Genomic DNA, 144,179 nt, shown 5'->3' on the forward strand with positions numbered 1-144,179 from the left:
TGAACAGAGACTAGTTAAGGGTGAAGTGACAATGTGTGTTGGAAGTGGTTCCAAGATTGATATGTTCATCATCGCACACTCCCTATACTTTCAGGATTAGTGTTGAACCTAAATAAGTGTTATTTGGTGTTTGCGTTGAGCATAAATATGATTGGATCATGTTTATTGCAATATGGTTATTCTTGTAAGTTAGAGAATAATTGTTGTTCTGTTTACATGAATAAAACCTTCTATGGTCATACACCCAATAAAAATGGTTTGTTGGATCTCGATCGTGGTGATACACATATTCATAATATTGAAGCCAAAAGATGCAAAGTTAATAATGATAGTGCAACTTATTTGTGGCACTGCCGTTTAGGTCATATTGGTGTAAAGCACATGAAGAAAATCCATGCTGATGGGTTTTTGGAATCACTTGATTATGAATCAGTTGATGCTTGCGAACCATGCCTCATGGGCAAGATGACTAAGACTCTGTTCTCCGGAACAATGAAGCGAGCAACAGATTTGTTGGAAATCATACATACTGATGTATGTGGTCCGATGAATATTGAGGCTCATGGCAGGTATCATTATTTTTTGATCTTCACAGATGATTTGAGCAGATATGAGTATATCTACTTGATGAAACACAAGTCTGAAATATTTGAAAAGTTCAAAGAATTTGAGAGTGATGTGGAGAATCATCGTAACAAAAATAAAAGTTTCTACGATATGATCGCAGAAGTAAAATATTTCAGTTAGTTTGGCCTTTAGTTAAAACAATGTGAAATAGTTTCACTACTCACGCCACCTGGAACACCACAGTGTAATGGTGTGTCCGAACGTCATAATCGTACTTTATTAGATATAGTGCGATCTATGATGTCTCTTACCGATCTACCACTGTCGTTTTGGGGTTATGCATTAGAGACAGCTACATTCACGTTAAAAGGGCACCATCTAAATCCGTTGAGACGACACCGTATGAACTATGGTTTGGCGAGAAACCTAAGTTGTCGTTTCTTAAAGTTTGGGACTGCAATGCTTATGTGAAAAAGATTCAACATGATAAGCTCGAACCCAAATCGGAGAAGTAAATCTTCATAGGATACCCAAAAGAAAATGTTGGGTACACCTTCTATCACAGATCCTAAGGCAAGTTATTCATTGCTGAGAATGGATCCTTTCTAGAGAAGGAGTTTCTCTCGAAAGAAGTGAGTGGGAGGAAAGTAGAACTTGATGAGGTAATTGTACCTGCTCCCTTATTGGAAAGTAGTTCATCACAGAAATCTGTTCCTGTGACTACTACACCGATTAGTGAGGAAGCTAATGATGATGATCATGTAACTTCAGATCAAGTTACTACCGAACCTCGTAGGTAAACCAGAGTGAGATCCGCACCAGAGTGGTACGGTAATCCTGTTTTGGAGGTCATGTTACTTGACCATGATGAGCCTACGAACTATGACGAAGCGATGATGAGCCTAGATTCCGCGAAATGGCTTGAGGCCATGAAATCTGAGATGAGATCCATGTATGAGAACAAAGTATGGACTTTGATTGACTTGCCCAATGATCGGTGAGCCATTGAGATTAAATGGATCTTCAAGAGAAAGACGAACGCTGATAGTAGTGTTACTATCTACAAAGCTAGAATTGTAGCAAAAAGTTTTTCGACAAGTTCAAGGTGTTGACTATGATGAGAGTTTCTCACTCGTATTTATGCTTAAGTCTGTCCGAATCATGTTAGCAATTGCCGCATTTTATGAAATCTAGCAAATGGATAAACAAAACTGTATTCCTTAATGGATTTATTAAAGAAGAGTTGTATATGATCCAACCGGAAGGTTTTGTCAATCCTAAAGTTACTAACAAAATATGCAAGCACCAGTGATCCATCTATGGACTGGTGCAAGCATCTCGGAGTTGGAATATACGCTTTGATAAGTTGATCAAAGCATATAGTTTTATATAGACTTGCGGTGAAGCCTGTATTTACAAGAAAGTGAGTGGGAGCACTATAGCATTTCTGATAAGTATATGTGAAAGACATATTGTTGATCAGAGATAATGTAGAATTATTCTGCAAAGCATAAAGGAATATTTGAAATGAGTTTTTCAAAGAAAGACCTCGGTGAAGCTTCTTACATATTGAGCATCAAGATCTATAGAGATAGATCAAGATGCTTGATAAAATTTTTCAATGAGTACATACCTTGATAAGATTTTGAAGTAGTTCAAAATGGAACAGTCAAAGAAGAAGCTCTTGCCTGTGTTACAAGGTGTGAAGTTGAGTAAGACTCAAAACCCGACCACGATAGAAGATAGAGAGAGAATGAAAGTCATTCCCTATGCCTTAGCCATAGGTTCTATAAAGTATGCCATGCTGTGTACCAGACCTATTGTATACCCTGCCCTGAGTTTGGCAAGGGAGTACAATAGTGATCTAGGAGTAGATCACTGGACATTGGTCAAAATTATCCTTAGTGGAATAAGGATATGTTTCTCGATTATGGAGGTGACAAAAGGTTCGTCGTAAAGGGTTACGTCGATGCAAGTTTTGACACTGATCCAGATGACTCTAAATCTCAATCTGGATACATATTGAAAGTGGGAGCAATTAGCTAGAATAGCTCCATGCAGAGCATTGTTGACATAGAAATTTGCAAAATACTTACAGATCTGAATGTGGCAGACCCGTTGACTAAACTTCTCTCACAAGCAAAACATGATCACACCTCAGTACTCTTTGGGTGTTAATCACATAGCGATGTGAACTAGATTATTGACTCTAGTAAACCCTTTGGGTGTTGGTCACATGTCGATGTGAACTATGGGTGTTAATCACATGGTGATGTGAACTATTGATGTTAAATCAAATGGCGATGTGAACTAGATTATTGACTCTAGTGCAAGTGGGAGACTGAAGGAAATATGCCCTAGAGGCAATAATAAAGCTATTATTTATTTCCTTATATCATGATAAATGTTTATTATTCATGCTAGAATTGTATTAACCGGAAACATAATACATGTGTGAATACATAGACAAATAGAGTGTCACTAGTATGCCTCTACTTGACTAGCTCGTTGATCAAAGATGGTTGTGTTTCCTAACCATAGACATGAGTTGTCATTTGATTAACGGGATCACATCATTAGGAGAATGATGTGATTGACTTGACCCATTCCGTTAGCATAGCACTTGATCGTTTAGTTTGTTGCTATTGCTTTCTTCATGACTTATACATGTTCCTATGACTATGAGATTATGCAACTCCCGTTTACCGGAGGAACACTTTGTGTGCCACCAAACGTCACAACGTAACTGGGTGATTATAAAGGTGCTCTACAGGTGTCTCCGAAGGTACTTGTTGGGTTGGCGTATTTCGAGATTAGGATTTGTCACTCCGATTGTCGAAGAGGTATCTATGGGCCCTCTCGGTAATGCACATCACTTAAGCCTTGCAAGCATTGCAACTAATGAGTTAGTTGCAGGATGATGTATTACGGAACGAGTAAAGAGACTTGCCGGTAACGAGATTGAACTAGGTATTGAGATACCGACGATCGAATCTTGGGCAAGTAACATACCAATGACAAAGGGAACTACGTATGTTGTTATGCGGTCTGATCGATAAAGATCTTCGTAGAATATGTGGGAGCCAATATGAGCATCTAGGTTCCGCTATTGGTTATTGACCGGAGACGTGTCTCGGTCATGTCTACATTATTCTCGAACCCGTAGGGTCCGCACGCTTAAGGTTTCGATGACAGTTATATTATGAGTTTATGAGTTTTGATGTACCGAAGGAGTTCGGAGTCCCGGATGAGATCGGGGACATGACAAGGAGTCTCGAAATGGTCGAGACATAAAGATCGATATATTGGACGACTATATTCGGACATCAGAAAGGTTCCGAGTGATTTGGGTATTTTTCGGAGTATCAGAGAGTTACGGGAATACGTATTGGGCCTTATTGGGCCATACGGGAAAGAAGGAAAAGGGCCTCAAGGGTGGCCGCACCCCTCCCCTTGGTCTGGTCCGAATTGGACTAGGGAAGGGGGGCGCCCCCTTCCTTCCTTCTCCTTTTCCCTTCCTCTTTTCCTATTCCATGTGGGAGGTGGAATCCTACTAGGACTAGGGAGTCCTAGTAGGACTCCACACTTGGCGCGCCCCCTCCTAGGGCCGGCCTCCTCCTCCCTTGCTCCTTTATATACGGGTGCAGGGGGGCACCCCAAAGACGCAACAATTGATCCTTGAGATCTATTAGCCGTGTGCGGTGCCCTCCTCCACCATAATCCTCGATAATATTGTAGCGGTGCTTAGGCGAAGCCCTGCGACGGTAGAACATCAAGATCGTCACCACGCCGTCGTGCTGACGGAACTCTTCCCCGACATTCTGCTGGATCAGAGTCCGGGGATCGTCATCGAGCTGAACGTGTGCTAGAACTCGGAGGTGCCGTAGTTTTGGTGCTTGATCGGTCGGGCCGTGAAGACGTACGACTACATCAACCGCGTTGTGCTAACGCTTCCGCTTCCGGTCTACGAGGGTACGTAGACAACACTCTCCGCTCTCGTTGCTATGCATCACCATGATCTTGCGTGTGCGTAGGAAAATTTTGAAATTACTACGTTCCCCAACAATGTATGTTGTCATCCCTCTAGTGGTGTCATGTGAGGGTCGACTACATGACACTTCACCATTGTTTGGGCCTAGAGGGAGGCATTGGGAAGTATAAGTAGATGATGGGTTGCTAGAGTGACAGAAGGTTAAACCCTAGTTTATACGTTGCTTTGTAAGAGGCTGATTTGGATCCATATGTTTCATGCTATGGTTAGGTTTACCTTAATACTTCTGTTGTAGTTGCGGATGCTTGCAATGGGGGTTAATCATAAGTGGGATGCTTGTCCAAGTAAGGACAGTACCCAAGCACCGGTCCACCCACATATCAAATTACCAAAGTACCGAACGCGAATCATATGATCGTGATGAAAAACTAGCTTGACGATAACTCCCATGTGTCCTCGGGAGCGCTTTCCTTCATATAAGAGTTTGTCCAGGCTTGTCCTTTGCTACAAAAAGGATTGGGCCATCTTGCTGCACCTTATTTACTTTTATTACTTGCTACTCGTTACCAATTACCTTATCACAAAACTATCTGTTACCGATAATTTCAGTGCTTGCAGAGAATACCTTGCTGAAAACCGCTTATCATTTCCTTCTGCTCCTCGTTGGGTTTGACACTCTTACTTACCGAAAGGACTACGATAGATCCCCTATACTTGTGGGTCATCATGGCACGCACCCCCCCCCCAAGTACCATAATCCCTCACTCTGTCATAGGCACACACACCCCCTAAGTATATATGACTATCTCTCACTATCCATCAGGAACACACGTGTTGTCTCCTTCCATCCATACGTCTATCTCGATATCTCTCGGGGTATCTTCTATCGCGCACACATCTTGTCACTCGATCTCCCACCCATGTAGTCCCATCACAATCTCCAGGGGATCTATCTGTCACAAACACACACTCTCTCCGCCCCATGCCTGCATTTTGTCCATATGTCTCTCTCGACCTCTCTCCCTTGTTTGTCAGACCTCTCTTGGCCACATGCTAGGGGTCTTTCTCTCTGGTTGCAAACAACCACACACTGTCTCCTCACCTCTCTTCCACTATCGAAGATGCATGTGTGATATGTTTGCATAAGACACGCATGCTTTTTCTCTACTTTATCGTGTGTTGTCCATGTCCCTTTCACACACGCACACACACTTTTTTCACTCACCCTTTCTATCTCTCTCTCTCTCTCTCTAGTTAGGTACTCTCTCACGTCCATAAACATATGGATCTTTTGAAAAAGTCAAACCTCAGAAAAGTTTGACCAGGTATATGTGGAGAAAAACATTTGCTGGAACGATCATTAGATTCATCACAACATGTACTTACTTCATACAATCATTTATCTTTGGTATTGTAGATATAAGTAATTTCTTTGTAAACTTGGTCAAATTTTAAAAAGGTTGACTTAAAAAATATAGGCACTACATTATCAAACGGAGGGAGTAGCTCTTTCTCTCTCTCTACTATCTCTCATGGGCCTCCCCTGTCACTCGATCTCTCTTTACCGAGGGATTATATAGTCATTTTGTCGGTGTATTGATACGTCTCCAACGTATCTATATTTTTTGATTTTTCCATGTTGTTATATTATCATTCTTAGATGTTTTACAATTATTTATAGCAACTTTATATCATTTTTTGGGACTAACCTATTGACATAGTGCCTAGTGCTAGTTGTTGTTTTTTTGCTTGTTTTTTACTTGGAAGAAAATCAATACCAAACGGAGTCCAAACGCAACGGAACTTTTTGGAGAATTTTTTTGGGCCAAAATACATGGGATGGGCCAAAGAAGTACCAGAGGGGTGCCCCGAGGGGGGCACAACCCACCTGGTCACGCCTGGAGGCCCAGGCGCGCCTTGGTGGGTTGTGCCCACCTCAGTGGCCTCCCGCACCTACTTGCTCTATAAATACCCCAATATTCCAGAAACCCTAGGGGAGTCGACGGAGAACAATTCCAGCCGCCGTAAGTTCCAGAAACCACAGATCCAATCTAGACACCATCACAGAGGGGTTCATCATCCTCATTGGTGCCTCTCCGATGATGCATGAGTAGTTCATTGTAGACCTACAGGTCTGTAGTTAATAGCTAGATGGCTTCCTCTCTCTCTCTCTCTCTCTATCGATTCTCAATACAATGGTCTCTTGGAGATCTATTTGATGTAACTCTTTTGTGGTGTGTTTGTTGGGATCCGATGAACTTTTAGTTTATGATCAGATCTATGTTTTTATCCATGAAAGTTATTTGAGTCTTTTGATCGCTTATATGCATGATTACATATAGCCTCGTATTTCTTCTTCGAATCTTTGGTTTAGTTAGGCTGACTAGATTGATTTTTCTTGCCATGGGAAGAGGTGTTTTGTGATGGGTTCGATCTTACAGTGCTCAATCCCAGTGATAGAAGGGGAAATGGCATGTATGTATCATTGCTATAAGCATAACAAGATGGGGTCTATTTCTATATGAGTAGATCTAGTCTACATCATGTCATCGTTCTTATTGCATTACTCCGTTTCTCCATGAACTTAATACACTAGATGCATGCTGCATAGCGGTCGATGTGTGGAGTAATAGTAGTAGATGCAGGCAGGAGTCGTTCTACTAATCTTGGACGTGATGCCTATATAATGATCATTTCCTGGATATCGCCATAATTATTTGAAGTTCTATCAATTGCCCGATAGTAATTTGTTTACCCATCGTATGTTATTTTTCTCGAGAGAAGACACTTATGAAATCTACGGCCCCCAGGTCTCTTCTTTATCATATTTTCCTTCGAGATCTATTTTTATTAGCTTTTATTTACAGATCTATTAATCCAAAAACCCAAAAATACCTTGCTGAAATTTATTGTTATTTATTTTATATCACGTTCTCGTGAAATCTAGTTATCCAATCTACTACAATTTTACCTATCTTTTACCTAGGAGGGACTGACAACCCCTCTTTTACATCGGGTTGCAAGTATTTTTTCTTTGTGTGCAAGTGTCGTTCACGTAGTGTTTTTTTGCCAAAATGACAGTAGGGGGAGAACCCCTACTGTTTATCATATATCTATATAAATGGGAGGTTTACATAGACATATCAGCTACTTTACATCATACTGCAACCACACCTAAGGTGTAGATGCCCAACCAGTTAAAAAATAGATAAGGAGGCTATACAACAGAAGTACAAAAGTTGATCAAAGCAGCTCTATGCGCTGCTTTTACCCTATGTTGTAGTAAGGATAAGTCTTACTTGAATCGACTGAGCCAAGTGTCAACACTGGGAGCTAGTCCTCTGAAATGTTTGTTATTTCTCTCCTTCCAAATACTCCATGATGTGGTCAAGAATGTTTCATAGAATAATGGGTTCGGGCAGACCTCCTTTGTGGTTTGAAGATGATCGAGGCGACAGAGGAATGTTGGCCAAGCCAAGTTTAGTTGAGCCCAGCAATTTTAACTAAAAGGGAAAGAGAAGATCATGTGATCCACCATCTCCTCAATGTGCTGGTTGTAGAGGACGCAGTTGAAGTTGTTGCCAATATTATAGTGTCTCCTCTTCCACATGTTGCGCGTTGAGTCTGTCATGAAACAAGAGCCAACCAAAAACTTTGATTTTCATAGTGCACTTGGATTTCCAAAGTTGACTGAATGCTTGATGTGTCACCCCGTCCCTAAAGTAGTTGTTATAGTAGTCCTTCAGTTTGTAGAGCGTGGATCCCCAGGAGTAGTGCCAGACATCATGTAGAGATGTCGATGGAGAGATCCACGTTGGTTGTGATTGGATATCATGGATCTCAGCAAGAGCCTGGGGTGAGACCGGAAGATGAAAGGTTGCTTGCATGTCCGTAGTGGCCATCACATCAGCAACCGACAAATCCTCTTGCCTGGCAAACGAGAAGGCACGAGGGTGCGAGATTTGCAGTTCCTCCTATCTCCAGAGATCTTTCCAAAAGAGGGTCGACGTGCCATCCACCAGCTGAACCCGAGAAATTCCTCGGTAGGTGGGGGTCAACTTGAGAATGTCCTTCCACCAGAACGAGCCAACGGGGTCCATTGCATGTGGAATTTTGCCATCATAGTGATTTTCCCAGGTAAGGTTGACCCAAGGCACATCATGTCTGTTGAAGAATTTGTGGAGGAATTTTAATAGCAAGGCATCATTGTGAATTTTCAAGTTGATCACCCCTAGGCCCCCTTTTTTCTTGGGTCGGCAGACCAAATCCCAGGCAGCCAGAGAGTTACACTTTTCACCCTGTTCAGTTTTCTTGGTCCAGTGGCATCTGCGTATGATCTTATCAAGGATATCAATGACCTTGGGAGGGAACTTGAGAGTACACATGGAAAAAACCATAAGAGACGTGATCGAAGCATTCAACCAAGAGAGCTTGCCACCGTACGACATCATCGCGATGGTGGGAGTCAGTTGTCTTTCCACTCTGCAAACCAAAGGCATAAATTCTTGGATCGTAGGTCGGGTAGTACCCAATGGGATGCCGAGATAAGTGAACAGCATCGAGCCAACTCCACATCCAAATACTCTAGCAAGATTGGTCGTGGTAGATGCCTCAAGATTAATTGGGATCATCGTGGATTTGTGAAAGTTAATCTTGAGGCAATTAGCATGTCTCAAGGGATTGAGACACGCACTAACAGGCCTCATGCGTAAAGGGAGCCCACCCATAAGGGTGGCCCCTTTACATCAGAGGAAGACATACGAATCTTACCCCCTACGAGTCCGGTCTTCGGGGGCGCAAATACCAGGTACCGATTTCCAACGGTACCGATCTGCAAGGTACCCATTCCAAAGGTACCGATCCTTTGAAATCATGCTTAGCTATTAAAGGGAATTCCTCCTAACATCAGAAGCTCTATTTATTTATGATCGGTCTTCCTCGTTCGTTCCCTCGACCGGTCACTCCTCGTCGACCTTGTTCTGAATGGTATTGCTAGATTTTGAAAAACCTTGAATATGACCAACATTATGAACTACTATTTGCTGAAGTACTTCGCTTTCAAGTAGACGGACTTGATTTGATCCCTCACGGGATCAAAGGGAAAAGGCTATTGCACTCCAAAAAGGAGGCCTATTTGGCCGATTTAGGAGACCAGACGTATGATCCTGCACAATCAGGCTCCAAGTCCTTGTTAGAAACGTTTTTTAATAGAAAACAAGGGCTTTGCCTAATGCATTCAGAATCGCACATTTGCACTCCACTCCGAGCAAGGAATAGAACTGCTTAGCTATTAAATGGAAGTCCTCCCAAGGGTCGGACACTATTTATTTATTTACCGAACTAGCAACAAGGAGCTTTTCCGAGCAGATTTCCCTATTCAGAAAAGGGCAAGAAACGGTGGCTTTTCCCGAGCGACCGATCCTATCTGTGGTCGAACAGCTTGATTTCCTCAAATTAAGGAAGCCAAAAAAAGCAAAACCGAAGGAGACACTTGTTTTATGAGCAAGAACGAGGGAGGCCCCTTCGAGACCCTACCTATCGAAGCCTTGTTTTCACAAGGGAAATAAGAGGTACCACAACGCCTCTTTTACTAAAGGAATCCGCCTTCAAACGCGTACCACAAAAAATGAAGTAGGACCTATTTCAGGTGCAAGGAACTTGAACCGAAAAATAAGAAAGGCACTTTTCCTATCTTTTTGCGTTAAGGCGGAGCAGTCAGGTAACGAACTGGAAACCGGCTAACGTTACTTTTACTTTTCAGCTTTGGAGTTGCAAACCGACAGACCTTACTTTCTGAAAAAGAAAGAAGTACATAAACTGATCCTATTTCAGATCTCTAATTTCATTCAAACCTAGGCCGTTATGAATTGACATAGCTTGACCTGTGAACTCTCAGCGTGTACGACAGTTGCTTCGACAAACATTCGGTAGACTAGCTTTCGAAGTGCCACGATCCTATCGAGTAAAATAATCTCCCGGGGATAAGGTGAAACTGCAAGGCAGCCGGCCTTATCAGACATTCCCTGAATGCAAGTTGCTTCAGTCAACCAGGAAAGATCATGACAATTAGACCAATTTGAGATTGGATCAGTGTCATCTATCTCCCTGGTAATGAACTGAAAAAGAGACTGTCACCGCTGAGAATGAGACGACACAGGTTGTGGTTCTTCTCCGACATACACTAGCTGCTGGAACCCACTGAGTTCAAGTCCAAAAAAGGATTGGACTCTGCAACATCGACCGACGCGACGCTATACCGGAAGACTAAAGAAATGTATGTATTTTAGTCACATGAATTTTGCGAATTGAAAATTTGGGCAAATTGACTTAGTTATATTTTCCGATAAAAGGTTTCCCCCGAGCCCCCTTCCAAAAGGAATAGAAGGCGAAAGCTAGACCTATTCTTTCGATAAAGTCTAGCTTTGTCAACTATTTGAAAAGGAAGATTCGAACAGGAAACTAATTCAACGGAAAAGAAAGCTAAGCTCAAGACAGGACTAGAGGAGTGCGCTCCACTCCGCGAGATCTTGTTCCCCCTCTCCGGTAGATCTATCCTCATCTCTACGGTTCCCAGTACCCACTCAGTTGCTCTAGTCACGCCTCTCGGATTCACTCCTCGAGGCTAGGAACAGTCCTTCGGCATCGGGTTGATACGCCTTAAGGGGCATGTCTCCCCTATCTGGGGCATAGTCAGAAAGAATATGCTTAACTAGGATGGCTTGTCGAGTGCATGCAGGGAGGACAATGAGTGTGTCGTCTGTGTATTGAAGGACCGGATATTCAGTCTATCCAATGCAAGGAAAAGGTAAGTCAAGCATGCCTTGTCGGAAAGCGTCATTAATTGCTGCCTGAAGTAACTCTACTGCAAGGACAAAGATTAGCAGCAAAAGCAGGTCACCTTGTCTGACCCCGCATCTGCAAGGGAATTCTCGGCTGGGCATGCCATTAAGGAGGACTGATGATCGGCCAGAGGAGAATAGGCAATTAATATAGGATATCCATCGATCATTGAAGCCCATATGACACATTATGTTAATCATTGGCTCATGCGCTACTGTATCAAATGCTTTGGCAAAATCAAGCTTGAGGAGAATGATCTCCCGAATAGACGCATGGCATTGATGAATGTAGTGGTAGGCCCATGCGAGGCAGTCTTGGATGGTTCTCCCCTTAAGGAAGCCATATTGGTTGCGCTGTACCAGTTGTAAAATTATGCATTGCAATCTATTGGCTAGGAGCTTCGTCAATAGTTTCAGACAGCAATTAAGTAGGGTGATCAGCCTATAGTCATTGACTAATGTGGGCACGTTTACCTTCGGGATCATAGTAATGAGGCCATCATTGACGCTGGTGATGTCAAGATTTCCTTCATAGAATTGTGAGCAAAGTGAGTAAAAATCATGTTTGATGATCGGCCAGCAGGCTTTGAGAAAAGCTCCACTGAAACCATCAGGTCCAAGGGCACGATCAGGTGGCATTTCCTTGACAACTCCATCGATTTCTTACGGAGTGAATGGTTCAGTGAGGAGGTTAAGATTATTTGCTCGTTGGATTAATGAAGGCAAGTCAAACTTCATATCACATTGTGCAGTGGTCCCCAATCTGGTTTTGTATGTGGAGTGTAAGAGCTCTTCCTTACCAGGGTGGTCCTCAACCACATGATCATCCTCAGTGCGGAACAAAGCGATGTTGTTCTTATGATATCTTTCTGTAGCAATCGCTTGAAAAAACTTAGTGTTCTCGTCTCCAAACTTGATCCAACGGATGAGGGAGTCCTGGACTAAGGGGTCCTCGAGCGTCTCGCCTGTTGGACATGGGCCGGACTAATGGGCTATGAAGATGCAAGACCGAAGATTCTCTCACCCGTGTCTGGATGGGACTCTCCTTGGCATGGATGGCAAGCTTGGCGTTCGGATAAGAAGATTCCTCTCTCTGTAACCAACTTTGTACAACCCTAGTCCCCTCCGGTGTCTATATAAACCGGAGGTTTAGTCCGTAGAGGCAATCATAGTCATATAGGCTAGACTTCTAGGGTTGTAGCCATTATGATCTCGTGGTAGATCAACTCTTGTAACCCCCATACTCATCAATATTAATCAAGCAGGACGTAGGGTATTAGCTCCATCAAGAGGGCCCGAACCTGGGTAAAACTTTGTGTCCCTTGTCTCCTGATACCATCAACCACAGACGCACAGTTCGGGACCCCCTACCCGAGATCCACTGGTTTTAACACCGACATTGGTGCTTTCGTTGAGAGTTCCGCTGCATCGTCTTCAAGAGGTTCGATGGCCCCGTCAATCATCTATAATAATGTTGTCTGGGGGGAGTTTTTCTCCTCGGACAGATCTTCGTATTCAGCGGCATCGCACTGCGGGCCAACTCGCTTGGCCATCTAGAGCAGATTGAAAGCTACACCCCTGGCCATCAGGTCAGGTTTGGAAGCTTGAACTACGTTACGGATACCCGAGAGACATGATCTTCGACGGGTTCGAGCCCACGGCAGCCGCCCCCTGTCACCGCGATGAGCATGACCTAAATCTGTCATCGGACCATACCCAGGAGATAGCACCTGTGAGTGCTTCGGCACTAAATCCAGAGCAGATTGCACCACCCGAGGACAGGAAGCTCAACCCCGGCACGGGAGCCACAGACTCAGCGATGCTCGAGCCGCACACAGACCCAACCTCGAACATGACCTGCGTCATCGGAACCTCGGATTCTTCTCCGGCCACAGGTTCATCGGAACCTTTAAGCGATGGGCTGAACTCATTAAAATCCCTCTCCTTAGTACGGGACTCACAGCTGAATTATATCCGGCTCTAACTAAGGGCTGCTGACGGAGAATATCGCTTCCCACCCACGTCCCACTTCATAGCCATTGTCGAGGACTTAGCCGACATGCTCGATTACGGCTCCGAAGACATCGATGGTATGGATGACGATGCCGGAGAAGAGGAGGCCCAAAAACCGCCGCTTACCACAGACTGGACGGCCACCTCCTCTTATGGCATGTACATGGTGGATACACCCAAAGAGAATAGCGACGACGACAAGGAAGACCCAGTTGAGGGTAAACCTCCTAAGATACAACCAAAGCGTCGACATCAGCGGCGCCGCTCCAAGTCACGCCGTGGAAAAGACAGCAATACCAGCACAGGAGAAAACAATACTATGGACAATGCCGAAGACAATGAAGACCCCGTTGAGCCAACTTCAGAACAAGACAAACGGGAAAACAGGCAAGTTAGCCCTGATGAACAGGCCATAAACAAAGACTCGGAGGACAGTAATTATCTTCCGCTCTCCGAGGATGAGGTGAGCCTCGGCAACGAGGATTTTATCATGCCTGAGGAACCTCTCGAGCAGGAGCGCTTCAAGCACCGGCTAATAGCCACTGCAAGGAGCCTGAAAAAGAAGCAGCAGCAGCTTCAAGCTGACAAAGATCTGCTCAACGATAGATGGATTCATGTCCTGGCAGCCGAGGAATACAGCCTCGAGCGCCCAGCCAAAAGTTATCCGAAGCGCAAATTGCTACCTCAGTTCGATGACGAGGCGCTGGAGCCCGTACCATCATCACGCAATGCAGCTGACCTACCACCACGTGGCCGGGACAAAGCGGCAACTCAAGCCTAACACCATCCCGTACTACCTCACCATAAAGGCAGAGATAAAACAGCTCGGGGACATACATATGACATGCGGCATGACTTGGATAGTAGAGCAGGTCCGAACAGATCGATCAATGGATCGCGGGGGCGTGCCCCGGCACACGACAACGGCTACCTAGTCGGACGCAACAATCATAATCATGCCCGGGCTGAGAACCGCAGACGGACTCCATCCGAGCTACGTCGCGACGTGGCCCGATATAGAGGCGCTGCACACACCCTTTGCTTCAGTGACGATGTAATGGAGCACGAATTCCTAGAAGGGTTTAAACCCGTAAATATTGAATCAAATGATGGGACAACAGACCTCGATGTATGGATCGAGGATTTTCTTCTCCATATTCATATGGCCCGCGGTGATGATCTCCATGCCATCAAATACCTCCCACTAAAACTCAAAGGACCAGCTCGGAACTAGTTGAACGGTTTGCCCAAAAACTCCATTAGCAGCTGGGAGGACTTGGAAGAATCTTTCCTTGACAACTTCCATGGTACATATGTTTGACCTCTGGATGCCGACGACTTAAGTCACAAAATTCAACAGCCAGGAGAGTCAGCCAGGAAATTTTGGACTAGGTTCTTAACCAAAAAGAACCAGATCGTCAACTGTCCGGATGCCGATGCCCTAGCAGCCTTTAAACATAGCATCCAGGACGAATAGCTCGCCTGACACCTCGGCCAAGAAAAGACGAAGTCCATGGCGGCCCTCACGGCACTCATGACCCGCTTTTGCACGGGCGAAGATAGTTGGCTAGCCTGCAACACTAACAATGCAAGCAAACCTGGCACCTCGGAAGCCAGAAATAGCAACGGCAAGCCCCGAAGCAACAGGCACGACAGTCAACGTCGGATTCAGTGGCTCCAAATCCGGTCAGCGAAAGAAGCCATGTAAAAGAAATAATCAGGGCCCTTCCAGCCTGGACCGCAGACTCGATCATCCATGTCAGATCCATGGCACCCCTGATAAACCAGCCAATCATATTCACTGGAGTTGTTGGGTCTTCAAACAGGCCGGCAAGTTAAATGTCGAATACAAGGAGAAGGGGTCGCAAAGCGAGAATGACGACGAGGAGCCACGTCCACCGAACACAGGGGGACAGAAGAAGTTTCTCCCTCAAGTCAAAACGGTGAACATGATATACACTACCCATATCCCCAAGAGGGAGCGCAAGCGCGTGCTCAGGGATGTCTATGCGATAGAGCCAGTTGCCCCAAAATTCAACCCATGGTCGTCATGCACGATCACCTTTGATCGCAGGGACCATCCGACCAGTATCCATCATGGCGGTTCAGCCACACTGGTTCTCAACCCAATAATTGGTGGATTCCACCTCACATGAGTCCTCATGGACGCTGGTAGCAGCCTCAACCTTCTCTATCAGGATATAGTGCGCAAAATGGGCATCGATCCATCAAGGATCAAGCCCACCAAAACTACCTTTAAAGGAGTTATACCAGGTGTAGAGGCCCGCTGCTCAGGCTCAATCACATTGGAGGTCGTCTTTAGATCTTCAGACAACTTCCGAAGCAAAGAGTTAATCTTCGATATCGTCCCCTAACACAGCGGCTATCACGCACTGCTCGGATGAACCGCGTTTGCCCGATTCAATGCGGTGCCGCACTATGCTTATCTCAAGCTCAAGATGCCCGAACCACGTGGTGTCATAACAGTCAATGGAAACACGGAGTGCTCCCTCCATACCGAGGAGCACACCGCTGCCCTGGCAGCTGAGGTACAGAGTGGCCTTCACAAGCAGAACCTTAATTTTGCGGCCATGCTCCCGGACACTGTCAAATGAGTTCGGACTACTCTGCGGAGGGACAGTCCAGCTCGTCAAGAGCTCGACTAGCAATTCGACCTCTGTCTCAGTCCTAACCAAGTGGTGGCATAAGTACCGTGCGTACATAACTACACACTAAAAATACCATGGGCAGAGACGGAGGCATAACCAGACTGTGGTCCACAATATGGCTCGACCTTCCTTGGACACACATACTTTTACTTTTCTTTTTATCCTTTTCAGGTTTCTTTTCTGCGAGCCCCTCTCGATGGCCTTATAATCGGTCCTTTCGAAGGATGGATATACCAAGGTGGCAAGTAGCACGCCTACTCAGCACCCCGGCGAGCCCCTCCATGCCGACGAGCTCCCTCATCTCCGACTGCCGCGCTGTTCATCCACGCCGACGAACCTCGTACCTCGCGCCAGCTACAGTACCGCGACCCGGATCTGGATCAGGAGCACAGTAAACCCTAGGGTTGACTTTCCCCCTCTCCCCTTATTTTTTGCAATTTTCATCATGTCATATCTCTGCATCCGTAGCCCCGATTTGTGCGTGTAGCATATCAAAATGTTCGTCTCAACGAGTACATCATTTCATCTCATTGCATCATTTTCATTTGAGCTCATCTTGATGCCCGAAATGCTTTTGGAAGAGGGCTATGTGATAAAATTGCCAGATATGTTTCATCAAATAGATATTTGTCATTTTTGCCATGATTATTGTGTGCATGCTATGCTCCTGAGCTCTACACGAGTTTTGTTATATGTCATGCCATCTTTATAGAGGTGCTTGCCATGTATTTTTGTGATATTTGTGGTGACTAGCGCAAACTTGCAAAGTAGCCTAATCGGTAATGCTGATTTCAGGGACTTAGAATTTCACCAAGTCCTTGTCCTGATTTTGTCGTTATGCCATATGTTCATGTTGTTTCCTAGTGATCCGTTCCTCTTTTAAGGATGATCAGTAAGGATGATTTGTTAATATTGTGGTGCTCTATCCATCCATGTCTTTGTTTGCATTTATGGAGCAACCTAGCTTGAGACAATCGAGCTCTACTTTTGCTATATCGTGAATCCTGGCAGATTGCTGACTTGTTAGCGATTTTGCCGAGGATGTTGCTATTGATCCGTGCATGCTATGTTGTTGTTCTTGCCGTGTCTAGCTTCTATGATATGTATTCTTGATGGTTGTATGATTATTTTGTCATGCCATGTTCTGTAGTGAGTGCATCGAGCTCGAAAACATGTCTACTCGTTAACTGATTTGCATGCTTCAGTTTTTCACTATGTCTGAGATCTGTTTATGTTTTTGTCATGTTCACATGCTTGCAATTGTATTTTATTATCCCTTTTGGCTCAAGGTGACTAAGGGACTTTTGTTAAGTGCTTTGAGTAGCTTCATTCCATGCCATGCTTTGCCATGTTAAGTGCCTGTAGCATGTACTTTTCATGCTCTAAAGAGTGCTTCCTGATGTTAAATTCCATACTTGTGTTAATTTCACTAAGTCTGAAACCTCTTATCATTTGCATTTTTGCCATGCTTGTTTGAACCTGTTAATAGATGAATTAGCCATAGCTCAGTGTTCATCTTTTGTCAAGATTTATGAGTGAATCCCTTCCATGTATTTTGTTGTCATGTTTGAGTGTTTTTGCATACTTATCTTGATGCATTTAGATGGCTACTTGCTGATTATCGCAGACCGGTGCCATATTTGTTTTGCTTGCCATTTCCAAACCATGCATCCGATTCCGGTGATCTTCATATCGATTTCAACCGAAATCACCTCACCTTTCCAGTGGCACTCTTGTATTTCCTAGTTCAGGCCAGGTTCAATCATTCCTTGTCAAATCTTGCATATGCATCACATACCGCATCCCGCACATCATACCATGTTTGCATCATGTGTTTGAGCATTGCACGTGGTTGATTGTGTTCCGTTTGCTTGTTGTCCTTTTTTGGGTAGAGCCGGGAGACGAATTCGTGAACGAGGAGCCCGTTGAGTTTTCTTACGACGATCAAGTCAACTCTGACAACTTTGCAGGCAAGATGATCATACCCTCGAAATCACTTCTATCTTTGCTTGCTAGATGCTCGCTCTTTTGCTATGCCTATGCTATGATACCTACCACTTGCTTATCATGCCTCCCAAATTGCCATGTCAAACCTCTAACCCACCATGTCCTAGCAAACCGTTGATTGGCTATGTTACCGCTTTGCTCAGCCCCTCTTATAGCGTTGCTAGTTGCAGGTGAAGATTGGAGATCGTTCCTTGTTGGAACATTGTTTATTGTTGGGATATCACTATATTATCTTGTTATCTTAATGAACCTATATACTTGGTAAAGGGTGGAAGGCTCGGCCTTATGCCTAGTGTTTTGTTCCACTCTTGCCGCCCTAGTTTTCGTAATATCGGTGTTATGTTCCCAGATTTTGCGTTCCTTACGCGGTTGGGTTATAATGGGAACCCCTTGACAGTTCGCCTTGAATAAAACTCCTCCAGCAATGCCCAACCTTGGTTTTACCATTCGCCACCTAGCCTCTTTTTCCTTTGGGTTTTCCAGAGCCCGAGGGACATCTTTATTTAAACCCCCTAGGCCAGTGCTCCTCTGAGTGTTGGTCCGACTGATCTGCCTGCGGGGACACCTCGGGGAAACTTGAGGGTTGGTTTTACTCGTAGCTAGTCTCATCTGAGTGTGCCCTGAGAACGAGATATGTTCAGCTCCTATCGGGATTTGTCGGCACATTCGGGCGGTGTTGCTGGACTTGTTTTACCATTGTTGAGGATGTCTTGTAAAACCGAGATGCCGAGTATGATCGGAATGTCTCGGGAGAAGGAATATCCTTCGTTGACCGTGAGAGCTTGTGATGGGCTAAGTTGGGACTCCCATGCAGGGATTTGAACTTTCAAAAGCCGTGCCCGCGGTTATGGTCAGATGGGAATTTTTTAATGTCCGGTTGTAGATAACATGAAACTTAACTTAATTAAAATGAATCAACCGCGTGTGTTACCGTGATGGTCTCTTCTCGGCGGAGTCCGGGAAGTGAACACGGTGTTGGAGTAATGCTTGGCGTAGATTGTTATAGGATCACTTCTTGATCATAGTTCTTCGTTCGTGCTTTGCCTTCTCTTCTCGCTCTCTTTTGCGAACAGGTTAGCCACCATCTATGCTAGTCGCTTGCTGCAGCTCCACATATTATCTTGTGTTACCTATAAGCTTAAATAGTCTTGATCGCGAGGGTGCGAGATTGCTGAGTCCCCGTGACTCACAGTTTACTTCCAAAACCATATGCAGGGACCGATGATACCGTTCCAGACGATGCGCTTGAGCTCAAGTGGGAGTTCGATGAAGACTCTCGCCATTACTATGTGTCTTTCCCAGATGATCAGTAGTGGTGCCCAGTTGGGGCGATCGGGGACCGTGTCGCATGTGGGGGTTGATCTTTATTTTGGTACCATAGTCGGACCATGAGTGTATTGGATGATTGTAATGTTATTCATGTATTTGTGTGACATGGCGAGTGTATGCCAACTATGTATCTTTTCCCCTTTTATATATTTACATGGGTTGTTGTGAAGATTATCTTACTTGTGACATTGCTTTCAATGCGGTTATGCCTCTAAGTCGTGCTTCGACACGTAGGAGATATAGCCGCATCGAGGGCGTTTCAAGTTGGTAATCAGAGCCTTCCCCGACCTTAGTAGCCCCCTGCTTGATCGAATCGTTGGCGTTGTTGAGTCTAGAAAAATATTTTGAGTCGTTTAGGATTATATATATCGGAGAGTTTAGGAATTCTTTTTACTCCCCAGTCCCTTGATCGCTCTGGTAAGGCATCCTGACGTAGAGTTTTGACTCTTCTCTTCTCAAATTTCACTAAAAAAAATTTAGGATCACGCGGGTATCTTGGAATCGTTCTGATTGATTTGTGATGAGAACATTGTTCTTGGTGCCTCCTGTCATTTAGGGGTTGTGGCAGTGTCCCGAGGAGTTGAGCTCCGAGGTGTTGTCATCACAATTTTATCGTTGAGATTCTGGAATCCCTGAGTTTCGCCGACATCGAAAATCTCTTTTATGCAGTTGTTGGTGAGATAACCTCGATGCCACCCAGTACTGGGGCGGGACTTCGGGAGTATTGCCATAACTTGTATAACGGATGCTTTTCGAAGGTTGAGGTAGATGATTTCCGAAGTTTTTCTTGGTTATGTGTTGAAGGATGGATACAGCTGGATGTAGGATTTGCTAGATTTGGGTGAGATATTATGCTTCCCCTGTATCCCCAACACCTGATTGCATAACCGAAAAGGTTCGGCAGTTTCATAGGTGGGGATTCTTGTAGCTCTAGTTCTTCTTCCGCGGATATTTGGTTTGGGATTGGGTAATCCTCACCAAGTATTCGTTCTTGTCCGTACCTTGTTGTTTTTTTCTTCTACCTCAATTCTAAGTGGCTTCTCAATTTATGGATATGTGACCATTTCGATTGGAATGCATTCGTTCATTTGGTTCAGATGTGAAGACTATATGTTGCAATTTCAACTCGTTTGATTCAGCTTCAATAATTATATGTCAATGTGCTAATGGATGTCAACCTCTTCAGGATGGCTCCTCCAACGTGCACGACTCCGAATCCTGATCTGCCACCACCACCTCCACCTCTGGAGGCATGGCAAGCTGTGATGGCCGCTACCAATGCAAACACGCAGCTGATCATGCAACTTCTTCAAGAGCACAACCAAGGGAACCAGGGTCATGGCAACAATCAGAATCAGTTTGCTACACTCAACCAGTTCCTTGCTAACCAGCCAAAGACCTTCAGCAATTGTGTTGAGGCAACAGACGCTGATGATTGGCTCGTGGACATATGCAAGCATTTTGAGTGCAGTAACATCAGGCCTGAGGACTTTGTCAAGTTCGCCTCCTTCCAACTCAAAGACCAAGATGCAGAATGGTTTCAGCAGTACAAAGATTCCAGAGGAGGCCGTGTGATTACCTGGGATGAATTCCGTCAAGACTTCAAAGCTCATCACATTCCTCAGAGTGTGGTTGAGAGCAAGCGTGAGGAATTCCGCAACCTGAAGCAAGGCTCTATATCTGTCTACGAGTACAACAAGATGTTTCAGAAGCTCGCCCATTTTGCTAAGCAAGACGTCCCTGACGAGAAGAGCATGATATACGAGTTCAGGGGTGTTCTGAGAGAAGAAATCCAGCTAGCTCTTGTCCTCTTTGAGCCCAAGAGGTACGATGAGTTTTACAACATGGCAATGAAGCAAGAGACTGCTCAACTGAAGTGCGATGCTTCCAAGAAGCGAGTCAGAGATGCTACTCCTTCTTCCTCAACTCAAGTGGCTAAGCAGCAGAAGTATTGGCTTCCTCCTCCTCCATTCTGTCAGCCTTATCCGCAGAAGAGCAAAGGTGGCAGTGGATCTTCCCACCCACCCAACCCTGGCTTTTAGAACAAGACTTCGTCTCAAGCTCCAAGATCGAGTGCTCCGTATCACCGTCCGCTTTCAGAGGTCACGTGCAACAAGTGCCAACAGAAGGGTCACTATGCCAACAAATGCTTCAATCAGAGGCGTCTCCATCCTCCTCCTCCTCCTATGAGATCGACAAGTACAGCTGTGGTCAAGCATAACCCAAAGCACGCCAAGGTCAACTTGTTGAATGCAGCTCGGGCAGAGGACTCATCAGATGTCATCATGGGTAACCTTCCTGTTAACGATATTCCAGCTACAATACTTTTTGACTCGGGTGCATCGCATTCTTTCATGTCATTCCCATTTGCATCAGAGAACAATTTTGGTACTAAGGCATTACCTAGAGCATTGCAAGTTGTTTCCCCGGCTAAGCGTCTGAGTTCTAGCATGATGGTTCCAGATATTTCTATCATGATGGGTGATTTCAAGTTTCTGGCTTCTCCAATGGTCCTTGGTAACTCGGATATTGATCTTATTCTCGGAATGGATGGGCTTTCTAAGAACAAGGCTCAGCTTGATTGTGCTGCCAGGCAGATTCAATTGACTCATTCATCTGAGGATGTAATTGCCTTTGCCGCTCGGGATAATACCATCCGTCTGTTTTCTATCAATGAGAAGGGTGAACTGGATGCCATCTCTCAAATTCTAGTTGTTTGCGAATATCAAGATGTCTTTCTAGAAGAGCTTCCAGGAATGCCTCCGCACCGGCCAGTTGAATTCGTTATCGATATTGAGCCGGGCACGGAACCTGTTTGCAAACGTCCTTACAAGCTTGGACCTGAAGAGTTGAAAGAGCTGAAGAAGCAACTCGATATTCAAGAACGAATGGGTCTCATCTGACCTAGTTCTTCTCTGTGGGGTTGTGGAGTTCTTTTTGTGAAGAAGAAGGATGGAACGGACCGACTTTGTGTTGACTACCGTCCATTGAACAAGAAGACTATAAAGAACAAGTACCCACTTCCCAACATCAACGAGCTGTTTGAACAACTCAAAGGTGCTTAAGTATTCTCCAAGCTTGATCTCTGTATGGGCTATCACCAGATCCGAATTCGTGAACAAGATATCCCCAAGACGGCGTTCAGAACAAGCTATGGTTCATATGAATACACTGTCATGTCTTTTGGCCTCGTCAACGCTCCTCCGACTTTCTATCGCATGATGAACTTCATCTTCAACGCCTACACTAATGACTTCGTCTTGGTCTACCTCGATGACATTCTGGTCTTTTTGAAGAACAAGGAAGATCATGCCAAGCACTTGCGTCTGGTCCTGGATAAGCTTAGAGAACATCAGTTCTATGCCAAGTTTTCAAAGTGCGAGTTTAGGCTCGATGAGGTTCTCTATCTTGGGCATCTCATCTCTGCCAAGGGCATAGAGGTGAATCCTGAGAAGGTGTCTGCAATTGTGAATTGGGAACCACCTCAGAACGTGAAGCAACTCTGCAGCTTCCTTGGTCTCGCAAGCTACTATCGAAGGTTCATTGAGAACTTTTCAAAGATCGCAAAGCCGCTTTCCAACCTTCTCCAGAAGCACGTAAAGTACGTTTGGTCTCCTGAATGTGACATCGCTTTCAACACCTTGAAAGAGAAATTAGTCACTGCTCCAGTTCTGACTCCTCCTGATGAATCCAAACCGTTCGAGGTCTTTTGCGATGCCTCTCTTCAAGGTCTTGGTGCAGTGTTGATGCAAGAGAAGAAAGTTGTGGCCTATACTTCTCGCCAGTTGAAGCCCAACGAGAAGAACTACCCCACTCATGACCTCGAGTTGGCGGCAGTTGTGCATGCTCTTTTGACTTGGAGACATCTCTTATTGGGAAGAAAAGTGGACATCTTCACTGACCACAAGAGTCTCAAGTACATCTTCACTCAGCCTAATCTCAACCTCAGGCAGACTCGTTGGGTCGAAATGATTCAAGAGTATAATCCGAGCATCGAATATACTCCAGGCAAGGCCAATGTTATTGCTGACACATTGAGCAGGAAGGCTTACTACAACAGTCTGATTCTCAAGCCTTACCAACCCGAGCTTTGTGAAGCTTTCCGCAAACTCAATTTGCAAGTTGTTCCTCAAGGGTTCCTCGCCAACCTTCAAGTCTCTCCTACTTTGGAAGATTAGATTCACGAGGATCAACTTCTTGATGCTATGGTGAAGAAGGTGAAGATTGGGATTGCCAAGAGTCAACCCAAGTACAAGTGCTATCGCCTTCATGACAAGGATACTCTCTTCTTCGAGGATCGCATTGTTGTGCCTAAAGGTGACCCTCGTAAAGCCATTATGAATGAGGCTCACAATTCACTCCTCTCTATCCACCCTGGGAGCACGAAGATGTACCAGGACCTCAAGCAGGCATATTTGTGGACTCGAATGAAGCACGAGATTGCTCAGTTCGTGAATGAATGTGATGTATGCAGAAGAGTGAAGGCAGAACACCAACGACCAGCTGGTCTCCTCCAACCTCTTGCCATTCCAGAATGGAAGTTTGACCACATTGAGATGGACCTCATGACGGGTTTTCCAAACTCCAAGCGTGGCAATGATGCTATATTCGTTGTCACCAACAAACTCACTAAAGTGGCTCATTTTCTGCCTATCAAAGAGTCTATCAGAGCAGCTCAATTGGCAGAGCTTTATACCTCTCGGATTGTCTCCCTGCACGGCATTCCACAGTTGATTTCTTCAGACCGTGGCAGCATCTTTACCTCCAAGTTTTGGGATTCTTTTCAGAAGGCCATGGGCACCAACATCCATTTAAGCACAACTTTTCATCCTCAAACTAGCGGTCAAGTCGAGCGTGTCAATCAGATTCTTGAGGATATGCTCAGGGCTTGCGTTATCTCTTTCGGTATGAAGTGGGAGATTGTCTTCCATATGCCGAGTTCTCCTACAACAACAGCTTCCAAGCGAGTTCGGGAAAGGCCCCACTTGAAATTCTCTATGGCAGGAAGTGTCGTACTCCTCTTAACTGGTCAGAGACCGGTGAATGTCAACTTCTTGGAAATGACTTGATCACAGAGGTAGAAGAGATGTGCAAAGTCATTTGTGATAACCTCAAAGCAGCGCAATCGCGCCAGAAGAGCTACTATGATAGTAAGCATCGTGATTTGGCTTTCGAGATCGGAGTCCATTTTTTTCCTCCGCATCTCTCCAATGAAAGGTACTCGTCGCTTCGGTATCAAAGGGAAGCTTGCCCCTAGATACGTGGGTCCTTTCAAGATCGTCAGCAGGAGAGGCGATCTCACCTATCAACTTGAGCTTCCTTCAAACTTTGCAAATGTGCACGACATGTTCCATGTCTCTCAGCTCTGCAAGTGCTTCACGACCCCTGACCGCACCGTCAATTTTGAAGACATTGATCTCCAAGAAAACCTCTATTATCGTGAGCACCCCGTTGCTATCCTTGAAGAAACTGAGCGCAAGACTCGCAATAAGTCAATCAAATTCCTCAAAGTCAAGTGGTCACACCATTCCGACCGTGAAGCTACCTGGGAACGCGAGGATCACCTCCGTTCTGAGTACCCGGCGTTTTTCCAGTCCTAGATCTCGAGACGAGATCCTTTCATAGTGGTGGAGTGTTGTAACACCCAGAATGTAATTTACCTTATATGTATCCCAACTCTTGCCGTTTCCGGCGCTAAGTTATTTTATTTCCTCGGATTTGGGTTTTTGTCTCCGTGTGTTGTTGCCTTTGTCATGCATCTCATATCATGTCATCATGTGCATTGCATTTGCATACATGTTCTTCTCATGCATCCGATCTTTTTCCCCGTTGTCCGTTTTGCATTCCGGCGCTCCTATCTCCTCCGGTGCCCCTTTTCTACCTCTTTTCATGTGTGGGGGTTAAACATTTCTGGATTGGACAGAGACTTGCCATGCAGCCTTGGTTTACTACCGGTAGACCGCTTGTCAAGTTTCGTGCCATTTGGACTTCGTTTGATACCCCAACGGTTAACCGAGGGACCGAGAAGGCCTCGTTTGTGTTGCAGCCCAACACCCTTCCAATTTGGCCCAAAACCCACCAAAGACCCTTCCATCATCTAGAGCGTTCGATCACGATCGCATGGCCGAAAACCGCACTCATTTGGAGCTTCCTAGCTCCTCCTACCTATAAAACTAGACCTCCCCCCGAAATTTAATTTCGGGTCAAAACCACCTTAAACCTAGAGCCCTTCGCCCTCAGCGCGCCGGACACATCCGGGCATGCCGGACACCTCGCCGCCGACCAATCCGCGGGCGCCACCTGTCCCGGGTGGGACCGCTTCGCCGCCGATCCGCGCCAGGCCCGCGGGGCCCAGAGCAGGCCCTCCCGGCCCGGTCTTCTCCGCCGCCTCACGCCTGCGCCCCGCCGCCATCCTTCCTCGTGCCGCTGCCCGGAGAGCGCGCCGGCCGCCGCGCCGCCATTTCCGGCCGCCACCGCACCGACCTTCGCCGGCCGGACCTCCCGCCGCCTTGCCCGGCCGCGCCGCGCCAGCGACGCCTACTCAGCACCCCGGCGAGCCCCTCCACGCCGACGAGCTCCCTCAGCTCCGACCACTGCGCTGTTCATCCACGCCGATGAACCTCGTACCTCGCGCCAGCTACAGTACCGCGACCTGGATCTGGATCGGGAGCACAGTAAACCCTAGGGTTGACTTTCCCCCTCTCCCTTTTGTTTGCAATTTTCATCATGTCGTATCTCTGCATCCGTAGCCTCGATTTGTGCGTGTAGCATATCAAAATGTTCGTCTCAACGAGTACATCATTTCATCTCATTGCATCATTTTCATTTGAGCTCATCTTGATGCCCGAAATGCTTTTGGAAGAGGGCTATGTGATAAAATTGCCAGATATGTTTCATCAAATAGATATTTGTCATTTTTGCCATGATTATTGTGTGCGTGCTATGCTCTTGAGCTCTACACGAGTTTTGTTATATGTCATGCCATCTTTACAAAGGTGCTTGCCATGTATTTTTGTGATATTTGTGGTGACTAGCACAAGCTTGCAAAGTAGCCTAATCGGTAATGTTGATTTCAGGGACTTAGAATTTCACCAAGTCCTTGTCCTGATTTTGTCGTTATGCCATATGTTCATGTTGTTTCCTACTGATCTGTTCCACTTTTGAGGATGATCAGTAAGGATGATTTGTTAATATTGTGGTGCTCTATCCATCCATGTCTTTTTTTGCATTTATGGAGCAACCTAGCTTGAGACAATCGAGCTCTACTTTTGCTATATCGTGAATCCTGGCAGATTGTTGACTTGTTAGCGATTTTGCCGAGGATGTTGCTATTGATCCTTGCATGCTATGTTGTTGTTCTTGCCGTGTCTAGCTTCTATGATATGTATTCTTGATGGTTGCATGATTATTTTGTCATGCCATGTTCTGTAGTGAGTGCATCGAGCTCGTAAACATGTCTACTCGTTAACTGATTTGCATGCTTCAGTTTTTCACTATGTCTGAGATCTGTTTATGTTTTTGTCATGTTCACATGCTTGCAATTGTATTTTCTGATCACTTTTGGCTCAAGGTGACTAAGGGACTTTTGTTAAGTGCTTTGAGTAGCTTCATTCCATGCCTTGCTTTGCCATGTTAAGTGCCTGTGGCATGTACTTTTCATTCTCTAAAGAGTGCTTCCTGATGTTAAATTCCAAACTTGTGTTAATTTCACTCAGTCTGAAACTTGTTATCATTTGCATTTTTGCCATGCTTGTTTGAAGCTATTAATGGATGAATTAGCCGTAGCTCAGTGTTCATCTTTTGTCAAGCTTTATGAGTGAATCCCTGCCATGTATTTTGTTGTCATGTTTGAGTGTTTTAGCATACTTATCTTGATGCATTTAGATGGCTACTTGGTGATTATCGCAGACCGGTGCCATATTTGTTTTGCTTGCCATTTCCAAACCATGCATCCGATTCCGGTGATCTTTATATCGATTTCAACCGAAATCACCTCACCTTTCCAGTGGCACTCTTTGATTTCCTAGTTGAGGCCAGGTTAAATCATTCCTTGTCAAATCTTGCATATGCATCACATACCGCATCCCGCATATCATACCATGTTTGCATCATGTGTTTGAGCATTGCATGTGGCTGATTGTGTTCCATTTGCTTGTTGTCCTTGTTTGGGTAGAGCCGGGAGACAAATTCGTGAACGAGGAGCCCGTTGAGTTTGCTTACGAGGATCAAGTCAACTCTGACAACTTTGCAGGCAAGATGATCATACCCTCGAAATCACTTCTATCTTTGCTTGCTAGATGCTCGCTCTTTTGCTATGACTATGCTATGATACCTACCACTTTCTTATCATGCCTCCCAAATTGCCATGTCAAACCTCTAACCCACCATGTCCTAGCAAACCATTGATTGGCTATGTTACCGCTTTGCTCAGCCCCTCTTATAGCGTTGCTAGTTGCAGGTGAAGATTGGAGATCGTTCCTTGTTGGAACATTGTTTATTGTTGGGATATCACTATATTATCTTGTTATATTAATGCACCTATATACTTGGTAAAGGGTGGAAGGCTTGGCCTTATGCCTAGTGTTTTGTTCCACTCTTGCCGCCCTAGTTTCCGTCATATCGGTGTAATGTTCCCGGATTTTGCGTTCCTTACATGGTTGGGTTATAATGGGAACCCCTTGACAGTTCACCTTGAATAAAACTTGTCCAGCAATGCCCAACCTTAGTTTTACCATTTGCCACCTAGCCTCTTTTTCCCTTGGGTTTTCCGGAGCCCGAGGGTCATCTTTATTTAAACCCCCCTGGGCCAGTGCTTCTCTGAGTGTTGGTCCGACTGAGCTGCCTGCGGGGCCACCTCGGGGAAACTTGAGGGTTGGTTTTACTCGTAGCTAGTCTCATCTGAGTGTGCCCTGAGAACGAGATATTCTCGGATCCTATCAGGATTTGTCGGCACATTCGGGCGGTGTTGCTGGACTTGTTTTACCATTGTCGAGGATGTCTTGTAAAACCGAGATGTTGAGTTTGATCGGAATGTCTCGGGAGAAGGAATATCCTTCGTTGACCGTGAGATATTGTGATGGGCTAAGTTGGGACTCCCCTGCAGGGATTTGAACTTTCGAAAGCCGTGCCCACGGTTATGGGCAGATGGGAATTTGTTAATGTCCGGTTGTAGATAACATGAAACTTAACTTAATTAAAATGAATCAACCGCGTGTGTTACCGTGATGGTCTCTTCTCGGCGGAGTCCGGGAAGTGAACACGATGTTGGAGTAATGCTTGACGTAGGTTGTTATAGGATCACTTCTTGATCATAGTTCTTCGTTCGTGCTTTGCCTTCTCTTCTCGCTCTCTTTTGCGAACAGGTTAGCCACCATCTATGCTAGTCGCTTGCTGAAGCTCCACATCATACCTTGCCTTTCCTATAAGCTTAAATAGTCTTGATCGCGAGGGTGTGAGATTGCTGAGTCCCCGTGACTCACAGTTTACTTCCAAAACCAGATGCAGGGACCGATGATACCGTTCCAGACGATGCGCTTGAGCTCAAGTGGGAGTTCGATGAAGACTCTCGTCGTTACTATGTGTCTTTCCCAGATGATCAGTAGTGGTGCCCAGTTGGGGCGATCGGGGACCGTGTCGCATGTGAGGGTTGATCTTTATTTTGGTACCGTAGTCGGACCATGAATGTATTGGATGATTGTAATGTTATTCATGTATTTGTGTGATGTGGCGAGTGTAAGCCAACTATGTATCTTTTCCCCTTTTATATATTTACATGGGTTGTTGTGAAGATTACCTTATTTGCGGCATTGCTTTCAATGCGGTTATGCCTCTAAGTTGTGCTTCGAAACATAGGAGATATAGCCGCATCGAGGGTGTTTCACACAGACTTATGGGGGAATCTCTAGATGTTCTTCTTAGCGATCATTCTACCTATTTTCAGGACCCATACGCAGCTCCCCCTTGGTCTTGGCATATTTAATAGCCAATGTTGCTTATCGCACTATTCGTACAAATACGCTTTGTCGTATTAATCAAAATTATAATGGAAACAGTTTGCGGCCCAACTTATGTGGCACTAGCTTACTACTTTATTTTCATTTCGCCATTTTTATTTGCATCCGTACACCTTGGTACGCCGTAATTCGCTAGGTGTTTTATTGCGCCCCATACTATGGCAACAAGTCCGAACACTTTTATAGTATAGTTCGGCCCCCGAATTTAGCATTATATGCATCGGCTCCGAATCATGTCTTTGGTCAATAGTTGGGTTACCCGGCTCCTACCTTACGTTCCGCTCTATCGGCTAGGGTAGTAAAGGGAGAACTACTACAATTGTGTCCTGGTTTATCCGGATGAGCACCTCAGTAGAGAAAGCCGAAACTGACTATCATGATGCGGCGTGAGCCGGTCAGCTCTTCGGAGGTTAAAATCTCTTGCGATTTTTTCTGCATTATGCGACGGATCAGCCTTCACCCAATCAGGTGTCTACAGCACCCTAGTCCGGACTAACGGACACTAGGGGATGCGCCTACATTTCAATGGTCAAACTCCTATGGCTAAGTGAGGGCGATAAAGCCGCATAGTCCGATTGCCTGGTTCATTGCGCTAAACACCTCCTTCAAGGACCAATTTCTTGGATCAAGACTATTTAGATTCCATCCTGAACACCCACATACTACCTTCATGGGGGCTGAAGCCGACGACTGACCACCTCTCAGATTTAATAAAAAAATGGATGCACAGGAGGTAAAATTCCAAAATAAACAACAAGCATTATATTACATATCAGTCTTGTTTTCATCATACAGGGCGGGATAATATGAAGGTACTCATTCAAAGATAATATCTTTTGAACACTGGCCCTCAACAATGCGGGATCCCTTGAGGACATCATCAAAATAGCGCTCTGGCGTGCGGTGCTCCTTGCCAGTGGGCAGTCCCTCGGTCGCGAGCTTGACGGCGTCCATCTTCGCCCACTGTATCTTGACATGGGCGAAGGACATCCGTGCACCTTCGATGCAGACCGACCGCTTGATGATGTCAAGCCGGGGGCAGGCATGGACCAGCCGCTTCACGAGTCCGAAGTAGCTTCTAGGTATGACTTCGACATGCCATAGACAGATTATTAAATCCTTCATGGCTAGTTTGGCCACCCTATGCAGTTCGACCAGTTGTTTTAGTTGATCGCTAAATGGCACCGGATGTTCTAGCGCAAGGTACTGCGACCAGAACAGCTTCTCCGTCGAGCTCCCCTCTTCGGCTCAGAAAAAGTCCGCAGCATCGGCAACACTACACGGTAAATCTGCAAACGCTCCTGGAGAACTCCAAATCGGAGTTAGTAAGAGATACCTCTTCTTCACATATTTTAATTGCATAATAAAGGCCTTACCCGCCGTGATTTTCCTGGCCTCCTGGATTTTCTGGAGAGCGCCCTGCGCTTCAATTCGGGCATCGTGTGTGCTCTGGCGGGCCTTGGTATGTTCGGACTCTTGATCCGCAATATTGCGCTCCAAGGACTCGCATTTCCGCACAGCATCCTGGAGCTCCTACTAGACCTCGCCAACCCTGGCCTCGTGTTTCTTACAAGCAGCTTCTTCCTTCGCTGCTCTCTCCTCGTCCTCTTCCAGCGCATTGACGGCCTCCACTTCGGTCGCCGCCCCTAATAAATATCATGGCACTATGATCAGAACAAATCATTCATCCTTTCCGGATATAAACAAGGTCATTGCATACCTTGCTTGTCTTCTAGCTGCTTTTTTACATGGCCGAGCTCTTCCTCGGCCCGCTCTAGACTCTGCTTTAGTCCAGAGACCTCAGCAACATGAGAGGTTGCGGCCAGCACTGATGCCTGCTTATTCACATAAGACATATTTAGTTAGTCTCCTGCGGAAATTACTTGATCCTCTGTCTGGCTTTTCTTTCCGAACACCGGACAGAGTCTCAGGGGCTACTATCTATACTATGACGTTCTTTTTATTGCGTCGCTTACCTCAAAACCTGTTAGAAGGCTTGTGCCAGCTTCGGTCAGTCTGCTCTTTGCGGACTGAATCCTCTCAACCACAGTAGCCATAAGGGTACGATGTTCCTCCACAATGGAAGCACTTCGCAGCGCTTCCATTAGAGCATCCGGTGCCTCTGGATGGACAGAGGTCACCGGTGGAATTGGCAACCTCCTTCCTTCGAAGGAGGCTGCCTGCCGGATTCGGGAGCCATATAGGTCTCCGGGATCGTATTCGGCTAGGGGCTGAATTGAGGATGGCCCCCATCGCCAGTCTACATGGGGATCTGCTCCCCCATGTGTCCGGCGGCCGAGATGTTATCCTCTGGTGCCCCCGTGATGGCCTCATGTGCCTCCCCCTGAGCTGGAGGTGTCCTTCGGGACAACACTTCAGCGTCTTCCGCCATCTTGGGAGAGGAGGCCGCCGGGAGAGACCCGCTGTCCATCACCTTCAGAACCAGCGAGTTTCCTGAAGATGAGGATCTCTCGAGGTCGGAACAAGCTGGACTATAAATGCATGATTCAACATGTTAAAACTATGATGTAAAGAAGCTGGATATTTGAGTGTGTCTTTGAGTACTTACGATTCGGCCAGGGGCTTATCCCTGGGGCGCCACTCTGAGATGCTGTCAACGTCCCACGCGGGGTTGTCCGTGGCGGAGGCCTTCCGTTTCTTGGACGCCTCTGCCTCCAGATGCGTGGAGGCTGCCCTTTTCCTCCTCCCCCCCTCAGGGGGAGAATCGCTTTCCTCCTCTTCCTCGTCGTCGGTGGCGGGAGGGGAGTGGGTGTCGGCGTCTTTGGACGTCATGTCTGAAGTGCCCTTATGGCGGAGACCACCCCTGGTCCCCTTGGCCTTTTTCTTGGCCATCTTCTCTGCCGCTTGATAGGGCGCCGAAACCAGCATCTTCATCAGAAGCGGGATAGCTCGTTCTTCGGGCAGCGGAGCCGGACACTGAATCCGCTTCGCCTTCTTTGTCCAGTCCTGGAAAAACAAATAGGGAAGTTTAGACATCTTCCTGGAGTATGCAAGTAAAGGGTACACCTTGAAATATGGAAAACTTACTGCACTTGCGGGATGGTCCAGGTCGTGCCCGCGGTCTTCGGTCGTCACTGGCCATGTCTCGTTGGCCTTGAAGAGCACCTTCCAGATGTCTTCGTGCGTAGTGCAGAAGAACTGTTGCAAGGTCTGGTGCTTGGCCGGATCAAATTCCCACAACTGGCAAGTCCGGCTTTGGCACGACAGGATCCGGCGAGCGAGCATTACCTGGATCACATTGACAAGCTTGACGTTCTTGTCCATCATGCGCTTGATGCGCGTCTAGAGTGCAGTCAGCTCGTCCGACGAAGACCAGTCCGGGCCTTTCTCTAGCCAGGAGGTGAGCCGCATCAGGGCACCAGACTATAATTCGGGAGCCACGGCCCAGGTGGTGTCACGAGGCTCTGTGACATAGAACCACTGTTGTTACCACCCCTTGACGGTCTCCACGAAGGTGCCCTTGGGCCATGTGACGTTGGGCAACTTGCTCACCATGGCGCCTCCGCACTCTGCATGCTGGCCATCCACCACCTTTTGCTTCACATTGAAGACCTTCACTCACGGTCCGAAGTGGGGAGGGATACGGAGGAAGGCCTCGCACACAAAAATAAATGCCGAGATATTGAGGAAGGAGTTGGGGGCCAGATCCTGGAAATCCAGCCTGTAGTAGAACATGACCCCGCGAACGAATGGGTGGAGAGGAAATCCCAACCCGCGGACAAAGTGGGGGATGAACACGACCCTCTCATGGAGCTCTGGGGTGGGGACAATCTGTCCCTTGGTCGGAAGCCGGTGGGCGATCTCCTTGGCTAGGTACCCGGCCTCCCGGAGCCTGGTGATGACCTTCTCCTTGACAGAGGAAACCATCCACTTGCCTTGCGCTCCAGATCTGGGCATGACTGGAGTGCTTTTTGGAGGCGGAAAGGATGGAAGCTTGGGCGCTGGAGCTCGAGAATGGATGGGCAGAGAGGAAGAGGGTGTGGGTGAAAGAGGTGAATCCTTATCCCTTTATAAAGGCAGCGAATATCAAGCGCCTCCCCACTCGCCCTAAAACTCGCCTATTTCCCAAGGGCCACGCAGATGGCACGGTTGGATTACCCATGCCAGTATTGATGAGAATCCCGCAATAAGGGGACACGATCTCTACTTTGACAAGACGTGCCAGTAAATACACATCTCGAAATATGAAGCGGCAGGCCGAAAAACGATTTGAAATAATGACCGGGTGGTGATGTGGTGTCACGCTACAAAAAGTTGTCAGTAGATTGGACTCTTGAAATATTATACTCTTTGCGGTTGTGTGTGGTGCTTGTTTTGCAGAGCGGGACACGTTCTTTGTGTTCGAAGGCTGTTTTGGAGTATTCGGGGGAGGAACCCGCCTTGCAACGTCCAAGACAATCTACGCGCCGGACACCTCGTCATTGAAGTCTAGTTTAGGGGCTACTAAGGGAGTCCTAGACTAAGGTGTCGTCGGGTGTTCAGCCTGTTGGACATGGGCCGGACTGATTGGCTATGAAGATACAAGACCGAAGATTCTCTCACCCGTGTCCGGATGGGACTCTCCTTAGCATGGATGGCAAGCTTGGCGTTCGGATATGAAGATTCCTCTCTCTGTAACCGACTTTGTACAACCCTAGTCCCCTCAAGTGTCTATATAAACCAGAGGGTTTAGTCTATAGAGGCAATCATAATCATATAGGCTAGACTTCTAGGGTTTTAGCCATTACGATCTCGTGGTAGATCAACTCTTGTAACCCCCATACTCATCAATATTAATCAAGCAGGATGTAGGGTATTACCTCCATCAAGAGGGCCCGACCTGGGTAAAACTTCGTGTCCCTTGTCTCCTGTTACCATCAACCTCAGATGCACAGTTCGGGACCCCCTACCCGAGATCCGCCAGTTTTGACACCGACAACGGATGGTACAACACTTTTTCCAGTAAAGCTTCTGGTATGTGAGCAGCCTAATAAGATGAGCTTTAAGGATGTGTCTATAAGTGTGAGACAATGATTGTTTTCCATTGCGTCTAACTCAGCAAGGACCTCATTACAATTGGTGATCGCAATAGATAGCCGAGAAATATGCTTACTTCAAATCTTAAGTGCGTGACAGAGGGCTATGAACTTGTGACTTAGCATGGCCGCAACATTTTTATTGTATATTGGTTTGTCCCAAACTTGTTGCACCACATCCATAAACCTAGGGTGTAATATCCATTATGATTCAAAAAGAAAAAGCTTACTTCGAGGGATCTTGGTTTCGACGGTAACCATGCAGGGTATATGATCTGAGACTGGCTTGCCGAGGGGTTTAACTAGGGTTTTGGGGTATGAATGGGTCCAGTGCAGGGAGGTAAGAAGTGGATCAAGTTGCATGTTACTCCATGTATAATATCTACCTTGAACCGGAATCTCAATGAGTTGTTGCTTGCGAATTATATCGTTAAATGTGATCATGTCATTCAGGCCCCCCCCAGGTTTGTTGCGGTTGTCAGGAGCTCGCATATAGTTAAAATCACCGAGGAGCAACCAATCTTGAGGATTAGGAATCTGGACATTATACAACCAGGAAGTAAATGCAATATGGACCATAAACATTAACTAGCGACCAAGTCTGCGAGGACTGAGTACTGACGAAACTGACGACTAGCGCGAAGATGCTAGAAAACACAACCATACCCATAAATAAAGCGCTTTCCCAAACCGTAAGAATACCACCAGATGATCCGAGGGAAGGAACAAAAGCAAAGCGATCGAATTGTCTAGGTAAACAAGTTTTAAGGAACGCAAAAGAAACTTCAGGCATTTTGGTTTCCTGCAAGCAAACCACCGCACAGCCACTGGTGTTGATGGCATTAGAGAGGGCCAACTGCTTCTTCTCTGAATTGAGACCTCCACTACTAGGGAAAATCCTATACATAGAGGTATAGCAGTAGCGCTGGTTAAAATAGGGCGGTACTGCTACTTTTTAGTAGCGCGTTCTAGGAAAGCGCGCTATAGCTACAACTATAGTAGTAGCGCGTGTGCAGCAAAAATTGCTACCACTATAAATCCCACCGTGTTGGTGGTAGGCTACAAATAGTAGTAGCGGTTCCGTGTAAAGCGCGCTACCACTATGTCGTTGTTGCAGCGCGTTTCCTGCATAGAGCGGTACTACTAAGAAAGAAAAGAAAATTGAAAAAATAGAAAAGTAAATGAAAATGAAAGAAGTAGGAAACAGAGAAATGAAAAAAAGAAAATATAAGGAAAACAAAAGAAATAACTACTTCCTATAGCAGTAGCGTGTTTTGCTAAAAGGCACTATAGCTAACTTAGCTATAGCACGTTTCCGAAAAAGCGCTACTGCTAGTTTGACTTAACCACCCGCGGGCTCAAAATTTTGCTAAGTCCTCCTTCCCCCCTCTCCCCCTGTTCCCCTACCTCCTCTGTCGCCTCCGCTCGAGCCCGATCCTGCCCTCACCCCCGCCGCCCGACCCCGAGCCTACCCTCACCGTCGCCGCCCTTGACCTCACCGCCGACGCCCGAGCCCACCCAGGACCGCCGCCTCCCGATCCCGAGCCCGCCCTTGCCGCCCCTACCTCCGTCGCCGAGCACCTCCCCGCCATCGTCTCTCCCCTCTCTGTAAGCCCCCACCCCCTCTCTCTCTGTTTTTTCTTCCTCTACCATGTTAATTAGCAGTAGTAGTAGATGTTAATTAGTACTAGGGTTCATAGATAATGATTTTTAGTAGTAGTAGTACATGTTAATTAGTAGTAGTGATGGTACTAGTTAACTAGGGCAGAATGGTTAATAGTAGATGTTTTCAGTTAGGGTAATAATAGATGTTAAGTAGTAGATAATGTAGATGTTAATTAGTTCAGTAGGGTTTAGTTTTTGAATTGAGTTTGTTTAACTAGATGTTAATTAGGGCAGTAGGGTTTAGTTTAGAGTAAAATTTAGTTCAGTAGTTAACTAAATATAAGCTATATTTGGTTTTTGAATTTAGGCCATGTTTGGTTCAGCTTCTATCGACGGATTCCGCTGCCGCGCAGCAGAATCTGAATCAAAGCGCGAACCCAGCAGAATCCGATTCTAGAAATCCGCTACCAAAATCTGAACCAAAAGCAAAAGCAGCCCAAGACGTGCTTTCCAAAATCTGATTCCGCTGCGGGCTAAAATCTGAAAAAGCTGTATCAGCTGGTTTGCCAAATGACCTACATCTTTTTCACATCAGATTTTCCACATCTATTTTTCCACAGCAGATTTTTTACAGCTGCTTTTAGCAATCCACAGCCGAACCAAACAGGGCCTTAGTTTGAGAGAGCATGAGATTTGTGTAGATTTTCTTGAAGTGTCAAACGCTAGGAGATGCAAATTTGAAGTGGTCAGGATATATGCAAATTCCTCAATTGTGTTTGCACATGTTTCGATTGTGCCGAAGTGGCTTTGTTGTTTCCAGGGAATGAAGCCGAGTGGCCTTTTTTTTTGCCGGAATGTTGATTCATTTCCGTTCCGGCAAATTTCAGGTTCTCGATTTGTCCACTTTTTAGCAAAAGTCATGACGAAATTTTCCTGAATTTCGGCATGACTTGTGCTACAAACTAGGACATATCGAGGGCTCGAGATTTGCCCCACCGGGAAGGAGTCAATGTTCCGGCGAAGCATAGGCCTTTTTTATGTCATTATTCATTTTATTAGGTCTAGTAATTGACTAGATTTAATCATAGGAAACATGGCTAGCAAGGATGAAGGACAGGGTTCTAGTGAATGTGACAACGTGTACCTAGCGCCAGAGGAATTTTTGAGGGAAGCCGACGATCAATAGTTGATGTTGCTGGGTCCACCTGTCACATCGGAGACTGAGACTGACATCGAGACCGGCACTGAGACTGAGACTGATGCTGAGGCTGAGACTGACATTGAGACCGGCGCTGAGACTGAGATCAGCATCGAGACCAGCGCTGAGACTGAGACCGGCACCGAGACTAGCGGAGCCGGTATAGAACCGAAAGCAAAGAGGCGACAGCTTCCTAATAAGCTCAGGGCTACTAGACTGGTGGTCACGGAGGTGGACAATGGCAATTTTGAGCCAAACGCGCCCGAGGAAACGCGCGCGTGCTACGGTGATCAAATAGCTGCATCATACGGACAACCGCCACCATCAACGATGAGAAACTAAACAAGATAGATAATATGAGGCCCTCCCTCCTAAAGAAGTTGCACCAGATATTCTTGTTCCCGGGCTAGAATAAAAAGGATTATAAAGATCCAGATAAGGACCCAGCAATGAAGAAGATAAACAAACACGCCATGAGCAAGTTTAGCGACGTGTTGGCCGCCTTGAAATCAAGGGTGAAATATCGGATCGTCAACGAAAAGAAACCCTACTCCGAGATTGTAAAGGATAATCCGAAAATCACGGCAGAGCACTTTCAAATATTCAAGGCGGCTTGCGAGGCCGAAGCTGCCAAAAAAAGTCAAAGTACATGAAGGGGCTTTAACAGAAGAACATTGGGTGCCACCACCTCAGAAGCCTAGGTTACGGAGGGAAGAGGTCCATATGGGCCAAGGAAGACGCGGAAGCCACGAGTCTCGGCATCCTAGACCCCTTGGCAGAGTTCACCGTCCCGCAGGAGCGTGACGTCCTCAGGGCCCGACACCGTTGGGACCCAGTGAAGAAGGTTTTCGAGAAGAACGCGGTCACAACAGAGTTCATGAGACTGCTATTAATTTTAGTTTCTGATCAACTCGACTGCATGTTAGTCATATTTGTAAACGATCCTTGTGCCTTTTGCGGAGAGAGCAGCACAGGATTGCAGCCGAAAGCGACTCCCTGTTTGAGGCGTTGGCGAGCTCCAAGAGGGACACTCCATTCAACCGGGCGTTGAACATATTGAAAAGACTCCCGATGGAGACTCGACCGTCGTATGGACGCGCGCACGGTGTCAGAGACGACACCACGTGGAAGAAGTACTACTATGAGACCACGAAGGAGAGAAAGGAAAGACAGAGGTTAACTGAAGAAAACATCGACAAGAAGGTTGAGATTGCGGTTGAAAAGAAATCATCTGAGACAGTCACAACAGCGGTAGCTGCCGGAAAACAGGTGCTTGTAGATATGTCTACTACTTTGTGTTGGATGATGATTATGATGATGACATGATTTGATGAGACTATTTGTATGTATATGCTATGATTACATTTGTATGTGTATGATATGCTAAAGATTATTGTATAAAGCCTATTCAAATACAAAACAAATATGCAGAAAAAACAGAAACTAATAAAACTAGCAGTAGCGAGGGGAACAAAGTTAGCAGTAGCGCTTCCTGCTAAAAAGCGCTGCAGATATTAGTAGCAGCGCTCTGCACTAAAGCGTTCTACTGCTAGCCATGTATAGCAGTAGTGTGGGATGACAGGCGCTACTGCTACACGTTAGTTGTAGCGCCTTATCAGTAGCGCGTCGTCCCGTGCTACTGATAGGCAAAATACCCGTGCTACTGCTAGGGTTTTCCCTAGTAGTGCTCTGATGTTCCAAGACAACACATTCCAGCATCGCAGAGGTGACATGGCAAAAGCAGAGATCACTCTAGGGAGGGAGAGGCCGCCTGCCCCTGATCTTCAGAAGGACTAGCAGCCGACGCGGTAGCAAGCAAGGCTTCAGTGGTCAGCTCATCTTTAGGAATGGCACATCTGTTAACACCAATCTCTTGCAGTGTGGGGATTGGGGTTGGAGGAGGAACTCCATCATCAATCCTAGGTGCATTGATAGAGGAACCAATCGTGGGCATAACACGAGGCTTAACCTTGGAGGAAGCCACATGTGTATCAGTGGGAGCATGAGTCTTGAAGCCATTAAACTTGTTGGAACGCTGGCTAAACCTGATCTCTGAGGTAGAAATAGGAGCTGCAGCCCGGGCACGCCTGGCCCTCGGCACATTAGGAACTGGTGGAGCCACTACGTTAGTTGCATCATTGCTAGCCTCAACAGCAGATTCATAAACCTCCCCAAAGTTCATATTAGTGTCAGCATTGTTTGCCCCTTTAGTGGATTCGGAAATCTCCTCAATGACCACAGATGAGTTAGTGAGCAGAGCATGACTGTCAGACTGCATCTGGGAGAAGTGTAATCCTGCAGCATCCTGAGAAACTCTGACATCCACAGCAACAGAATTGCTCCTCATACCATATCCTTCTCTCCAAGGGCCAATAGTAGCAATGATCGGGCACAGGGCATTGAAAATGAAACTGTTGAGATGCTGCCTGGGGATGGGATCATTCAAAAGTATGGCCAAGAGCTCATCACCATGTGCAGACAACCCAAATCTAATACCCTGAGAGTGAAAATATATTGTGATAGACAAAGAGTCAGAAACCATATCATCATCGAAAATAGCAACATCCATAGAAGGTAGAATTCCCAGAGCAGGCTAGGTAGAACTAGAGCTGTCAGAGACGGTGATAGAATCATTCCAGGCCTGATAAGCATTGTCTATGAGATTGTCTTCCGGCACCAGACCATGTTGGACAGTCAGGCCCTGCGCAGCCAGCCATGCCTGATAATTCACCAAGTGAGGAGGCATTGGAGGCAGCTGCACAGGTTGAGGAACCTGCCAATGACCCCAACCTGCATTGTCTTGAGCATTTGGGGTCGGGTCTTGCTCAGCATTGTTGCCTGCTTGCGGCGCACCGTTCTGAACCAGCCAATTATGGACTTGTTGCTAGTACAGCTGCTCTGACGTGAGCTCAGGGCCAAACTAGGGATGAGGATTTCCATCTGGAGGTGGTGGTTCTTCTCCAGCGGGTAATACCTCAGTCAGCAGGTTGTTCCAGTCATTGCAGCGCCGGATGGTAACCTGCACAGTCCAGCAGTCTCGTGCACCACCAAATTGCTAGACAATGAAACATTTGGGGATCAGGCGGAGTCGAATGACCCAAGCTTTGATCAGCATGAACCTACGGTTCTGCCTCGGATTATACCAAGATACCAAGGAACCATACCCACCCAACGCTTTGGTGATATAGTAGTCAGTTCAATAATCAAACAGGAATCCAAAAAACATCAACCAGACTTCCGGGCTAAAAGAGGTAGTGCGTCTATTGAGCGCCTCATTGTGGGGAACAAACGAGATCAACAAATCTTCAGTATCTAACTTAGTAGGGGTGGCCACTGTCGTATCTCTTTAGAACGAATCCGCAAACCCAAAGATCCCAATCCCGAATGGGTGATCACTGACCTCAGTGGTGAACAGCTGCATCTCATGAAGCATCGTGATGATCTGGTTGCGGATGATGGCTCTGCAATGCAGAGGCATATATTGGCTGGATTCCGCGATAGCCAGGTAGTCGTGGTTGAGTAGAGCAATGGGGCCGACCACCATGCCGCTGCGCACCAGTCTATCCGCCGGGCCGGGCTTGACCGTGAACCCCGACGGGAGGAAGGGGACGGGATTCAGGGGGTAGTTGGCCATGGTCGATGATGGGGAGGGATGGAGTGACTGCAATGTTGACGGGACAGGGCAGAGGGAGGGCTTTTGGGTTTTCGAGGTGGAAGACGTAGCGTGAGGGGGGGACGGGGCGGTTGTGAATTTTTGACTACCTACCTCCACTTATTTTGAAATTTCAGCTTTTTGTAGGCCCTCACCTCATGGCCGTAGAAGCCACACGTAGCACAGCGGATGGATGGCTTGGATGGGCGGGTAGGCTTGTGAGCAGAAATGGATGCTCCAAAAGGTCCAGTAGGATTGATCATGCGGTTGCTGATTGATGGAACTTGCCTATTAATATGAGAAGCAATGACACGTTTGGGGCTATTAATTGTTTTGTGATCAGGACCGGAGCAGTTAATGCAGATGAGCCTAGCCTCGCAATTGATCCGGGTGTGCCCCCATTGAAAGCATTTGGAGCATAAGGCAACCCAATTGGTGGCAAGATTTTCAATATCCTGCTGCGAGTAACGTGCTTGAGCTAAATCCGCCTTATGTTGCGCCTTGAGCCTAGGTGGCCAAATATCGTGGGGAGGGGCATATTTGAATGCCGAATTCAAAAAGCATAGGGGGAGCCGGGCATAAGGAAAATTCATAGGGCAATTAAACTTGCCTAAGGCAAGGTAATCAATGACCTGGTTTTCCTCATATTGCTCCTGAGCCAAATAATGATGCATTAACGCATTGCGATTAGTGCTCTAAGACAAAACCATGCCCGAATTTTAGACCGAAGGAAAAGAGCCAAAATGAATATGGAAATGATGCTTTGGATCTGAAGACGATGAAGCTTCATGGGCATTCTTGTTTGAAAAATTCCAGTTATCCAGCTTAATAAGCCCAAATTTGCTAAGAACCCTCGATGAATCTTGTTCCAACTTTCCCTTTGGGGCTAGAAACTTGAGTGGGGATTTGATAGCTATGGTTTTCCGGTCCGCAATATCAACCAACTCCGTATCAGCATGCCAATGTGGATCAATAGAATGAGCTTTGGTAAAACGGCCATTGAACAAATGAAAATGACACACAAAATCCAACCAAATACGGTCTTTGAGCCCATAAACAAAATGCCCCACTTTGTTACTAGCAACCGAGAAGCCAAAAGATCGAGAGGTGATCGGGACCACCTTGAAGCCAGAGGAGATCCCACCAAGACAACATTGCAAAGCAATACCCACCGCTTCCACAGAGAGAGGGAACGAGGCCGATGAGAAAGAAACGACCAAAAAGAACTCTTTGGTGTCTCGAGAGGGGGAGAAATGAATAGTAGACCCAAATTGTCTTCTCACCCGATCTGCAAGGGCTAGGCCCGGGGAAAAATCCTAATGCAGCAAGCTTAGTGTTGCATGGTTCTCCTACTGGTTCGATAACCTTGGTCTCATCACTGAGGGAAATACCCACTGTAGCTGTGCTGCATCATCCATTCCTCTTTGGGGAAATACCGACGTAGTTCAAGCCGCATCACCTATAGCTTCGTATATTGTTTAGTTGACCGGTCAACCAGTCCACATGCTGCCTTGTTAGCTCGTGTTCTCTATCTTCGTGTGCTAGCCCATGTGGCAGTAGGTGAAAATAAGTAAACTAGAGGACCATCTGACATGCGGTGAAGTAAACAAAGTTGAAACCACTCGCGGTAGCACCCGGCACGCTAGTAAATTGAGGACACACTTCTTCCGCGTGAAGGACGCACTCGTGCACACTACACCACTGCGCGGAGGAATGCACACAAGGACGCACTCACGCACACCCAGCACACAATACACTCCATCAAATGTGCACACCAGCATCGCCGCCGACTGAGATGGACGGCGAGGCAGCCAACAAGCGGTGGCAGCTCGAGCCAAAACCGCATCCGGCGAGCCTGGACTTCATCAGCAGCCTCCCCGACGACATGCTGCTCATCATCATCAGCCTCCTCCCCACCAAATCTGTTGAGTGGACCACCCTGCTCACCTGGCGGTGGCATCCCCTCTGGTGCCGCGTCCCCCTCAACCTCACCATCGACAACTTCCTCTCGATGGGGATTGCAAACGCATGGCCGCAATCTCCAAGATCCTTCCATTGCACCCTGGGCCAGCCAGACGCCTTGACATCCTCATGTTCAGTACCAACTGCAAGGTCCAAACCAAGTTCGACGAGTAGTTCTTATCCCCTGCCCTAGATCAGCTCGAGGAGCTCAGGTTTGAAGCTGGACGATGTTGCTCTGTACCACCGTCCGCGCTCTGCCTCATGCCAACGCTGCGCCGTGCCAGCTTCAGCTCCTGCTATTTTCCCTATATTAATGTCACACCTGCCCTTCTTCTCCGTCGACTCAAGCAGCTTGACCTCTTTGATGTTGGCATCTCGAAGAAGGCTATGAGCACCTGCTCTGCAGTTGTACTGTGCTCGAGTACCTTCATCTTCGGTAGATCCACGGGTTCATTAGCATCCACATCACCTCGATGAATCTCCGATGGATTTATGTGTCTTGTTGGCCCTGCAACAAAACATCAATTGGGAAGAAATCACTCGAGTTGTTCCATGTTATGGTCACTGAGAATGCGCCTTTCCATGAGAGATTGCTTGTATCTGATCTAGAAGGTCCGAAAAAATCAGGGTCATTGATGCACCGAAATTGACAGTGTTGGTGTACTCGTCTGCCAAATTCTTCAAACTCTTTATTGGATCAGTAATCATTTTGGTACAACACTCATCTTCTTCTCCGTATTCTTGAAATTCACATTTTTAACTTTCGTCTTGATGTATTTACAATTGTCATCCAGAAAATGATTCCCACAAGCATGACCCAGTCTATGCGCACATTGAAGATCTTGGCAATAAAATCTATCGTCCCCAATCTGGATCAAGTTGTTGGATTCCTTACATGCTTTCCATGCACGGAGAAGCTACTCATCAAGGTGAAACTTCTTTCCTATTAGTAAACGGTAATCACAATGTAGCTCAATTTTTTTCGTAATTTTCCCAAATTACGATGACAAGTGTAGTGTTCAAAACTGCATCTATGCACTGCACCGAAAGAAATGGTTTTAGTTTTTTCTCATGTGATCACCTGCAACATTTTTCTGTTATACTAGTAGCCTAGGCTAGTCATAGTGGCAAGTAACTTAGACTAGTAACTCTATGGTTAGCCTAAGATCAAGTACTACCTCCGTCCTAGTTTACTCTTCGTATTTTGTAGTATCAAAATTTGACCATAGATTTAAATGACAAAATGTTAATGCATGTCACTAAAAATTATATCGTTGGATTTGTATTTGAACATAATTTCAAATGGTACAATTTTTGGTGACATGCATTGGAATTTTCTTAGGTAAATCTATGGTCAAAATTTTGCACTAAATACGAGGTAGTACAAAAGTGGGCTATAACTGCCCTCCACTATGTAGGCCAAAACACATGCCAAATTCACTTCTAATGCATTTGGCACCGATGCCCTCCATTGCTCACCCGGTGCCCCAATCTGGATCACCTACTTTGCTTCGGTGCCAAATTAACTCACGGAATGAAAAAACACTTGTGTGGGAGAGGGAGAGGACTGAGGCAATAAAAAACACTTGTTTGGGAGAGGGAGAGGCTGGTGTAGTTGGTTTGATTGATTTATTTATACATGTGGGTTTGTATGCATAGCGGTGCCAACTCTCTCACATTGCTAGAGCGGTGCCAAAATCTTTTGATTTGACATTGATGCGTATTATGTGGCATACTTTTGAGAAATATGGCATCGGCCACATAGTGGAAGGCAACAAATGCCCAAGCTCTTCACGTGCTCCTAGGTAAATGAGAGGAAAGAGAAAGAGAGAGAGAGAGAGAGTGAAAAAATATCACTCTTATACAGCCAGCTGCTCTAATATATTCTCTTCTTTTGCAGATAAAAAATACCCGAAAGTGAAAAATGTGTTGTAATATAACAATCTCATCGAATGCATTAATCTCCATCTTACCGAAATTGATTTGATCGACTACCGAGGTAGCACATCTGAGATTAAATTGTCCAGGTTCTTTGTTCTAGAGGCAAGTGTGCTCAAGGTAATGAGGTTTGGCGTTCTATGGTGCAACAATTAATGGCATGCTGATCACCGCAAGCGTCTAAGCCTAAATGACAAAGGCTCCGTGGAAGCTGAATTTGTTTTTGAAACATCAAGTCGCCAGAGACTCAAAAATTTATTTGCCATTTGTGACTTGTCAGGATGGTGGATTTTAGTTTGTACGATAATGCTGCATCCACCTAAAGTAACAAAAGTTCTTACATTAACTTCCTAATAATTCCCTCTTCGTAGGTGCAGCATTACTCCTAGCATTTGTAATATCAGTTTGAAACTTGTAATATAACGACTATCTAGCACGAGGTACTATGTTATGATAAATGTTCACGTGCATAGGTGCGGCAACGAGGGAAGGCCTTATCCGCAAATGTGGAGTGGGTTGCGGGTATCTTTTTGCAAAATTGCCATAGTTTGCTTTCTATCCGTCAGATATAGATTAGATGGTCTATATTGCAGGATGTCAGGCGCACCAGCATCACCTACTCGGTTTCTTTATAAGAATAGTAGAGATACTCGTGGCAACGCATGGAAAATTATGTCGAACACGGCTAGTTGTAAGCACGATAGCTCTACATCCATGATGATAGTGACTGCACACGGTGAGGCTGACTTTGGTATGCCGAAGACGGCGCCTACACTCAGGTGTCATCTCCGGCATAGGGTCTTGACACTTCACTGTGAGGAGCAACACGTAATAATTTGACCAACGGGTAGTACAGTACTACTACATTGGTAGTACTACTAGTACTAGCACCACCGTCTGGATTTAGTAGTACTACCACCTCCTCTAGATTTAGTATTTCACTAGCAATATCTAGTAATGCATGTCACTAAATAATCCTAAAACTTTTAGGCGCGGTGCATTAACTACCCACCTCGTTCCCTGTTTTTTGCCACGAAAAAATAAATCAGCCAATAAGAGACGTGGGATGCGTATGCATTCAATGACTTGAGACTACTTTGCAAAACATGCAGTGCTTAATTCTCTGCATGCAATGACATTAATTACATCAAAGTTCTCTCATTTTTCCCCAACTTGGTCTCGGTGATATGACTATACTGCACCGGTACATAGGGAGGGCCAAGGAGTATATGTCCAACACACACGTGAATGCAACGCAATCTCCATTTCTCATATAAAGGCTCCCCGCCAGTCCAATATACGAAATCCTACGCACCTACGCACCCTAACCAAGGGCAAGAGTGATCACTCCAATCGCAAGATCAGTTGACTAGAAGCTAGACCGATGGAGGCGATGAGTGCGAGCATGAGCCGGCTATGCTAGATGGTCCATGACGTCGGCTGTCGGTGTTCTGGGAACGGGGGTCCCTAGACTTGCCTGCCTGCGGCCCACAGCCACTACAAAAAAAAGACACATCTGTGACATTTTGGGCCGAACAATTTTTTTTTCTGTCATACATATGCCACTTCTATGACGATAATTGTGACAAAACCCGGTATCATCATAGATGTGGTGGGCTCCTACTTCTATGACAAAAAATCATAACAGAAAATGGGCTTTTTGTCCTGGGCGGGCCGGAGACGCAGCTGCATGACATTCTTTGGGCCGTCCATGACGGAAAAAACCATGGTAGAAGCGAGGGGGTGGAAAATTTCGGGGAGTTCCCGGTTACGGTGGGAGGTCGGGGGCCGAGCGATGCGCGTTTCTCTCATACATGTACGCGCGTGTGTGCAAGGCGTTGGCTCTAACTGAACCCGAGCGAGGCATTGGGCTCTAACTGAACCCGAGCGATTGCACTGCAGGCTACGCGTTACTGAACCCGAGCGATCGATCGATGGCTGTTAACTGAAACCGATCGAGCGATTCCTTCGCTACTGCTGCTAACTGAAGCCGATCGATTGGATGAACAGTGAATGTTGCGGGAGGGGTGGATGAACAGTGAGCGGTGGCGTTGCCTCTGGATGAACAGGACCCCGTGGTGTGGAGGGCTGGATGAACAGTAGACGGTGGAGGGGTGCCCGTGGAGGGGTGGTTGAACAGTAGCCGGTGGAGTAGCGTGTGGTGGAGGCTGGATGAACAGGAGCCCGTGGAGGCTGGAGGAGGTCGACGGTAGCCCGTGGAGGCTGGAGGAGGTCGACGGTGGAGATGAACAGTATCCCTGGAGTCCCGTTTTGCGGTACGCCACACCCCTCCCAATGAACATGACCCCCATTTTGACCGTAGGAGGTCTGTTTCGTCCGTTTTGCGGTACGCCACACCCCTCTGGATCAACAGGACCCCCGTTTCGACCGTAGGAGGTCCGTTTCCTCCGTTTTGCGGTACGCCACACCCCTCCCGATCAACAGGACCCCGTTTCGACCGTAGGTGGTCCGTTTTCTCCGTTTTGCGGTATGCCACACTCCTCCCGATCAACAGGACCCCCGTTTCGACCGTAGGAGGTCCGTTTCCTCCGTTTTGCGGTACGCCACACCCCTCCCCGTGAACACGAAGCATTCCAGTGCCTCCCCATGAACACGACGCATTCCGTTGCCTCCCCATGAACACGACGACGTTGTTTCTCCGTTCCGACCCAGCCATGTACATGATCCCTCGTCGTACGTATGCGCGAGTAGGCATTCGAGACCCTGCCCATATGTACGTACGTGGCCGTATTTTCTTTCTTGCACCCTGGCCGCTGTACATACGTGTACATGCTACATGCGCGCCTCTACTACGACACGTGCGGGCCTCTACATCGACTAGTATATATTTACATACACGTTCGCGACCAGAATGACAACGCTACGTATGCTTCGACCAGGTGGGTCCCGACTGTAAGACATTTTCTTGCCTGCGAAGATGTAGCTGGTGGGTCCCAACAGTCAGGGGGCGAATCGTTTTGGTTCTTTTTGCCCGGACGCACTTCCTTGCGTGCGAAGATGTAGCTGGTGGGTCCCAGCAGTCAGGGGGGCGAATTGTCTTTTTTTTTGCCCGGACGCACTTCCTTGCATGTGAAGGTGTAGCTGGTGGGTCCCAGCAGTCAGGGGGGAAACATTTTTCGCAAAATACGGTGGCCCGTCCGGTGGGTCCCTGCTGTCAGGTGGAGGAATCATTATTTTCCACGTAATAAGGAGGCACTTCCTTGCTGCCGCCGTGGACCCAGCTGTTAGCCTCTCCACGTACAGTCCACGTCCAAGGGAAGTCGTTCCTTGACCATGTTGACCACGCCGCGCCGAGAGCACCGGAGCGGTGGACAACGGCGAGGCCTAGGAAGGGGACGATGCGGAGCTGGTGAAAATGCGGCAGTGGATGCCCACGCGGAGAGGAGTATGAGGGTTCACTCATTCGGCTGCGATGTGAGGCTGCCATCGCCGCAGGGCCTGGCCAGCGGTGGGAATAGTAGGGGGCGGTGAGGCCTCCGTGGCAGCACAGCCGGCCACGGGAGGCAGGAGCAGGCGGCACGACCGGCGCTGCTTTGGGCGGCTGGAGCAAGAAGACTAGAGGTTGAAGAAGCACTACGGCCGTTGGATGGACATCGTATGGTCACCGGAGCTAGAATCGTTCATATTGACTAAGTTGACAAAGCCCTGCGTCCCCGTCAACTTAGTAGGCCCACAAGTCAGCCTCCCACCAAGGTGGGTCCTAGCTAGCAGGGGAAGTATTCAATTTTTTGTGCGTAATAAGGAGGCACTTCCGATGGGTCCGAACTAACAATGGGGGGAATGTTTTTTTGCTAAATACGGTGGCCCGTCCGGTGGGTCCCAGCAGTCAGGGGGGAAACGTTTTTTCGCGAAATAAGGTGGCCCGTCCAGTGCGTCCCCGCTGTCAGGTGGAGGAATAATTATTTTGCGTGTAATAAGGAGGCACTTCCTTCGGCTGCCGTGGACCCAGCTGTCAGCCTCTCCATGTATAGTACTCTTCCGATGGAAGTCGGTCGTTGACCATGTTGACCACACCGCGCCGAGAGCACCAGAGCGGTGGACGACGGTGAGGCCTAGGAAGGGGACGACGTGGAGCCAGGGAAGACGCAGCAGCGGAAGCCCGCGCGGAGAGGAGTACGAGTGTCCACTAGTTCGGCTGCGGTGTGAGGCTGCCATCGCCGCAGAATAACAGGGGGTGTGGGTGAGTAGAGGGATGGCCTGGCCAGCGGTGGGAGTAGTATGGGGGCGGTGAGGCCTCTGCGGCAACATAGCCGGCCACGGGAGGCAGGAGCAGGCAGCACGACCGGCGCTGCTTTGGGCGGCTGGACCAAGAAGACCAGAGGTTGAAGAAGCACTACGGCCATTGGATGGACATCGTACAGTCACTGAAGCTAGAATCGTTTATATTGACTAAGTTGACAAAGCCCTTGGTACGCTCCAACTTAGTAGGCCCACAGGTCAGCCTCCGAAACGGTGCGCCCCAGATGTCAGGGGGAGGAATCATTTTTTGGGCGGCCAAAGCTAAGAATATCCGAGATTGAAGAAGAAGCACAACATTCGTTGGATAGACATCCAACGGCCACTGCTGCTAGAACCGTGTGTTGACTATAATAAGTTGAAAAAGCCTTTCATACGCGTCAACTTATTTTTTTAGGGGACGCATCACTTAGTAGGCCCACAAGTGTGTGGCAGAGAACTTATAGCCCATTTGCGTTTTGTAAGAATGTACAGCCCATATTTGAATTCTAATGGAATTTACAACAGCCCATTTACAGTTTGTTAAAAGTACAACCCATTTTCTAGCTAGGACAACGATTAATAATTTCAACCAACCGTTGAAGACAGAATTCAATAAAATTTCCCACATTTTGATGGGATCCGAAATATTTTTATCCCAAAATTTCTAGTCAGATTAAATATAAATTTGTATTACGTAAAAATCCAACAAAACATTGCATGCGCAACAATGAAAATTTAAGATTTTCAAAATCCATAAATAATATTTTATAAACTAATTTTGTGTTTGGTGCATTTTTTTATAGTTGCTGCCCAGTTTTTATAATTACATCCCATTTATTATTTTTTAAAGCCCATTTTCCTGTTAAGCCTAATGCATCCCTCCTAGGAAAGATTTGCAGCCTAGCAGGGCGGAGAATAACAAGTTGACCTTGCCTAGGTATTCCTCAAAAAGACGTATAGCTGGGCTAGCCATTTTCATCTTGAAAAAATTAGTATCTGGGCTGGATATCTGGCCTGGGCTAGACGGCCCACAGCCCGCCCAGTTAATACCCTGCTCTCCTCTGAACAACAACGAAATCATCGCCAAGAAAAACTCTGCAGTGCTCACGCCTCAAAAACGCAAATACTGCTCGAGCTGCTTGGTCCCAGCTGTCGGCCGCACCTTGTGCAATTCTCTCGTTTATATTGACTACATAGGTTGACAATGGTGTGGGACCGTGATGTCAGGAAACCAGGAGAAAGCAAAAAAATATAGTTGTACATAATAAGGAGGCACTTGCATACGTACGGCTATGGCCCTAGTGGGTCCCTAGTGTCATCCAGTCAAAATAAAGTCATCTCCTGAATCCTCATGTTCGTTGACGATGTTAACAATGCTCGGCGCCACGGCGAGCGCAACAACTCAAAGGACAACGGAGAGGGCCTCGCGGGCCCTACGGATGGTCTGATACAGTGCCCGCTGCTCATTCAGGAAGCCAGGATCATCGGACACCTATGAGCACCTTCGAGAAACTGAGACGGCATGAAACGGTAAGGCCGCGCTTGGGAGCTCTGGTTTATTTCAAACCTGTATTAACATACAAGTGTAATTTACTCGTCATCGGAAACAACGCGTAAAACATTAGAAACCGAGGGCCCGAGGTCTGTAAGTAAAACCGGCGGGTTACACGTGTAATTTGAGAGACTGATGTATATTTTATGAGCACTGCTATATGGACGACATTACCAGACGATACATGCACGACGTGCGTATCATGCCATCCATGGGAAAGGCTGAAACGGCAGCTAACGGCAGGATTAGCAATCGTTCGAGTGTCGTTCAACATTTCTATCGCATGTGAAGTACTTCTGATATTTTACTAGTCGAAATCGACCAACCAAGCGCCTTCGCCCGAGACCATCTGCTTTAATTTAGAAGCGTCAGTTTTACAAGCGGTTTTGGTTGGAAAACGACGATCCAATCACGGCCTAATATCATTAGTTGGTCGGAAGATCATATGGTTTCACGTCTAACCTACCCGACTTGTCATATAGGCTATGAATGAAACATCAGACGATGAACTTCTTAAGCACAGAAACAACAGAAGAGGATGATCTTCTTAACAAGCAAATCAGAGGCATTAGATCGACATGCAAAACAATGCGAAGCATTATTCTCAGGAGGCACGTTGAACAGCTCGTGATGCCGCATGCCACAACATTCCAAGCTCAACTTTGCAATCAAACACAAGGCCTGGCATTACATAGACAATATTCAGAACAAACTCTTAATATAGGAATATCTCAGCAGAGTAACTATTTACTTCTAAACTGAACATAGGAATAGGAAAAAACACTCGACGCTGCTCACAGCAAGGGCATCCCACTCAAAAATATCAAATGCATGTCTTCTGGCTAACATCAATGAGCAAATTTTGACAAGGTTTTCCAACTCCAATATATTAAACTAACGTCTTCTTGCTAACATCAATGATTAAATTTTGACAAGCTTTTCCCATTCAAAATATGTAATGCCTATGATCGTGGAGTCCTGTCGTAGCTTCTTGTACTTGTTTGGGCACTTTTTGCCCAGGGAACTCCACGTGTTGTTAAATTGCCAATGGTCTCTGCAGACTAGTCATGTCACCGGTGTCTAATAATACTCTGTAAAGCTTCTCGGTCATTCCTTCTGTAATGTAGTGCAAACAGTGACTGCTTCTTTCTGCAAAGTGGAACGACCAACTGGACCCAGTAATGCAGCAGTTTGCCTTGGACACATTGGCTCCTTTTGTGCAGTTCAACTAAAATTGAAGTTGGAATAAAACCGAGCTTTAATTTTGATATCCCTGTAAGCAACAATAGGTATAAGGGAAACAATTACTGAGAAATAACGGTTGATGACTTGTACTCCCAGAAGAAAAGCATCTACTGATCTACTTTATCTTAATGGGAAACAAACCAGGAGAGTAGCAATTCTCCATTAGTGTGATTCATTAATATTGACTGAGACATTATCTTAACAATGCCTTGTTTCAACATTTATAAAGAACGACAAAGAAAAAAGTACCATTCCTAAAACAATGCAACTGATTCATTTTAACAGAGACATTATCTTAACAATACCTTGGTTAAACATGTAGAAAGAACTACAAAGCAGGATAGTACCATTCCTAACAAGTGTTGCAGTTTTGAACTAAGATTCAGTAGTTAATTAATTCTGAGAGTGGCATTGCTTCATTTTACCAGTGGCATTAGATTAACGAAAAGCATAAACAGTTCCAGGGGAGACTGGGTCCAACAACAGTATGTTCTTCCATCTACTTATAAAGGGGGTGATGCAGAGTTTGTTGTAACAAAGTAACAAGCATCATGTCTGGGTTGGTCCCATTTTTGTTCACTACTTAATGGGAAAAACAGCAATACAATAGCTTCAATTCAACATTTATTTAAAACAGTACCAATACAAGTAGCACAACATCTCAAAGCACACTGCACAATCATGTGGATGAAGGCCTGTACTGAGCTTTCATGAGACGGACAAGATAAAATACGAATCTGCCAACACGAATTGGAAATCCAATCTCATTTTGTGCAGTTGCACTGAAATCAAGCAAAGTGTTTTGTGTAGCGAAGCACAATGTCGCAATAGCAACAAGTTGAATAGATATCCCTATTTAAACAGAGGCAAAAAAGGAATCAATTGCTGGCTAATAAAGGAGGATGAAACATGCGGCCACAAAAATGGTAATCCCGCCAATCCCTAACAAGTGTTGCAGTTTTGAAATAAGATTCAGTAGTTAATTCTGAGAGTGGCATCAATTACTAGCTTATAAAGGGGGTGATGTTGAATTTGTTGTAACAAAGCAACAAGCATCATGTCTGGGTTGGTCCCATTTTTGTTCACTACTTAATGGGAAAAGACAGCAATACAATAGCTTCAATTCAACATTTATTTAAAATAGTACCAAAACATGTAGCACAACATCTCAAAGCACACTACACATCATGTGGTTGAGACCAAGATTTGAAACAAATCGCCACGAAGACTGGAAACAAATCTCGATCTCCTTTTGTGCAGTTCCACCAAAATTAAGCAAAGTCACCGATGTGACATTCAAGTTGAACTGCACAAAACACTCTTAAAACATAAGTGTTTCGAGTAGCGAAGCAAAATGTCGCAATAGCAACAAGTTGAATCGACACCCCTGTTTTAACAGAGGCAAAAAAGGAAACAATTACTTGCCGATAAAGGAGGATGAAACAAACGGTGACAGAAAGAAGCATCTAACTTATCTTGGATGGAAAACAAAGTAGGACAGTAGCATTTCTAAAATGGTTGCATTGATTCATATTAACAGAGACATTCTCTTGAAACAACATTCGTTAAAAATGTAATTTACTTTTAACAATGGTGTTGCTTCAATTTTCCGGCGGCATTCTTAGATTAACAACAGCAAAATAGTTGTATGGGACATGCCAACACCATGTGCGTCCACACGTATAAATGGGTGATGCATAATATGTAGCCAAGCAGCATATATGCGCTGGTCCCATATTTGTTCTCTTTGAACCTTCTTCCTATGTGAGGGTAGCAAATCTAGTCCTGCACAAACTACCCGACCCCCCAGTTTCTTTCCCTTTTCAACAAAGAGGTCGGTTCCTTACAGATGTGTGTACTGGGTTACCCCCTTTTTCCCTTTTTGACCTACAAAGCTGCTGGATAGCCATTCTATACTACTTTCCGCCCCTCCTTTCCTCATTGAACCACGTCCTAGATTCTTGCTCCAGCACACCGCACCCTTCTTTCCTCTTTGAACCAAGACCTAGATTCGACTACAGATCGAAAAAGATCCACATGCAACTAGAGCAACGACGGTTTTAAAGGAACTTATACCTTAGGGTCGTCGGGATGTGGCAAGGCGTGCGGCGGGAGGCCGGATCTGCCCACACTACGTACGACAGCGAGGAAGAAGGGGTCAGTGGCCCTCCCGTACAGGCACTGGGTGAAAGAGAACAGCGCAGCCAGTAGTGGATTGCCTCCCTCGCCGAAGGCGATAGAGTGAACGCTGCACCTCCTCCCCTTCTCGGTGCGACGGGATACGGATGCCTCCTTCACCAGCTGTGAGGGGGGAGAGAGAGACAAGAGGCCAACGCATTAGGCCCTATATAGATGGAAGGAGGGAGTATCTTTGAATAGCATTTGTATAGTAAAACGGGGCAAGACTCTCTCTTTGTGTGGCATGAATAGTTTTATTTTTTCGTTTTCTTTTTGGTTGAGGGAAGTGCGAATTGATTTGGTACGTACAAGTACAATATTACTACACGTTAGGCTTGTCCCTAAAATTCAACCCGCGTCTTGTTATATCCCGAAAATTCAGATATCGTGCTCCCAAAACTGGCGCCTTCACAACCCGCGCCTTGCTATCCCGAAATTACAACACGCGTGAAAACTCCCTCCAGCTGCCAAATCCCGACACGCGAAATCCCCCTTCTAACCCTGAGCCGAAAGGGCCGCTGGTTCAAATCGGTGGGGGGTACTTTTGTAACACACCCTACATTTTGGACAAGCGTGTTCCTAAGTCATGCTTCACCCCCTCCCATCGCCCGCTTTTCGCCATTCGAAATCCCAGGCCGCCATAACCTCTCCGCTCCAGCCGCGAAACCCCACCCTCCTCCGTCCGCCATGTCACCACCGCCTAGCCGGAGCCTCTTCCCCGACGATGTCGTCCACCGCAACAGCTCGACGTCCCTCGTCCACCTCCCCGGATGAGGATCCGTCGTCCATCTCGCCGCCCCGCCGGTTCAGCCGCCCTGTCCTCCACCTCCAAGGAGCCGCTCCGACGATCGCATCGTCTATCGCGGCTGCTCCATCCCCACAGCGCCGCCTTAACCTGCTCCACCGGAACCGCGGCATCCTCACCGACTCCTCGGACAAAGCCGAGGCCTACTCGGTGCCAACAAAGAGGTTGTACACTCATCGCATCGCACCTTCTCCTTAACTCGACCTCCCGGCGCCGACGATGCTCCATCCCGCACCCCCCATGGAGCGGCTACCTTGAAGCCGGCGCCGCGGGCAACTTCTCCACGGCAGCTCTCCCCCAGTGCGAGGCCCCTTCGGCGGCAGCGTCCATACCAGCCGGATCTGTTGCTGCTGCTCCGGCTCTCGCTCGATCGCTCGCTCGCCCAACTACTGCTGCTGCTCTCCCCCTCGCTCGTGCTGCTGCTTTGCTCCGATTAAGCCACACTTCAGTCGACTGAATCGACTTTTGGGTCAGTCGATTTTCAGGGGTTGGGGGGGCTCGCCGGAGTTAAGGAAGAACCACCTGCAGCGGGGACGGGGGCTCGTCGGAGAGGTACCCCACTATCTATCTTAGGGTTCAGGGTGGGGGCGGGGGGCCTAGAGGGCTCGCCGGGGAGGCGGTGGCGAGTTGTTTCGGGGCGGCGAGGCGGCGCTGGGGCCGGTGGTTCGGCCGGTGGTGGCTGGCGGCTCAGGAGGGTGCAGGTTGAAGATGAACTGCAGGCCCTCCCTAAACTACATGTCAAGTGCCTCTCTGCTACCATTGCATTCAGTTTCGACAGTAGCATTCAGATTCCACAGTAAATTTCAGTTTCGACAGTTAAGTTCAGAGTCAATAGTTTTTACCTCATCTGTTGTAGTCAGGTGGTTTTTGGTGATGTTAATTTTACATCCATTTTACACCATCTATTGAAGATGCTATTAGAATCCCACTTGAGATTGACGATGTCCGTCTTGTGCTGCTTCAGCCTTGACGTCTTACGGCTCACCGGAGCTGCTCCAACGACAGAACTATCCATCACAACAGAGCAGTGCCCTGGACACCGTCTACAGATTACTCAGATCTTCCTCCACACCCCCGACAGCCACCTCTGCCTCAACTGCTTCAGCGACCAACCCAGTGATGCTGAGGTCGACACGGCTATTGCAAAGAGGTTGTACACTTGTTGCATCACTTATTACTATACATTCACGTCGATCCATTAGGGCTATTTTGGTTCAACGGAAAAACGTCGATCCACTGGTTGTTACCATCACTCTAAATTTTGGCATGCTCTCCTTACATAATCTCACCATATTTTTTTCGTATGCATGTCAGATATTGTACACAGTCATGCTGAACATATAGAGAAAAAGAGAAGAGTTTTGCATGGCAATACAATGTCATGCAGACATCGCTCCATGGTGGGTTCAATGGCAAACCCTCCCCACTCGTCTCCAGATTGTAATCCAAAGGAAGATATCTGTTATGAGGCAGATTCAGACGCCGCTGACCACTCCTATTTACCCCCAAGGTGTTTGCTCTACCTTGGCATGATGATTTTAGTCATATCATGCATATGTTGCCTTGCAGTGCCTACTTTTGACATCATATATGTCATCTGCTTAGTTTAGACATGTTCTGTAATGCCACCTGTTTAGTTTCTATATCATATATGGGAATTATGCAGTCTCATGTCTTTTAGCCAGCCATAATATATGTGAAATGTGCAATGACATCTTGTTTAACCAGGCATCATATATTTGAATGATATCTTGCCCATCCTTTTATTCATTACATTTCCATTTGTCGACAATGTTTGTACATTAAACTACTCTTCCTGTGAATCAGCCATTTGGGTGGGAGATGGAAAAATCTGGAGTGAAAACAAGGCCTTCAGAGCAGACAGTGCTACCTGTCGAAGCAGATCTCTTGTTGGGTCTCGATAGCTCCTTAGAGATGGATTCAGAGACAAATGAACAGTCCTATTCCCCCACTGAGGTGTATGCTCTAACTTGGCACGGTTATACTGCTCATATCATTCATACGGTGTCTTGCATTGCATAGGTTAGACATCATATACACAATATTCAACACCATGTTCTTAGTTCAGACATCATATCGAATGCCCTCTATTTAGCATATAAATCACATATGTGAATTAAATGATGCGATCCTAATTACTTAGATAACATGTAAGTGACTTATATCATGCGACCCTGTTTAGTTATTCATCATATCTTTGAATTATGTTATGCTATGCTATCCAGTTTAGATAGACATCATATATGTGAAATTATGTCATGCTATCCGTTTTAGTTAAACAATATACATGTCAACTATTTCATGCCCTCTTTTTTCCACACTATCTATTGCATCTGTCTCTCATACAATTTTTGTACATTCAACTATGTTTCCTGTTTATCGGCCATTTGAATTGGAGCGGGTGATACCAGTATCTAGCGGACTAAAAATACGGTCTTCAAATAAAATAGTGCTACCTCTTGGTGGAGATAGCACCCCGGTTGTACATGCACAAGAACTAGCCCTACCACACATAACCCAAACTCTCGCAGATTGTACCCCTACTGCGATGGACAGAGAACCAGCTTCACCCAATCTAACCCCAACCCCAGCCGATAGTAACCCAGTTCCTGTTGACACAGCACCATCTCCACCACAGAGCTCCCAAACAAGAGTAGTTAGTAAGGAAGCTCCAGTGCCCAAAGGGCCAGTACTATCACGGCGAACCCCAACTCCACCAGTTAGTACGCCTATTCCTGTGGAGGAAGCACAACCAGCTAGTCGTAGTTTAGCATCTATCGCATTTGATGTTGTTAAATCATATGTGCGCATCTTCCCATCTTGGAAATATTATACTAAAGATGAAGGAAAATGCCAGTTGCAGGTGTTTGTCCAGGAATTATGTGTAAGTAATGTTATTCATGGCAATTACTTTGCTTTGTCCCATACATCCTACCTCCATGATGGTTATAATATAGCAAATTTTTCCCATTTTTCTCTATAGAGAAGGACCGATTTGGAAACTCAGGATGAGGTAACCTGTGCTAATACCTCTCCTATCTTCAAGAATGCTTGGTGGCAGTATCGGAATTACCTTAAGAAAACATACTTCACTGGCAAAGAAACTCATCATATTCCCTTACGTTCTCCTGAGACACATTTACTGGACGATGACTGGGAATGCCTTGTTCTGTACTGGTCCCGAACCAAGAATGTGGTATGGTCTATGAGCTCATTTTCTATTTTTAAGTATTATATTCTTGCGTCTTACTGTACTCTGTTCATGTAGAACAAGTGCCTAAACCTGAAGAACAAATGTTCTAATTTAAGATTCCATTGCTATCATAGTTCAAAAAAGTGCTAGGCATTAATTGTGTGTTTTGCCACCGCCTTGCGCTTTACTGACCAAAGCGCATGCTTATGCGCAGTTATGCACAGATTATGCGTAGTTATGCGCAATGCGTTTTGCCAACGCCTAGAGCCTAGGCGCGCTTAAGCGCTCGTTTAGCCGCACCTTTTTTAACTATGATTGCTTTGCTCTTGTATCATTGTATTTACTCATACAAACTTATTTTTAAATTGAAGGATCTAATCAAAACTCCAATGGCACAGCAGGTATGTTCACGCATGTTTCTTTAACAAGTTTGCTCTTATCAATAGCTCTCTTGATTTCAATTTCAATTGTGTATACAGTTGACTTTCATATCATGCACATTACTAGCATCACAACAGAGCCAATAGTGTTGTTATACATGTAGACCCGTGGTACCCATCTAAAATCTTGTTGTGCCGGGTAGTTTCCCACGCTTTGTATTCTTTCACTTCTTCTTTGTCTTGAACTGATATGATTTGAACCGTGTCTCTATTTTGATTTGGCAAGACAATGCAGTGACCATAGGACATAGATATATGTTTGTTTGATGCTTTTATTATGTACTAGTACTTGGCAATAGAAAACTTGGTAGTTTAATCCTATCCACCTTACTAATGAACTGGTTCACCGAAATGAGTTTCATATACTAGTACATGCTAAAGTTGTTATGTGTCTGCTTGTTTCTTCTTTTAAAATGCTGACAGAATATTGGGGAAGAGTGCCTTATTAAGCAATGGTAAAGGAAGTAATGCAGATAAGGTTCAGGATAGTGACACATCCTTGTTGGTCTCCAACAAAGCTGATAAAACAGCTAAGGAAGACTATCTTGAAGACAGTGAGACAACCCCAAAGTCCTGTCTTGGTTTAGTGTTCGAGTTACTGGCCACTACCGCTTGCACAAGCTATTCAAACTCACTGTCTGAATTAGTTCGGTTTCTTGAGTCTCAACTACAAGCTGGAAGACATCGATTAGCTGTGCTGCGACAAGAAGCGGAAGGACTGCAGAAGTCCCTGGAGCATTCAGATGCATACTTTTTGGTGCAACAGCAAGCGTTGGAGGATTTTAGCGTCAAATAGGACAAAGCTAATCATCTTGCTAAGCTTATTGCCAGCATGGTGGATACCCAGGATAACGTTTCTTGAGCTCTTCTGAAGTTGTTTCAGTTATGCTCTTGTTTTGCTGCCGCGTTTATTTGCACTGGTGGCCAATTTTGACGGCCAGTGTATGTAATGTGCTGCTTTGTTCCCTATATTTGCACTGGTGGCAAACTTTGATGCCCATTGGATGTAATATGTGTAATAGTGGTAATAGGCTATTATTAATTGCTTGCTTATTTATTTCCTTATTGTCTTGTTTAGTTGTTTGCTTGTCGGTGTCAAAACCGGCGGATCTCGGGTAGGGAGTCCCGAACTATGCGTCTAGGCCGGATGGTAACAGGAGGCAAGGGACACGAAGTTTTACCCAGGTTCGGGCCCTCTTGATGGAGGTAAAACCCTACGTCCTACTTGATTAATATTGATGATATGGGTAGTACAAGAGTAGATCTACCACGAGATCGGAGAGGCTAAACCCTAGAAGCTAGCCTATGGTATGATTGTTGTTCTATATGTTGTCCTACGGACTAAAACCCTCCGGTTTATATAGACACCGGAGAGGGTTAGGGTTACACAAAGTCGGTTACAATGGTAGGAGATCCATATACCGTATCGCCAAGCTTGCCTTCCACGCCAAGGAAAGTCCCTTCCGGACACGGGACGAAGTCTTCAATCATGTATCTTCATAGTCCAGGAGTCCGGTTGAAGGTATAGTATGGCTATCCGAACACCCCCTAATCCAGGACTCCCTCAGTAGCCCCCGAACCAGGCTTCAATGACGATGAGTCCGGCGCGCAGATTGTCTTCGGCATTGCAAGGCGGGTTCTCCTCCAAATTCCATGTACCTGTTGAATAAAGTCTGGTTTCTTGTAAATGTTGCGCTCCTTGGCTTCTATGCCCAATAATGGCCGTCTCCCACGTGTCAAACGAATATGAAAAGTCTGAGTGTTTTTACATCCACACCCCTAGCCGCGTAAATGAGCCGCCCATTTAAGGGGACGAGGATTTAGATCCAAACCACACTTTCTCCCCTTCGCGAGTGTTTATGAGAGCGCATCCGACAAAGGTCCATTCCACCATGGCCAGTCGTCACAACTCCTCCTTTTGCCCTTCCAGCCCTCAGCCTGGATATTGGGAGAGATGCTCCATCCCGCATAGTGAGCTAGTGACGCTCCAAACCAAGGGATTTCTCCCCCTGGCCTATATGGTCCCGGTTCGAGACGGTCTTGCCATCTATAACGGCGGAGAGCAAGCAGAGAGTGCCCCTAATCCCTCCAAAGGAGAGCGGGTATGCCTTGTCCCTTATTTAATAAGAGGGCTCGGATTTCCAATCCATCCGTTTCTCTGGGGGCTCCTGGAGTTCTATGGCCTCCAGCTACACAATCTTACGCCTGGCTCCGTATTGCATACGGCGGGCTTCGTAGCCCTCTGTGAGCTATTTTTGGGTGTTGAGGCTCATTTCGGGCTATGGAAAGAGCTATTCTGCCTTGTGCCCCGTTCTCAGAAGGGGTCAATATATCAAGTGGGCGGAGCCGAAGTGTGGCGCATCGCCGGGACCGGATATCTATCCGGAACCCCAAAGAAGGCGTCCGAGGACTGGCCTTCGGAATGGTTTTACATAGAGGATGTCCCGCTGCCGGATCCTGTCCAGATCGGCCTCCCTGAGTTCGACAGTGCTCCACTAAAGAAGCGCCTAAGTTGGCGTCCACGGAGCCCTCAGAGGGAAAGTGACAAGGACGTTCTTTACCTGATGGGCCGGATAAGATTGTTAGCTCATTCCGTACTGACCATGATCGGGGTCATGGCCGCATGCATCATGCAAGGGGTGCAGCCGCTACAGTATAGAGGCCACCCCATGTGGGACTTCAACAGGGAGGACGACGCCACCCGCTACGGCCGTAAGGGGCCGGATTCGGCTGCGGCTCTAACAAATACCTTGTCCGCTTTGTACAAGGGAGAAGAGGAGGAATTTCTCCGTGTCGACCCACAGGGTGGATTTTCTAGGTACAATCACCCAAGCTGGGTAAGCGGTCACATTTATTTGCCCATCCGTTTTATATTCCCATTGTTAAATATTCAGTCTAACGACTTCAACGCAGGAACTGTGTCAGGCTGTTAAAGAAATAAACAGCCCTCCTCCACAACCCGAGGACCCAGGACGGTCCCTCGACCCGGCCTCTCAAGAGGATTCGGACTTATCTGTGGAGCTGATTGATGGAGTGTTCCATCAATTGAGCAAGGACAACGCCTTGGTGGCCATTACGGCCGATTACCCAGGGCTAATCCCGGCCTCCCAGGTAACTGAGATTGAAGTCCCAGTAGCCCGAATAGGGGTTCGCCCTCTCGTGTTTTCAGTTTCCTGATTACAACCGAGCTTTGTAGGGGAGGTTTTTGAGATGGGAGGCCGAACCTGCAGCGACAAGCCAACGAGGGGCCGCAAGGCCCCGTGGGCAGAAAAGAGGTGCACTCCAGACCGAGGCGTCAGCGCAAAGGTATGGCGCGCCCCCTTATCCCAGGTGCTATACCTTCAAGGCATATTAACACTTGTGCTCTCTTCAGGACAAAGAGACATCGCCGGACTATATCCGAAGAGGTTGCCAATCGCGCCTCCACCAGCCAGGCTCCAAAGCCTGGTCTGGAGGCGGAGGCGAACACAAGGCGCGCACCGGACGCTCCTCCGACGGAGGATGTGGATAGGTTGTCTGCCACCAACTCTGAGGTGGAGAGTGCCATGAACCACAGGCGTCGCCGGACAATTCTTCGCGATGCTTGTTTCTCCCAAGAGGTATTAGATGCCTTCAATTCGGGAGAGGCGTACCTCCGTGCCGCTCAAAATGGTCTAGCCAGAGCCACAGAGCAATATGTAAAAGACATACGGGTAAGAAAATTTTGGTAATTATATATATATATACCAGTAGCCCCCGAGACTTGAAACAGTTAGAATAACTGATTTAAGGATCATTTGTTATGCAGGGTCTTACAGAAAAGAATTCCCTACTGTCCCAGGTGCTGGAAGAGTGCAAAGCCCAACTTGAGGCCGCACTAGCCGCGACAGGGGAGCCCAAGGAGACCCCCTCTGGTAATATACGCTTCGAAAGATAAGTATTTTGCGAAGCACGGCATGGGTGCAAATCTGACAAATGAAATTGCAGATGGCGCCGGATTGAATCCGGAAAGGCAACAACTCCTACGCCAGCTGAAGGCTGGTGAGAAGGTGCTGACAAAGGTGAGGCGGGAGAAGAACGATCTCCAAGATGCCAACACCAAGCTGGGCGTCGACCTGAAAGATGTTCGTGCCCAGCTATCAGACTCCGTTAAGGAGAATCAGCGGCTTCGGCGCGGCATATTTAGTAAGTGCTTGAACGAACCTTTGAAAAAAAGTTCGGCGGGGAAGTCGACTAACAGAGTAATGTTTGTAGGTGTGCTAACAGGTCGTCCTGCAGAGGAGATGCCCGGTTCTACGGGTGACCTTCTTCCCGAGCTCTCGCAACTGCTCGAGCGAGTTCGGCAGGCGATGCAAGGCGTCGCCCAGGCCTTGTGGCCATCCATCTCCATGCCCGAAGGTCTTGGAGAGCTTGCGGAGAAGCTAAAGGGAGCACGGCGGCGCTTCCGATTGTGGAAGATATCGGCCTGCCATCAAGGCGCTAGGGAGGCCTGGGCCATGGTGAAGACGCGGTACACAAAGGCTGACCCCAACCACATGGCCGAGGTCGGTCCTATGGGGCCCGACGGGAAGGAGATCCCTATAAGCTTAGTATACGGCCAAGTAGAATTGGCCGCAAAGTATTCCCAGCAGGACTGTAAACTAGACAGCTTGTTAGATGGTATTGAAGAGGAATACAATCAGTCAAAATGACTATGTAATTTAATTGACATTTATAATGCCTTCTAGCGGATTGTAGATCGTTTGTCATGGCCGACCTTTTCGCTTCAGCCTCGGGACCTGACGGGCCGGAGTGTGTCCGAATTCCCATGCGGTTATATAAGAACCGGGGAATGCATAGAGACCAGGCGTAGGGGTCATTAGTGCGTGAACAGACAAGTGCCCGACTAGTTATGTTATATTACATGGTTATTAAGAAACATCTTTCAGGGAGAATAGTTCCGTTAGGGGTTCCTTTCCCTGGGAGGCATGCCCTAAAGTGCATGCCCATTCTGCGAAAAAGATGCGAGAAAAAGCATCTGGGGGCGCATAAATAAATAAGTGAAAAGATCAACTTTTAGGTCACCGACCGAATATTCCTGTAAGAATGCTAGCTTTCGGCTTCACCCAGTCTGAGGTACACATCCGGATGATCCGGCAGTAACAATCGCAGAGGTGCTCCCTTTACCGCTTAGCCGAACAATCAGGAACGTAGGGGTAAGCACAGGAGCCAGGCAACCCAGCTTGGCCAAAACTTAAGTCATATCGATGCATATAATGGTAAAATAAAAGGTACATGCGGAAGTGTAACACATGTGTTGGGCATGAAGCCCGTATAAATAAGCTTCTGTTAAAAGAAGCCCCCAGGTTTAATGAGTGCGAATAGCACGTCATTTGATGAGACTTTAAAGGCTATAAGAGAAAGGAAGGGGAGAAGGAGAGAAATGTAAGACAGACAGTATATAAAAAATGGACAGAGGAAGGAGACGAACACAGAGTCCAGCGCTAGGCATAGAATCTTCAGAGACGGGCTGCGTTCCATGGGTTCGGCTCGAGTCGGTTATCCGATGCATCCCGCAGGCGGTATGCTCCACCAATCAGGACTTGGTCAATTATGAAGGGACCTTCCCACTTGGGCTTGAGTTTGTCCTTTTTCTTGTCCGGCAGGTGTAGAACTAATTCACCAACGTTGTAATTTTTGGCCCGTACTTCTCTGCTTTGGTATCTTCGAGCCTGCTGTTGATAGAATGCGGAACGGGCTTTTGCCACGTCACGCTCCTCCTCCAATGCATCCAAACTATCCTGCCGATCGATCTCGGCTTCTCTTTCTTCGTAGATGCGCACTTGAGGTGAGTCATGAATTATGTCGCAAGGCAAAACTGCCTCTGCACCGTACACCATAAAGAATGGTGTGTATCCGGTGGTGCGATTCGGCGTGGTCCGCAGCCCCAGAGTACGGAGTCGAGCTCCTCTACCCAGTGTGTGTTAGATTCCTTGAGGGACCACACTAATCTGGGTTTGATGCCGCTCATGATAAGACCATTTGCACGTTCGACTTGGCCGTTAGTTTGTGAGTGATAGACGGAAGCATAATCGAGCTTGATGCCCATGTTTTTGCACCAGATTTTTACCTCGTCCGCCATAAAGTTCGTGCCGTTATCAGTGATGATGATGTGGGGGACACCGTAACGGTGTACAACCCCGGATACAAAGTCTATCACCGGTCCGGATTCGGCCGTCTTAACAGGCTTGGCTTCTATCCATTTGGTGAACTTATCCACCATGACCAGTAAGTATTTTTGCTTGTGGGTTCCGCCTTTAAGGGGTCCAACCATGTCAAGCCCCCAAACCGGAAGGGCCAAGTGATGGGGATAGTTTGGAGGGCGGTGGGTGGCATATTGCTTTGGTTTGCAAAGAGCTGGCAACCGACGCATCGTTGGACTAAGTCCTGGGCGTCTGCCCGGGCCGTCGGCCAATAAAAGCCTATACGAAAGGCCTTGCTTACAAGGGACCGAGCTGCAGCGTGATGACCGCCGAGTCTGGCATGAATTTCAGCCAGGAGGTTCCGCCCATCCTCTTCGGAGATGCACCTTTGAAGGACTCCGGTTGTGCTTTTCTTATAAAGCTCTCCCTCGTGGACTTTGTAGGCTTTGCATCGCCGCACTATGCAGCGTGCCTCATTTTGGTCCTCCGGGAGTTCCTGCCTAGTAAGGTAGGCGAGGAATGGTTCTGTCCACGAGGCGATGATGGCCATTATTACGTGGGTTCAAGGTGTTATTTCATTGGCAGAGCCTCCGATTGTGTCAGAATGTTCGGTGTCGGGCAGTGCGGTTGGGTCGGGGCTGTTATTGTTCGGCTCCCCTTCCCATACTACGGATGGCTTGAACAGCCTTTCCAAGAAGATGTTGGGGGGGACTACATCGCATTTTGCGCCGATGCGTGCCAGGACATCTGCCGCCTGATTATTTTCCCGGGCTATATGGTGAAATTCAAGACCTTCGAACCGAGCTGACATTTTTAGGATGGCGTTGCGGTAAGCTGCCATTTTTGGATCCTTGGCATCGAAGTCTCCATTTATTTGGGATATTGCGAGGTTCGAGTCCCCGCGCACCTCTAGGCGTTGAATGCCCATGGATACTACCATCCGAAGACCATGTAAAAGGGCCTCATATTCGGCTGCATTGTTGGAGTCTGTGTACATAATCTGGAATACATATTGAACTGTGTCTCCTATGGGGGACGTCAAAACGACGCCAGCCCCTAGTCCGGCCAACATCTTGGAGCCATCGAAATGCATGATCCAATTTGAATATGTGTCGTACTCTTTAGGGAGTTTGGCCTCCGTCCATTCTGCGACGAAGTCGGCCAAAACTTGCGACTTGATGGCTTGCCGTGGCTTATAAGTTATGTCGAACGGGAGGAGCTCAATGGCCCATTTTGCAATCCGGCCCGTTGCGTCACGGTTGTTTATAATATCATTAAGTGGTACTTCCGAGGCTACTGTTATTGAACACTCTTGAAAGTAGTGTCATAGCTTCCGGGATGCCATGAATACTGCGTACGCAATCTTTTGATAATGCAGGTACCTTGATTTGCATGGAGTGAGGACAATGGACACATAATAGACCGGCTTTTGAAGGGGGGATTTGTGTCTGTCTGTTTCTTGTTCGACGATGAGCACTGCGCTTACAACCTGATGTGTTGCTGTAATGTACAATAGCATTGGTTCGCCAATGTTTGGCGTGGCCAGGACTGGGTTTGTTGCCAATATGGCTTTTATTTCGTCGAGTCCGGCCATGGCTGCATCCGTCCGTTCGAAGTGTTTGGTGCGCCGAAGGAGGCGGTAAAGGGGTAGGGCGTTTTCTCCCAAGCGGGAGATAAAGCGGCTTAGAGCCGCCACGCATCCGGTTAACTTTTGTATTTGTTTGAGGTCCTTTGGGATATTCAGTTGCGACAGAGCTCGGATCTTGGCTGGATTTGCTTCAATTCCTCTACCGGATACAATGAAGCCCAAGAGCTTTCCGGCTGGAATGCCAAAAACGCATTTTTTTGGGTTGAGCTTGATGTCGTACGTTCGGAGGTTATCAAATGTGAGCCTCAAGTCATCTACTAGAGATTCGACATGTCTTGTTTTGACGACCACATCATCTACATATGCCTCCACTGTTTTGCCGATCTGGTTTACCAGACATGTCTGAATCATGCGCTGATATGTTGCGCCGGCGTTTTTGAGCCCGAAGGGCATTGTGTTGAAGCAAAATGGGCCGTATGGTGTGATAAATGCCGTTGCGGCTTGGTCTGATTCTGCCATCTTGATTTGATGGTAGCCAGAATATGCATCGAGGAAACACAACGAATCGTGTCCTGCAGTAGCGTCGATAATTTGATCGATGCGGGGGAGAGGGAAGGGATCCTTTGGGCAAGCCTTGTTAAGGTCTTTAAAATCAACGCACAGGCACCAGGATTTGTCCTTCTTTGGTACCATCACCAGGTTTGCTAGCCAGTCCGGATGTTTTATATCTCTGATGAATCCGGCCTCCAATAGCTTTGCTAGCTCCTTTCCCATGGCCTGTCTCTTAGGTTCGGAAAAACGCCGAAGAGCTTGTTTGACAGGTTTGAATCCTTTTAGGATATTTAAGCTGTGCTCGGCCAGCCTGCGTGGGATTCCTGGCATGTCTAAAGGGTGCCAGGCGAAAATGTCCCAGTTCTCTCATAGGAACTCTCGTAGTGCGGCGTCTACATCAGGGTTTAACTGTGCCCCGATGGAAGCTGTTTTATTGGGGTCCGTTGGATGGACCTGGAATTTGACTATTTCGTCCGCCGGTTTAAAGGAGGTGGACTTGGATCTTTTGTCGAGTACCACATCGTCCCTATTCACTAATGAGCGCAGCGCAGTCAGTTCCTCAGCCGCTAGGGCTTCGGATAGTGCCTCGAGGGCTAGTGCGGCTGTCTTGTTTTCGGCGCGAAGTGCTATGTCCGGATCACTAGCAAGAGTGATGATCCCATTAGGCCCAGGCATCTTGAGCTTCATGTACCCGTAATGGGGTGTTGCTTGGAAGATTGTAAACACTTCCCGCCCTAGCAGAGCGTGATAACCGCTGCTGAATGGAGCCACATGGAACGTGACCTCTTCGGACCTGTAATTATCCGGCGTGCCGAACACCACATCTAGTGTGATTTTTCCTGTACAGCGCGCTTCTTGACTGGGGATTATTCCTCTAAAGGTTGTGCTACTTCGCTCAATGCGGTTCCAGTCTATTTCCATTTTTTGAAGGGTTTCCTCATAAATGAGGTTCAATCCGCTGCCGCCGTCCATTTTTTGAGAACTGATGACAGTGAGCAACTCCCACTGCCTTTGTATTAAAATAATAAGGTTAGGGGGGGTTAGAGAGTTCAGACTGTACAAAATTACATGTTGTGACAGGGGGGGGGGTGGGGGTTGTTAGCTATACAACACAACCGAACAGAAAATCAAAGCAAGTTGACAATGGAAGTGATGCAAGGAGCCAGCTCCCGCCTAGCTCTATGAGCCAGCATAGCAAAATCCTTCCTGAACCTGCCCCTCCAAGAATCAAAGGAAGGTTGAATCCCCCTGAAGTGTTTGTCATTCCTCTCCTTCCAGATCCCCCAAGCAGCAACCGTGAAGACTTCTAAGAACATCGGCCTTGTCCACCTGCTCTTGCCTTCATGAACCATTTTAATCCAGTCAGGGTCATTTGGCCAATGTATTCCCAGCGCAGCCCAACACCTTTACTGAAAGGGCAGGCGAAGAAGAGATGAGCAATGTCTTCCTCGGGCAGCTGGTTACAGAGGAGACAGGCGTAGTTATCATTCTGGATTCTGAAGTGTCTGCGTCGAAGCATATTCCTGGTATTCAGTCTGTCAGCCAGCAACAGCCACAGAAACACCTTCCATTGCATCGTGCACTTGGTTTTCCAAATCAACCCAAAGATCTGATCTGCCTGAACCTGACTAAAGCAGTGCTCATAATATTTGGAAGATCGAAAGTTTGTCCCCCCCCCCCAAACACATGACCATACGTCCCTGTCTTCATTCAAAGCCATTTCAAGGGTTTCCGACTGTTTCTAAATAACCTCATTCTTAGCTTCCACTGACAGCGGCAGGTGGAACACCTCCCCCAATCTTTCTGCCACCGTCCATGAGTACCTTGGTAAGACGAAATCCATCCACTATTGGACTGAGGACCAATGCGGCTAGTGCTCGGGCTATTCGGAATTTAGGTTCATCACTAGCGTTAAAGGTAATAGCCGTGTCACTCCATGGGTTTATTGTTGCTACTTGGTAGACTTCGGCAAGGCTGTGGAGTGTCCTTTTTCGCATATTATTTGATGTGAAAGTCTCGAAGACTGTTAATACTGTATTGGTGTCTCTGGGTGGCTTTCTGTGGCCTCCGGAATTAGGAGATCTTTGCCAATTTTGGCCACCTGCCGGAGTATCCAACATGCTCCAAGGCTGTGAGTTGGTGTGGTGTCCTCTGTACTATGAATTTTACAGGGTCCATTAAGCCATCCTTCTAGTACGGTTCCATGCCCTGTAGAGGGTTTTTGCTTTTTGGTGTTTGACCCGGGTGTCTGGCGATGATGCACCCTTTTATTTCGGACTGGGTTTGTATTCAGGGCCGGATCGTCCCAAAATTTTATTTCGGTTTTCCAGGCGCTTTCCATCGCACAGTACTTTCGTACAATGGACGCCAAGTCAGCGAATCGTGTAATATCACGGCGACTTATGGCATTAAGGATTCCCTTGTTCGTGCAATTATTGCAGAAGATTGAGATTGCGTCTTCCTCGCGGCAGTCCCTTATCCTGTTCCTAACCAGGAGGAATCTAGCCCAGTAATGATGTACCGTTTCTTCGGGCTCTTGCCTGATTTGGGATAGATCGCTTATGTTCGGGTGGGTGGGTGGAATTAAATCCAAAGCCTCGCCCAATCTGAGGCTCAGAGGCCGAGGAATTTCCGAACTCAAAAATTTGGATTCCTGGATATTGTCCAATGAATCCAGCCCGTCGCCTGACTCTAAGTTCAGGTCTTGAGTGATATCCTCCCCTCCGCGGGTATCCAACTTGGAGGGATCGGGAATCCGAACGTAGCTAGTCCTTAAGATAGATGAAGGGTCGCCGCAGTGTCCCTCTACCACGGCAATGTGATGGGTGACTTGGGGAGAGTTAATCTCTCTTAGATCAGGTTTAGGCCCAATCTGGTCGTAATCCGTAGCGACTCCCAGGGCGGTGATGCGATCCAAGAGCTCGTTTATGGAGGGGAGCTCCATTGGATCTAACTTCTCGGCGAGTTCTGAGTTGACATGAAGATTGTTTTCGATGGCTTGAGAGGTCATCGTCGGTGCAGAAGCCGAACAGGCGGTCATAAGAAAACCACCTAGCCGGAGGGTTTGGCCGACAGCCAAAGCTCCCTTAGCAACGGTGCCGTCTTTAAAGACGGAGCGAGGCATCCTTCCTGATGGCGATGACACAGAGGAACTCTCAATGGAAGCACCAATGTCGGTGTCAAAACCGGCGGACCTCGGGTAGGGGGTCCCGAACTATGCGTCTAGGCCGGATGGTAACAGGAGGCAAGGGACATGAAGTTTTACCCAGGTTCAGGCCCTCTTGATGGAGGTAAAACCCTACGTCCTGCTTGATTAATATTGATGATATGGGTAGTACAAGAGTAGATCTACCACGAGATCGGAGAGGCTAAACCCTAGAAGCTAGCCTATGGTATGATTGTTGTTCTATATGTTGTCCTACGGACTAAAACCCTCCAGTTTATATAGACACCGGAGAGGGTTAGGGTTACACAAAGTCGGTTACAATGGTAGGAGATCCATATATCCGTATCGCCAAGCTTGCCTTCCACGCCAAGGAAAGTCCCTTCCGGACACGGGACGAAGTCTTCAATCTTGTATCTTCATAGTCCAGGAGTCCGGCTGAAGGTATAGTCCGGCTATCCGAACACGCCCTAATCCAGGACTCCCTCAACAGCCCAATGGTTTTTTTGACATGAAAACGGCCCAACGTATTAACGGTCCGCAAACGGGCCGACTGTAACGACGGGCTGAATTTGGCCCACAAGCAGAAAATGACAGTAATGGGCCGTATGTAACCGAATGCTGCAAATGAGCCCAAGAATCAATGGGCCCTGAGAAGGCCGAAAGATAACTTGGGCTGGAAACGGCCAAATGGAATAATGGGCCGTTAATGGGTATAAAGTGATACACTGTTCATTACGGGCCAGTTTCACCACGGGCCGTTAATGGGCCAAGAGTTACAAAGGTCCTCATATGGGTCGAAAGAAGTCATGGGCCACACATGGGCCAGAAGTTAAAACGGGCTGAATTATATTGGACGGCCCAGATGACGCTACTGGGCCTAATTCGAATAGGGCATAACGGGCCCTGGGTTAGCAGGCTGTAAATGGGCTATATGCGAACAGGCCGTTAACAGGCTTCCCGTGGGCCGGCCCGCCACCTTTTGACCAAGTCAAATGGGCCGGCCTTTTCACAGGAATGGGCCTCTGTTGGGCCGTGCCACGTGTCGCCGTATCATAGGCGCCTTTCGGTCCAATGAGCGGATGACATCTGTCCCAACGGTGAGCCGACACGTGTTTCCTCCAGCCAATGATGATTTTACACATGGAAAATCCCCATTGGTCAGGGCTGTTAACGGGTTATCGGATCCAAAAAAACCGACTCGATAGTTTAATGGTGTTCTGTTACGGTGGATGCCACGTGTCGGTCACCCTTGACGAAAGCACTTCTGTGACGCGCGATTTATCGTCATGGAAGTGGACACTTCCGTGATGATAATTTTGGTAATGTCATGGAACACTTCTACAATAGCACAGGTATGACTATCTTGATTCTGTCATAAAATCGTCATGGATGTACATGCATGACAAAAAACGCGACCAACTGTGACAAACACGTATCATCACGTAAGTGTATTTTTTTGTAGTGAGCGTGGCTCTGCGAGCGGGCCTGTACGGCCGATCTTCACCAGAAAAGACTCAAGACCCTCGCGAGGGGGCAAGCCTCGTGAGGCGGACGACACATGACCTCCTCAGGAGCGGCCTCACCAGGATGGCTCGCGAGGGGCGGAGAGTTCAAGGCCAGGCAAACCTCACGAGGTTCCAGAGATGTGAGCCATGACGACCAAGGCCAGGCGGGCGCCAGCACGCACAGTGTCCTTGTTTCCTCTTCGATGCTAAGGAAGTAGGCGCAGGTGCGGAGTACCGAGGCGTCAAGCAAAGGTTTCCATATCAGTGCAACAAGACCAAGACCAGAATGACAGCAAGACGGAGGTCACTGTGGAGCCCAAGGCGGCGTCACCGCCAGAGCCTTTGACAGGCGAAGACTGCTTTTGTCAGGATAAGCTGTACTAGTTGCCCCCTTTCAAATTGGACATTGTTGGCTCCCTTCCCGCTCAATATTTGGGGAGAGGACCAGTGCCTCTATAAATAGGACTAGCCACCACCGTAGCTAGGGAGAGGATCAATAGACCAGTCTGGCCAAGAGAGACCAGGACAACCATGAGTTCACCAAGCACAAGAACACCTGTGTTCTCCTCAAGAGGCTGTTCTTCCCCTTGTACAAATCATCCTCAGCCCAAGAGGCAATCCATCACACCACACTGGAGTAGGGTATTACACCACAACGGTGGCCCAAACCAGTATAAATCTTGTGTCCCTTGTGTTGTGAGTTTGTCGAGTTAGTTTGTAAGATCTTAGCCGAGCTAGAACGTGGATCGGTAGGGGGAGATCTTCGCGCGCACCCCAGTGTTCGAACCTTGAGGATTTTGCTAGAACCCGTGATCCGACATTTGGCGCGCCAGGTAGGGGGTGCGCCGAGTTTCCTTCCGTCGATTTGCGCTCCACCATCTTCGCACCCATTCTCCATGGCTGGCGCCGCTCCGCCGACGGGGTCTACGGGTGCCCACAGTGGCGCTCGGGGGCTCCAAGCCCTTGCTCCCGCACTGCGGCAGGTAAAGTGGTCGTCCAAGTTCAAGCCGGAGATGTCGTCGCGCTACGACGGCGCGGCGGACCCATCGGCTTTCTTGCTGGAGTATGAGGAAACCGTCCTTAAGGTCGGGGGCAACGACAAGGTCATGGCCAACTGGCTTCCCATGGCCCTCACTGGCGCCCCACGCGCCTGGCTGCTCAACCTCCCCGGATCCACAATGGCATCCTGGGAGGAGCTGTGCGGCCTCTTTGTTGCACTCTATGGGGCACCGACGCACCACGCGGTTGTGGCCCTCCTCGGCGGCTCGCAAGCACCACCCTCAGATCGTCACGTCAAGCCGTTCTTTCGCCAGATCAACGCCGTTTCCATGCGCCTGGGGGCTCCGCCAGGCTGGGCCGCGCCCGAGGCCGACCTCACCTTCGACTCAGGGGATCATCCCGCCTCCACCGTCGGCTCGGGTGCGCTCCCAATGCTTTGCACGCCCACCATCTGCCACGTATCCATCACCAAGACGCTCATCGACAGCGGCGCCGGCCTAAACGTTCTCTCCACCGAGGCCTTCAGCCTTCTTCACGTACCGCTCGAGTGGCTCCGCCCTATTAAGCCTTTCTCGGGGGTCAGTGGAGGCTCCGCCCGCCCCCTGGGTCAGATCCGCCTCCCCATGACCTTCGACACGCGTGACAACTACCGCACCGAGCTCATTGACTTCGACATCGCCCACATCGGCGTCCCGTACAATGCCATCCTCGGGTACCTAGCTCTAGCCCAGTTCACGGCAACAACCCATCCGGCTTACAACCTCATGAAGAAGCCGGGGAGCGAGGGTGTCCTCACCATCGAGGGGGATGCCAAGGAAGCCTTGATGACGCTCAAGCTCGCCCTCAAGACCGCCGCAGCAGCTCAGCCCTCCGACTCGGACACCTCTAAGGCCAAGGGAGCCGCACCAACCAAGAAGAAGCAGTTTTTCACTCAGGACAAAGCAGAAACCAAGTGAGTGCTAGTCGAGGAGGAGGGGTCCTCAGGGGCAACCTTTACCATAGGTGCCAACCTCGAGCCTGATCAGGAGGAGGCGTTGGTGAAGTTATTGCACGCAAACAAGGAAGTGTTCGCTTGGGAGCCCGATCAGCTGGTGGGGGTCCCAAGAAAGGTGATAGAGCACCACCTGAAAGTGTGCCCCAACGTACGCCCCGTGAAGAAGGCGAGGCGGCAGTCCACTAAGAAGCAAGTTTTCATCGTCCGAGAAACCCGCAAGCTAGAGGCCGGGGGAGTCATTCATGAGGTTCGGTACCCAGAGTGGCTGGCAAACCCCGTCGTCATCCCCAAGAAAGGCGGGAAGGAGTGGATGTGCGTCGACTTCACCAACATCAACAAGGCCTGCCCCCAAGATCCGTTCCCGCTCCCGCGCATCGACCAGATCATCGACTCCACTGCCGAGTGCGACTTACTGTTTTTCCTGGATGCGTTCTCAGGATATCACCAGATCAAGATGGCGGTAGAGGATGTGGAGAATACGGCCTTCCTGACCCCGTGTGGGGTGTACTGCTACACTTGCATGCCTTTCGGGCTACGCAACACAGGCGCAACCTTCCAGCGGCTCATGCACATCGCCTTGGGCCGGCAGCTCGGGAGGAACGTTGAAGCCTACGTTGACGACATCGTGGTGAGGTCTTGGGAGGCGAGGACCTTGATCCAATACCTGGAGGAGACCTTTGAAAGCCTCCGCCAGATGCACTTGCGGCTCAACCCGGAGAAGTGTGTGTTTGGCATCCCTTCTGGCAAGCTGCTGGGCTTCCTTGTGTCCCACAGGGGGATCGAGGCCAACACAGAGAAGGTCAAGGCCATTGAAGACATGAGTCCACCGCAAACCCTCAAGGAAATGCAGAAGCTTGCTGGACGGGTGACTGCGTTGGGACGCTTTATTTCCAATCTGGGAGAACAAGCCCTACCCTTCTTCAAGCTGATGAAGAAGAAGGGCTCGTTTGAGTGGACCCCGGAAGCAGACCAAGCATTTCAAGACCTCAAGAGATACCTGACTAGCCCCCCAGTGATGGTGGCGCCGCAGCCCCTCGAGCCCCTAGTGCTCTATCTTGCCGCCACTCCCTACTCCGCCAGCGCGGCCCTAGTAGCGGTTCGGGAAGAACACCAAGCCAAGGGCGCGTCGCGCCGAGCTACACCCCCAACAGAGACGACGCGAGACCAGGAGGGCGCCACAAGGGCCGCCGCAGCAACAGCAGAAGAGCAAGCTCAGCAAGACGACGCTCTCGGACCCCCAAAGGCCTCGGCAAGCGATCAAGCATCGGGGGCTCCACCACCTCAGGAGGCACCCAAGCTTCCGGAAGACGCAAGCCTCATCAGCACGCCTACCCTCGTCGAGAACCCAGTATACTTCGTCAGCATGGTGTTACGGGACGCAAGAGCACGGTACCCCATGCCTCAGAAGCTCCTTCTCGCGCTCCTAGTGGCATCACGAAAGTTGTGGCACTACTTTCAAGGCCACCCCATCAAGGTCGTCTTAGCCTACCCATTGGAGAGAGTGCTCGGAATCCCCAACTCTGCAGGAAGGGTCGCTAAGTGGAACATCAAGTTGCAAGCATTCCAGTTCGAGTTCAGCACTACCAGGGTCATCAAGGGAGCTGTGCTCGCTGATTTCGTGGCAGAATGGACAGACGCCCCGACACTTGGAGTAGGCGAAGACCGGTCCCTCTCGCCGGGAAGCAAGGCGCTTGACGGCTGGGTCATGTATTTCGATGGTGCCTTCGCGCGCCAGGGCACGGGGGCTGGAGCAGTGCTCATCTCGCCCACTCAGGACAAGCTCTACTACGTTGTGCAGCTCTGCTTCCAGCAGGGCGAGAAGGTCCCCAACAACATTGCAGAATACGAAGGCCTCATAGCCGGCCTGAAGGCTGAAGTGGCCCTGGGGGTAAAGCGCCTCACCATCAGGGGCGACTCGTAGCTCCTCATCAACTTCTCCAACAAGATATACGAGCCAAGGGACGAACACATGGAAGCATACCTCGCGGAGGTGCGCAAGATGTAGAAACAATTCCAGGGCCTGGAGTTGCAGCACGTGCCCCGTGGCACCAACAAGGAGGCTGATGACATCGCCAGAAGAGCATCCAAGCGATAGCCCTAGGAGCCTGGCGTCTTCGAGGAGCGGCTCTTCAAGCCATCGGCAACGCCACCGCTTTCAAGAACAGCTCAGCCTCGGGAGGAACTCCCGCAGCCGCCTGCCACAGGAACCCCGGCCTGTGGCCCGACCTCGGGAGCGTGCCTACTCTTGGTGCTCGAGCCACAGGAGAGATGTTGGACCAAGGAATTCAAGGAATACCTGATGCAAGGGACGTTGCCAGAGAAGGAGGAGGACGCGGAGCGCGTGGCCTGGCAGGCCACAACATACTGCATCCGGGACGGTGAGTTATACAGGAAGTGGCCAAATGATGTTTCACTGCGTTGTATCTGCAGGGAGCGGGGGAAAGAGCTGATAGCCAACATACACAGCGGGCACCATTCGTCATCGCGAACCCTCGTCGGCAAGGCATTCCGCAGCGGATTCTACTGGCCTACGACACTCAATGACGTAGCTGAGCTAGTGAAGTCCTGCGAGGCCTACCAATTCCACGCCAAGCAGATCCATCAGTCAGCTTAGGGCCTCCAGACCATTCCACTCTCGTGACCGTTTGCAGTGTGGGGGCTAGATATCCTGGTCGTTTCCTCGGGCGCCTGGGGGCTATTGATACCTTTACGTCACCATCGACAAATTCACTAAGTAGGCGGAGGTTGAAGTCGTCCGCACCATCCCAGCTGGCTCTACGGTCAAGTTCATCAAGGGCCTCGTGAGCCGTTTTGGGGTCCCCAACCACATCATCACCGATAATGGCTCGTAGTTCACTAGTAATCTCTTCAAGTCATATTGTGCTAACCTTGGAACGCAGATCTGCTACGCTTCGGTAGCGCACCCCAGGAGCAATGGCCAGGCTGAACATGCCAACACGGAGGTCTTGAGGGGCCTCAAGACCAGGACCTTCAAGAAGAAGCTCGAGGCCTGCGGCAGGGGCTGGCACGATGAGCTCCAGTCTGTGCTGTGGTCCATCCGCACCACCGCCACCAAGCCGATGGGCGAGACCCCATTCTTCCTCATCTACGAAGCGGAAGCAGTCCTCCCTCACGAGGTCAGGCATCGCTCCGCATGGGTCCTGGCGTTTGATGAAACACAACAGGACGCCAGGAGGGGGATGGACCTTGTGCTGGGGGAGGAACATTGCCACGAAGCAGCACTACGAGCGGCAAGGTACCAGCAGGCGCTGCAGCGGTACCACTATCGTAGCGTCCGCTCCAGGATGCTCGAGGTGGGTGGCCTCGTCTTGAGGAAGGTCCTCTCCAGGCAAGGGTTGCACAAGCTATCACCCATGTGGGAGGGCCCATTCAAGGTTGTCCATGTCTCCAGGCCTGGCATCGCGCGCCTGGAGACACAGGATGGGGTACCCATCCAGAACGCCTGGAACATTCAGCACCTCCGGAAGTTCTACCCCTGAAGAAAGGCCCAGCGCCTGTGAAGAAGGCACGGCGCCTGTGAAGAAGGCCTAGCGCCTGTGAAGATCGCCGCCCGTGACACTCTCACATAATAACGAGTGGGGCCGTACACGACCCGGAGTCTCAGGAGTGTCGCCCTTGGGCCTAGGGGGCTCCCTCCCACGTCCTAGTGGCAGCACTTAGCTCCGCGCTGGTGAGAAGACGTCGAAGACTAGACTAGGTGCCGGACGTGGCTTTTCATTTTCTTTCCGAACTTGTCTTGCCCCTCTTTAATTGAAATTTGCTTTCTGGTGTCTCTTGCTGGTCTCGCCCTTTCGCCTTCTGCCTCTGTTTCTGCCTTCGTTTCTTTGGTTGGCCTGCACTCTCTCTCGTACATTCCTCACGAGGGGGCTGAACAGGTACCTTCATGAGCTTCCTTCTTCTGTTCTTCACGAGTTCCTAAGCGCCTATCGGGTCAAGGAAGCCTCGAAGGCACCGGGAAGAAAGCAAGCGCCTCGCACCAGGAAGCAAGCAAGCTCCTCATGAAGAGGAGGCTACTCCGAACAAGTCAAGCTAAGTTATCCCTACGCAAAACGACGAAGTTGTGACACAGCACAGGAGCAACAAACATAGCATAGTGATTGAGATTACAGTTCGATACACGCCCCTCTGAGGCCCATTCTAGTTTCTTCTTGATGCAGGAAGGAGCGGAAGAACAAAATAAAAGCGGCATCTGCCCCTACAACGGTTCACGCGTCAGGCTCCCAGCACTGTCTTGAGCTCATCTGGACACCTCCTCGCGCTTCACGGAGTCGCGGCGACGAGACGACCCACTGCTGCACTCAAAGCAGGCACGGCGGCGTGGCGGCTGGTTGTAATCACCGCTGTTGGGGCTGTCGCTGGAGGAAGAGCCGTCGTAGCTGGACGAGACGTGGCCGGCCCCAAGGGCGGGTTCGCCCTCGTCCTCATCACGACCATTGCCAAGGCCGAGCACCTCCTCGCCATCCTTGACCTCGGGGCAACACCTGGCGCGGCGACCATCTTCCCCAAACACCCTCACGTAAAGGGTCGCGTCACCGTCATACTTGAAGTGGAGGGTGCACCGCTTGCCCAGGCCGTGCGTGCGGGCAAATGTCTGCCAGCCACGGGCAAGATCTATGCTTCCCGCAATGGAGACCTCGACCGCGACCCAGGAAGCCCTGCTGCAGCAGCTGTCTGCCTGCAGCCAGAGCCCGCCTGGACCAGAGGCTGGCAGCTCGTCGGCGAAGAAACACGGGAGCTGAAGCCAGTTGCCGGCCGGGTTCTCCAACCAGATGACGAACTTCGGCATCACCTCCGCCGAGTGGAAGCGTGGCCGGGGAGGCTGCGCGACCACGGCACGTCTCCCTTCATCGACAGAACCGCCGTGACCGGAGCGGCCCCTGCCACATGAAGTGACACTGCCACGGCTGCGCGGGGCCGCGGCGGGGTCGTAGAGTGCTTGCGGGGGCGGCCGCGTCCACGTTTGGGTGCCGGAGAGCCGGGCCCCTCGCGAGGGGCCTTCCCTTTCTCCATGGTGGAAAACCTCTTCGACGGCACCATTGGTGTTGCAACTGGCGATGGAGCAAAGAGCAAGAAGCAAGCGGAAGGGGAAGAGATGGGCGACGGGGGCTCCGCCCACCTCCCATTTATAGCCAAGGGGAGGCCAATCACCGGCCTCCATGATCTAAGGTAGTAATGATGGATTTCCCTTGCATGCAGCAGGGACTCGTCAAGTCGGGCAGTTGCCGAGGCAGCGTGGGGAAGCGGAGACGCCCACGTCCAATCAACCGCCGTGCGTCAACCAAGGCCGCAGGCTATTGGGGCCCGCGGCGCTCCGCACTTGGCCTTTGGCTTCACCTCTAAGCCAAGCCCGAGCGCTCCTTGGGCCCGGGGGCTACTGTCGGTGTTCTAGGAACGGGGGTCCCCAGACTTGCCTGCCTGCGGCCCACGGCGTGGCTCTGCGAGCGGGCCCGTACGGCCCATCTTCACCAGCAAAGACGCAAGACCCTCATGAGGGGCCAAGCCTCAAGAGGTGGATGACACAAGAACTCCTCAGGAGCGGCCTCACCAGGCTGGCTCGCGAGGGGCGGAGAGTTCAAGGCTAGGCAAACCTCGCGAGGTTCCAGTGACGTGAGCCATGATGACCAAGGCCATGCGGGCGCCAACGCGCACAGTGTCCTTGTTTCCTCTTAGGTGCTAAGGAAGCAGGCGCAGGCGCGGAGTACCGAGGCGTCAAGCAAAGGTTTCCATATCAGTGCAACATGACCAAGACCAGACGGACAGCAAGACAGAGGTCACCGTGGAGCCCAAGGCGGCGTCACCGCCAGAGCCTTTGACAGGCGAAGACTGCTTTTGTCAGGATAATATGTACTAGCTATCCCCTTTCAAATTGGTCGGTGTTAGCTCCCTTCCCACTCAATATTTGGGGAGAGGACCAGGGCCTCTATAAATAGGACTAGCCACCACCGTAGCTAGGGAGAGGATCGATAGACCATTCTGGCCAAGAGAGACCAGGACAACCACGAGTTCACCAAGCACAAGAACACCTCTCCTCAGGAGGTTGTTCTTCCCCTTGTACTAATCATCCTCAGCCCAAGAGGCAATCCACCACACCACACTGGAGTAGGATATTACACCACAATGGTGGCCCGAACCAGTATAAATCTTGTGTTCCTTGTGTTGTGAGTTTGTCAAGTTAGTTCATAAGATCTTAGCCGAGCTAGGACGTGGATCGGTAGGGGGGGAGATCTTCGCGCGCACCCCAGTGTTCGAACCTTGAGGGTTTTGTTGGAACCCATGATCCGACACCGGCTTGCGGCCCTACATCGAGGAACATCGCCAGGTCGTGCTTGAGATCGCCAGGGCGAGAGGCCTCTGGGACGACAACTTCGTCTCCTTGTTCAAAGAGGTCCTTGTTGGCTTCCTCGACAAGTTCATGATCGTCAAGAAGCTCGTGGACGACCTTGACGTACGCCTCTAGCCCACGCGCCCAGGCTTTGCGATGCCCTCCACCCTCAACGGCCTCTATGGTGACAACCTCTTCGACGCACTGGTGGCCCTATGACTGCTCACCGTCGCGTAGGAGAATGTCCACCTCGAGGTCGCGCTCGCCGCGGAGCGCCTGGCGCAGCAAGACACCATCGACATAATCACCCACGTTTACGAGAAAATTGTCCACAAGGACTACTACATGCAAGAGGAGGACGATAGGACGTTGGCCTTCTTAGACCACAGGGCAACCTTGGATGGCATTGTTCAGAAGCACGTTAAGCTCGCCGCCAACACCGCGGATCCACACACGCCGGTTGGTGACCCGACGCAGTAGGGCATGAGGATGTCATTGATGGATCCGTATGTATATTTATCTTTCCGTCAATTCCATGTAGTAGTATATTGTAATTATCTTACCTTTCGCATCAACTTCATAATTTTCGTACGTACCATGCATGAACCGCGCCAGAACCAAACTTCTCATTACTCTAGGAAAAATTGTTATTTCTATCTATCGGTCGCACCAAGGAGTAGAACCAAATTTTACAAGTTACAAGTTCAAAAGGAAAAGCCTTGCCCCTCTATAAATTGCGTCTTTTCGCCATCCCTTCTATAAGAAAAAGGCTGTTCTCCTATCGGTTCCTCACAAAAAGGGGAAAAGACTGCCATGTTTGCACCGCACCCCCACACAGTTGGTCTGACATGCCGCTTAAGGGGGGATCCATGTTGTGTTGCATTTTCAGTTACAACTGGGACCGTAGTTGAGCAAAACGACTATCAGCAAACCCCCACCCCGCCCACCATGCGATGGCTGAGCTAGAGAAAATAGGAGGGAGAAGACATAGTTGTAGCACAAACTCCAAGAAAATTGGTGCAGATGGGACTCGTGTGGGTGGCGTGTGCCGTACTGATAGACATGAATGCTAGTTGTGGACCATGCCACCCCACTATTAATCAAGGTGCTGGTTACATAGAGCGAATACCACTAGGCCATACGGTACACCACTAGTACTACTCACATTGTCGCAAAATTTCCTGGAGTCCGTGCTCATCCCTCCTCTCTCTTCTCAGCCAGTCAGCAGACGCGTGAAGTGTGCCCATCATCTGTTTGCTCACATTCGGTCCCACATGTTCGTGAAAATGGAAGACGACCCACTGAACCTGCACTACTTTCACCTCGACATGCCGGTATTAAAAACAAATCCAATAAAGATCTTCAGTGGCCACTTTTGGAGTTACTCAAGCGTAAGATTCTATTTACAGTTTAACCCAAGATGCACAACACGTACCTTCAACTAACACTCCATTTTCTTGCATGACACGACCTGGATGCTGGATGTCCCACGTGTCAGCAAAAGGAGGAAGAACTCGACCAAATCTTCTCCACATTTAGATCGGAGGAGTGGGAAACACGGCAAGCCATCTGCCTACATCATATGTACAAGCCCACCTCATGCTATTACCATATTTCTCGGCCTCTGTGCGACACCTAGCTCTAGTTGATGGTACACTACTACTAGGACTAACTATTGTACTAGCATACTATTAGGTTGGATCTATGTGATGTGGCAACTTCATATAACCAGATGTTGGCTATACTACTACGATACTCACACTCCAAGAAGTGACTCGAAAACCATTCATAAACTGAGTTTATCACATGCATATGCAAATGTACCATTCATTACATACAACAAGTCATCAGCACAGAACGACAACGAGGATACATGTTGGATTATAGATTATTTCCAACAGAACATTCTAGTAAATACAAAAGTTTTTATAACACAACAAATAACAAGCAATGAAATGAACTCCGGCTCAACCAATCCTTGGCATTGGAAATGCTTGCTTTGAACCATAAATAATCCTCTGGGAAGGGACAGCTACTGTCAATATCGAAACCAACACAAGACTCACCTTCTAGGCTAAAGCGGCCTATATCAAAGCGATGAAATAAACTTTAGGTCAACCAATCCTTGGTGTTGGAAACACTTGCTTTGAACCATAAGTGATTCTCTAGGCAGGGCCAGCTATTGTCAATATCGAGACTGTCACAGCCCTAGCTTACTCCTTGCATGTCATTGCATAAGCATCCATGCATCATGTTTAAATTTTGGAAACTTGAAATGGGGATGTTCAAACCCTAGCATCAAATGGAATTCAACTAGGATCAAATCAAAAATATTTTCAATGAACCCAAAATGCCCTTGTGAAAAGTTCATCATTTTTTAAATGGGTGAAAACCACTGCCAAAAATGGTGTACATTTTTCTAGGCCATTTATGGATTTTTGAATTAACTCATATTGTATTTGACTTGGGGCATTTAAATACTATAAATATTTTTAAATGCTCCAACAATTCTGGAATTAGTTGAGGGCATCTGAAACAATTCATTTAGTGCCCATAATTATTTTTAGAGTTTTTAAAAGTGATTTGGTTTGAAAACCAAATTAAAACAATTGCAGAATTAGAAAAAAAGGAAGGAAGCTTACCTCGGTGGCCTGTTACTGTAGCATCCGGCCCAACTCTTGTTCTGGCCCAGCCCACTAGGGGCAAGGAGGTGCTCTTCCTCCTCCTACCAAAAGGATGCAGCATGTGGTCACCGCGCGCACACGCGCCTGGCCAGCTCCACCCTGCCTGCCTCCTCCTCGGCTTGTCTTAGGCCGCCATGACACCCTGGAACTCCCTGGGCCTCCCCCTCAAGCCCATCCCCTCCCCTGGCCCTCTCTCTCTCTCACACACCAACCGAGCGCCGCCGCTCGCCGTCCACATAACCACAGCCACCGCTTCGCCTCCCCAAACTATCCCCGAGCTCCGCCCAGACTCCAACCACCTCTCTGCCGACCCACGTAAGCTTGGACGATCCAAAGACAATGTCGCGACCTTGTTTCCCGTCAATGGCCGTCGGATGCTGTCGCCCGATTCCCCGGCCTCAAGTCCTCCTTGAGCCCGCTGACCACCTCTACAGACTCTACGTGAGCTCCCGCTCCTTTCCCCTCTTCTCTAACGCTCGCGCACGAGCTCTAACTAGCCTAGCCACCCAGCCCGTGAACATCTCACCGCTGGTCTTGTCGCCGACGGGGCCAGAGCCCGAACTAGCCGCTTCTGAGCGCGTCGTCGTGCTCCTGGCACCTCCAGGAATCCGGTGAGCCTTTCAGTAGGCCTCCCCATGCCCTATAGCTTGCACTAGCTCGAGGCCGTACTCCAACCGCTGCCACGAGCTCGCTGTCGTCGAGCTCCGGCCACCCCAGCTTGCCCCGCGTGCTCCACCAGATGTACCTCGCTCCCAACGTTCTTAGCCGCAAGCAGTGCCTGAAACAATGCCCCGTAGCGCATTTCCAGCGAGCCTCCGTCGTGACTGGACGTCGTCGGTGTCTAACCGGTGGTTAACCCCGGTTTAGGTGACGTGGCATCATTAGTTTAGAGCTAATCATGTGTTTAATTAACCCCCACACTCACTAACATGTGGGCCCCGTAGATAATTAACCCCGGTTTAATATCCACTTAACAATGAGCCAATGACATGTGGGTCCCAGCCGTCAGGTGACCCTGTCGACCTTGCTGACGCAAGCATGACGCCATAAATGATTTCTTGGCGTTTATATTTCAGAAATGATTTATAAATTCCATAAAATTGTTTAAACTTTAGAAAATCATAGATATTCAACTGTAACTCCAAATGAAATAATTTATATATGAAAAATGATCAAAAAATCCAATCTTTCTAATGGCACTAGTTTCATGCATGACAAAACAAGTTAAACCCGATGATCAGGTCAAATCAATTAAATTGCATTCGAATAATCACATATGGAGTTTGAATTTGAATCTTTAGTTCAAACCAACTTCATTTAATATGGATGCTAGCTGCATTAGCTCAATCAATAGCATATTGCCATGTCATGAATATGCATCATATTGTTGCATTTCATTGATTGTGTTCCCTCTTGTTTGCTGGTGTTTGCTCCCTCATAGTAGACGATGTTCCGATGATGTGATCGATGACATTGATGAAGACACAATACTATCTTCAAAAGTGCCAGGCAAGCAAACCCCCTTTGAGCATTCCGATACAATCCCACTCTCTCGCACTTCCTCTCTTTTACTGCATTAGGACAACAATGATTCAACTGTTACATGTTGCGGTAGCTGAACCCATACCTCTGCATGACCTGTGTTTGCCACAGTAAATAGTTGAAACCCACCAGCATGAGTAGGAGTTGTTTGAACCATGATGTGCCTACTCATTTATGCTTGCTTGTTATGCCTGCTATGCTTAGAGTTGTGTCAGGTTTGATTCATCTAGGATGGATTGGAATGGTGTTGAACATGTCCTACAGTTGATAGCTAAGTGTGTTAGTCAGGTCATGGCCGACACCCTCACTGGGCTTCCGCTTGAAGGTTACCGAGTACATGTCGTATAAACGGTGGTAAGTGGTGAGAGTGTGTGTGAAGAAGTACACCCCTGCAGGGTAATATGATCTATTCTAATAGCCGCTCCGCGGATATGGACTACTTGGAATGCTTACATTGTTCATAGACAAGTTAAATGGATACTCTAAAATGCGCAAAATAAGCATGAGTGCTATGGATGGCCTTCTCGTAGGGAGACGGGAGCGGATCCATAGTGGTGTATTTATTTGGTGAATATGTGGAGTCGTGTGTGCCACCTCAAGAAAGTACTCGTAGTATAGGATAGCCACCGAGTCAAAGCTGGCTTGCTGTAGTTAAACTCCACCACCCCTTATTGATACTAATGCATATGTAGCTAGTTCTGATGTAAGTCTTGCTCGGTACATTTGTACTCACGTTTGCTTAATTTATGTTTTTGCAGAGAGACTTCAGTCTCACTAGTAGCTCCACGTGGGCTTCGACAATTAGCTTGGGAATCCCAGACAGAGGTATGGCTCCTTTGGAGGATCTTGTAGATAGACAGGCTTTCCAGCCTTCTTTCTTTCAGATGTCTGTACTTAGACATGTTTATGATTTCGTTTGTGCTTGTTGCTTGTATGACTTGAATGCTGGGTCATGAGACCCATGTTTGTAATATCTAGCTCCTCGGAGCCTATTGAATAAATACTTTGAGTCATAGAGTTTTGTTGTGATGTCATGTTGTATGTACACATATCGAGCATATTGTGTGTATGTTATTGAAATGCTTGGTATGTGTGTGATCGGACACCTAGTTGTTTATTCTTGGTAGCCTTCCTTATGGGGAAATGTCTCCTAGTTCTTCCACCGAGCCATGGTAGTTCGCTACTACTCCAAAACACTTAGGTTGGCCGGCATGTATCCTTCTTTGTTCCTATGTCTGTCTCTTCGGGGAATGTCTCGCGTTGTTCCTTTAAGTCCTTGTAGCTTGCCACGACTTGGGTTCATGTGTTGATGACCGACACGTTCATTGCTGGGTTACGTATGCTTGTCCCTGTAAGTTTGTGCCACCTTGCGTTTACAACTAGTCATGTCAGCTCGGGTTCTCTGTCATATGGATGCTAGCGACACAATCATATACGTGAGCCAAAAGGCGCAAACGGTCCCGGCCTAGGTAAGGCTATAGCCGTGGGAATATCGTGCGTGAGGCCGCAAAGTGATATGATGTGTTACATGCTAGATCAGTGTGACTTAGGATCGGGGTCCTGACAGCTTTGGTATAAGAGCCTGACTGCCTGTAGGATTATCAAGCCAAACTGATCGAAGTCGAGTGTAGTAATGCTTTAGTTACATAAGGGAATTGATTGTGGAAGGGAACGTAAGGCTCTTTTTACTCCTTATTACCTTGTGTCATTCTATTCTGAGTCACCCTCATCTTTTCTACGGGGATAAGAATCTAGGCTTTCTCATCTATCTATCAGGATGACTAATTTCTATGCTGGAGACTTATAGGAATGATGGATTCAAGTATCAGTTCCGTTTCTACTACTTGTGTGTGTTAACAGCTGGTCTTGAAACCTTGATATTGTGATGTTGAGTGGTTATGCTACCATTTTGCAGGATGCCTCAAAATCTTTTTTGAGCATTTTCAACTGTTATGTTATCTGAGTTGTCCCAGGTTTCTAAACACTATGATGCATTTGTAAATCTTTCCTCCATGTTCCCGATGTCCTTTTGGGTCAGATTAAGCACACTAATCGGTGCGTTGAGGTACTCCTTTGCCTCGACATATATGTTGAAGCTATCGTTATGACACTAGGGTATCTTTGAGAACTACCCAGTAATCTAGCAATGCTTTGTATTTCTAGTGTGATGATTCTGGCCACCATTCTTGAAAGCATCATGTGATGTTATTTAGTTAGTAGGTATTCCTTTTCTGGGTTCTTGAACCCAAGATTCACCCTACTTACTTCTTGTTGATAGTGTTTGCTTGTTCCTTTAGGATATTAGTAACCTTTATGATAGTCTTCAAGGTTCGTGGTTTATCATTCTTCCAATAGCATGAACCATCATGGAAGAAGTTCTCATGAACCAAAAGATTACAATACGAGTGATCCTGACGAGTTCTCCATTATATTTGTGACTCTGCCAATCCTACTTTCTGCATGGGTTCTTCGGAAGAAATGTTGAGCTTTGCTCGACATACTAATCTATGCATCCACAACTCAGAAAACCATATGTTCCTTTGAGTTGTCCCTCTTCAGCAGTATTCCGACCATCGTCTATCAATTGATAGTCAAGAGTATGTGTGCATTCATGTTCATCGATGACTTTTAATCTTGTGGTCCGTCAAGCCATTCTATTTCAGAATGACTAGGAGAAACAAACTCCAGTACCTCATCCACATCTAGGATTGAGTCAAAGCAGTTGTATTCCGCAGATCAAAAGACCAATCCAGCTTTTGTTCCGTTCTACCTTGGATTATTACCCTCTTTATGTCAAGAATGTCATGGTAATTGTACAACCTCTTGATATAGTGATACTTCTTGCCATCATCATTTATTCCTTGGTCTCCGTGTTTTTTTAACCGGAATGCCGACAAGTGAACCGTGATGTGTGAAATCAATACTCCTAGCAATCCCATTGCTTAGTAGTTAATGGAAAATATCCTCATTCATAGCGCATTGGTTATTGAATCATCATCCTAAGATTGACCGTGCTACCTAGTCCATTTTTCCTGGTGCACTCTCCGATCATTGAGTTAGGATTGTGTCAATCCCTTGCTCTTTTGGTCATATCATCTTGCCTTGAAAAGAAGGATTGTTCCCAAGCTTAATAACATATCGGTGATTCGTGAATTTTGAATATCTTCTCAGAAGTATCACCAGGTTGTCCCCTGACCGCTATGTTGAGTTCGTGATCAAGATGGTTTTCCTATAAACCACCCTTTCTCTAAGAATTTGTGTTGGATATCCCTGAACTAGTTGGTTAAGCCGAACATAACTTGGAGAGTTGGAAGATAAAAGCTTTGCCTAACTTAATTCGATCTAAAAGGATATTTTTGTTTGTGTGTGTTGCAAAGAAGATATCTTCATCGATTGATCCTTGCGATCAATTGTTGGATCTATTGTCTTGTCAAACTTTGATTTGAGTATGGGCTATCGTTAAATCAAAACCAGAACCAATGATTCTTATAATGTTGTCTTACTCGTGATTGAACCCCGAGCATACACCATTATATCTTTTGGTTTGATCAATGCTATCACCGTGCTCACTTAATTGTGGAATTCCATCTATGTGGAAATCTCGATGAAATGTTGTTGAGCCCATTGGCAATATTTCTATCTTCTCCATGATTCATGATGAACATTAAAGCTAGCGTTGGAAACTTGTGTAAGCATTTACTTCATGTTTCATTCATGAAGCATATGTTTGGATGAGAGAAGTAACTTCCTCTAGTTCACGTGCACTTGGTGCAAGTTGTCATTGTGGATTCAAGAAAGTTAGTTTTGCTTCCTATGGAATCATCGCAAGTTAGTCATGCATATGTGTGAAGTATTTTGTGGTTTGGAGACTTGCAACCTCCATTCCATATGTATTCCCTAGCACACCAAGCCACTGATTGATTTGTTCAAGATAAAGGAGTCTGTTCTAAGGTTTATACTTTAGACCTCCGCACGGAGACTTTGATATCATTAATTATGGTTCCCAACCAGAACTCGGTAGTGTTTTTGTTGTAATACTACTATGTGGTCATGCTTGTCTAGGACAACATGTTTAGATATGTGTAGCAAAACCAACTCATGTTTTGGAGCTTGCTATCGTAGTTCATTTCTCGAGAATCTCGCAACGTCATCTCGTCGAATTGTGTTGCAACCTTTCTCTTCAGACATGCTAAGTCTAAAGCATCTTGCCACCAACCAAATCTGAATCTCAGACAGATATGATGGTTGGCACATTTCAAAGATTTTGATCTTGGTTTTTCCTGTAATCCCAGTAAGTCAATGTAGTGGTCATTTTGCTGAGTCAAGATATCATCCACTCCCCATGAGGATTTGACTTATTCTAGAAGTTGATCCTTATGGATTCTTGAGCTCCCGAAGTCTGACCTTTACTTGATGACCATGTTGATGCCACTTTTAAGCATGAGCGTGGTATCTTAAACATCAAGGAGAACATTAGAAGCGGAGTGCTAAATGTCTGTCGGTCAATCATCCAGATTTGGTTTCCTTGGCATTGCTAAGGTAAAATCTGAGAAAGTGTTGTCTTCCTTTGCATCTGCATCCTCCATCATTATTCATCATGGTAGTATGAAGAGTTACCAAGATCTTGTAACAGATGTTGGTAAAACCCTGATGAATATGGAAATGCTCAAGTTCTTGAAAGCATGCTCAGACACTAGGTTGTATCCTCGATATCAATTGGAAGTGCCTTCCGTTTACCGAGTTGTCCTATAACTCTAGTTTTCTTTCCAGACTGAGTATGCCATCTCCTCAAACTCCTTCAAACATTTTTTTGTGAATTGCCTTGGGCTGGTATAAAGAGTCTCAAAGATCCATGTATCAAAAGTAATTATTTTTGCCACTTAAGGGAATAATTCAGTGAGCCACCTCCTCTAAGGTGCCCCGTTATGGAATCATGGCAATTATCTCCTTACTACTTGAAACCATGCACCATCTTACTTAAGCATGGAATTGTTGCTTAAAAAATTGAACATGCGTCATCTAATCCTTCCCATCCCTCTTGATGTGTGTTTTGTGCCTCATCTCGAGAGACATTATCATGTCTCATTCCATGAGCTCATCGTGAGTTGCACAATCTATGTGAAGGTCGTTTCTCGTAGATTTTCCCTTGTTCCTTTTGTCGTCGTGTTTGGGTGAAGATCTCGAAAGCAAAGACGTCAGGAGCAATATGATGCAAAGAATCAACGTCCACGAGAAATTCAATTCATCATGAAGACTATGTCAGCTACATGTCCCCTCTGTCTTACCTCACGTCTTGAATCTCGAGACGAGATTCTTGTTTAGTGGGGGTGAGTTGTCACAGCCCTAGCTTAGTCCTTGCCTGTCATTGCATAAGCATCCATGCAAAATTTTGGAAATTTTAAATGTGGATGTTTAAACCCTAGCATCAAATGGAATTCAACTAGGATCAAAATAAAAATATTTTCAATGAACCCAAAATTCCCTTCTGAAAAGTTCATCATTTTTTAGATGGGTGAAAACCTTTGCCAAAAATGGTGCACATTTTTCTAGTCATTTCTGGATTTTTTGAATTAACTGATATTGTATTTGAAGTGGGGCATTTAAATCTCTACTCTTATAAAAAACAGAGTTGGTGATAATGGTGTGCCTGCCATCCTCCAATATAGGCCGTCCGATTTATATCTGACGGATACGAAGGAAACTATGGCAATTTTGTAAAAAGATACCCACACCCCTCTCCACATTTGCAAATAAGGCCTTCCCTCATTCATCATTTTCTCCCATAAGATAAACTACTCATACAAATGCATCTTGATGTTCCATGCAACGCATGGGCATCTTGCTAGTACTATAAATATTTTTAAATGCTCCAACAATTATGGAATTAGTTGAGGGCATCTGAAATAATTCATTTAGTGCCCATAATTATTTTTAGAGTTTTTAAAAGTGATTTGGTTTGAAAACCAAATTAAAACAATTGCAGAATTAGAAAAACAGAAACAAAAAGGAAGAAAGCTTACCTCTGTGGCCTGTTACTGTAGCATCCGGCCCAACTCCTATTCTGGCCCAGCCCACTAGAGGCAAGGAGGTCTTCTTCCTCCTCCTGCCAGGAGGATGCAACGCGTGGTCACCCCTGGATAGCTCCACCCTGCCTGCTGATACGTCTCCAACGTATCTACTTTTGCTAACACTTTTCCTCTTGGTTTGGACTCTAATTTGCATGATTTGAATGAAACTAGCCCCGGAAACGTTGTTTTCAGCAGACCTACCATGGTGTTGTTTTTGTGCAGAAATAAAAGTTCTCGGAATGGAACAAAACTTTGCGAGGATTTTTTATATAATAAATGAGAATTTCAGGAGGCAAGATCCACCGGAGAGGGCACCTGGGTGGGCACAACCCACCAGGGCGCGCCCCCCTCTCCTGGCGCGCCCAGGTGGGTTGTCCCCACCTGGTGGCCCAGCAGACCCTGAAACCAACTATAAAATCCTATTTTCCGAAAGAAAAATCAGGGAGAAAGAATTATCGCGATCCAAGAGACGGAGCTGCCGCCAAGCCCTGCTCTTCCTCGGGAGGGCAGATCTGGAGTCCATTTGGGGCTCCAGAGAGGGGGATCTTCATTCTTCGTCATTACCAGCCCTTCTCCATCGCCAATTCCATGATGCTCCCCACTGGGAGTGAGTAATTCCTTCGTAGGCTCGCTGGTCGGTGAGGAGTTGGATGAGATTCATCATGTAATCGAGTTAGTTTTGTTAGGGCTTGATCCCCAGTATCCACTATGTTCTTAGATTGATGTTGTTATGACTTTGCCATGCTTAATGCTTGTCACTTTGGGCCAGGGTGCCATGATTTCAGATCTGAACCGTTTATGTTATCACCATTATATCCATGTTCTAGATTCAATCTTGCAAGTTATAGTCACCTACTACGTGTTATGATACGGTAAACCCGGAGTGACAATAACCATGACTTCTTCCGGTGATTACCATAGTTTGAGGAGTTCATGTATTCACCGTGTGTTAATGCTTTGTTCCGGTTCTCTATTAACAGGAAGCCTTAATATCCCTTAGTTTCTAATATGGACCCCGCTGCCACAGGAGGGTAGGACAAAAGATGTCATGCAAGTTCTTTTAATAAAGCATGTATGACTATTTACAGAATACATGCCTACATTATCTCGATGAACTGGAGCTAGTGTCGTATGGCCCTAGGTTATAACTGTGTCATGATGAATATCATCCAAAAAGTCACCAATCCAATGCCTACGAATTTATCTTTTATTGTTCTTGCTAAGTTACTATTGCTATCATCATTGTTACACTTGCTACAAAACTATTGCTATCACTGTTACATTTACTGTTGCTACTACTACTATTATCAAAACTATCATACTACTTTGCTACTGATCACTTTGCTGCAGATAATTAATCTCCAGGTGTGGTTGAATTGACAACTCAGCTGCTAATACCTTCAGATATTCTTTGGCTCCCCTTGTGTCAAATCTATAAATTTGGGTTGAATACTCTACCCTTGAAAACTGTTGCGATCCCCTATACTTGTGGGTTATCAAGACCTTTTTCTGGCGCTGTTGCCAGGGAGCATAACTATATTTGTTGAGTCACTTGGAATTATTATCATATTATCACTATGAAGAATCTGAAGGATGTTAAGACTAAGATATTTCCCTCAAAGACGAGGGGAGGTAAGGAACTTGCCATCCAGTTCTGCTTTAGATTCACCTTCTGTTATAAGTAAACTTCCAACACCACCACATGTTATTAATTCTGATATGTCACAAGTTATTGATGATGCTACTTCTGCTATGGATAATGCTTATGATCATGCTTGTACCTTACTTGATAATGATGATGTGCCACTTGGTGAATTTCTTAATAAACAAATTGCTAGAGTTATACAACGTGATGTTTTTGAATCTGATGATGAGCTTGAAACTGAATCTCCTGAAACACCTACTAGAACTAGCCCTCCTAGATATGAATTTCCTAAGGTACCGGAAGGTTATGTTATGAGTGAAGAAACAACTAGAGATATTCTTTCTTGCACAGATAGAGATGATCTAGAGAAATTATTATGCAAGTATAAATAAAAATCTCTGAATACTAGAATGAAATGTGATCCTAAGTTTGCTACTTCACCTATCTTTATTGAAGATAAGGATTATGAATTCTCTGTCGACCCAGAGTTAATTACTTTGGTTGAATCTGATCCTTTCCATGGTTATGAAACTGAAACTGTTGTGGCACATCTTACTAACTTGAATGACATAGCTACCCTTTTTACTCATGATAAGAAAACTTGCTATTACTATATTCTCAAATTATTTCCTTTCTCATTAAAGGGTGATGCTAAATCTTGGTACAATACTCTTGCTCCTGGTTGTGTGCGTAGTCCCCAGGATATGATTTATTACTTCTGTGAAAAATATTTCCCTACTCATAAGAAACAAGCTGCCTTGCAGGAAATATTTAAATTTGTTCAAATTAAAGAAGAGAGTCTCCCACAAGCTTGGGGGAGGCTTTGCCAATTACTTAATGCTTTGCCTGATCATCCTCTTAAGAAAAATGAAATACTTGATATCTTCTATAATGCACTAACCGATGCTTCTAGGGACTTCCTAGATAGTTATGCTGGTTGTGTTTTCAGGGAACGAACTGTTGGACAAGCTGAAGAATTATTGAATAATATATTGAAAAATTATGATGATTGGACTCTTCCTGAACCACCACCTAAACCCACTCCGAAGAAGAGGGGTATATTATATCTCAGTCCTGAAGATATGCAATAGGCAAAGAAATCTATGAAGGAAAAAGGTATTAAAGCCGAGGATATTAAAAATTTACCTCCTATTGAAGAAATACATGGACTTAATACACCACCACCTCCTAAGGTGGTAGATGTAAATTCTCTTATGAAGTTCAATCATAATGACAATCCTCACAATATGCATCCTAGTCAATTCCTTTATGAGTTCGAAAATTATATTAGAAAACAAGATCACTTCAATGCAATATGTTATGAAACAATTGAAATACAATTTTGATATGATTACTCGGTTGAGTGACTTGTTATTTAGAATATAAAATGATGTTAGAGGTGTTGTAAAGCATGCTTCTATGGTTCAAACTCAGTTAGAACAAGTTGCTAAATCTCAAAGAGAATTGCTTGATGAAATGAATAATAATATGCATGACTTTGTTGTTAGAGTTGCAACTAGAGGAGGTAAAATGACTCGGGAACCACTTTATCCTAAGGGACACCCAAAAAGGATTGAACAAGATTCACAAAGAGCCAACAATAGTGCACCTAGTTCTTATAAAAAGAAAAGGAAGAAGAATAATGATAGGACTTTGCATGCTCCTAGTGAACCTGAAATAGAGAAACCTCCTGAGATAGATAATGAAGTTTCTATCTTTGCTGCTGAAATTCAGTCTGGTAATGAACACTCACCTAGTGATCATGAAAAATATAATGTTGATGTTCATGAAGACTCTCAACCAAATAATAAAGAACCATACAATGATGTTGAGATAGAACCACCTGTTGATCTTGATAACCCACAACCTAAGAATAAAAGGTATGATAAAAGAGACTTCATTGCTAGAAAACACGGTAAAGAAAAAGAACCATGGGTTCAAAAACCTATGCGTTTTCCACCTAAGTCAACTAAAAAGAATGATGATGAAGAATTTGAACGCTTTGCTAAAATGCTGAGGCCAGTCTTTTTGCGTACTCGCTTGACTGATATCTTGAAAATGCCTCCTTATGCAAAGTATATGAAAGACATCATCACAAATAAGAGAAAAATAACGGAAGCTGATATCTCCACTATGCTTGCTAATTATACTTTTAAAGATGGAGTACCTAAAAAACTTGGAGATCCGGGAATTCCAACTATACCTTGCTCTATCAAAAAGAACTATGTGAAAACTGCTTTGTGTGATTTAGGAGCAGGTGTTAGTGTTATGCCTTTCTCTTTATATAAAAGGCTTGATTTCAATAAAATCACACCTACTGAAATATCTTTGCAAATGGATGATAAATCAACTACCATACCGATCGGTATCTGTGAGGATGTGCCCGTTGTTGTTGCTAATGTTACTATTTTGGCTGACTTTGTTATACTTGGGATGCCCGAGGAAGACAACATGTCGATTATCCTTGGTACACCCTTATTGAATACTGCAGGGGCTATTATTGAGTGCAATAAAAGCAAGTTCACTTTTCATATTAATGGTAATGAGCATGCGGTGCACTTTCCGAAGAAATAATTCCAAGTGAATGGTATTAATGTTATTGAAAAATACCTCTACCTACTGTCAGAAGGAAATATGAAATGCTTATTGTTGGGGACATGCATATCCCCATTGAGGTAACTTAGTGATTTACGAAAGTTCTTCGGTTTCATGCTAATCGAAAGTGGTTGTTAATAAGACTTGATCAACCTTATTAATGGATCATTTTTGAACGGTATGAAGTTGATGAATTTAGTAAGCACTACTTTCTATCCCTACTTTTTATTCTCTGTTTTTATTAGTTAAATAAAATAAAATGCCATGTTTTGTCTGTTTTTTGATTTCCTTGTGCAATAAAAAATGACCCAAAAATAAAAGTTCTCAGAATGCTGTGAAAATTTAATATGATTTTTTTAATATTTAAGATTTTTTTGTGCAAATAACATCAGAGGGAGGTGCACCCAGTGGGCACAACCCACCTGGGCGCGCCAGGACCCCCAGGCGCGCCTTGGTGAGTTGTGGTCCCCACGTGGGCCCCCTCACTTATCTCTTCATACCACATCATCACCTACCTCCAGAAAAAATCTCCATTGCTCTCTCTCTCCGGTGTTCTTACCCTCAAGCCCGCGGATTTCTGTAGCGACCCGACCTCAAACGGTCAAGCCTCTGTGTATCCGTGCCATCCCTGGATCTGTATGCTGGCACACACATTACATCAATGTATATATCAAAGTGCAATCACATGTATAAATAACGTAAAACTAATATATACCTCATAAATCTCAGCGGAAACAATCGAACGGGTGTGGAGTCCCATCAACGCCAACGGCAAGTTGAGTGTAGACCATAACCCTACAACGTAACTCTTAATCATCGTAGAAAATTCCTGCAACATAAGACGTTGCAGCCCTGTAGGTCAGTGCATTGAATGTACTGGCAAGTCACATCAAAAGAATAATGAACCTATTTGTACATGCAATTTGGCTGGTGGAAAGTTCTAAGTTTAGGTTTTGCATAAAGCTAGTTTTTTTCATAGGATAAAAGATATTATTCTACCACTAATCTATAGCATAGAATGAGTTGGTAAACCCAACACAATCCATTCCCAAAGTTTCATTTAAAACCCAACTGTTTAATTAAGAGTGATGAGATCTCCTAGCATTTCCACTACTAGATGCTCAAGTTGTCCGTAACCGGGGACACGGCTAATCGATTAGGTTTTAACACTCTGCAGAGGCTTGCGCACTTTTCCCCACAAGACTCGATCGCCTCCAGTGAAGTTCTCGCACTGCCTGGCGTTTGAGAACAGGATGACCGAGACATAGTCTTTCGAAAATGTTCCCCCTTAAACCACGGATAGGCCGGTACACCTACATCATTCTACATCTGCTAGCCCATCCCGGAAGGGGTCACACTAACTACTCAACTAAGCCAGAGCCCATATTGGCTTGTGGCTGCACACGTAAGCTTCTAGACATGAGAATATGATTGATATCTTTGAGCCTGGGCGGCCGACCACTAGTGGTGCACCACCATGGATTAACCATGCATGCTCCCACTGTACTTCACCACCATTCAAACCAAATACCGCCCAAGTAGTTCATTTACAAGTCTTGGTCCTGATTACTACTTTGTCACTCATGTCTCGCCATGTTCGCTTCCCAAACCACGTCTACATTTAGCGAGGCAAAAATAAACTTACACGGTGGTGACAAGGATGTATAGATCAGACCTACCTCAAATGAACTACTAGATAACGGCATAGCCATCTGGCAACAATAAATCCTACCATGCACTCCTACCACAAAAGGACTAAGTGCATAATATAAAACATAGGTAATTGAAGGAATGATCAAATGTAAACTTGCCTGGATACCGGTAGTTGAATTCTAAAGATCGATAGTACTCGGCTTCGCACTCCGGACAGACTATCGTCAAAGTAAAATAACATACATAAGCAATCATTCCATAGAGCAATAACATGCAACACAACCGACTCGAAAAACCAAATGGGAAATCAGCACACATAACTTGCATGCAAATAATTCTAGGTGCAAAACAATAGGTGACATAAGGTGCAAAACTGTGATGTGATCCATCGTGCATATAAAGCATAGTACTAAAACTATCATAGATAGATCATAGTTGTGTGAAAAATGTGTGACAACGGTCCAAATGGTAGGGTTTGGCTATAGTGACACGGTGCAAAAAGAATCACATCAATCGGAGCTACGGTTTAGGAGATATGGCCAGTTGAAGTTTGAATTCAAACCTGAATAAATTCAAATTTGAAATTGGCCAAAAGTTTTCAAAGTTGGTTCTCTGGATAAAGCTATTCGAGACGAACATTTTGCCGCTAGTTTCGTCGAATTCGGAGTTACGGTTAAAAAGATACAACCATTTGAAGTTTAGGGGCTAAACTGAAAACTCAGGGACTTGACTATGAAAATTTTATTCGCGACCAGGTCCTTGGCCATGTGGTGGCTTCCTACTGGCCGAGCAGCATTCGCTGCGGAAGCTATTCGGCGAACGGCCGCTACCTAAGCAAAACAGCTACCGCGGGAAAAAAACGAAGACCGGTTTTTAACTAAACTGCACGGTTTATTTAAAACCGTGGTTAACCAATCTAATCCAAATAAATAAATAAAACTAAACTAACGAATGAGGGGGGAGGCTCGGCTTATAGTAGCGACGATGACAGGAGACGGTGGCGCAGGCGTCGGGCGGCGGACAGGGTGGCGGCTCCGGCGGTCCTCAGCGGCGGCGAAGGGGTCGGGGAGGTCAGGCACGCCGTGGGCGGCGTGCTGGTGGGGTCGGCGGGCAGCGGGGTGGCCAGTGACAAGCGGAGGGAGGCGGCGGAGCTCCGGTGCTCCGGCGAGGACGCAGGTCATCGGGGCGTCGTCTCCGGTGGTCCCTAGGGGCAAAAACGATGTCAACCGGGTGTGGTAGATCGAGAGAATGAGATTGACAGAGAGAGTGGAGGCCGGGGTGGTCTACGGGCAACAAAAACGACGGCGAGGTCCTTCGCCTACGGCGAGATCCAACTGACGAAGGCGGCGGCTGTGATGAGCGAGGGGGCGAGCGAAGTGGCAGAATCGAATGAGGGGCATCGGGGGCATTTATAGGCACGAGGAGGGGAGCTCGGGGCTGCGGATATGCGTTATCCGAGCGCAAGGCGGGCGGCTGTTGCGGCCGGTGAGCTCGTGCTCTATGCCAAGCGGGATGAACGGGAGGTTGGGGACGATGGGGCGGGCCCCATATGGCAGCGGGCGCGGCATGCGGGCGAGAGAAGAGGCGGGCGAGCGAAGGGCGCTCGGGCGAGCGAAGGGCGCTCGGGCGGCCTGGGACGGCCTGGCCGGTCGGGGCACTGGGCCAGCTGGCCAGTTGGCCAGTGGGCCACGCAGCTGGGTGGCTGCTGGGCCGGCTGGCCAACGCGTGCGTGCATGTGTCTTCTTCTTCTTCTTCTTCTTTTTTCACAGAAAAGCTTTTGGAGCCCAAAACTAAACCAAACAAAACCCTAAAAACACCACGATAATTTCTAAAATTATCTCAGAATATCTATAGCATAGTGAACATTATTCAAGCTTATAAGATTTTGAAAATAATTTTATAATGCAATAAATGCATTTTTGGTCAAAATAATAACTACCAAATAAACTCCAATAACTCCAAATAATATTCTACAGAATTTTCCCAACTCTTTTATATTTGGGAAAGTCATTTTATCCCTCTCTTTATTTTATAGAAAAGATCTTGAAACTCCAAATGGTAAACTTTTTCAGAAGTGATTCAAATAAATTTCAAAAGTGGTCCTCATCACTCCCCACTCTATTTCATATATTTTGAAGAAGTCCTATTATCTTCTCTCATGAAAATCCTTGAGTGGCATAAAGTTTCTGAGTTAAAACATTCTCAAATGGAATTCAAATCTTCTCAACCCCCTTTTATTTCTTTAAATGAAAGAAGTCATATTATCTTCACTCTAGGGTTTTGTGATGAAATGAATTTGAATACATGGAGATAAAAATGCAAGATGAAAAGTTTTGGGAAAGTCCTTCTATTCCCTCTCATTCAACTTTCAAAAAGTTTCAATTTCCACTCAGTTTCACACAATCAATCAAACAAACAATCATAATAATTTATTTAATATAACATTCCAAAATTTAGAATTTTGGGATGTTACAAACTACCACCCTTAAAATGAATCTCATCCTCAAGATTCGGAGAGGCTAGAAAGAAGGTTAGGTTTGGGGGTCTCCTTGAAAATCCATTCATCCACACAAGGTATGGGGTGCTACCACCCTTAGAAGCATGGTTACGCTTCCAACAAAACTCATGTACCCATCCATTGGGTTGACGGTGTCAGTCTTCTCATGTTCTCTGGGATAACTATTTCACTAGTGCTCTTCTGGTAGGGGCATGACCTTTTTCCTCAAAATCTGGAGTCCTTGCATCAAATAAGGTCCTTCCGAGTCTGGGTCTTCTTAGCTATCAGGCTGTCACCAATGCTAAACAACTATCGAAATCTCATGGTGGTCAACAATTTCTGGTTCCTCCTGCAGGAAATGGGTCTAGGTTGAATCTCACCGTATAACCTACGATTGGCAACGATTGCTTGTAAAGGGTTCCATCGTCCTACCATTCTATGGTTTGATGGCTTATCGCGTCGACACTCTTCAAAGGATTTCAAGTCTCTCTAATTTTCGCATCAACATATGATAGTTCATGATAGAAGTCTCCGGTATGGGGGCCAATCCATCCCGTACTGAACCATTGCCACACACGCAGATAGTGAATCACATATTCTAACACTTGGGCATCCTCACAAGCATTGCAGAACTTCTCTTCTCCATGAACTGTGTTCGGGTAAATCCCTTGGTTCTGCAAGCCACACAAAATTTGTATCATTTCTTCACAACTCTCGGGTTTACGTAACCTCCTATGGAACGTCTGCTAATGAAATCACAACTTCTTCCAGAATTCTTCCTTGAACAAGGTTGTGCTTGTTCCTTTCTAAATCCTGGGTCATGTGGGTTATGGCCCACTTCAACACTTGTATATCTTTAACTCATCCTTGGAGCTACTATTGTTCCATAGTCCAACATTACATCCCCTTTAAATCCAATATCACATCATTCCTTCATACTCTTGGGGTAACCATCATAACTAAAACCAAACTCCAACTCATTTGTCCAAACTCCACTCTATGGAATACATTTTCTTTTCCATTGTTCAAGTGTTCACACAAAGAAGTATCGCCAAAATAAAATGCACTGGTTCATCCATAATTCATATTCTCTTCATATCAAATCCTTTATTACATCCTTAACCACTACTGAAAACTCAAATCTGAAAAGTACTCTATTACAAAAGCTGCCACCCACATAGTTTGGTATGGTCAAGCATTACTTCCATCTTTATTCATTCGTCCTTCTTGAAGATGTTTTCAGTTTCACTGGAATTGCGCGATGTGATCCTTGAAATCATCGATCTTCTGCTTCATCATGGTGGCCATGAGCTTCATCTCCATCATCTCTGCATGCACCTCTCTTAGGTATTCCTGAGTGTGACGGGGTCTTGCTTCAAGTATTTCTCCAATCTGACGTATGGCTTCCATAGCAGCTTCACGAACAGAGTCGAAGAATGTTGCTCGTGGTACTCGAGAAATGAAAAAGTATTGTCCCATAGTCTTTGGGAAAACTCCCTTCACACGGTGGAGGTGTACCTCCACATACCAAAGTTCAACTCCCTTCTCCATGAAAGGATAACCCTTGTAGACTGCATCTCCTTCAAGATGAATATGCTTCATCATGTCCTTCAGGATTTTTGGGTAATCCTGATCACTAGTCAGGGTCATGATCATTTTCGGGCCCTTGAGAAAAGACTTGTAAAGGGTTGACATCTGCAGGTATAAGATAGAAGGGGTACTCAGGATACTGTATGTATTTCCTCGGGTGAAATGTGGTTATTTTTCGGGGAAACGTTTGGGGTCAGCTTGTCCATGGGCTCAAGTTTTAAGTCTGGGTGACATAGTGAGGGAGGCACTCACAATCAACAAAGAACTCATGACACCTCATATGAGGTTTCAAACATATCAACTTTTATTTCTTCATGAACTATTACAAATTTCCATTTCATAAATCAACTCAACATCCCCAAAAATAAAAGTGTATTCCACATTTATTACATGCTTCTTTCCAATATCAAGATCTCAACTACTCAGCCTAAGCTTTCCTCAAGTCTGAACATTCTTTGGCAAAATGTCCTACTCCTTTGCAGCGTAAACAAATGGCTTCAAACAAATCTAGGGGCTTCCTGGTGGTTATCTTGGCTCCTTGGGTTCTTGGCTTCCTTGTTGGGCATTTGCTAGCATAATGACCTAAATCATTGCACTTGTAACAAGTGATATGACTTAGGTCCTTTTCTGCTGAAATTGGGTTGTTCTGGGGACACATGCTCTTTCTCTTCCTGGACTTCTTTGTTCCGATCAATTCTTCTATCTCTTGTTGATCAAACTCCACTTCTTTCGTCGGGAAGTCTCTCAGATACTCTTGGCTCTCCTTCATGCAATACTGTGAAAAATGTCCTTCTTCTCCACATGAATAGCAAGCATTGGAGTAAAATATGTTTAGGCTTTCTCCATCAGGGTCGTCAACATCTTCTTTCATCACCGGTTTTCTTAAACTTTCCCCGAGGGCTTATTTCAGTGCTTCCTTCTGCTGCTTGGTAATTTCTTATACCTTGGGATAAATATGGCACTGGGCAGCGTAGTGCGTAGTTCCTTCACACAAGAAACAAGTAACCTTCATGGTTGGACATTCTTCAGCTTGGTGATTTCCTTCACAATGAGGGCATCCATCCTTGTGTTCTTCATGGGTATGTCCTATCTCACCACAAATCTTGCATGCATAAGGTTTCTTCATTTTATTGCCATAGGGCTTCTGAATAAGACGAGACCTCAGTAGAGTCATCTTGAATTCCTCCCAAGTTTTTGCTCTGTTACATCCTTGTATGGCCTGATGCATTTTCCACCAGGTTGCAGCACTTTTGTAAAGTACTGAAGAGCGTATTGAACCTCATACTTCCATGCAACCAAATTTCTCCTGAAGTGATTCTCCATGTTTTGAATCCATAGCTATGCCTCCAACTGAGTGATCGGTTCAGAGAATGCAAGTCCATCTTCATTCATCATCTATTGGGTCCAAGGGTTTTGGGATGAGATAAGAGGGATAGAGAGATACACACAATACACACAATATAGTTTTGAAAATAAGTTTTATTTGTGGCTGTCAGGAAAAACATCAAACAATGACAGCTCACAAACATCGCATCTAACGTGAGTATACAACAGGGGTTTGGTCCTCTAAAGTTCATATAAATCTTGGAATATGTCAGTGTCTTCAAATTCTTCAATTCTTCAGAGGATTCATCAGTAGTAGCTTTAGTTCTTCTAGTGTATGGTGAAGTCTGATATCTTGTCGTTCTCGGAGTGCCTTCAGGTCATCCTCCGTGTGGTCTAAAGGAAACGGGGTATTGTCTAACTATTTGAGGTGAAAGGAAAGATTTGATAAAGCTCAGAAAAGAAGAGAGGTAAAGGACCTTTTCAAAAATAAAGTTTAAGAGAAATCCTTTCCTAAGGGCTTACCAGTTTCTAGGGTCACGTCCTACAGTCAACATGTGCTCTGATACCATCTCTGTAGCGACCCGACCTCAAACGGTCAAGCCTCTGTGTATTCGTGTCATCCCTGGATCGGTATGCTGGCACACACAGTACATCAATGTATATATCAAAGTGCAATCACATGTATAAATAACGTAAAACTGATATATACCTCATAAATCTCAGCGGAAACAATCGAACGGGTGTGGAGTCCCATCAACGCCAACGACAAGTTGAGTGTAGGCTATAACCCTACAACGTAACTCTTAATCGTCGTAGAAAATTCCTGCAACATAAGATGTTGCAGCCCTGTAGGTCAGTACATTGAATGTACTGGCAAGTCACGTCAAATGAATAATGAACCTATTTGTACATGCAATTTGGCTGGTGGAAAGCTCTAAGTTTAGTTTTTGCATAAAGCTAGTTTTTTTCCTGGGATAAAAGAAATTATTCTACCACTAATGTATAGCATAGAATGAGTTGGTAAACCCAACACAATCCATTCCCAAAGTTTCATTTAAAACCCAACTGTTTAATTAAGAGTGATGAGATCTCCCAGCATTTCCACTACTAGATGCTCAAGTTGTCCGTAACCGGGGACACGGCTAATCGATTAGGTTTTAACACTCTGCAGAGGTTTGCGCACTTTTCCCCACAAGACTCGATCGCCTCCGGTGAAGTTCTCGCACTGCCTGGCGTTTGAGAACAGGATGACCGAGACATAGTCTTTCGAAAATGTTCCCCCTTAAACCACGGATAGGCCGGTACACCTACATCATTCTACATCTGCTAGCCCATCCCGGAAGGGGTCACACTAACTACTCAACTAAGCCAGAGCCCATATTGGCTTGTGGCTGCACACGTAAGCTTCTAGACGTGAGAATACGATTGATATCTTTGAGCCTGGGCGGCCGACCACTAGTGGTGCACCACCATGGATTAACCATGCATGCTCCCACTGTACTTCACCACCATTCAAACCAAATACCGCCCAGGTAGTTCATTTACAAGTCTTGGTCCTGATTACTACTTTGTCACTCATGTCTCGCCATGTTCGCTTCCCAAACCACGTCTACATTTAGCGAGGCAAAAATAAACTTACACGATGGTGACAAGGATGTATAGATCAGACCTACCTCAAATGAACTACTAGGTAACGGCATAACCATTTGGCAACAATAAATCCTACCATGCAATCCTACCACAAAAGGACTAAGTGCATAATATAAAACATAGGTAATTAAAGGAATGATCAAATGTAAACTTGCCTGGATACCGGTAGTTGAATTCTAAAGATTGATAGTACTCGACTTCGCACTCCGGACAGTCTATCGTCAAAGTAAAATAACATACATAAGCAATCATTCCAGAGAGCAATAACATGCAACACAACCGACTCGAAAAACCAAATGGGAAATCAGCACACATAACTTGCATGCAAATAATTCTAGCTGCAAAACAATAGGTGACATAAGGTGCAAAACCGTGATGTGATCCATCGTGCATATAAAGCATAGTACTAAAACTATCATAGATAGATCATAGTTGTGTGAAAAATGTGTGATAATGGTCCAAATGGTAGAGTTTGGCTATAGTGACACGGTGCAAAAAAAATCACATCAATCGGAGCTACGGTTTAGGAGATATGGCCAGTTGAAGTTTGAATTCAAACCTAAATAAATTCAAATTTGAAATTGGGCAAAAAATTTCAAAGTTCGTTCTCTGGATAAAGCTATTCGAGACAAACATTTTGCCGTTGGTTTCGTCGAATTTGGAGTTAAGGTTAAAAAGGTACAACCATTTGAAGTTTAGGGGCTAAACTGAAAACTCATGGACTTGACTATGAAAGTTTTATTCGTGACCAGGTCCCTGGCCACGTGGCGGCTTCCTACTGGCCAAGCACCATTCGCTACGGAAGCTATTCAGCGAACGGCCGCTACCTAAGCAAAACAGCTACCGCGGCAAAAAAAACGGAGACTAGTTTTTAACTAAACCGCACGGTTTATTGAAAACCATGGTTAACCGATCTAATCCAAATAAATAAAAAAACTAAACTAATGAATGAAGCGGGAGCCTCGGCTTACAGCAGCGACGACGACAGGAGGCGGTGGCGCAGGCGTCGGGCGTTGGGCGGCGGACAGGGTGGCGGCTCCGGCGGTCCTCAGCGGCGGCGAAGGGGTCGGGGAGGTCGGGCGCGCAATGGCGGCGTGCTGGTGGGGTCGGCGGGCGGCGGGGTGGCCAGTGACAAGCGGAGGGAGGCGGCGGAGCTCCGGTGCTCCGGCGAGGACGCAGGTCGTCGGGGCATCGTCTCCGGTGGTCCCTAGGGGCAAAAACGATGTCAACCGGATGCGGTAGATCGAGAGAATGAGATTGACAGAGAGAGTGGAGGCCGGGGTGGTCTACGGGCAACAAAAACGATGACGAGTCCTCCGGCTTCGGCGAGATCCAACTGACGAAGGCGGCGGCTGTGATGAGTGAGGGGGCGAGTGAAGTGGCAGAATCGAACGAGGGGCATCGGGGGCATTTATAGGTACGAGGAGGGGTGCTTGGGGCTGCGGATATGCGTTATCCGTGCGTATGGCGGGCGGCTGTTGCGGGCGGTGAGCTTGTGCTCTATCCCGAGCGGGATGAACGGGAGGTTGGGGACGATGGGGTGGGCCCCATCTGGCAGTGGGTGCGGCATGCGGGCGAGAGAAGAGCCGGGCGAGCGAAGGGCGCTCGGGCGGCCTCGGACGGCCTGGCCGGTTGGGGCACTGGGCCAGTTGGCCAGTTGGCCAGTGGGCTGCGCGGCTGGGTGGCTGCTGGGCCGGCTGGCCAGCGCGTGCGTGCGTGTGTCTTCTTCTTCTTCTTTTTACAGAAAAGCTTTTGGAGCCCAAAACAAAACCAAACAAAATCCTAAAAATACCACGATAATTTCTAAAATTATCTCAGAATATCTATAGCATAGTGAACATTATTCAAGCTTATAAGATTTTGAAAATAATTTTATAATGCAATAAATGCACTTTTGGTCAAAATAATAAATACCAAATAAACTCCAATAACTCCAAATAATATTCTACAGAATTTTCCCAACTCTTTTATATTTGGGAAAGTCATTTTATCCCCCTCTTTATTTTATAGAAAAGATCTTGAAACTCCAAATGGAAAACTTTTTCAGAAGTGATTCAAATAAATTTCAATAGTGGTCCTCATCACTCCCCACTCTATTTCATATATTTTGAAGAAGTCCTATTATCTTCTCTCATGAAAATCCTTGAGTGGCATAACGTTTCTGAGTTAAAACATTCTCAAATGGAATTCAAATCTTCTCAACCCCCTTTTCATTTATTTAAATGAAAGAAGTCATATTATCTTCACTCTAGGGTTTTGTGATGAAATGAATTTGAATACATGGAGATCAAAATGCATGATGAAAATTTTTGGGGAAGTCCTTTTATTCCCTCTCATTCAACTTTCAAAAAGTTTCAATTTCCACTCAGTTTCACACAATCAATCACACAACAGTCAAACAAACAATCATAATAATGTATTTAATATAACATTCCAAAATTTAGAATTTTGGGATGTTACAATTTCAATCTCTTTGCTTGAAGCTCCATTTTCGAAACTGTTTCGGGGGATTGTTGCTTGGTATGTGACTCCACCATTTTTCTCATTAGTTTTTGTTTTAGTGGTTTATATTTTGAATAATTAGCTACTCTTGGTGCTGTTGTAGATGAGCTTGCATGTTTAATTCTTACTGTTCTAAGTAGTTTGAATGCTTGATATGGCCTCTATGTATCCCTATGAGTATTTGGTATCATTTTTGTGAAGTTGTTGAGAAAATTTTGTGGGCTAATAAATTTCAGAATTTTGTTCATAGGAAAATCCTGAAAATCTTTAAGAATTTTTTCTCCAAGAAGAACTCCAAGGGTGTTGTTGGGGAGTCATCTGATAGTGATCTCCATCCTCGGAGGTTGGCGGAGGTACGGCCGTGTGAATGGCCGCACACCCCGTTCCTGGAAGAGGCTGGAATCCTTCAGGAGTTCATGCAATATGCTACTAATGCCGGCCTCACCAACTTCATCGTAGATGAGTGTGAACAGCACCAAATCCTCACAAAGATCTTTGTTCAGAGCTTTACTTTCCTGCCTAGGAATAATCCTCCTGAAGTGAGCTTTGATTTATATGCTGAAAATCATCAGATACCACTTCCTGAATTTTCTGACATATGCATGATCCCTTCTGATGGGAGCTTGGCCAGGCCTAGACCGGCTGGGTTTGAGGCCTTTTATCGCACTTTGACAGTGGGAGATGAGAGGGGGGTGTCAGCTACCACTGCCGTTGGCTTGCATTTTCCTGTTGTTCAACTATCACCATAAGCCATCCCAAACGTCTTACTTGGCACTTTATTGAACAAAAGCTATAAAACATGATTACTACAGTAGCTTAATCATGTGAACACACAAAAACAGTAGGTAATGGTGTTGGGTTGTCTCCCAACAAGAGCTTTTCTTTATTGCCTTTCTAGCTAGGCATGATGATGTCAATGATGCTCACATAAAAGATAAGAATTGAAACACAAAGAGAGCATCATGAATCATATGACTAGCACATTTAAGCCTAACACACTTCCTATGCATAGGGATTTTGTGAGAAAACATTTCATGGGAACAAGAATCATCTAGCATAGGAAGGCAAAACAAGTGCAACTTCAAAATTTTCAACACATAGAGAGGAAACTTGATATTATTGCAATATGTAGAAGCATATGTTCCACTCTCATAATAATTTTTAGTAGCATCATGAATGAATTCAACAATATAACCATCACATAAAGCATATTATTTTCATGATTCACAAGCATAGAAATTTTACTACTCAGCACATAAGCAAAATTCTTCTCATTCGGAATAATGGGAGCAAATTCAACAAAATAACTATCATGGGATTGAAAATTGTAATCAAGAAGACAAGTTTCATGGTTATCATTATTCTTTATAGCATACGTGTCATCACAATAATCATCATAGATAGCAACTCTGTTCTCATAATCAATTGGAACCTCTTCCGAAATAGTGGATTCATCACTAAATAAAGTCATGACCTCTCCAAATCCACTTTCATAGTTATCACAATAAGATTCAACACCCTCCAAAATAGTGGGATCATTACTTCCTAAAGTTAACACTCTTCCAAAACCACTTTCATCAATATAATCATCGTAAATTGGAGGCATGTTATCATCAAAATAAATTTGCCCATCAAAACTTGGGGGACTAAAAATATCATCTTGATCAAACATATCATCCCCAAGCTTGTAGCTTTGCATATCATTAGCATCATGGATATTCAAAGAATTCACACTGACAAGATTGCAATCATGCTCATCATTCAAAGATTTAGTGCCAAACATTTTAATGCATTCTTCTTCTAACACTATGGCACAATTATCAGAATCCTTATTTTCACGAAAGACGTTAAAAAGATGAAGCATATGAGACAACCTCAATTCCATTTTTTTGTAATTTTCTCTTGTAAACTAAACTAGTGATAAATCAAGAAACTAAAAGATTCGATTGCAAGATTTAAAGATATACCTTCAAGCGCTAACCTCCCCGACAACGGCGCCAGAAAAGAGCTTAGTTGACGGGGTGAGTGCCACTTACCTAGCCTCCCCGGCAACGGCGCCAGAAAAGAGCTTGATGTCTACTATGCAACCTTCTTCATGTAGACGTTGTTGGGCCTCCAAGTGCAGAGTGTTGTAGGACAGTAGCAAATTTCCCTCAAGTGGATGACCTGAGGTTTATCAATCCGTTGGAGGCATATGATGAAGATGGTCTCTCTCAAACAACCATGCAACCAAATAACAAAGAGTGTCTTGTGTCCCCAACACACCCAATACAATGGTAAATTGTACATGTGCACTAGTTTGGCGAAGAGATAGTGATACAAGTGCAATATGGATGGTAGATATAGGTTTTTGTAATCTGAAAATATAAAAACAGCCAGGTAACTAATGATAAAAGTGAGTAAAAATCATATTGCAATGCTTAGAAACAATGCCTAGGGTTCATACTTTCACTAGTGCAAGTTCTCTCAACAATGATAACATAATTAGATGATATAAAAATCCCTCAACGTGCAACAAAGAGTCACGCCAAAGTCACTAATAGTAGAAAACAAACGAAGAGATTATCGTAGAGTATGAAGCCACCTCAAAGTTGTTCTTTCCGATTGATCTATTGGGCTATTCCTATAAGTGTCACAAACAGCCATAGAGTTCATACTAAAATAACACCTTAAGACACACATCAACCAAAACCCTAATGTCACCTAGATACTCCAATATCACCACATGTATCCACGAGTTTGATTATACAATATGCATCACACAATCTCAGATTCATCTATTAAAACCAACACAAAGAACTTCAAAGAGTGCCTCAAAGTTTCTAACAGAAAGTCAAGACGAAAATGTGTGCCAACCCCTATGCATAAGTTCACAGGGTCACAGAACCCGCAAGTTGATCACCAAAACATACATCAAGTAGATCACGTGAATATCCCATTGTCACCACAGATAAGCACATGTAAGACATATATCAAGTGTTCTCAAATCCTTAAAGACTCAATCCGATGAGATAAATTCAAAGGGAAAACTCAATCCATTGCAAGAAGGTAGAGGGGAGAAACATCATAAGATCCAACTATAATAGCAAAGCTCCCGGTACATCAAGATCGTGTCAAATCAAGAACACGAGAGAGAGAGAGAGAGAGAGAGAGAGATCAAACACATAGCTACTGGTACATACCCTCAGCCGCGAGGGTGAACTACTCCCTCATCGTCATGGGGAGCGCCGAGATGATGAAGATGGCAACAGGATCCCGATTGGTTTTTGGTGGCTACAGAGGCTTGAACTCCCGACCTAGGTTATGTTCTAGGGTTTGGGGGATTTATAAGAGGCGTTAGCCTTGGAACAAGTCAGGGGGGGCCCACGAGGAGCCCACAAGGATGGACGGCGCGCCCTAGGGGGGTGGGGGCGCCCTCCACCCTTGTGGTGGCCTCGGGACTCCTCTGGTGCATCTCTGGCACTTCATGGGCTTCTTTTGGTCCAAAAACAATCGTCATAGAGTTTCAGGTCAATTGGACTCCGTTTGATATTCCATTTTTGCAAAACTCAAAAACAAGGAAAAAACAGAAACTGACACTGGGCTCTAGGTTAATAGGTTAGTCCCAAAAATCATATAAAATAGCATATAAATGCATATAAAACATCCAAGATAGATAATATAATAGCATGGAACAATAAAAATTATAGATACATTGGAGACGTATCACCAACCAGCTGGATCAGAACGGATAAACTGTGTCGTGTTCATCAGGAGGCAACGGAATGCATCGTGTTCATCGGGAGCCAACCGGCTTGGACAGAACAGCCGAAACGAGGCTTGGTGTACTGCAGAATGAAGGAAACGGACTTGTGTTTGACCGGCTACGGTCGAAATGGGATCCTGTTGATCGGGAGGGGTGTGGCGTACCACAAAATAGAGGAAACGGACTTGTGTTGGAGCACCTATCGCCTACGGTTTAAATGGGGTCCTATTCATCAGGAGGGGTGTGGCTTACCGCAAAACAGTACTCCACGGGCTACTGTTCATCCACCGTCTACTGCCTCGCTCCAGCCTCCACGAGCTACTGTTCATCCACCGTCGACTTCCTCCAGCCTCCACCTACTACTATTCATCCACCATCGACTTACTCCAGCCTCCACGGGGTATTGTTCATCCATGGTCTACTGTTCACGCATCCTCCACCGACTATTGTTCAACCAGCCCTCCACAGCATCCTGTTCATCCACCCCCACCTCCTCGGTCGGGGTCCTGTTCATCCAACGGCAACGGACTACTACTACCATGGGGTCATGTTCATCCAACCCCCATCGGGAACTATTCATCCAACCCCCAACAACGGTCACTGTTCATCAAGAGGCGGTAGGTTCAATCGACTTCAGTTAGCAGCAGTAGTGAAGGAATCGCTCGGGTTCAGTTAACAGCCAAGGGATCGATCGCTTGGGTTCAGTTAACAGCCAAGGGATCGATCGCTCGGGTTCAGTAACACGCATAGCTAGTGCAATCGCTCGGGTTGAGTAAGCGAACACCTCACCCGGGTTCAGTTAGAGACCAGCGCCTCGCACACACGCGCATACATGTAAGAGAGAAACATGCAAACCTCTGTGCATCGCTCGGCCTCGACCACCCACCATAACTAGGAACTCCCCAATATTTTCCTCGCCCTCGCTTCTACCACGATTTTTTCCGTCATGGATGGCCCAAAGAATGTCATGCAGGTGCGTCCCCGGCCCGCCCAGGACGAAAAGCCCATTTTCTGTCTTGATTTTTTGTCATAGAAGTAGGAGCCCACCACATCTATGATGATAATGCTTTTGTCACAATTATCGTCATAGAAGTGTCATAAGCATGACAAAAAAATCGTTTGGCCCAAAATGTCACGGATGTGTCTTTTTTTGTAGTGTCCACAAGTTCTACCCGTGACACTCTCACATAATAATGAGGGGGGCTGTACATGCCTCGGAGCTCCCGGCGCACCGCCTCACGGCCCCGCGGGAGCTCCCACCCATGCCCCAGTGGAAGCCCCATGCTCCCTACTGGCAGAATGGTCGAACATCGACTATGCCAACACCCAAGTGGAGGCCCCATGCTCCGTGCTGGTGGTACGACTAGTCTAGGCGTCGGACGTGGCAGTTTCCTTTGCTTCTTGTAAACCATTTGCGATTTCCTCAAAAAAAGTTTGGAGTTTTTGCATACTTTTCAGAAAGAGGATCGAGATTTTTTCTTGCGGTGCTTTCGTCCCTCGAATTTTCCAAGAGCAGCAATGGCTGCCTAGTGCCCACCTCCCGATCATCCCACGAGCTGGGGCTGGGGCCGGTGCCTGCGTTCGGGCTAGCCGCATTGGCCACGGGCCTGCCCCTATGCACACCTCACCAAGAATTTGGTGCCTGAATCCTCGTGCGACGCTCTTAAGTGAGCCAGCAGGCACGCATTTCCCTCGGCCATTGACCTCTAGAGCACTCATCTCCTGGCCTTGACTGGGCATCATGACCTAGCAAACCAGTGACGATCGACCCTCGCTTGGGGGGCCACGAGTGTGGAATAAGCAAAAAAGAAAGGCAGCCTAAGGGGTCCAGCACTACTTCATTCATCGTTAAGGAGTTTCCACCAAGAACCCTTTACATCCCCGCGGGGTTACATTCAAAATGTCAGCAGGAAAATGGAAGAAAGGCGTCCTAAAGGGAGGTGTCATCATCATCGCTGGCGGCAGCCCCGTGCTCCTCGGCTCCGTGCTGGTCTTCATGGTTGTCGGGGGCGAACCGCGCAATCGGTTCATCCACGTGATCCTACACCCACTCCCCCAGGGCATCGTAAATTACCCTAGGGACGGGGTCGATCATGGCCTCGAAGTCAAAATTGGGATCGGCGCGAAGAAGATGGCTGAAAACACATGTCGACGCTTGTGCGAGGAGGTCGCGACTTTCCTCGTTGATGAGCCTATGCACCTTCTCCGGGCTCCTTCACAAATTCTGATCCGTTCATCCCGGTGATTCCGAAATGAAGCGACTTCATCACAGAAACTTGTTCAGGCCATCTTGGTGATACCGAGATCCATTTCAGCTGTACCAAGTGTTAGGGTTTGGCATGTGGAAGTATATGGATCATCTCGGTAAGTCCGGATGGGATCTTTTGTACCAAGTATACCTTGCTCCATCAAAAGAAATCATGTGAAAACTGCTTTGTGTGATTTAGGAGTTGGTGTTAATGTTATGCCTTTCTCTTTATATAAAAGACTTGATTTGAATAAACTCACACCTACCGAAATATCTTTGCAAATGGCTGACAAATCAACTACCATACCTATCGGTATTTGTGAGGATGTGCCCATTGTTGTTGTTGCAAATGTTACTATCTTAACTGACTTTGTTATACTTGAGATCCGGGAGGAAGACAACATTGATGTCTACTACGCAACTTTATTCTTGTAGACACGAGTTGGGACTCCAAGCGTAGAGTTTTCTAGGACAATAGCAATTTTCCCTCAAGTGGATGACCTAAGGTTTATCAATCCGTGGGAGGTGTAGGATGAAGATGGTCTCTCTCAAACAACCCTGCAAACAAATACAAGAAATCTCTTGTGTCCCCAACACACCCAATACAATGGAAAATTGTATAGGTGCACTAGTTCGGCGAAGAGATGGTGATAAAAGTGTAGTATTGATGGTAGAAATATATTTTTATAATCTGAATAAATAAAAACAGCAAAGTAGCAAATAGTAAACGGGCACAAAAATGGTATTGCAATGCTTGAAAATAAGGCCTAGGGTCCATGCTTTCACTAGTGCAATCTCTCAACAGTGCTAATATAATTGGATCATATAACCACCCCTCAAAGTGCGATGAAGAATCACTCCAAAGTGTTGTTGGGGAACGCAGTATTTTCAAAATTTTCCTACGCACGCGCAAGATCATGGTGATGCATAGCAACGAGAGGGGAGAGTGTTGTCCACGTACCCTCATAGACTGTAAGCGGGAGCGTTATGAGAACGCGGTTGATGTAGTCGTACGCCTTCACGATCCGACCGATCCAAGTACCGAACGTATGGCACCTCCGAGTTCAACACACATTTAGCTCGGTGACGTCAAACAAACTCCGATCCAGCAGAGCTTCGAGGGAGAGTTCCGTCAGCACGATGACGTGATGATGGTGATGATGATGCTACTGACACAGGGCTTCGCCTAAGCACCGCTACGACATGACCGAGGTGGATTATGGTGGAGGGGGCACCGCACATGGCTAAAAGATCAACTGGTCAACTTGTGTGTCTATGGGGTGCCCCCCTCCCCGTATATAAAGGAGTGGAGGAGGGGGAGAGGCCGGTCCTCCTAGGCGCGCCCCAAGGGGAGTCCTACTCCCACCGGGAGTAGGACTGCAACCCTTCCAAGAGTAGGAGTAGGAGAGAGGGAATGAGGAGAGAGGGGGAGGAAAGGCGGGCGCCCCCCCCCCCCGTCCTTGTCCAATTCAAACTAGAGGGAGAGGGGGCGTGTGGCCTGGCCTGGCCACCCCTCCTCTTCTCCACTAAGGCCCAATAGGCCCATTACACTCCCCGGGGGGTTCCGGTAACCCCCCGGTACTCCGGTATTTGTCCGAACTTGCCCGGAACCCTTCCGAAGTCCAAACATAGTCAACCAATATATTGATCTTTATTTCTCGACCATTTCGAGACTCCTTGTCATGTCCGTGATCATATCCGGGGCTCCAAACTACCTTTGGTACATCAAAACACATAAACTCATAATATCGATCATCACCGAACGATAAGTGTCCGACCCTACGGGTTCGAGAACTATGTACACATGACTGAGATTCGTCTCCGGTCAGTAACCAATAGCAGAACCTGGATGCTCATATTGGATCCTACATATTCTACGAAGATCTTTATCGGTCAAACCACATCACAACATATGGTGTTCCCTTTGTCATCGGTATGTTACTTGCCCAAGATTCGATCTTCGATATCCTCATACCTAGTTCAATCTCGTTACTGGCAAGTCTCTTTACTCATTCAGTAATGCATCATCCCGCAACTAACTCATTAGTCATAATGCTTGCAAGGCTTATAGTGATGTGCATTACCGTGAGGGCCCAAAGATACCTCTCTGACAATCGGAGTGACAAATCCTAATCTCGATCTATGCCAACTCAACAAGCACCATCGGAGACACCTGTAGAGCACCTTTATAATCACTCAGTTATGTTGTGACGTTTGGTAGAACACAAAATGTTCCTCCGGTACTCGGGAGTTGCATAATCTCGTAGTCATATGAACATGTATAAGTCATGAGGAAAGCAATAGCAACAAACTAAACGATCATCGTGCTAAGCTAACGGATGGGTCAAGTCAATCACATCATTCTCTAATGATGTGATCCCGTTAATCAAATGACAACTCATGTCTATGGTTAGGAAACATAACCATCATTGATTCAACGAGCTAGTCAAGTAGAGGCAAACTAGTGACACTCTGTTTGTCTATGTATTCACACATGTACTAAGTTTCCGGTTGATACATTTCTAGCATGAATAATAAACATTTATCATGATATAAGGAAATATAAATAACAACTTTATTATTGCCTCTAGGGCATATTTCCTTCAGTCTCCCACTTGCACTAGAGTCAATAATCTAGTTCACACCGTCATGTGATTTAGCACGAATAGTTCACATCTTTATGTGATTAGTTCACATCTCCATGTGACTAACACCCAAAGGGTTTACTAGAGTCGATAATATAGTTCACACCACTATGTGATTAACTCTCAAAGAGTGATCATGTTTTGCTTGTGAGAGAAATTTAGTCAACGGGTCTGCCACATTCAGAGCCGTATGTATTTTGCAAATTTTCTATGTCTACAATGCTTTGCACGGAGCTACTCTAGCTAATTGCTCCCACTTTCAATATGTATCTAGATCAAGACTTAGAGTCATCCAGATCGATGTAAAAAGCTTGCATCGACGTAACTCTTTATGACGAACTCTTTTATCACCTCCATAACCGAGAAATATTTCCTTAGTCCTCTAAGGATAATTTTGACTGCTGTCTAGTGATCTACTCCTAGATCACTGTTGTACTCCCTTGCCAGAAACATGCTATGGTATACAATAGGACTGGTAAACAACATAGCATACTTTATAGAACCTATGACTGACGCATAGGGAATGACTTTTCATTCTCTTTCTATTTTCTGTTGTGGTCGGGTTTTGAGTCTTTACTCAACTTCACACCTTGCAACACAGGCAAGAACTCCTTCTTTGACTACTCCATTTTGAACTACTTCAAAATCTTGTCAAGGTATGTACTCATTGAAAAAACTTATCAAGCGTCTTGATCTATCTCTATAGATCTTGATGCTCAATGTGTAAGCAGCTTCATTGAGGTATTTCTTTGAAAAACTCCTTTCAAATACTCCTTTATGCTTTCTAGAAAATTCTACATTATTTCCGATCAACAATATGTCATTCACATATACTTATCAGAAATGTTGTAGTGCTCCCACTCACTTTCTTGTAAATGCAGGCTTCACTGCAAGTCTGTATAAAACGTATGCTTTGATCAACTCATCAAAACGTATATTCCAACTCCGAGATGCTTGCACCAGTCCATAGATGGATCGCTAGAGTTTGCACACTTTGTTAGCACCTTTAGGATCGACCAAACCTTCTGGTTGCATCATATACAACTCTTATTTAATAAATCCATTAAGGAATGTAGTTTTTGACATCCATTTGCCAGATTTCATAAAATGTGGCAATTTGCTAACATGATTCGGACAGACTTAAGCATCGCTACGAGTGAGAAAATCTCATCATAGTCAACACCTTGAACTTGTCGAAAACATTTTGCGACAATTCAAGCTTTGTAGATAGTAACACTACTATCAGCGTCCATCTTCCTCTTGAAGATCCATTTATTCTTAATGACTCATCGATCATCGGGCAAGTCAATCAAAGTCCATACTTTGTTCTCATACATGGATCCCATCTCAGATTTCATGGCCTCAAGCCATTTCGCAGAATTTGGGCTCATCATCACTTCCTCATAGTTCGTAGGTTCATCATGGTCTAGTAACATGACTTCTAGAAAGGATTACCGTACCACTCTGGTGCGGACCATACTCTGGTTGTCCTACGAGGTTTGGTACTAACTTGATCTGAAGTTTCATGATCATCATCATTAGCTTCCATACTAATTGGTGTAGAGATCGCTAGAACTGATTTGTGTGATGAACTACTTTCCAATTCGGGAGAAGGTACAATTACCTCATCAAGTTCTACATGCCTCCCACTCACATCTTTCGAGAGAAACTTCTTCTCTAGAAAGGATCCACTCTTAGCAACAAAGACATTGCCTTTCGATAGAAGGTGTACCCAATAGTTTCTTTTGGGTATCCTATTAAGACGCACTTTTCCGATTTAGGTTTGTGCTTATCAGGCTGAAATTTTTTCACATAAGCATCACAACCCCAAACTTTAAGAAACGGCAGCTTTGGTTTCTTGCCAAACCATAGTTCGTGTGGTGTCATCTCAACGGATTTAGATGGTGCCCTATTTAACATGAATGTAGTTGTCTCTAATGCATAACCCCAAAACGATAGTGGTAAATCGGTAAGAGACATCATAGATTGCACTATATCCAATAAAGTACGGTTATGACATTCGGACACACCATTATGCTGTGGTGTTCCAGGTGGCATGAATTTGTGAAACTATTCCACATTATTTTATTAAAGACCAAACTCGTAAATCAAATATTCATCTCCGCGATCAGGTCGTAGAAACTTTATTTTCTTGTTACGATGATTTTCCACTTCACTCTGGAATTTTTTGAACTTTTCTAATGTTTCAGACTTATGTTTCATCAAGTAGATATACCCATATCTGCTCAAATCATCTGTGAAGGTCGGAAAATAACGATACCCGCCGCGAGCCTCAACACTTATCGGATCGAATACATTAGTTTGTATCATTTCCAATAAGTCAGTTGCTTGCTCCATTGTTCCGGAGAATAGAGTTTCAGTCATCTTCCCCACGAGGCATGGTTCACAAGCATCAAATGATTCATAATCAAGTGATTCCAAAAGCCCATCAGCATGGAGTTTCTTCATGCACTTTACACCAATATGACCTAAACGGCAGTGCCACAAATAAGTTGCACTATCATTATTAACTTTGCATCTTTTGTCTTCAATATTATGAATATGTGTATCACTATGATCGAGATTCAATAAACCATTCACCTTGGGTGTATGACCATTGAAGGTTTTATTCATGTAAATAGAACAACAATTATTCTCTGACTTTAAATGAATAACTATATTGCAATGAACATGATCAAATCATATGCATGCTTAACGTAAACACCAAATAACATTTATTTAGGTTCAACACTAATCCCAAAAGTATAGGGAGTGTGCGATGATGATCATATCAATCTTGGAACCACTTCCAACACACATCGTCACTTCATCCTTAACTAGTCTCTGTTCATTCTGCAACTCCCGTTTTGAGTTACTAATCTTAGCAACTGAACTAGTATCAAATACTGAGGGTTTGCTATAAACACTAGTAAAGTACACATCAATAACATGTATATCAAATATACCTTTGTTCACTTTGCCATCCTTCCTATCCACCAAATACTTGGGGAAGTTCTGCTTCCAGTGACCAGTCCCTTTGCAGTAGAAGCACTTAGTATCAGGCTTAGGTCTAGACTTGGGCTTCTTCACTTGAGCAGCAACTTGCTTGCCATTCTTATTTAAGTTCCCATTCTTCCCTTTGCCCTTTTATTGAAACTAGTGGTCTTGTCAACCATCAACACTTGATGCTTTTCTTGATTTCTACCTTCGTTGATTTCAGCATCACGAAGAGCTCGGGAATCATTTCCGTCATCCCTTGCATATTATAGTTCATCACGAAGTTCCAGTAACTTGGTGATAGTGACTAGAGAACTATGTCAATCACTATCTCATCTGGAAGATTAACTCCCACTTGATTCAAGCGATTGTAGTACTCAGACATTCTGAGCACATGCTCACTAGCTGAGCTATTCTCCATCTTGTAGGCAAAGTACTTGTCAGAGGTCTCATACCTCTCGACACAGGCATGAGTATGAAATACCAATTTCAACTCTTGGAACATCTTATATGCTCCGTGGCGTTCAAAACATTTTGGAAGTCCCAGTTCTAAGTCGTGAAGCATGGTGCACTAAACTATCAAGTAGTTATCATACCGAGCTTGTCAAACATTCATAACGTCTACATCTGCTCCTGCAATAGGTTTGTCACCTAGCGGTGCATCAAGGACATAATTCTTTTGTGCAGCAATGAGGATAATCCTCAGATCACGGACCTAGTTCGCATCATTGCTACTATCATCTTTCAACATAGTTTTTCTCCAGGAACATATTAAAAAATAAACGGGGAGCTACATCGCGAGCTATTGATCTACAACATAGTTATGCAAATACTATCAGGACTAAGTTCATGATAAATTAATGTTCAATTAATCATATTACTTAAGAACTCCCACTTAGATAGACATCCCTCTAGTCATCTAAATGATCACGTGATCCAAATCAACTAAACCATGTCTGATCATCACGTGAGATGGAGTAGTTTTCAATGGTGAACATCATTATGTTGATCATTCTACTATATGATTCATGCTCGACCTTTCAGTCTCCAGTGTTCCGAGGGCATATCTGCATATGCTAGGCTCGTCAAGTTTAACCCGAGTATTCTGCGTGTGCAAAACTGGCTTGCACCCGTTGTATGTGAACGTAGAGCTTATCACACCCAATCATCACGTGGTGTCTCGGCACGACGAACTTTCGCAACGGTGCATACTCAGGGAGAACACTTATACCTTGAAATTTAGTGAGAGATCATCTTATAAAGCTACCGCCGAACTAAGCAAAATAAGATGTATAAAAGATAAACATCACATGCAATCAAAAATATGTGACATGATATGGCCATTATCATCTTGTGCTTTTGATCTCCATCTCCAAAGTACTCTCATGATCTCCATTGTTACCGGCATGACACCATGATCTCCATCATCTTGATCTTTTATCAATGTGTCATCACATGGTCGTCTCACCAACTATTGCTTTTGCAACTATTGCTATCGGATAGCGATAAAGTAAAGCAATTACATGGCACTTGCATCTTATGCAATAAAGGGACAACCATAAGGCTCCTGCCAGTTGCCGATAACTTTAACAAAACATGATCATCACATAACATCTTGACCATATCACATCACAACATGCCCTGCAAAAACAAGTTAGACGTCCTCTACTTTGCTGTTGCAAGTTTTACGTGGCTGCTATGGGCTGAGCAAGAACCGTTCTTACCTAGGCATCAAAAACCACAACGCGGTATAGTGATTGCTTTTTGATCTTCAAAAAGAAACCTGTTCATTGAATCCAAATCAACTAAAGTTGGAGAAACGGACACCCACTAGCCACCTATGTCCGAAGCACATCGGTAGAATCAGTCTCGCGTAAGCGTACGCGTAATGTTGGTATGGGCCGCTTCATCCAACAATACCGCCGAATCAAGAATCAACTAGTGACGGCAAGAAATATGTATATACCCACGCCCACAACTCCTTTGTGTTCTACTCGTGCATATAACATCTACGCATAGACCTGGCTCGGTTGCCACTGTTGGGGAACGTAGTAATTTCAAAAATTTCCTACGCACACGCAAGATCATGGTGATGCATAGCAACGAGAGGGGAGAGTGTCGTCCACGTACCCTCATAGACCGTAAGCAGAACTGTTATGAGAACACGGTTGATGTAGTCTTACGTCTTCACGATCCGACCGATCCAAGTACCGAATGTACGGCACCTCCGAGTTCAGCACACGTTCAGCTCGGTGACGCCCCACAAACTCCGATCCAGCAGAGCTTCAAGGGAGAGTTCCGTTAGCACGACAGCGTGATGACGGTGATGATGATGCTACCGATGCAGGGCTTCGCCTAAGCACCACTATGATATGACCGAGGTGGATTATGGTGGAGGGGGCACCGCACACGGCTAAAAGATCAACTGATCAACTTGTGTGTCTATGGGGTCCCCCCCCTCCCCGTATATAAAGGAGTGGAGGAGGGGGAGAGGCCGGCCCTCCTAGGCATGCCCCAAGGGGAGTCCTACTCCCATCGGGAGTAGGACTCCAACCCTTCCAAGAGTAGGAGTAGGAGAGAGGAAAGGAGGAGAAAGGGGGAAGGAAAGGGGGGTGCCCCCCCTCCTTGTCCAATTCGTACTAGAGGGAGAGGGGGCGTGCGGCCTGCCCTGGCCGCCCCTCCTCTTCTCCACTAAGGCCCAATAGGCCCATTACACTCCCCGGGGGGTTCCGGTAACCCCTCGGTACTCTGGTATTTGTCTGAACTTGCTCGAAACCCTTCCAAAGTCCAAACATAGTCATCCAATATATCAATATTTATGTCTCGACCATTTCGAGACTCCTCGTCATGTCCATGATCATATCCGGGGCTCCGAACTACCTTTGGTACATCAAAACACATAAACTCATAATACCGATCGTCACCGAACGTTAAGCGTGCGGACCCTACAGGTTCGAGAACTATGTAGACATGAGCGAGACTCATCTCCGGTCAATAACCAATAGGAGAACCTGGATTCTCATATTGGCTCCTACATATTCTACGAAGATCTTTATCGGTCAAACCGCATAACAACATACGTTGTTCCCTTTGTCATCAGTATGTTACTTGCCCGAGATCGATCGTCGGTATCCTCATACGTAGTTCAATCTCGTTACCGGCAAGTCTCTTTACTCGTTCCATAATGCATCATCCCACAACTAACTCATTAGTCACAATGCTTGCAAGGCTTATAGTGATGTGCATCACCGAGAGGGCCCAGAGATACCTCTCCGACAATCGGAGTGACAAATCCTAATCTCGATCTATGCCAACTCAACAAGCACCATCGGAGACACCTGTAGAGCACCTTTATAATCACCTAGTTACATTGTGACATTTGGCAGCACACAAAGTGTTCCTCCGGTACTCGAGAGTTGCATAATCTCATAGTCATAGGAACATGTATAAGTCATGAAGGAAGCAATAGCAACAAACTAAACGATCATCGTGCTAAGCTAACGGATGGGTCAAGTCAATCACATCATTCTCTAATGATGTGATCCCGTTAATCAAATGACAACTCATGTCTATGGTAAGGAAACATAACCATCATTGATTCAACGAGATCACATACTTCTCAAAGCGACGATGTATTTCAATATTATTATCATTTGTCGAAGCTTTGATCTATATGTTGTCATCAATTGCCAAAAAGGGGGAGTTTGAAAGTGCAACTATCCCTCGATGGTTTTGGTAATTCCTAACAATATATAGCTCATTGAGCTAATGATATCTCAAGATAAATATTTCAGGAAAGCTTAATGATTGGCATGGCATGGATTAGAAATGTGGACCCCTCAAAATGCTAAGGACAAAAGATTGGCTCAAGCTCTAAAGCTCAAGACTCTACATTTTACTTTTAGTGATCCAAGATCACATTGAGTCCATAGGAAAAGCCAATTCTATTAAAAGGGGATAAGGTGTTGCTTAATGGGTTGCTTGCTCAAAATGCTTAGTGATATGCTCCAAAAACCCTCAACTACTTTCTCATATCCACATATGTCCCAAACCAAAAGTCAAACTCGGCCCCACCGAAATTTTCTATCCGGCGCCACTGAGTTCATTTGACATAGCCACTGCCACAAACCCTAGTCACTTCGGCCTTACCGATAGGGATCTCAGTCTCACCGAGAAGGGATTGCAAACTCTCTGTTTCCCTTCATAACTTTTCGATCCAACCGAGATGAGCGATCGGTCCCACCGAGTTTGTAATGCAAACTCTCTGTTTCCCCTTAGTAACGTTTCGGTCTCGTCGAGATGAGCGAATCGGTCCCACCGAGTTTGCCTGACCAACTCTCTGGTTAGCTTATTGCCAAAATCGGTCCCACCAAGTTTGTGTAATCGGCCCTAACCCTAATGAAATCGGTCACACCGAGTTGACATGTCAGTCCCACCGAAAAGCCTAACATTCACATTTTGAACTAAATCGGTCTGATCGAGTTTCATTATTCGGTCCCACCGAGTTTGGTGAATTGTGTGTAATGGTTAGATTTTGTGTGGAGGCTATATATACCCCTCCACCCACCCTTCATTCATGGAGAGAGCTATCAGAACATTCCTACACTTCCAACATTCATTTTTTGAGAGAGAACCACCTACTCATGTGTTGAGACCAAGATATTCCATTCCAACCATATGAATCTTGATCTCTAGCCTTCTACAAGTTGCTTTCCACTCAAATCATCTTTCCACCAAATCCAAATTGGAGCGAGAGAGTTGAGTGTTGGGGAGACTATCATTTGAAGCACAAGAGCGAGGAGTTCATCATCAACACACCGTCTATTACCTTTTGGAGAGTGGTGTCTCCTAGATTGGTTATGTGTCACTTGGGAGCCTCCAACAAGATTGTGGAGTTGAACCAAGGAGTTTGTACAGGCAAGGAGATCGCCTACTTTGTGAAGATCTACCCTAGTGAGGCAAGTCCTTCGTGGGTGATGGCCATGGTGGGATAGACAAGGTTGCTTCATCGGGGACCCTTCGTGGGTGGAGCCCTCCGTGGACTCGCGCAACCATTACCCTTCATGGGTTGAAGTCTCCACCAACGTGGATGTACGATAGCACCACCATTCGGAACCATGCCAAAAATGTCCGTGTCTACATTGCGTTTGCTCCCTCCAAACTCCTCCCTTTACCTTCATGTCCAATGTTTTACATTCCGCTGCTATACTCTTAGACTTGCATGTGTAGGTTGATTGCTTGACTAGTGCTAAGTTGCTAAAATTTGCCAAGACTTAAAATTGGGGAAAGGCTAGATTTTTATTTGGTCAAGTAGTCTAATCACCCCCCCCCCCTCTAGACATACTTTCAATCCTACACTAAGTTGTCAACCGGAGGTAGTGGCGGTGGATTGTTGTTGTTGTTGCCTTGGTTCTGGACTAGCAATTACATCAAGGCATTCTGCTATTGAATCAGCTGAGTGAGCTCTGGTGGGAAGACAAATTTGGGGTCACATCTCGGAGGCATCTGATAGGTTTAGATGGGTGAGAACAGAATAGAATGAGGTCTAAGGAGAAATTCACTACCCATATGCACATGAGACAAACACATTCATTTCACACCACTCAATTCAAAAAAGACCACAAAATCGATCTAGCTATCGAAACAAAAGCTCGGACTATCACTATTTACATGGGGGAATGCTAATAATATTATGGTAGTCGACTAGAAATTTTGATCGGTGGAAGACTCCATGATATCTGCTCCAGCTTCGTCTTCATAATCATCATCACTATCGGGGTCGGAGTCGGTGTTGTTGCTGATGATGTAGTCTTCTGGATGATTGTCCTCTTCTGGCGCAGGATCTCCCATGAATACTCCTAGCTTCTTCTTTAGGTCTTCATTCTTCTCCTGTAGTACACCAATTTCCTCTTCATATCTATCATGTGTAGACTTGAGTTCTTCTTCTAGCTCCACGTTCCTGGTCATCACTTTCTTCATGTCTATCATGCTGGCGCACATCTGGTTCTCCTGACGACGAATGTGCTGATTTAACTCCTGGATGTAGGCTGCAATGGATCTATCCCTCCTGGTGAAAATCACCTCCCATTGCTCATCTCGGTGTCCACATATCTGGTAGATGGTGTCCTTAAGCTCCTTTGAAAGTGCAACTATCCCTAGGTGGTTTTGGTAATTCATAACAACATATAGCTCATTGAGCTAATGCTATTCCAAGATGATTATTTCAGGAAAGCTCAATGATTGGCATGGCATGGATGGTGAAAGTGGAACCCTCAAAATGCTAAGGACAAAGGATTGGCTCAAGCTCAAAAGCTCAAGACTCTTCATTTTATACTTTAGTGATCCAAGATCACATTGAGTCGTTAGGAAAAGCCAATACTATCAAGGAGGGATGAGGTGTTGCTTAATGAGCCTCTTGCTTCATGTGCTTAGTGATATGCTCCAAAACCCTCAACTACTTTCCCATATCCACATATGACCTAAACCCTAAGCCAAACTCGGTCCTACCGATTCTTTCTATCCGGCGCCACCGAGTTTCACTTGTCATAAGCCACTGCCAAACCCTAGCAATTCGGTTCTACCGATAGGGATCTCGGTCTCACCGAGATGGGATTGTAATCTCTCTGTTTCCTTTTCGTAACTTTTCGGTCTCACCGAAAGAGCGGATCGGTCCCACCGAGATTGCAATATAAATTCAGTGTTTCCTTTTTGTAACTTTTCGGTCTCACCGAAAGAGCAAATCGGTCCCACTGAGTTTGCCTGACCAACTCTCTGGTTAGCTAATTACCAAATTCGGTCTCACCGAGTTTGTGTAATCGGTCTCACCGAGATTACGTTATGCCCAAACCCTAACCATATTGGTCCTACCGAGTTGCATGTCAGTCCCACCAAAAATCTCTAACGGTCACTAGGTTTACCTTTTCGGTCCGACCGAGTTTGTTGATTCGGTCCCACCGAGATTGGAAAACTGTGTGTAACAGTTGGATTTTGTGTGGAGGCTATATATACCCCTTCACCTCCTCTTCATTCGTGGAGAGAGCCATTAGAACACATACACAATTCCAACTCATATGTTCTGAGAGAGAACCACCTACTCATGTGTTGAGACCAAGATATTCCATTCCTACCATATGAATCTTGATCTCTAGCCTTCCCCAAGTTGCTTTCCACTCAAATCTTCTTTCCACAAAATCCAAATCCTATGAGAGAGAGTTGAGTGTTGGGGAAACTATCATTTGAAGCACAAGAGCAAGGAGTTCATTACCTACACACCATTTGTTACTTCTTGGAGAGTGGTGTCTCCTAGATTGGCTAGGTGTTACTTGGGAGCCTCCGACAAGATTGTGGAGTTGAACCAAGGAGTTTGTAAGGGCAAGGAGATCGCCTACTTCATGAAGATCTACCGCTAGTGAGGCAAGTCCTTCATGGGCGATGGCCATGGTGGGATAGACAAGGTTGCTTCTTCGTGGACCCTTTGTGGGTGGTTGCTTCTTCGTGGACCCTTCGTGGGTGGAGCCCTCCGTGGACTCGCGCAACCGTTACCCTTTGTGGGTGGAGCCCTCCGTGGACTCGCGCAACCGTTACCCTTTGTGGTTGAAGTCTCCATCAATGTGGATGTAGGATAGCACCACCTATCCGAACCACGGGAAAAACATCCGTGTCTCCAATTGCATTTGAATTCTCCAAACCCTTCCCTTTACATTCTTGCAAGTTGCTTGCTTTACTTTCGGCTGCTAATATACTCTTTGCATGCTTGCTTGAATTGTGTGATGATTGCTTGACTTGTCCTACAATAGCTAAAATCTGCCAAGAACTAAAATTGGAAAAAGGTTAAGTTTTTATTTGGTCAAGTAGTCTAATCACCCCCCATCTAGACATACTTTCGATCCTACAAGTGGTATCAGAGCCAGGTTTCCATTTGCTTTGATCTCCATAGCTTTTGGTGGTCATAGCCTTGGTTTCACAACCTAGGAGAGTATGGCGTCTAGCGAGGGAAATTATCACCGTAGAGGTCCTTACTTTGATGGTACTAATTTTGCTAGTTGGAAGCATAAAATAAAAATGCATATACTTGGACATAACCCCGCCGTTTGGGCTATTGTGTGTGTTGGTTTGCAAGGTGACTTCTTTGATGGGAAAGAACCAAACCGTGAAGCTACCGCGGATGAGTTGAAGATGTTGCAATACAATGCTCAAGCTTGTGATATTCTCTTCAACGGATTGTGCCCCGAAGAATTCAACAAAATCAGCCGTCTTGAGAATGCAAAGGAAATTTGGGACACTTTGATTGATATGCACGAAGGTGCCGACTCCGTCAAGGAATCCAAGTTGGATGTGCTTCAAAGTCAACTTGACAAGTTCAAAATGAAGGATGGTGAAGGTGTCGCTGAAATGTACTCTAGGCTTGCTCTCATCACAAATGAGATTGTCGGCTTAGGAAGTGAAGAGATGACCGATAGATTCATCATCAAGAAGATTCTAAGAGCCTTGGATGGAAAATATGATACCGTGTGCACATTGATCCAAATGATGCCCAATTACAAAGATCTCAAGCCAACGGAGGTGATTGGAAGAATTGTTGCTCATGAGATGTCACTTAAGTATAAAGAGGAACTTCACAACAAATCAAGTGGTGCCTACAAAGCCTCATGTGAAGCCCCTACATCATCAAGTAAAACTTCAATGAAGAATTGAGCTTAATGGTGAAGAACTTCAACAAGTTCTACAAGAGTAGAAGCAAAGATAGAAGCTTCAAGTCAAGGTCCTACAATGACAAAAGATCTTCTAGTTGAGAGTGAAACTGCTACAGTTGTGGAAGACCCGGACACTATTCCAATGAGTGTACGGCTCCCTACAAGAGAAGAGAAGATTCTCCAAAAAGAAGAAGCAAAGAATCACCACCAAGAGAGAGAATGAGTAGAGATGATCGTTATGAACGAAGATACTCACGGAGAAGCAAGGATTCGGAAAGGAAGGAAAAATCATCAAGGAGCTAAACAAAACGAAGACATCAAGCTCATGTTGGTGAATGGGTATCCGGCTCCGACTCCAACAGCCACTCCGAGAGAAGTTATCACTCCGACTCCGAAGATACTCAAGATGAAGGTGTTGCCGGTCTAGCACTTGTGTCAACCAACTCCTACGACATATTTGACTCACCAAATGAAGGAATTGGAAGATGCTTCATGGCCAAAGGTCCTAAGGTAACACACCCCGAGTATGTTGATTTCAATAGTGATGAAGATGACTTGTTAGGTGATGATTTGCTTGTTGACAACTCTAGTGATGAATACTATGATGAAACGTCAATTAATCATGCTAATCAAGATAAAACGAATGACAATGATAAGGAGAAGATTGAGGCTCTAACTAAAGAACTAAACACTCTTAAGTTAGCTCATGAAACTATCTTCGAAGATCATCGAGAACTTTTAAGAGCTCTTGAGAAATTACGCTTTGAAAAGCTCAATCTTGAGCAAGAGCATGAGTTCTTAAAAGCAATCAATGATGATCTCCACAAGAAAAGTTCTTCTTACATTGCCAAGCGTTTACTCTTATCCACTTACATGCCTCAAGTCAAGTCTAGTAACAAGAACAAGAAAGATTCTTCCTCTAGCAGTAACAATGATCATCCTAAATCCAATATTGTTGCTTCTAGTAGTTCTCTTGATTCCACTAATGATTCTCTTAGCCAAGTTACACTTGAGCAAGAAAATAGCTTATTGAAGGGAATTATAGAGAAAGGAGTGTACAAAAGCCTTGCCGGGAGTAAGCAATTCGAGGAAATTGTGCGCAAGCAAGGAATGCACCGGAAGAATCAAGGTGTTGGTTTTGAACGAAAGTTCAATGCCAATGGAGTTGAGTGGGAAGAAGATCAATACCCCAAGACAAAGTTTGTCCCTCAACAAGAGAAGTATGATACTTCTTTCAAGGGGACACAAGCTCAAGATGATCTTCCACCACAAGACTACAAGCAAAAAGGCAAGGACAAGATTCAAGAGGAAATTGATGCATTTGAAGAAGCTCCTAAGACCTTAGTCAAGTGGATTCCCAAGACTACTTCAAGTTCCACTTCATCAAGTACGACTACAACTCCAAGGATTCCCATCAAGATGATGTGGATCCAAAAGAAGAAGAACTAGAGAGTTCTTGAGGGTGACTCCGCCAACATACTTCACTCTTATCATTTTGGCAAGAACAAGTGCAATCAACTTCCACATCTTGCACTAGTTCAAGGAGTCACAAACCCTCTTGTTGGTAAGAGAAGGGCAAGGTAACCTAAAAGTTTTCATGGACATCATCTTGTGTGTGCATCACTCTATGTCTATGGATATCCTTGTTTGTTCCTTGTGGGACTAACCCATGTAGGTATTGAAAGTGCAATTCACTCAAATGGATAGCCCCAAGTGATCTACATCAACATTGAGCATCCACATCTTCAACATCTACATGAAGTCATCATCGACAAAACCCGAGGTTAGTTCATCCCTCTAAGGGGGGATATCACATCTAGGGGGAGCTTTACTCTAAGACTTGAGCTAAGGCAACTCTAAAGATGTGAACACAACAATGCTTTATGTAAAAGTGGTAACCCCACTTGAGCTTAAACGATGAGTATGACCTATGATCAAGTGTTCTCACTTGACTCCTAAGTCAATATACTCATATATAGATGACCTTGTCATCGCAAATTGCTTGATAGATGCTAGAATTGGTTGTGCATTCCTTGTCACATATTTCATTTGCCATCTTATTGTGTGAGCATGCTGGTTGCATATTTTACTCATTCGAGGACATCCACTTGTTGTTTTGATTGTTTGGTTTTATTTCCTTTTGCCAAGTGGGTGGACAAGAATGCCTAAGAACCTCCTCTAGCTATCTATGCTTTTCTCGTCTCAAACTCTATTCATGCTACATCACAAAATTTGATCAAGTCAGATTCAAACCACTCTGTGTGAGGAGTGCTCGGAGTCCCCGATTCGTCATAGACTTAAACTTCCAAAACCTCTTTATGATTCTCGGTCTGACCGATACCCCACTTTCGGTCCTACCGAGATCATTAAGTTGATATAGGTTTTCGATCTCGGTGCAACCGATTTGAACCTTTCGGTCACAGCGAGTTTCAGTAACTGCTTGCAGTTATGAATCTCGGTGCCACCGAGTTGTTCCACTCGGTCACACCGACAGGGTCGGGCTATATATAGTCACGGGCAAAAATTTGAAAATTTCTCCGAACCCCTTCGCCCGCGCGATAGCCTGCTCTGCCAACATGGTCTCCGGATCGTCTCCTCGCCGCCAGCCGCCTCCAGTCGCTGGTCTCCATCGCCGTCAACGGAATTCTACCCCGCCATTGCCGCCGTAGCGAGTCTCCGCTGAACTAGGGTATGGACTCGATCTTTGTGCTATTCTCCAATCCGATTCTTAGCACATTGTGATCATCATGATTCTTGCCACGATTGAAACACTCCTATCCAGTCAATGCGCTAGTAGATTAGGTTTGATTCAAAAAATTTAGGGTTAGGTTTCCGCCGAAACCATCTCGGACCCACCGAGTTGAAAAACTCGGTCCCACCGATTTGGCTTATGCCATTGCACAAGTGAGATTCGGTCTGACCGAGAATTACTTATCGGTGTGACCGATTTTGGAACTTTATGAAACCCTAGCAGTCTCGGTGCCACCGAACTATGACTCGGTCTGACCGAGTTCACTAGTTTAGGTGCCAAAACTGCTTCAGTATCACCGAGTTTAAAATCGGTAGATCCGAGATGATTTCAGTGGGAAACTAAAACTAAGTTTTTGGATCATTCTTTTGCAAAAATCTCTGCATTTTGTGATGCTCATCCACTCTATCTCATCTATAACCTATTCACAGGGTCAGCAGTCAGAGTTTGCAACATGTCTGATCAGAGTGACAGCCAGAACTTGTCAGAGCAGCAAGTGCAGATGAGTGAGGGAACTAGTCCCTCCAGCTCTTCAGATGATGGCAGCAGAAGTACTCCTAGCAATATGCCAAAAGCTGCCACAAGACAAAGGAAGAAGAGAACTTCAGATTCTGAGGATGAAGACTATGTGGCAGAAGAGGAAGCAACTTCCAAGAGAGTTGAGCCAGCACAGGGCATAAAGCCAGGGATGAAAATCAAAAGGCCAGCAGGTAGGCAGCCTATGCCAAAGGCCAGAGCTTCAACCAAGATTTCTGAGAAGCCCACTCCCATAGAGCCAGTTGCTACTGAAGGCAAGAAGAGGAAGGAAAGGGTGAAGAAAACCGTAGCCAGAGTGCTTGGAAAGGCTTCCATCATGGAAGAAGAGGAAGAAGAAGAGGTAGCTGCACCAGCACCTAAGGCACCCAAGCTAATGGGTGATGCCATAAGATCAGGGGCAGCTGCTTCCAAGGCCAAGCCAGCTCCAAAGCCAAAACCAAAGAGGAATACAAGAAGCATCCCAGCTGTTGAGAAGAACAAGGCCCCAGTGCCTGAAGCTGCAGAAGAAGATGATGAAGAGCAAGTTCTTAGAAAGGTCAAGCCCAAGATCCCAGACCACAACGATGCTCATCCTATGGCTGAGGATATGAAGCTCAGGAGAGACTCAGGGCTGAGGAAGTGGAGAGAAGCATATCCATATGCTTCAAGGAGGAGGACTGCTGTTGACTACAGATTCCACACCAAGGAACAGCAGGACTTCTATGAGACAGTGATGCTTGATAAGAAGCCAATTGTATGTGATATGAGATGGGTTGACTGGCAATATATCAAGGACAACGAAGAGTACTACCCTAGAGTGCAGGACAGCTTCAAGGCATGTGGAGTAGAGGACTTTGTTGGGCAGAAGCTCACAAAGTGGAACGAGGAACTCATCATGCAGTTCTACTCCACAGCCCACTTTTATCCAGATGGTAGGATAATTTGGATGTCAGAGGGTACGAGGTACCAGTCCACAGTTGCTGAATGGGCTCAGCTGATTAATGCCCCAGAGGAGCAAGCAGATGATTTGGACATTTATGCCAAGAAGAAGATGGACCACAACTCTATGTCCAATATGTACAAGGAAATTCCAAATGAAGCACTTGATACTTTCAAGTTTGGCTCAGTCCATTATCTTCTATGAGGGCTGCCAACTATTAATTGGATTTTGAGGCACACTCTCTTGCCCAAGTCAGGTGATCACAAGATGATTAGAGGCCATGCAATCAATTTGCTTCATGTATTTGATGTGCCTCGGAAATTCAAGGTCATGAGCCTCATAGTAGAGACTATCAAGAGGACTGTAGCAGATCAGAAGAGGAGCTGTGGGTATGCCCCACAAATTCAGGAGCTCATTAACTCCAAAATGGGCACGGGCATATACTTGTTGGACAAGGAACACCTGCCCATCCGTCCAGATTTTGAAGATAATCAAGTTGTTATGACTGAGAATGAGCCATCATCTGCCCAAGCACAAGCAAAGAAGGAGAAGGCAAGGAAGGAGAAAGCTGCCAAGATGCCAACTCAAGAGGAGGCATCTGAGTATTTCTTAAAAACCAAACAAGAGAAGCTTGGTTACCTAATTGCATCCACCCTGCGGATTGAGAAAGGACTAGCCACCCTAACTCAGAACCAGGCAAGCCTAGAGAGAATCATGGAACAAAAGTTCTATGACTTGGATGTCAAGGTGACAGAGATTCAGACTGCAGTGGAGCAGCTCCAGGATGACATGCAGGAGAGGAGAGGTAGGACTACAATTGATGCCTTTGCCAGAGTGCCACGAGGTCCGAGGTCGTCTGCAGTGCCAGTTGCTGACACCAGAGCCACCACTTCTACACCAGCTATAGCCTCAGTTCCACCAGCTCCAGCATCTACTTCAGCCTTGACTCCGACCACGTCTACAGAAGGCTTCGTCCTTGGAGTGCTCCGGACTCCACCACCACCAGAAGATCAAGCCTGAGCGTCGATCTAGCACTATGCATTTTCTAGGAACTTTTTGGTAACTTGTTGCCAAAGGGGGAGAAAAATGTATAGATCATAGGCTTCGAGAGAGAGAGAGAGAGTGTTGTTTTTTTCTCTCTTGCTTTATTTGGTGGTTTTTCGAACTTTGTTTGCTTTTGAGTGCTTGAGATACTATGTCATTGCTCGTGAGACATTGATGATCATGTGTTTGATCATAAGCTACACTTAATGTTTGCTTAATGCTATTATCTTATCTATCTTATGTGATCATTCACTATTCTTGGTGATGAGTGCATGTATTTCATTCTTATCATTTTAAGCGCTCCACCAAGATGTATGTGACATGGAAGAGTAACCCATGACTCTAACTCTTTGTGCATTTGTAGACCAAGCAAATTTTAAATATGCACAAATTTAGGGGGAGCTCTTACTTGTCACATACTTCTCAAAGCGACGATATATTTCATGCTTATTATCATTTGTCGAAGCTTTGATCTATATGTTGTCATCAATTACCAAAAAGGGGGGATTGAAAGTGCAACTATCCCTAGGTGGTTTTGGTAATTCATAACAACATATAGCTCATTGAGCTAATGCTATTCCAAGATGATTATTTTAGGAAAGCTCAATGATTGGCATGGCATGGATGGTGAAAGTGGAACCCTCAAAATGCTAAGGATAAAGGATTGGCTCAAGCTCAAAAGCTCAAGACTCTTCATTTTATACTTTAGTGATCCAAGATCACATTGAGTCGTTAGGAAAAGCCAATACTATCAAGGAGGGATGAGGTGTTGCTTAATGAGCCTCTTGCTTCATGTGCTTAGTGATATGCTCCAAAACCCTCAACTACTTTCCCATATCCACATATGACCTAAACCCTAAGCCAAACTCGGTCCTACCGATTCTTTCTATCCGGCGCCACCGAGTTTCACTTGTCATAAGCCACTGCCAAACCCTAGCAATTCGGTTCTACCGATAGGGATCTCGGTCTCACCGAGATGGGATTGTAATCTCTCTGTTTCCTTTTTGTAACTTTTCGGTCTCACCGAAAGAGCGGATCGGTCCCACCGAGATTGCAATGTAAATTCAGTGTTTCCTTTTTGTAACTTTTCGGTCTCACCGAAAGAGCAAATCGGTCCCACCGAGTTTGCCTGACCAGCTCTCTGGTTAGCTAATTACCAAATTCGGTCTCACCGAGTTTGTGTAATCGGTCTCACCGAGATTACGTTATGCCCAAACCCTAACCATATCGGTCCTACCGAGTTGCATGTCAGTCCCACCGAAAATCTCTAACGGTCACTAGGTTTACCTTTTCGGTCCGACCGAGTTTGTTGATTCGGTCCTACCGAGATTGGAAAACTGTGTGTAACGGTTGGATTTTGTGTGGAGGCTATATATACCCCTCCACCTCCTCTTCATTCGTGGAGAGAGCCATCAGAACACATGCACAATTCCAACTCATATGTTCTGAGAGAGAACCACCTACTCATGTGTTGAGACCAAGATATTCCATTCCTACCATATGAATCTTGATCTCTAGCCTTCCCCAAGTTGCTTTCCACTCAAATCTTCTTTCCACAAAATCCAAATCCTATGAGAGAGAGTTGAGTGTTGGGGAGACTATCATTTGAAGCACAAGATCAAGGAGTTCATTACCTACACACCATTTGTTACTTCTTGGAGAGTGGTGTCTCCTAGATTGGCTAGGTGTTACTTGGGAGCCTCCGACAAGATTGTGGAGTTGAACCAAGGAGTTTGTAAGGGCAAGGAGATCGCCTACTTCGTGAAGATCTACCGCTAGTGAGGCAAGTCCTTCGTGGGCGATGGCCATGGTGGGATAGACAAGGTTGCTTCTTCGTGGACCCTTTGTGGGTGGTTGCTTCTTCATGGACCCTTCGTGGGTGGAGCCCTTCGTGGACTCGCGCAACTGTTACCCTTTGTGGGTGGAGCCCTCCGTGGACTCGCGCAACCGTTACCCTTTGTGTGTTGAAGTCTCCATCAACGTGGATGTAGGATAGCACCACCTATTCGAACCACGGGAAAAACATCCGTGTCTCCAATTGCGTTTGAATTCTCCAAACCCTTCCCTTTACATTCTTGCAAGTTGCATGCTTTACTTTCCGCTTCCAATATACTCTTTGCATGCTTGCTTGAATTGTGTGATGATTGCTTGACTTGTCCTACAATAGCTAAAATCTGCCAAGAACTAGAACTGGGAAAAGGTTAAGTTTTTATTTGGTCAAGTAGTCTAATCACCCCCCCTCTAGACATACTTTCGATCCTACATCCTTGTTGTATACCTCGCCGATACGTCTGATGGCGATGTGGGGGGCCATGCTCTTTCCTAGACTCCAGGTTAGTGCATCAAACGAAAACTCTATGGGCTCAGTAACTGGTGTGAACGTCCTTCCTAGAACATGAACTCGAATCATCCAGCGCTCCTCTTCTGGTAAAGTGGCGGTGTAGGTCCCGGTGAAACTTGGTATTTCGATGCTTAAGTACCTAGTGACTTCCTTCAAGTGTCGTCCAAAAGGTGTGTAACATCCCAAAATTCTAAATTTTGGAATGTTATAATAAATAGATAGATTTGATTGATTGTTTGATTGATTATCTGAAAGTGAGTGAATTCGAAACTTTTTGAAAGTTAAATGAGAGGGAATAAAAGGACTTTCCCAAACTTTCATTTTGCATTCGTGGTCTCTGTGAATTCAAATTCTTTTCAAATACAAAACCCTCGAGAGAAGATGACATGACTTCTTCTATTTAAATAAATGAAAAGGGTTTTAAAAAGATTTGAATTTCATTTGGAAATATTTTTAATTCAGAAACTTCAAGCAACTCAATGATTTTCATGAGAGAAGATAAAATGACTTCTTCAAATTATATGAAATATGAGTTGGGAGTTTCAAAGGATCAAATTCCAAGTCTTTTGGAATTATTTTTCAATTTGGAGTTATTTGAGTTTTATTCAAATTATTTTTCTCCAAAAATAAAATATATGGAAAATAGGGTAACATGATTCCCTACATCAGAAAATTGGAGATAAATAAATTTGAATTCATTCTGGTATTTCTAAAATGATTTTTATTGGATTTTATTAGACCAGTAGCACTCTTTGAATTATCTGAATTTGTGTGAACTCTATTTAATGCTAGGAAAATGTTCATCTTGTAGAAAATCTTTTTCTAAAAATTTTGATATATAATATGCCTATATAAAGTTTTATTTTTATTTTCGTTTTCAGTTTATCACATTCTGTTTAAAAAAACGGCGCGCGCGCCTGAAACTAAATGTCGCCTACGTGCGCGCGCATCATAGTACCAGAGGGCGCCCTATTTTTTTTCTTTATCCTATATGGGCCAGGCCCAGCCAGTTTTTTCATTTTTTTTTCTTAGGCCAATTTTTTTTAAAAAAAAACTGCAGCCGCAGCGTGCGCGTGCGGCCGGCCGAAGGCCTTTAGGCCCATCCGTCTCTTTTCTTCTCTGTTTTGTATATTTTCGTCTACGTTTAGTCCTACATTGCCCAGCGTTTGACCCTTAAGCCTCTTTTCCACCAATAAATATAGATTCATAGAGCCTCCAAAAAATCATCCAATTCGGGTTAAATCAATATTTTGGTTTGACTAGATTCATTTAAGAAAAATATTTTTCTCCTTTCCGGCGCGACTTCTGGAAGTTGTCTCCTCTCTCCAAAGTTGTCTTTTCTCTGCCTTATAAAGATATCTTTCTTTGTTTTTTTTTCTTCTTATACTTCCGTAGTTTATTATTTTTTTGACTAATACGATAGAATAATTAGATTATCCATTAGTCTATGTATTTATACGTTATACCTTAATCGTAGTTATTTTTCTTTCGTAAAACAGCTTGGCCCTGATTTTTCAAATAGCCATAACTTTTCACTCGTTTATCCAAATTAGATGAAACCAGCGCCTATAGCTTCGTCTTGTTTTCAACTATCCAGTGAACCTGTCACATCAACTGTTTGAAATTTTCAAATTTCGAAATTTGTTTAGATTCATATTCAAACTTCTTTTGAACATAACTTGAGTTTCGTAACTCCGATTTAGTTGATTCTTTTTGCAAATCGAAGCTCTTGACCTAAACTTTCTGAGAAGGCCAAATTCACATAATTTTGGTACTGTTAGAAATTGTTTTATGTTGCAAGAGTTATTTTCTTGGTTTTGATGTTTTCCGAACTATCTTCTTCGTTCTTCCCGATCTTTTGAGTGATTTCTTATGTGTGGTTACTACTGCTTGTTCACGATAGATTGAACAGAGTATGACGAGTAGAACTATCAAGAGTTTTGAGTGCGAATCATCTTCATCAGCAGTACAGGCAAGTTCACACTTTGATCATACCCTTTATCACCCAGTTTTTATGCATTAGTTCCAATCCTCAAACATTGCATGGTTAGGATGTCATTAACATGTGGGTTGGGAAGTAGATGATGAGGTAGAACCTATTGCCATTTTATTATCAAACCCTGGGAGTTACTTATACATTATGCTTATATCGCTATGCTATGCACGTAGACGTGGATTGGTTTGAGAGAATTCATGAAAGATGTGAGAGATTATTGTTAACTAAGGTTTAACTTAAGGTGGCTACTTTAATACACATCTGGGTGGATTGGTTGGGGCGCCCTGGGGATATACCGGTGGACTTGCCCGGACACCTGGGGATATACCAGTGTTGTCTTAGGAGATCCCGGGGTTACCGTGTGATCATCCTATGGTTCGCCACCCAGGCTCAAAGGGATCATAAGATTATTCAAGCTAGAAACTTTCGTGTGCAGCCACAAGCTATTATGGGCTCTAGCATAGTTGAGTAAGTTACGTGAAGCTCTTGAAGAGGTGGATCAGCAGGTAGTGGGTTTTGTAGGTTTGGTATGGTCTACCCGGAGTAGAGAGTTAATGTTTCTGAAAGACTGTGTCTCGGTCATCCGTTTCTCAAACATCATGTAGTGCGAGAAATCCAACGGAGGCGATCGAGTCTTGTGGGGAAAAGTGTGCAAACCTCTGCAGAGTGTACAATCTAATCATGGTTAGCCGTGTCCCCGGTTATGGACAATCTTGAGTCTCTGGTACTTGGGTTATCATATTGATCTCATCATGTTACTTAAATAATTTGTTGGGTTAATGATTATTATTTTGGGATTGAGTTGGAGGAACCTTCTCAATATTTTCAACCAACTTTGTAGTTAAATAAAATATATTCCTTTGAAGTAGGGAAAATTGGCTTTTCGCAACAACTATAACCATAGAGCTTTTCCACCAATCAAATATGCATGTAGTGATAGCCTTTATTCATCATTCTCCTATGGTGTGAATTTGCCAGTACATTCCATGTACTAACCCTTTGTGGCTGCAACATCTCATGTTGCAGGACTTCTTACGACGAGTAAGTAATACGTTAGGGTTAGTATTTCTACACTCAACTTTGCCGTTGGTGTTGATGGGAATCCACAACCTTGTTACTTCCGCTATTTTGGATCTGAGGTAATAGTATTTACGTTATTTTATACATGTGATTTACCTCTGTTATAAATCCTCGAGTACTGTGTGTGTCAGCATACCAATCTAGGGATGACACTTAAGCACAAAGACTTGATCCATTCGGATCGGGTCGCTACAAGATGGTATCAAAGCACATGTTGACTGTAGGACGTGACCCTAGAAATTGGCAAGCCCATAGGAAAGATTTTTCTCTACAACTTTCTTTTCAAAAAGATCTTTTACTCTCTTCTCTTCTGAGCTTATTCAAAATTCCCTTTAGTGAGACCATACCCCCTTTCCCCTTTTGACCACACGAAGATTCGACTGATCAGACCACTCCAAGAAGTACAAGATATCGGACAACTAAGACCACTTCGGAATGAAGAGTATTTTTCGTGCATCTAAATAATGGAAACTACAACGGTTGAAGACCGAAGACTAGGAGATTTTGAAGGCTCTAAAGAATTCCCAGATTTGTATGACCTAGGAAGGCTACCCTTATGGAACTTGGCAGACTATGGAAGTTGTCAATACCCGAGATCAAGGTGTATCGGAGAAAGACCGAGCATGGAGAGTTAAAAACCTCGAAGTTTTGTCAAAGAAAACCCTAAGGCAGGAGATATCAACTATGGAATGATAGCTCATGGGAATGACAAGAGCAGAAACACGATTATCCGTGATGTCATCGCCCGCTGATGCTATTGTCACCGTGCTGAGTTAAGAATGCATTTCTTCAGAATGGATTTGATGGAAGAAGGCTGATGGAGCACCTATTAGTAAGATGAAGTTTTAACCTTAGCCGGTGTATCGCCAGGATCTGCAGTAGTACATCAAGAAGTTTAAGGTGGAGCTCCATGAAGCCGTATTAGACAAGGAAGCATTTCGTGAAGAACTCAGGAACCAAAAGCTGAAAGTAGCCAAGATGGAGGAGCTACAACCTCGAGATACCGGAGATTTGTCAGGAACTGAAGGACAGTATGACCATGGTTCATGTGAAGGATGTTGAAACCAGAAGTTTGGAACGCAAATCCAGAATAATAAAGGACGTCATGAGAGACTTTGCGTCAACAGAGATGATCTGGCAAAAGAACTTGAAGGACAAGCATGATCGGAAGAAGCCATTGGAGGCATGAACAAGGCTTGAAAAGTTTGGAGAAGTTGAAGATTTATTGACCTTTAGAAGACCAAACCCTTGTTATATACCTACGTTAGATGCGACGTTTGTGAGTTGTCATTGGTTTGATGTTTTTCCCGACAGCCACAAATAAAATCTGTCTTTTCAAAACTTCTGTTTGTATTGTGTGTATCCCTCTCTATATCTCTTATCTCACCCCAAACCCATGGACCCAATAGAGGATGAATGAAGATGAGCTTGTATTTTCTGGACCGATGAGTCAGTTGGAGACGGACTGATGGATTCAGAACATGGAGGATCGCATGGAGAATAACCCTATAGTTGGAAATGATATGACCAGCATGCTCTTTAGTGCTTTGAAAGAGGTGCTGCTACTTGGTGGAGGATATACCAAACCATGAATGGCTGGCAAGGAGTAACCACTTGGAGAGAATTAAACTTGACTCTGCAAAGATCTCACCTTGTGTCCCAGAAGTTGAAGCCTTATGGAAAGGATATGAAGAAACCTTGTGCATGCAAGATTTATGGAGAAATCGGACACACCCATAAAGAACACAAGGATGAATGCCCTAATTGTGAAGGTAGTCACCCAGTTGAAGAATGCCCAACTAGGCAGATTACTTATTTCTTGTGTGAAGGGACTACCCACTATCCTTCTCAGTGTCACATTTACCCCATGGTACAACGAACCATCCAGCAGAAGAAAGAAGTAATGAAAGGAGACCTTATGGGAATTTTAGAAGAAACTGTGATGAAGGAAGAGGTGGAGGACACACCTAAAGAAGACCAGAGTAAACCCTGCACTAAGTCTTGCTATTCATGTGGAGAAGAAGGACACATCTCCCAAAATTGTTTGAATCGGGATCTAGTAGAATTCCCAACAGAGGAAGTAGAATATGACCCAGAAGAAATAGAAGCCATGATTGGCATGGAAAGGTCCAGGAAGAGAAGCAGATTGGATTCCAGGAAGAACCTGAGTCATATCACCTGTTACAGGTGCAAGGAGTCACAGCACTACCTCAACAATTGCCCAAAAAGGAAACCTCAATACTTGCCAGAAGTAATATGTTTTAGTTGTAATGGAGCAGGGCACTTTGCCAGAGAATGCCCCAAGGAGAAGGAAACTTGTGCTAGATAGTTGAGTTTGCAACAAAAGAAATGGAGTAGCAGAAGTGAGAACATTTTCTTTTATATTGAGGTGTTGAGTTGAGACATGTAATGGAAAAGCGAGAGATTGTGATCATTTGAGAATGAATAAAGTTAGCATCATTGGTACTGATATGGATTTATGAGTTGTTACTCTATGAAGAAGATTTTTGGTCATTTTGAGGATATGAGAAATATGGTCTATGGAAGATTTGTGCATTTTAAGGGTGGGAGTACCCTGTAAGAACCCTTGACCTCTGGAAAAGATAAGGATACTCCACTAAGTGGATTTCGGACAAAATGAATATGAGTTTTGTCTCGATATATGTGATACCCCAAGAGTGTGTAGGTTGAAGTTGGAGACCATCAGTTGCTGGACCAAATGTGATCAAGGAGTCAGAAGAGAATGTTAAGTTGATTCGAGATAGACTGAAGGTAGCTCAGTCCAGGCAGAAGAGTTATGCAGACTTAAAAACGCAAGGAGGTAGTCTAAGAAATTGGAGACAGAGCATGTCATCATGTGTTCCTTCTGTGAGGAATTAAATGATTTGGAGTTAAGGGAAAGTTAGCCCCGAGATTGGTAGGACCATACCGAGTTTTGGAGCGTATGGGAGAAGTGGCCAACAAGTTGGAGTCACCCGAAGGACTGTCAGGAATTCATGATGTGTTTCACATTTCCCAGTTGAAGAAGTGCCATGTAGAGATGGCCAGTATTCCCCTGTAAGGACGCTTGACCCTGGAAAGGATAATGATGTTCCACGAAGTGGAATATGGACTTCATAGGTATAAGTTTTTATCTCGGTATGTGGGATATCCCACGAGGATGAAGAGATAAATTACTATTGGATATAAAGGAGGTATGATGTCGGAAATATGGATCAATGGAAACTCCATGATGAGTTTGAGTAATCATGTCCTAGTTTGGTGCCAATAGAAGGAACGAAGACAGTACAATTGGATGGATTTAAGAATACTAGGAAGTTGGAAGTTGGAATAATGATCAGTTGCCCGATGATAAGTTCAAGGACTACAAGTGATGAGATGGGCCATAACCCACATGCCCCAGGACCTGCCAAGAAGAAAGCACATTCTTGCTAAAGGAAAAACCCTGGAAGAGGTTACGTTTATCGGTAGACGATCTTATAGAGTAACGCAAAACCTGAGGGTTGTGAAGGAACGATAGATGTTTGTTTGGCTTGCAGAATTAATGGATTTAACCGAACTTGGTTCGTGGACAAGAGAAATTCTGCAATGCTTGTGAGGATGACCGAGTGTTAGAATGCGAGATTCGCTAAACCATATACAAGGTAATGATTTGGGTGCGGGATGGATTGATCACCATACCGACTTACTCTTATTATTCGCCTTGCTATATGGGATGGTAAATCTAAGAGACTTACCTATAGTAGAGAGACGATGATCAAACCTTGTTTAAACCTTAGAATGGTATAGCAATTTTTCCCTTGTACGAGGCAGCTTTTGCCAACCGTAGGTTATACGGTGAGGATCAACCCAGACCCATTTCCTGCAGGAGAAACCATAAACTGTTGACCACCATGAGATATCGATTAGTTGTTTAGTACTGGTGCCAGACCCGTCAGGTAAGAAGACCCAGTCTCGGAATAACCTTACCAGGATGAAAGTACAGAAGAATTGAGGAAAAGGTTATGCCGCTGCAGGAAGAGCCAGAGAAGGAATTATCCTTATGATCTGAGAAGACCGGCCCTGTCAAGAATAAGGATGGAGTATATGAGTATTGATGGGACCGTAACGATGTTTCTAAGGGTGGTAGCACCCCAGACCCCGGTGATGATTGATGGATTTTGAGGAGACCCCAAACCTAACCTATTTCTTTCTAGCCTCTCCGAATCTCGAGGACGAGATTCATTTTAAGGGTGGTAGGTTTGTAACATCCCAAAATTCTAAATTTTGGAATGTTATAATAAATAGATAGATTTGATTGATTGTTTGATTGATTATCTGAAAGTGAGTGAATTCGAAACTTTTTGAAAGTTAAATGAGAGGGAATAAAAGGACTTTCCCAAACTTTCATTTTGTTGATTGTTTGATTGATTATCTGAAAGTGAGTGAATTCGAAACTTTTTGAAAGTTAAATGAGAGAGAATAAAAGGACTTTCCCAAACTTTCATTTTGCATTCGTGGTCTCTGTGAATTCAAATTCTTTTCAAATACAAAACCCTCGAGAGAAGATGACATGACTTCTTCTATTTAAATAAATGAAAAGGGTTTTGAAAAGATTTGAATTTCATTTGGAAATATTTTAATTAAGAAACTTCAAGCAACTCAATGATTTTCATGAGAGAAGATAAAATGACTTCTTCAAATTATATGAAATATGAGTTGGGAGTTTCAAAGGATCAAATTCCAAGTCTTTTGGAATTATTTTTCAATTTGGAGTTATTTGAGTTTTATTCAAATTATTTTTCTCCAAAAATAAAATATATGGAAAATAGGGTAACATGATTCCCTACATCAAAAAATTGGAGATAAATAAATTTGAATTCATTCTGGTATTTCTAAAATGATTTTTATTGGATTTTATTAGACCAGTAGCACTCTTTGAATTATCTGAATTTGTGTGAATTCTATTTAATGCTAGGAAAATGTTCATCTTGTAGAAAATCTTTTTCTGAAAATTTTGATATATAATATGCCTATATAAAGTTTTATTTTTATTTTCGTTTTCAGTTTATCACATTCTGTTTAAAAAAACGGCGCGCGCGCCTGAAACTAACTGTCGCCTACGTGCGCATCATAGTACCAGAGGGCGCCCTATTTTTTTTTCTTTATCCTATATGGGCCAGGCCCAGCCAGTTTTTTCATTTTTTTTCTTTCTTAGGCCGATTTTTTAAAAAAAACTGCAGCCGCAGCGTGCGCGTGCGGCCGGCCAAAGGCCTTTAGGCCCATCCGTCTCTTTTCTTCTCTGTTTTGTATATTTTCGTCTACATTTAGTCCTACATTGCCTAGCGTTTGACCCTTAAGCCTCTTTTCCACCAATAAATATAGATTCATAGAGCCTCCAAAAAATCATCTAATTCGGATTAAATCAATATTTTGGTTTGACTAGATTCATTTAAGAAAAATATTTTCTCCTTTCCGGCGCGACTTCTGGAAGTTGTCTCCTCTCTCCAAAGTTGTCTTTTGTTTGCCTTATAAAGGTATCTTTCTTTGTTTTTTTTCTTCTTATACTTCCGTAGTTTATTTATTTTATTTTTTGACTAATACGATAGAATAATTAGATTATCCATTAGTCTATGTATTTATACGTTATACCTTAACCATAGTTATTTTTCTTTCGTAAAACAGCTTGGCCCTGATTTTTCAAATAGCCATAACTTTTCACTCGTTTATCCAAATTAGATGAAACCAGCGCCTATAGCTTCGTCTTGTTTTCAACTATCCAGTGAACCTGTCACATCAACTGTTTGAAATTTTCAAATTTCGAAATTTGTTTAGATTCATATTCAAACTTCTTTTGAACATAACTTGAGTTTCGTAACTCCGATTTAGTTGATTCTTTTTGCAAATCGAAGCTCTTGACCTAAACTTTCTGAGAAGGCCAAATTCACATAATTTTGGTACTGTTAGAAATTGTTTTATGTTGCAAGAGTTATTTTCTTGGTTTTGATGTTTTCCGAACTATCTTCTTCGTTCTTCCCGATCTTTTGAATGATTTCTTATGTGTGGTTACTACTGCTTGCTCACGATAGATTGAACAGAGTATGACGAGTAGAACTATCAAGAGTTTTGAGTGTGAATCATCTTCATCAACAGTACAGGCAAGTTCACACTTTGATCATACCCTTTATCACCCAGTTTTTATGCATTAGTTCCAATCCTCAAACATTGCATGGTTAGGATGTCATTAACATGTGGGTTGGGAAGTAGATGATGAGGTAGAACCTATTGCCATTTTATTATTAAACCCTGGGAGTTACTTATACATTATGCTTATATCGCTATGCTATGCACGTAGACGTGGATTGGTTTGAGAGAATTCATGAAAGATGTGAGAGATTATTGTTAACTAAGGTTTAACTTAAGGTGGCTACTTTAATACACATCTGGGTGGATTGGTTAGGGCACCCTGGGGATATACCGGTGGACTTGCCCGGACACCTGGGGATATACCGGTGTTGTCCTAGGAGATCCGGGGGTTACCGTGTGATCATCCTATGGTTCGCCACCCAGGCTCAAAGGGATCATAAGATTATTCATGCTAGAAACTTCCGTGTGCAGCCACAAGCTATTATGGGCTCTAGCATAGTTGAGTAAGTTACGTGAAGCTCTTGAAGAGGTGGATCAGCAGGTAGTGGGTTTTGTAGGTTTGGTATGGTCTACCCGGAGTAGAGAGTTAATGTTTCTGAAAGACTGTGTCTCGGTCATCCGTTTCTCAAACATCATGTAGTGCGAGAAATTCAACGGAGGCGATCGAGTCTTGTGGGGAAAAGTGCGCAAACCTCTGCAGAGTGTACAATCTAATCATGGTTAGCCGTGTCCCTGGTTATGGACAATCTTGAGTCTCTGGTACTTGGATTATCATATTGATCTCATCACGTTACTTAAATAATTTGTTGGGTTAATGATTATTATTTTGGGATTGAGTTGGAGGAACCTTCTCAATATTTTCAACCAACTTTGTAGTTAAATAAAATATATTCCTTTGAAGTAGGGAAAATTGGCTTTTCGCAACAACTATAACCATAGAGCTTTTCCACCAGTCAAATATGCATGTAGTGATAGCCTTTATTCATCATTCTCCTATGGTGTGAATTTGCCAGTACATTCAATGTACTAACCCTTTGTGGCTGCAACGTCTCATGTTGTAGGACTTCTTACGACGAGTAAGTAATACATTAGGGTTACTATTTCTACACTCAACTTTGCCGTTGGTATTGATGGGAATCCACAACCTTGTTACTTCCTCTATTTTGGATCTGAGGTAATAGTATTTACGTTATTTTATACATGTGATTTACCTCTGTTATAAATCCTCGAGTACTGTGTGTGTCAGCATACCAATCCAGGGATGACACTTAAGCACAGAGACTTGATCCATTCGGATCGGGTCGCTATAAGGTGTGTCCTCATCTGATTGAGTGAACTTGTTCCTTGGGTCCGCCATCTATAGAGTAGAAAATGCAGAGAAGTCAGAAATGAGTAGAGAAGAGTATCCTGTGGCTCATCCTAGTGGTCGTGTCCTATAGTCAGTGTGTGCTCTGATACCATCTTGTAGCAACCCGAGCTCAGATGGTCAAGTCTCTGTGCTTAAGTG

This window comes from Triticum dicoccoides, chromosome 6A, assembly GCF_002162155.2.
Source record: "Triticum dicoccoides isolate Atlit2015 ecotype Zavitan chromosome 6A, WEW_v2.0, whole genome shotgun sequence".
In the NCBI taxonomy this organism is placed as follows: domain Eukaryota; kingdom Viridiplantae; phylum Streptophyta; class Magnoliopsida; order Poales; family Poaceae; genus Triticum; species Triticum dicoccoides.